Source organism: Chelonoidis abingdonii, chromosome 7 (genome assembly GCF_003597395.2).
Source record: "Chelonoidis abingdonii isolate Lonesome George chromosome 7, CheloAbing_2.0, whole genome shotgun sequence".
Taxonomy (NCBI): Eukaryota; Metazoa; Chordata; order Testudines; family Testudinidae; genus Chelonoidis; species Chelonoidis abingdonii.
In genome coordinates, this window is record NC_133775.1 from 93,963,071 (window position 1) to 94,107,249 (window position 144,179).

Here is a 144,179-nt window from a genome sequence, read left to right on the forward strand (position 1 = left end):
ATTTTCCTCAGATGTCTCCCATCCTAAGTGCTGACTTCACCTGATCCTGATTCTAGCCCAAGGTAATGATACCACAGGATTTTCCTGAGCAATGAGATGAGGCAGCTTGTGATTTGTACATTACATGTTACTTGACTTGATAAATCTCTAGAAATGTAATGCTTAATTTCCAATGCGTCACAGAGGAAGCTATTTCAGCAAGAAAACCAACATTTCCTGTGGCTGATTCCCTTTCAAGCTCCTTTGCAGGCTCTTAAGTCTGGCATCTTCCACCTCATCTTCTACGCAGGGAAGATCTGTGACAGGTTGGATCGCGGAAACCCCCGTGGGGCTGCCAGTTGATGTGCCAAGACTACTTGTGCCGCTGCTTTCCCTGCCAGCTTGGGACCAGAGCACCCTGTCTTGCTGAGCCAGATATGCCCATCTGCTCCAACAAAGATCCAGGGTCTGAATTACTTGTCCCAAAGCTGCAGGTTTACCTGAAAGCAGCCAACAGAAGTGTTCCTATCTTTAACACTCAGATGTCCAGCCCCTAATGTCCAGCTGTTCTCCCCCCTCCCGGCAGGTATTAATACATACTCTGGGTAAATTAATACGTTAAGAAGTGATTTTATTAAATACAGAAAGTAGGATTTAAGTGGTTCCAAGTAATAACAGACAGAACAAAGTGAATTACCAAGGAAAATAAAACAAAACATGCAAATCTAAGCCTAATACAGTAATACAACTGAGTACAGATAAAATCTCACCCTGAAAGATGTTTCAGTAAGTCTCTTTCACAGACTGGATGCCTTCCTTGTCTGGGCACAATCCTTTCCTCTGGTACAGCCCTTGTTCCAGTTCAGGTGGTAGCTAGGAGATTCCTCATGATTGCTCTCACTTTTTTCTGTTCCACCCATATATATATATATATCTTTTGCATAAGACAAGAATCCTTTGTCCCTCTCTGGATTCCCACCACCTTCCTTCTCAATGGAAAAGCACCAGGGTAAAGATGGATTCCAGTTCAGGTGACATGATCACATGTCTCTGTAAGACTTCATTACCCACTTACCAGCACACACGTATACAGGAAGACTTACAGGAAAAACAGAGCCAGCTGCAGTCAATTGTCCTGGCTGATGGGAGCCATCAAGATTCCGAACACCATTAATGGCCCACACTTTGCATAATTACAGTAGGCCCTCAGAGTTATATTTCATATTTCTAGTTTCAGATACAAGATTGACACATGTATACAAATAGGATGAACACACTCAGTAGATTATAAGCTTTGTAATGATACCTTACAAGAGACCTTTTGCATGAAGTATATTACATTAAATTCAAACTCATTAGCATATTTTCATAAAATCATATAAATGCAACATCACAAGATCATTCTTCTGTTTGCCTCAATCTCTCTCTCCCGCTCCTCCAGAAAATGCCACTTAGTCTGAAATGTAGTCAAGATCCAATTGCTACATCACCTTGTGTGTGTTTGTGAATGAGTGTGTTCAAGGGCTGGGTGTGGCACAAGAAACACTATTTGCACAAGGGCTAGTTATAATCTCAAATTTTGTGGTCAAGGAGTGCCAGGATGGTGCGAGGTGTGACCTCGCCAGGGGGAATGGAGCCCTATGGAGCTCTTCACTTGACTGCAGTACAGGGGAAAATTCTTGCTGATCCCCTTTCAAAGATTATGGCAGGAGCCAGGATCGTTCATATTCTACCACCCATATGTGGTGGCAGTGTGGGCAGTGTGCCTGATTTACACAGTGCTTCGACAAGCCCCTCTATCCATCCCACCCCCGCCCCAATCCAAGGCTGAAGAGTTACAACTGAACCCTATGTTTATCATGTCTTGTCTTTTGTGCCCTGTGACTCTGGGCAGGTCTATACTAGTGGGTTAAGTCTATCTAAGTTATGCAACTCCACCTATGTGAATAACATAGGTGGAGTCAATGTATCTTAGGCTGACATATTGCAGTGTCTACACTGCGCTGGGTCAACGGGAGAAACTCTCCCGTCAATTTACCTTATGCTTCTCGTTCCAGTGTAGTACTGGAGTTGACGGGAGAGCAATCTGCAGTTGATTTAGTAAGTGTAGACATACCCTCTGATTATGCCTTAAACTCTTCGGGGTACTAGCCTTCTACTATACAGCAGCAACTACATTCATGTCACTATATTAATTATACATAAAACTACATTAAGAGAACATTAAGGTTCAAAATCAAGTGCTCAAAAGTTAGGAAATGGCAGAATTAAGGGTACCCATGTAACATTAATTTGGCTCCTTTGTGCATCTGAATTATGATAGTCAATTACTTAATCATTTTTTCCGACAGAACCCCTGCCTCATTTGGGGCACAGAATGGATGGGACTTGCTTAATGAGCAAGCTATCCAATATTTTGTTTTCTCTTCATTAAGTGAGTGGTCCCAAGCCTGATTTCCTGTGCGCTGTTCAAGCCCTGCTCAAACCTAGCTTTTCTGTGGTGCTCATCACTGTGATATCTGAGTGCTTCCTAAACATAAATGAATTTATTTTCACAACACCCCTGTAAGGTGAGGGGGCGATATCCCCATTTTACAGAAGGGAAACTGAAACACAAAGATTAAGGTCAAAAGTCTCTCCACCTCCACTAATTTTGGGTGTCCATTTTGAGACACCTAGGACCAGATATTTTGGAGCACATCACATTGATATGTTCAAAGTACAGCTCTCATTGACTTCAGTGGCAGCTGTGAGTGCTCAGCACTTCTTCTGCAAATCAGATTTCCAGAGCTGCAGATTAGACACTCAGGAAAAAAAGTCCAGCCCTTGTCCCTGCTGGATGTGAATTGGACAGCTTCCTTGTCCGCATTGCCTGGGTCCAGCTGGGGGGTCATTGAGAACACAAGAGAGAGGGAGTCTCCCTGCTCTCAGTTCAGATGCCTGGACCTAGACTTGGCATGGCCTGCAGCTGCCCAGAGCTGCAACTGCAGGGAAAGTCTTGCTCAGCTCTGTCTGGAGCATGCCCAATGTGGATGGAATCTTCAGTGAATCTAAAAATCTAAGAAGTCTCTTCCGAGCATGTGAAAACTGCAATTTTTCAGCTTCTCATAACTTGAAAAAATATGGGCAGACTTTTATGGGGCTGGAAAAAGGCACATCCCTGACCCATAGGCTACATCCTCCCAACTTTTATGTCCTTGCTGCAGAGCTTGGCAGCACTAGAGCCTATGAAAAGGTCACCAGAATTTTTAAAATGGGCACAACAATGCATTTCCCGCCCCAGCCCCATTCTCAAATAGCTGAACAATTCTGGATGAAACGTTTCCAAAGAATCCAGCTTGGCATGGAAAATTTCAGCCCAGTTACAGTTTGGCAAAGTTATAAGCAACTGAAAACAGGTCTTATTTGAGACGAGTATGGCAGCCTTATCAGTAGATGGTGCTACCAGCCCTGCTTATAATAATAGGTTTGGAAGAAAAACTCATCTCTTAATGTATTCTCTCATTCTCAGCCTAGAGATCTGGCTGGAAAAAAGAGGACCATGGGAATCACAAAACTTGTTACCATAGTTTGTTTAAAAACTGTTGCAGTCACAATTTTCTGGCTATCTGTCTCTTATTATTACTAAACAGAGAGCACAGAGTGTGCTACCGGAGTAGCAAGGTTGCACATTTTAAACAAAGATGTAGATCATGATCTGGGTTTGAACATGCTGTATCTCAGTATTGTTTTACTTTGTATCCAAACATGACACAATGCTACTCTTCATTTCCCTATCTTCATTCTAGGCATTTTGGATAACTGACATTGCCTAGACCTTACCACTCCTGTAGTATTCAGACTTCAAATCTCTGAGATGTAAGTGCTCCATAGCTTCGTGCACATTCAGCAAAGATAGGAATCTGGGTTTGTCCGGAGATTTTTTCATCTTTTTTTTGCTACTATTCTCTTGCTTAAAGAGATGGGATTCTGTGGTTCACATTTTCAAGTCCTCAGCACCCACAGTTTGGAGCATAGTTTCAGAAGAACTCTGCTCTCATTGCATTGCAAAGAAGGCCAAATTCTCAAAAGTCCTCAGCACCCATTGTGCTGAACTCAACTTTGAAAAATTCCACCTTAAAATAAGTGGCCAGATTTTCAGGAGACTAAAAGAATAACTAACTCCCTTATGTTTCTTAAAAAACCCTAACTTGGATGCCTTGAAAGGAGCTGTGCTTTCTTGAAAATCTGGTCACAGTTGTGGGTGCTGAATTCTGCTGAAAATCTGGTCCTAAATTCACAGTATGTCCTGTATCCTCTGTGTGTTACACATCCGTAGTTAGTAATAGCCTCCCTAGCACTGCAATGATAAAATAATCTCATTAGTCTTACAAGCCAGAGAGTGAAGAGGATGAGAAATGAGAAAGATGGGAGCTAAGTGCGAAAGGGCATATTAGTTTACTTAGTATCAGAGGGGTAGCCGTGTTAGTCTGGATCTGTAAAAGCAGCAAAGAATCCTGTGGCACCTTATAGACTAACAGATGTTTTGGAGCATGAGCTTTCGTGGGTGAATACCCACTTCGTCAGATGCATTAGTGAAATTTCCAGGGGCAGGTGTATATATGCAAGCGCTAGAGATAACGAGGTTAGTTCAATCAGGGAGGATGAGGCCTGTCTAGCAGTTTAAGGTGTGAAACCAAGGGAGGAGAAACTGGTTTTGTAGTTGGCAAGCCATTCACAGACTTTGTTTAATCCTGAGCTGATGGTGTCAAATTTGCAGATGAACTGAAGCTCAGCAGTTTCTGTTTGAAAGTCTGGTCCTGAAAGTTTTTTGCTGCAGGATGGCCACCTTAAGATCTGCTATACGTGTGGCCAGGAGGTTGAAGCCGTTTCCTGCCTACAGAGTTTTTTGTATATTTGTCATTCAATCCATCGGATTGTGTCCATTTATTCTTTTCCGTAAGACTGTCCATTTTGGCCAAATGTAGCCCAGAGAGGGCAATTGCGGCAATATGAATAGGGGTGTATAATACTTTGGTTGACAATAGCATGGTGAATGACCTGGTGATCGGTGTGGCTGATCGCGGTTAAGTCCTCGCTGATGATTCGCTGGTGCTAGATATGGGTGAATTGGCATTGAGGTTTGTTGCACTGGAATTGTTCCTGAGCTAGAGATTAATCTAGGTTAAGCGGTGTGCATTCTGTGGAATACAAGAATTTCCACCAGCATCTCTATAAACCACAATACCCCACAGAGGAAATAAGAAAACAGACGAACAGAGCCAGACGTGTACCCAGAGCCTCTACTGACGAAGACAAACCCAAAAAAGAAACCAACAGGACTCCACTGGCCATCACATACAGTCCCCAGCTAAAACCCCTCCAACGCATCATCAGGGATCTACAACCCATCCTGGACAATGATCCCACACTTTCACAGGCCTTGGGTGGCAGGCCAGTCCTCGCCCACAGACAACCTGCCAACCTGAAGCATATTCTCACCAGTAACTGCACACCGCACCATAGTAACTCCAGCTCAGGAACCAATCCATGCAACAAACCAGTTTCTCCTCCCTTGGTTTTCACACCTCAGCTGCTAGAACAGGGCCTCATCCTCCCTGATTGAACTAACCTCGTTATCTCTAGCTTGCTTGCATATATACACCTGCCCCTGGAAATTTCCTCTACATGCATCTGACGAAGTGGGTATTCACTCACGAAAGCTCATGCTCCAAAACATCTGTTAGTCTATAAGGTGCCACAGGATTCTTTGCTGCTTTTAGCTTACTTAGCTGAAACCTGGAAGAGCATGAACAGAACTTATTTGAATATTTTTATACTTGCTGCATAGTAATATTGTATTTAGCACACAGCTAGTCTGGTGACTGGCACTGTGTAAGTAACTAACATAAACAGTAAATAAGTATTAAATTTGTCAGTTTGTAGCACAGACTGCAGCACAGATCAGCAAAGTTCATCATGCTTATATTTACAGAGCTGAATAACTTGTACTGTGATGCATTCATATTACCTCCCCATTAACCTGTTGTGTTCCATATATAACTTAATATTTCTTATTTATTGTTTGCGGTTTCACTTACTACTTAACTGGCACCGCAGGCAACTGAACTCCTTTGGTAGCTGGGAGTTGCCTGGATAAGTAGTAACACTCCTGCATACGTACTTACCATCTGTGTTCCATCAACTCTCCACAGATCGTTTGACTATTAAATTAGTCCTCATACAATGATGCCATATTCTCATCATTAGGATGGTACACCAAGGGGCAGGAATTGAGAACATTTGCTCCCAAACTGCTCTTCTGCTTTTCTAAGCTTGTGAAGGAGCCATCCTCAGCCCCTCTGTTCCTACTTTCCAGTACCCAGAGGAACCAAAAATAGGGCCCTCGCCTCTGAGCTGTCAGTGCTTCCATTCCCAGCCACCCATACCATCAAGGAACCCATGAAAGTTACAACATGTGTCACAGTTCAGCCTCTGCATATTTTGTTTCCTCTCAGAATTAGCAAAATATGCTTGCCCTGGGGTATTGGAAATGCTCGTGGGAAACTCTGCTATTCTGGTCAGGTAAGAAATACTGTGAGAATAGTAGCTTCTCTTGCAAGGCAAATCTGAACAAACCTGGCCAGTGATCTCCCCACTGCCAAACTTTCTCCTACCGCCCTGCAATGCAGGCTGGGTCATTCGGCTGACTGAGTGGCTGGCACAAAGAATGTGCCAAGAACTGCCCTGTGCAATGTGGTGGTGGGAATTGGGGGAGGGGAAGAGATGGGCACTCATGCATAGGGGTTTCCTATTAAACTAGGAGTGAGTGGAACCTACAAGATGACTTATCTGGGGTCTAGATGAGGGGCCTCAACTGTCCTTTCACTATTTGTTGTGCCTTAAGAGCTTTCTTTTCAATATATATGGGACGTGGAAGTGTCTTACACAGCTATAAACCTGCTCCCCATGCAAGTTGTCTGGTGATTTTGGAAAGAGGACTTTTCCTCTCAGAAACTGAAGTGGCAGCTCCGTGAGTAGCTGAATGTTAATTTAAGGCTACTGGAATCAAAACTAATGGTTAGATCATATTTTATTTCTCTGATACTTCCTACAAAGCTATTGATAGCAGTGACCGCATTCCACAGAGGTGTATTGGCCAGCCATGTGTTACTTGATAACAATGGTACTTTCCCTGGGCTTTAGAATTTCCAGCTGTTGAGGGGCTGCCTTCTTAACAAACAGCAGGATACAGGAGCTTTGACAGACTGAACATCAGTGCAGGGGATCCTATTAATTCCTAACGACTTTAACTAAATTGATATTAGGCTCTTTTTTTTTTAAAGCCCTCTGTTGAAGTAAGCTATAATCGCCGTTTCTTGCTGCACAGTAAAATCAGCAATATCTGCTAATAACTGAACTTGGGATGACCCTGTTGAATTGGCAATGTAATACTCCAGGCTTACATAAAAGAAGGTGGGATTTAAGGTTTTACTTCTGCAGACTCTGACATTTTAAATTGTGAGCACTGGGATAAGGAAGTTATTTTTGACCCCCAGATCTATAATAAAGGCTTGCATTGCTCCCTCTTGTCATGCCCACGCTGCTATAACTGCTGAAGGAGAAACCCTAGGAGTTAAATAATCTGAAGAGGAAGATTTCCAGCCTGGTTTTAGAAGGGATTGGATCTCATTGATGACTTTTGTAACCGTTGATTTCATTTGCCCTCGTATGAAATGTAGAGCTTGATTCTGATAAGACTTCACTGGAGTAACTCCGCTGATCTCAGACGGTTTACCTCAATGCAAATGAGATCAGAAGTCTCCTAATATTTAGTTTTATGGTCCCTGTAAATTAGTAAACTTCATGGAGTTTTAATGAAAGATTAACCCTGATTATAGGGTTTATCACTTGATTGCCTCTTCATATTCCATCCAAATATTATTCATCTGACAGTGCAAAGGGCATAATGCATATCTGCAGGTTCGAATGTTGAGTATGGAACTGGTTTAAAATGTAATATTAACTGTAAGAGTACAGAACAACCTTCATCAGCACTCCCTCACTTTCCCATGCTCCCATTACCTGTAGGAAAGTTTACGAAGGCATAGAAACAGAAGAAGAGCCAAATCTTGATACTGTTGAAGTCACTGGGAGTTTGAACTTCAGTAGTGTAAGGTTTTAGCCCTAACTATGTAGAAGCTAAGTTATGACTTATAGCTAATTTCCATTTAATGCACTGTAACGGAAACATCCATCTTTTTAAAAGGGATCATCATGTTAAAAAAAAAATCATTAGTGCCACCAAAGTGAAATCACAACTTCTATTTGAGTGAATCTTCACAGATACTTATTTTGCAGCATTAGCAAAGCTGTAGTAATGGATATGAAACCTCTAGGTCACTGGCTTAAATTCAGCTAGCTAGAATGATAGCAGCTGAAAGCTGGCTGGGGGCAAATGTGAAATGAAAGAGTGGTCTCAAGTCACTGTCTAAACAGCTGTGAAAGTCGCTGTTGCAGTTACCTGAAAGTGACAGTCTCAATGGACAGGGGGATTGAATAAGCATGGAGGCCTGACCACACACCGAACTTCTACAGGTGGCAACTTCAAACTGGGTTTTGGTCTGAGTTTAGTAAGTCCTTGTAGCAAGACAAGCTTCCTCGCTTGCATTGCCCATGCCTGTACCTGTTGATAAAACAGAGGACTCTAGGTTTCAGTACCATAACACCAAAACCTTTCCTTTACACTGAGTTCATTTGTACAAAAGTGAATTCAAAAGAGGATGCAAGATGAAGCCATTATGCTAGGCTTAGTAATTTATTATGGCCCTGAACCTGACAAGATTTATGCATGTACTTAACTGCATATACTGTGACTAGTTCCATTGACCTCACTGGAACCTCTCACAGTGTGTGATGTTTGTGGGATTAGGGACCAAGAGACCATTTTGTATGAAAGGCTGTATTTCATTCACAAAATCACTTTGCCACAATTTAAAAAAAAATAAAAATCGTTCCTGGTTGCTTTAAAATAAAGTGGCGTAGCATTTACAGCCACTTTTAAAAAAACATATTAAATATCTGTATCAGGACTTGAAATGTTTAAGATTTCAGTAACGAACCTTACATGAACTATTGTGTGTTCTGAGTGTCCTGAGATTACTGTAAACGGTGCCGTCAAGCTATGAACTCTCAAGCTTGCTACCCAATAAATCAGGTCCATTTGGAAATGCGGCGTCAGTTTCTCATGATTTTTAGACTATTTTAAACTCTTTCATTATTCTTTCTTGTGTCTGAGTACATTTGGTGGGTTTGACGTAGTCATAAAGTCAGCACCTAGCTCATTTAGTCTATCTTACTTTCCAGATGATGGCATAGAGGCTAATCTACCATTCATCACTCTAACAATCTCCCCCATTTCCCCAATTACTCAAGTGAGCAGCCAAGCTGAGAAGCTCAAACCCCCAGATACCTCCTTTGCTGCTTTTACAATATGGTGGGCAAGGCCAGGTATTCAGGAAGAAATTCAGCTGACTCCATCGCTCGTTCTTTAGGAGGATGGAGAAGCAGTGTCTTCCCAAAACTTTTCTATTTCTAAACTTTTCTCTTTTCTATTCTATTCTATGTGAGGAATAGAAAAAGTTTTTATTTAAAATGTATGTCTTGACATAGAAAGTGCTGTTCATATAGCTGTAGAGTTAGGGGATTGGTGGATTCATTTGTCTGCTGGCTAGAGGTCAATAAAGTGTGTGGCAGGGAAGAGAGGGCTCCCAATACTGAGGACTCCAGAACAGAAAGCATGAATCTTCCCTACCTGAGCTAAAGAGGGAGGCTTTCTAGCTGGAGACCACAACAGACTCACATCCTCTTTGGATTGGACGCAGATGGGGACCTGTAATACACACTCACCAGCGGGTTACATATATATTCCCTTTTGTAAAACTGATCAAATTATCTATTGTTCCTTCTCAAAGGACCACATCCTCTCAATAGCTCAGTAAAGCTCTGTGAATGAGTGATATCTTCCCTATTCTTTAGCTTCCCAAGTCATAGGAAAGATGAGAATATTAAAGTCTCTGTACAGAGCTTAATGAGAAGTCCCCATGGAGCTGTGCATCATGGCAGCAAGGGATACATGGCTTCTGACCTTCTGTCCCATCATGGAATGATGATGATCCACTGAGCCAGGGTGCACTGCACCCATAAAGAAAGGGGACGATTTGATCCTACACTGAATAGAACCTGATTATTGGTCAAGTCATAAAGCCAAGTAAGTAGCCCCATGTAAATGCTACAAGAACAATAAACAACAATACCACACTGGCTTGCTAGTGTGGAATTATCCATCCAAGTTGCTTTCCAAAATTAGTTGCACATGTTACATTAACATGCAAATAAACTGACTTCACATAATACAAAAAATATGAAAATGTCTCTTCATTAAGTTAAGTTTTATGGTTTAATTGATTTGGGAGTGTACATAACTGGTGCCTATTCTGATTATTTTCCTGACAATGCAAGAAATCCACAACAATCATGCTGTTAATAAACCATTTAAGAGACTTCAATTGAATTACTAGTAATTCTAAAGTGCCTCAATATTGCATATGGATTAGTTTAATTTTTATGTAAATTCTACCCCTGCTTTAGCAAAGTCTAATTGTTTAACAGCGAATTAGGCTAAATTATTTTCATTTATTTTTATGTGGAATTCTTATTGCTGCCTATAAGGGCTCCATTCCTAATCAGTTTTATTTCTTTGTATTTTTTCCATAGAGAGATTTAGATACAAAAGTCTATTCTATAAGCTATGGAACATGCTGCATTCTGGGTCGGACACATACTTCATTCAGTAGTAAAATATACCAGTTCAGATCAAAGAGATAAATACCTGAAATAACTGACAAACTGGAAGGAGCTCAGAGAAGACCAACAAAAATGATCAAGGTGTTAGAAGAAATGATTTCTGAGTAGAGATGGGCTGATAATTTAGATTTTTATTTTATATAGTGCCCTCAGTAGGGTTTTAGTTTTGGGGTGGTTTGGCTCTAGGTTCTGTTTGATCCAAATTGGTCCCATGTCTGCAACAAGTCTTGACCAAATGATGATTAGCAAGGATATGGTAAGATCTACAAGGAATTGAAGGGTGTAAACACTGTGCATGGAAAAGATTTGTTTCCAGTTAAGGAAAGGGGCCAGAACTCATCGTCTTTTGCTGGAATGGGAGAGTACATGGTTTCACTGGTCTTGGGTCTTTGCTGCTTGTTGTAATCACTTAATGCAAAGTATTAATAGTCTGACTTAGTAATGTTTGGGCTTCCTTTACACGAGGCCAAATGATTATACAAGTTGCAAGGCAGTGGAGAATCAGGCCTCCATATATCATATCTTCTACCTCAACAATAGATGGAGCAGAAATTAAAAAACATTAAAAGCACATGACAGGGGTAGGAGATAAGCAAAACTATACAAAAAATGTATTATTCCGTTGAGTTTGGTTTAGACAGATGGCAGGCATGCTACTGAAATGTTGATCTCTTTGGTTCACGCGGATGGCATACATCAAATGTATAGTGAAATAGATGTCCTGTAAGTGAGTCCAGTAGGGAGGGTGCATCTTTATTCTTTAAAAGAACTCAGTGTTATACATTAGAATTCATCCTACTGGGCCAGAGGAATAGGGACAGGATTCTCTTTCCCTTGCTTGGAATAAAGAAGCACAGAATATGCAAAGTGGATCTCTCAACATGGCCAATTGAAATGTCAATTAGGTGCAGAAAGTCAAAGCTAAAGAGACAGAATGGGGTGGGGAAACTCACTTAGTAACAAGATATCAAATTAAAAGTCTCCAAGTACTGTGTGGGCGGGGGGGGGGGAGGGAATGAGCATGTGCATAAAAAGTGAAAGTGAGAGCAGTTTAATGAGCGACAGCATAATGGGATCACAAGGGTGCAAAGTTAAAACATTTCTTAAGAGTCAGACATCAAAATCCATGAATACAAATGATCAGTATGATTAATAGGACCAAAACAAGCTGGGTTAAAGTAAACAAGATTTTCCCCAAGCCAGCAAGCATTCAGAGCGGAAAGCCATAGGGAGGGAAGGTTGGGAGGGTCTGTCATCTATCTGAAGTACTAATGGACTCCCCATTACTATACTATCTGAATATCTTGCAATGTATTTATCTGTGAAGTAAAGAAGTGCACTTCTCCTGATTTTACAGATGGGGAATCAGTGGTGTAGCCAGGTTTTCGGCTTAGGGAGAGCCCAAAACATAAAAAAGGCTCCCCTGCCTTGACTTCCCCTCTGACTATGCCCCCTTGGTTCCCCCTCTCTGGCCACGCCCCCAGAACGGACCCACGCCCCCACTCACCTTCCCTCCTGTGCTTTCGAGCCAGCCTGCCGCTCCGCGGCTCCTCCGGCTGTGCAGCCGGCAGGTGCCGTTTCCGCGCCTGCCGGCCTGAGCAAAACCATCTGCTTCCACTGAATCCCACCAGCTACGCTACTGACTCACCTGAAGTCACAGTGGAATTTTGTACAGAGTAGGGAAGTAAACCCAAGGTCCATGAGTCCCAGGCTACTACTCTAACCATGGGACGATCCTTCCTCGCAACCGCCTATGATAGCAACCCCTGTCATCTCTTAAGCAGAGCTGTTGCAACACGTCAATTCTTTCCACTTCTACAGCATTCTTCTGTGAGCATCTTCAGAAACTCTGGGCTTGATGCTTTTGTCACTTATTCAGAACTTCTTTTTCTGTTATTTTGTTGACAGTTTGAATTTTGTAAGGTTGCTTGCTGACAAATTGCTTAGAAACAACACATAAATGCCACAAAGCATTGACACTGACAGTTGATCCCATGTTATAACATAGATCATCTGATAAAATCATAGACTGAAATAAATGTGCTGGTGGCACTGGGGCCACCAGGTTGATGCTCTGGAACGTTAGTAACGTGGGTTGGGGGAATGTGCCAAAGGAAAAGGAAGTAACTTGCAATATGGAGACATTTAGCCCTCTTATGAGAGATTAAATCTCCATCTGCCAACAAAACCCTTGAGTCAACTCGAGAGATGCCAGATGAATGATGAGTCACTTTGTATCCGAAGAAGTCTGCTGCACGGGCTAAACACCACTCCTGGCCTCAGCCTCCATAAGCCTCAGCTGGCTTGGGAGGCAGGAATCAGGACCAGAAATCAATTCTAGGTCTTCAGCTGGCACTGTAGGTCATAGCTAATAGATCACTGGGCCAGGCTATCAGAACACACTGTGATAGTAACTGGTTCAAGGCACAGGCTTCCTGCAGTTTCTAGGAGTTTTGAAATTAGACTGGCAAAAAGTCATTTAATGTTTCTAGAGCTCATGGGCACATGCTGTGTTCAGGAACTGCAAGCAGCAATGAGAATGCTACTGGTAAAGCACGGTGAGGACTTGTTGATGAATGGCAGGTTGAAGGTGCTATGCTTTCCCATGCACAAAGGGCAAACATTAGGGGGCAAGTGTGGTACCTGTCATTTACATACCTTTGTTTTCTCCATAATCAACCTTTAAATTTCTAAAGTGTCTACCTGTCTAGAGAGGCAGAGGGAGAGCTGATGCATCCCATGCTGAGACACTATGTTCTCCCAGGGAGGCTTTACGTTTGTTCTTTCCTGTGTAAGAGCCCAGGCATGCCTCCAGAATTCTTATACTTTTCTGGACATGTGCAGAAAATTTGAATGACTGTTTTCTTTTAAATGAATGGAAATAACAAAACAAATTGCTGCTCTGTTTGACTTCAGTGGGAGGTTTTTGCATAGAGTGGAGAGCAGAATTTGGTCTTTAATTTATCCTGAAACAAATCCATAGCCACCCAAGAACTTTGCATTGTATTTATGCTGCACCTTGCCCCCACTATTCATATCTTTATGCCATCAAGAGAGACTTTAGATACTATTACTTAAAAGCAATTGCCCTCTAACTTGAGCTAAAGGAGAATCTTTAACAGTATAAGTCCAATGAAACACATGTAATCAGTTCTGATTCCATCCAGTGGGCTTACACACATCCCAGGTTATTATGGTATTTAGTTTGAGCGCCCAAGGTGACATACTGGATTGAATGGTGAAATCATCTTACCTTCATTTAAGTCCAAGGAGCTCTGTCAGCTAAGGGAGTGGCCCATTGTATTTTATAAAACTACTTTTTATATTTGGAGAACCAAGTTCCAATCTTATGCTGTAAGAGACAATGGGTTAATACCTGTTTGTGACCATCTCAATACCACCTTGTGCTCTGGAATGATTAGTGGCCTGTCTTTAGGAGATGCCCAGAACTAAGAGGACAAAGGCAAGAATGATTAGCCAAAATATGGCTGACAACACTTTCTTCCATTTCTGGCACTCCAAACAATTTCTGTACTGATTCCCCACCCCTCCCCACTCACATTTCTCCTTCTCATTTTCAAGCCTACTCTACCCTGCCCACATCTCTGCTCTCCTTTCATATGATGTCTTCATCACTCCTCCATGTTGTCTCTACTCCCCTCCTACGCTTCACTTAGAGGCTTTTTTCATGCTGTCCCCTTGGCTTGGAACACCTTCCTACTTCCCATCGCGTCATCCCCAAATCCCCCTTCTTTTGTGAAGGCTCCTTATACTGCTCTTTGTTGACACAGCTGAGCCTCCTTGTGCATGTCCTGTTATTGTGTTTGTCTCAGTGAGGCTGCAAACCTTTTGGTACATCAGCCCTCTCTCGCATTGACACTGTTCTGCACAGTGTACAGAGACAGTACTGTATCTTAAATGAATGGTATTTGTATGTAACTTGTTCTCTTGGCTTTGTTGTTTTGTTTTTGTTTTTTCCTTTTTTTTTTTTTGCTTTAATTGTTTTAGTGATAATACAATGTTTTAAATGCCTTAACCAAAACAATGTCAAGGGATTTTTACTTCAGTAAATGTGCCAACAATCATTGCTAATTCTTAAACAATGGCAACAAAATAAGTGCCTGGCTGCTAATGATACCTCATTTGTATTAAAGATGCTTTAGTAGAAGCACAATTTCAACAATTATTTCAAATTGTGCTTACCTGCTATGTCAGATTTTGAAATCAAAGTACATGCATGGAAAATTACAAGCTATTTTACTTTACTCAGCAGTGGTACAATAATTCCCAAAGCCCAAGAGCAATGCATTCTTTGGAAGATCATTTCAGAAGATTAGGTACCTGTAGTGGAAATTAATAGTATGAATTACGTTGATCCTGAATTCAAATCCTTTGAATATGGCATTGGGCTCCAGTTAAAGATATTAGCCAATCACAAGGGAGGTATTTGAATTTCATGTGTGTTTTATTTTCTTGATGTGAGTTAACTTGACTGTTGGTAAGTTTTGCATTTTGTTTTTAGGGCAAGTCCTGAGGCAATCATGGTGAAAAGGAACTCAGTTATGCATAATCATGTTTAAAGTGCTGCCAAGTGTAAATCTGGTTGAAAAATGGAATGTCTATTCCATGGGAAACACTGGGGAAAATATTCTATTTTGGAACAAAAAAGTAGAAATTTCAAAATTTCCCACAACAGGGAAAATCTGAACAAATTTTAAAAACAACGAGGAGTCTAACGAATTTATTTGGGCATAAGCTTTCGTGGGCTATAAGCCACAAGGACTTCTCGTTGTTTTTACTGATACAGATTAACACGGCCATCCCTCTGAAACCTGAACAAATTTTGTTTCACATTAATTGAAACATTTTGTTTAAATTAAACTTAGAAACAAAATTGAGCCTGGGAACCCAATCAGCCAGCTGGGTTTGGGATGAGTGTGGAGCTTAGAAGCTCTGTGAGCCAGGGAGCTGAGATTCACAGCACTTTCAGGGTCCCTGCTGTACATCAGGGAGCCTAGATCTTGAGAGCTCTAGCTAGAGCCAGGGCTGGCAGGATCCTGGCTCCAGGGTAGGGAGTCTGGAAGCCCTGAAAGCTGTGGGGTCCCTGACCCTGTGTCAGTCCATAGAATGAGGCTGCCTCAGAGCTACAGACTCTGGTGGCCCTGGCTTCTCAGCATTAGGAAACCAGGCAGCTGTCCAGGGGTTGTCAAAAGCTCATCAAACCCAATGCCTTTTCTGAAATATTTCAGTTACTAGGTTTAATGAATTCTGACAATATTTTTTCTCTGAACACAACTGTTCAGTGAGCTTTCCTGTGATCCCAAATAGCCTTTATTTTAGTGAACATTAGAGCTGCCTCAATGCTGTGATGATGGGGGTGTGTGTGTGGAGACTGGTGATTTGTATCGCTCTGAGAACAATGGGGTCCTGGCATATGACTGGGGTCCCTAGGTGCTACCACAGAACCAATAAAAATTGTATTATTTGAACAGTCACAGCCACACCAGAGCTGACCCTAGTAAACCCAACCTCGCTCTCCATATCTTCAGTAAGATGGTTATGTATTTATTTGCCTTGGACAGAGGGAGAAAATAAAAGTAAACAAAATCAGCCCTGAAGGAACTGAAGGAAGGAGAGGTGACTAATTTGCTTTAGGATACTGTAATGCCAAGGGCATATAAAGACCTAGATAGATAAGCAGTCTTGAGCTGCTGCACTGCTGTCGAAAACTCCTGCCTTCTAGCAAGCCATAGTAAATGGACTTGGCAAAAAGGTGTGCCATGAGGGATGGGACCCGTATGCCACTGCAGTAAAAGACCTTTGGCTGGCCCAGATCAGCTGACTCATGCTTGCAGGGCTATAAAATTGCAGTGTATACATTTGGGCTTGGGCTGGAGCCCAGACTCTGAGACCCCAAGATGGGGGGAGGGTGGCTTCAGCCCAAACCCAAAAGGAGCCCAAGCTCTGTGAGCCTGAATCAGCTGACTCAGGCCAGTTTTTATTGCAGTGTAGACATACCCTTAGGACTTAACTTGGAAGTGCTCAAGGTTTTCAAAGACTCTACCTCAACCCTGGAGTTTCAGCACTGAAGCTCAGGCCTCTCTCGACTCCTTGAGCTAAAGAAGCAATTCTGTTCTCTGGTAATCATCGTATCATCCATCTAGATTAGCCACTGGAGAGGGATGTGACATACAGTCTCCCAGTGGGTTATACTTCTCATTGTTTCATTGAGCTTAGCACTGGGGCCTCAGCAGTAGAGAGCTCAGCTGTGTTCCTCCTCCAGGCCAGCTTCTCTACTATAAGAGCTTGGATGAGGGCCAGGCAGCTCTTGATATTATTATTATTATTTTTTTTTTACTTTTGCTTAAGAAGCAAGGTAAATCAGAGTGCAGTTCAAACATCAGCGGCCCAGGCTTTGTCAATACTGTCTTTTGCTTGGAGTAAACGTGTGTAAGGGCAGGGGGATTCCCCTTTCTATCTTAGGCACTTCTATAGTCCCCCCATTACCACAGAATCTGAGCATCTCACAAACTTGATAATATTTATCATCGTACCATTGCTGTGATGAAGGGAAGTACTTCAATCTCTATTTTATAGATGCACAGATAGACTTGCACAAAATCACACAGAATACTTGTGGCAGAATAGACCCGGGTCTCCTGAGTCCATAGCTAATACCCTGGACCCCTAGACTATCATTTTTTTGGAAAGGCCTAATGGTTCTTTGCCAAAGTTAGGATTAGTTAGAGGGCCCGTAAATCACTTTTTCATTCTCCAAAGGGCCAAATTGTGGTAAGTGTTTGGAAAGATGCCAAATACCTCTCCACTAAATGAGTGTAGGTACACACGTGGGTGTGTAGTCCTGCTCCAGGTGAGACCAGCCTCCTTGTGCGCGAACAGTGCTTGTAACTGGAAGTTTGCAGTAGGGAGCTCAGCACAGAACCCGTTCCTGGGTAAGAAAAACTGAGTGCTTGTGTCCTCCTGATCCATAGGCTAGGTCGTCACTTGCATTTTCTAGTGCACGGGGCCATAAGGATCAGACTTGCCACAAGTTTTTTGGAGAAATCAGAATAGGGTTGGTCCGTTTTCTGCCCATGCTCTCACTGGCAACTGTGGGATTTTTGGTATGAACATCTCCTGCCAAATATTGACTCTAAATGCGCCCACCCCTTAGGGCTGTTAATGGGAAGCTTCGTATGTGTATCAAGTGACTAGATCCCTCAGGAGCGAGCCCTTTACATATAGTGCCTGACTTATTGATCAGTTATTCTGGCACAAATAACTGCAGCCAAAATTGCTGTCTGGATTTCTACCTACCTACATCTCAAGGAGCTGAATATCTAAATGGCACAAGTTTCTCCTGTGGATAATTGCAGGCACAAAATCACACCAGCAAATTATCTGCACCTGCAAGCTGGAAATGCAGAATGGGAGGCTGGCCTTTACAAAAATTAGCCCAGAGTCTGCAAAATCCTTTAGGGAAATCTTTGGGAGGAAAGCAAGGTACTATTACTCGAATGCTAGTTCTTCCCACATGCTGATCTCATGTTTTCCCATTATAATATATTTGTGCAAGAATGCCAGAATATGATTCTCCTTAATTTTGTTTGTACTGATAACAAGAAAGGCCTCCATCACTGAATGTCCTCTATAAATGACTTTGTTCTGCAGGGGAGGGAACATGCTGGATTATTTACACTGAAGCACCTAGTTATTCCACTATTTGTTCCCAATTATTCCTGACACAAAGCCATTCCAGTCTGAGCCTGCTCAAACAAAACAAATAAACATCACAATATTGCAATTTGCCCTTGAACAGTTGCTAATGATAAATGCTTCCAGAGAAGAAATGAGCCATTAGTGTTTTGATATTGTTAGCTGATTTCTGCAGGGAAGACTCCTATATTTAGCATGGCTAATCTCTTGGGAGTTTTGAATGGTCATTTTAAATATTGTCAATATTGCCCACTGTGGGCCAAGTGCAAAGCCTTGGGTGGGTTGCTCAGGGTGCAAATTTCCACTGGGTTTAGCCCAATACTTCTGAAGTGCTTTATAAAAGTTTCTGATCTGATCAACATTAATTAGATCAGCTAATCAGCTCTTAAAAAGCCCATTGCCTACAGAGGAGAGGAGACAGGACTTTTTTTCTTATGGGAAAAGTCATAGTATTTACTACCACTAGGATTTCATAAAAATGTATAGAGTTCTACAGAAATAATTCTAAAAGCCTATAGACTATAACAGGGTTCTGCTTTCTCTAGGGGTTTATTTATTTATTTATATTATTTTCCTATTGAATTCTATAGCAGGGATATAATTTTCTATACAAATCTGCAGGCCGGTTCAAGACACCCATAGAGAAGTTCTCATTTCCAGTTCATTTGTGGAGCACTTGTCTCTAAGGGTTCCTGCTCCTCAAATCCATACAAGATCTTTGTAGGGAAGATAGTGTAACTCGCAGTCCCCTGAAGAAGTTGCTGGTGGCATCTGATAGTCCCTGTAGAGCTGGGAATTATTAGAGGTGAATACTTTGATTCATGACCCCCAGGGGAGGATCAGCAACTCATAGTTTCCCATCACAAATACCTTAGGAAGTAGTTAATGGGGAGTGGACGTTGGGGTATGGCTTTGCAAAGAGTATAAGGGCAGCTTTGGAAAACTTTCTTGAAAATACAGAATCCAAACCTAACATATATTAAGTTCAGTCCAGGGTTCTTTGCAAACCTGCTGCACAGCTGATTCATTAAGCCTATTGATTAATCCTCAAAACTCATGCCAAGTAGCTACAGAAAATTGGTTGGAAAAGTCATATTTTTCCCCCAGGAGGATATTAAATGAAAAAGCTTCATTTGAAATGTTTTGGTTTTCCTACCAGAATTTTTGAACAAATTTAAAATAAACAAAAAGCAGCTTTTAAACTAACAAATACAAAACATATCAACATTGTAGGTCAAAACAAAATGAAAATTTTCACTTCAGAATTTCCTGCAGGAAAACCAATTTTTTCTTCAAACTGATATTTTTTCCACACAAAATGTCAGTGTTGATGGAACCATATTAATGGGTGGGAAAACCTTTTGCATAATTTTTTTTGAACATCTTTAATAAATATTATCCTTATTGTACAAATGGGGAAACTGACAAACAGATGTTACTTGACTTGCCTAAGATCACCCAGCAGAGTCACTTCCCCCAACGTTTTTTGGGGGGGGGAGGGTAAGAGGGGTCGATCTCCTTCCTCTGAAGTGCCAAGGATGGCCATGTTTGGCACCAGCATTCTCTCTGATACTTGGTTGGCTGGTTCTTGCTCATATGGCCACGGTCTAACTGTTCACCATAGATCGGGTTGGGAAGGAATTTCCCCCCCCAGGTGAGACTGGCAGTAACCTTGCTAATTTTTTTTCTACTTTCCTCTGCAGCATGTAGGTGTGGGTCCCTTGCCAGGATTAGCTGGGTATATCTCATTTAATCATTTCCCTCCCTTGCAAGGTCCTCAGGCACTGGTGCACCTTGCTGCCCCCTATTGTCCGACTGTGGCATGTAATACTCTAGTGTCCTGTGGGCTGTAACACTTTGGTCTCAGTTCAGCTTTGGGTTTAGTGTGTGAGTGGTGGTGGTGACCTGTGAGACACAGGAGGTCAGACTAGATAATCTGCTATGACTCATGATTTCATCTCCCTATGCCCCAGTTTCTGCGCTGCAAAATGGGGATAAATGATCCTGCCCTCCTTTCAGATCTACACGCACAAAGTGCTACATAAGAGCTAGTGATGAAAAGTGCAATCTATTATTCAAGGCTCCAGAGTCAGGATGAGGTCTGAGAAGGTTCTAGTGTCCCAGTCCTGTGCTCTTACATGCTGCCTCTCTACTTTTTAGAAGAAACAAACAAAAACAAAACACAGCACAGGACTATTGCCATGCTGTGGCTTTAATACAAAAAACAAAAACAAAACCAACAAATCTTTGAAGACTTAACCAACAACATGCTTGAGAGAAACTGCCTTATCTGATTATAAAGTTGATTGGATTTTTGTACCTGCTGACATTTGTCACAAACTCAATCTCTGTAGCATTACATTCCTAGCAGCCCCAGCACACATTTATGCGAAAGTGTTTATTATACCAGTTAAAAAAACAACCTGTGCTATCTTGATTCCCTTGTCTTACATATTGTCTCTTGCTTTAGCTGATGTATTTGGAGCAGTCCCTCACAGCAAAACTAAACGCTTTTATATGGTGCCTCCTCTTCTCACTGGCTAATTTGTGATGGCACAAGCTGCATTCTAAAACTCAAGTTACAGGGTAGATGAATGTGCAGATTTAAAGCCCAATAGGGATGTTTATGATCACCTAGTGTAACTTTGAAAGGTGAAACAAAGGAAGTACTGTGGTCCCCATTTTCTGCTAAAGGGATGGAGGTAAACAGATATTAAAGAGCACATTTTTTAAGGTACTTCAGCACCTAAAGATACAGATAAGACCTAGTGGGAATTTGAAAAGTGCCTAAGCAGGTTTCATACAAGTCAGTGATGACTTAGGCACCTAACTCACTAGATGCTCTTAAAAATCCCATTCAGTGGCTACCTGAATCTTTAGGCACCTAAATACCTTTTGAAAATCTGACCCTAAGTGACTTGCCCAAGATAGCACAGGAAATCTCTGAAACTGCTGGGTCTCTTGAGTTCTATTCCCACGCCCTAACCATAAGACCATTCTACCACTCAGAAAATGAGAAGCAACCCCCAAAACTGAAACCAAATGTTTTCTGAGGCTAAAATAATTCGGCTGTTTTCTCCTTTCTTTCTTTGCACCACCAGCAAACGTGTCAAAATATCAGGACTAAGGGTGTTTCTGTGGCAACAGAGGGAATTGCATATGAGAACTTTAAATTTTTTTTCTTTTAATACAAGGAGCCAAAGCCTGAGGTCCTTAGTCCTGCCTGAGTCATGCCCTCATAGAAGTACTCATGGGTGGGGCCTGGGAAGAGGAAAAAATCACAACAAAGGGAAAAATATGGAACTTTCCTCAATCTTGCACTTGCTCCTAGCACCCACCAAATGGTTCTGCCTCCAAACCTCACAGATGCCCCAAGCGCAAAAGTCAGCTATTTCTGAACCACGGGTTTTATGGTCATCAGAACCCTCCCTGCTCCTTGGAAGTGAAGTGTGGTTCCATTCTTCCTTTGGACACACCAATTTATTGCATTTCCTCACTGCAGAAGAGGGAATGAGAGGGTCCCATAGTGATGTGCTGGCAACATTTTAACAAGGGCTGCTGTCAGTATTTTCTGTCTCGGGCAACAATTCATGTGACATTACCTGGAAAAGTACCCTTCCTCCCCGAAAGCTACCAATCCTATACACTCTCCTCCTCAAAAGCAGCTGTCAATCCTACGCATACATGCAGCTCCATCAACGTATCCGACAGATAAAAGTGTACAGTGCAGATAACTTCATAATCATTCAATATCTACCTGGGGAGCTTCTGCCAGTGTCTCCCCCCACCCTCTTCCATCCAGGTCTCCCATCCAACCCATTGCTGGGACCTTACCATCACCCCTCCTCCCAAATGAGGGTTAAGGTGGGCTATAAAGAAGCAGGGGTGGGCTCCTTGCTGTGCGAGTCTTAGGAGTCCTAGGCCAGTCTGGTTGGTTGATTAATTAGTACCCATTACACCTCTGGTGTTTAAAGTAGTGACTTAGCTCCGCCACGCCTGTCTGTTTCTGGCAAGTCTTTCAAGGGTTCCCTAGCTGTGCCCAGGTTTTTCAGCTCGGCTTCCACAGCTCTTCGCCCTGTTGTTTTCGTGCAGCCTCATTTTCACTTGCCTTCAGATGTCCATCTTAGTGCTATTCTGTTGATGGACTCACCAGTCCATGGTGAGGGAAAAATTTCTTTCTAGTCCCCCTAGAAAGGAGCAGCTAGCATGATGCCCACAACAGGTCCTGACCAAACCTGGTATCTTGCTGCCACTACCGGGAGGAAGAGTGAGTGCTGCTCCACCTGGTCTGGGGAAAAGGAGCTTCTCACGCCCGGCTTGCCCTTTTTCAACTACCCAGCACTTCTGGTCCCTGGGGATGAATCAGCATCACACCCCTTTTTCATCAGCGTCTGAGCCTCTCTCTCAACCCCCACCCATAAAGCGCTATTTCATTTCCCCCAGCAAGCCGGACAGTGCTCCCCCTACCCCCACACTGCTTAAGGTGCAGTGCAGTCAGGTATGGGGAGGGTGGGGTGTTAACCGGCTTTGCATAGGTCTGAATAATTATCAAGCCAGTCTTTGCAAGCTAAAAGCTATTGACTTAACTTTTTTAAGAAAGCTTAGTCTCCATGATGCCCAAAGGCTGGCTCCATTTCCAAGTGTCTGGTGAGAGTCTCAGTAGAAAGCAGAAAATACAATGGGATCCTCAATTTTATAAATTCCTTTGAAAAATAAATACAGGGCTAAGGGGAGGAATGATGTGTCGAGCTCCTTGGGCATGAGTCCTTACTCTCATTGGCTTCTGTGGGAATCAGGACTTCAGCATTCAGCGTAAGACTCCTAGCTTTGATTGGCAAACCAAAGGGCTGCTGATAACTCATATGATATGGGTAAATATCCAAAGTTTAGGGACATTATGTAACTTTTGGAGGGTTGCCCAGTCCTAATTTCAGCTTAATTTCACCATCCATTATTACTGGCTGTCAGCTACCTAGATCTTTTAGGTAGCTGGAGTTGCAACAAATATCCAGATGAATTATATAGCCAGCTGCCTGATAACTCCTGATGACGACCAAACTCCCATGGACTTCTCTGGAGTTTTCTCACAAGCAGTAAGAGTGATAGGGTATTGCTGTAGCTTATTTATTTGAATGCTTGGCATTACATTTCTCAGGTTTTGTGATCACACCTCTGACAACCTGCTCTGAATCTGTTCTGCCGCACTTGACAAGTTTTGAGTGCGCAAAGGGCAATAGCGCTGTGGGAATAAATGTGACTCGATATTTCATTATAAATAAACATTCTCGTCTGCAATTGGGAAATGCTGGGATCTCAGCAGGCCTGATGATAAGAATAACGTTTTGTTTCAGTTAGTAAGATCCATTAGCAGAAGACAAAGCACAACACTGAAGCGGCAGGACAGCAATGAGAGTGTACCACTGTTGGTTGTCCTGCTTTCTGAAAAATGTGTTGCTCTCTATGGTAGTTTTGAGAGCCCCATCATTAAACCAGCCAAGCAACACGCAGGTGATTTATGCCGTCTCTATGCAGGGGCATTTTGTGTGGGCTGGTGTCTGTCTTGGCATTGCCATTAATTCCAGAGACTACCCTCCTAGGTATTGCAGACAAAAGTTACCAAGTCAGCTATCAGAGAGATGATGATAAAGTACAAAGGATGGAAATAACACTTGGTGATAACCTTTGTACGCCGTGTAAGCAGATCCCACTAATGGAACAGCAAATGGGTGACAAAGGATGAGGGGGTGAGGAATGGAGTTGCTAATTGTTGTGCTATTATATCCCAGGATAGTGGAAATTCCTGGTCAGAAATGGGAAATAAATGGTTAAATATTTCTTTCTGAAGGGGATTGGGAAAAAGACTTAGAAAAGCCATTTGTATTCAAGTGCTGATAAGAAAGGACATTAATTATCTCAGGGTTAGAGTTACAGCCCATAAACTAAGAGGGTGGTTTGACTCCTGGAAGAAGGGTAAAGTGCCTTTTTAAAATCTGATCAAAATGCACATGCCATGAAAGCAGCAGGTCCTAGTGTGAGATCATTGAAAAATAAACCAATATAGGAGGGATGACTGATGTAGCGAATTTGGTTGGTATTTCCCCAAAAATGGAGTGTGAAGGGGGTCTGAGAGTGTAAAGAGACTGATCTATTGGCCAGTAACTTTAAATTTCACAGCTTCCAAATGCCTTGGTCCCTTGAGTCAGAGAGGTATATGCTATAACCCAAAGGTTATAAAGGCTGTAAGGATTATAAAAGCTGTACTCCTAAATATAATAAGTGATATTTTTATATTAAGGTTCCATTTATAAATAGCTTATAATAGGTTAATAAATGGTTACTAGATGTTTTAATAAATGGTATATTTATGGTTACAAGTTGTTATTATAGAGTTCAATAGGTCAGCTGGTTGCTTATCCTGCATAATACCTTCCAACCATCTATAATACTTATTACTCATCTGTAATATCTATTATCATTAACCCCTTGTGAACTATTTATAAGTTTATATTAAAGTATGCCCAAATAAACCAAAGTTGAAGAATATCTCGTTTAATCTAGGATAATCAGATAGTAGATTCTCCATTATAGGTCCTCCTAATAAAATAGGGTAATTAATTTGACATGTAATTCATTCACCACTGTCCTACACATTCTAACTTACAGTAGAATGCTAATAGCGCTACAAGAACTAATTACTAGTTGGACTAAAAGAGAAAAGACATTGATTGCATGCAGGTTTCATTTATCTTTTTTTAAATCAACTGGAGAGTATATTGGAGAAAAAAATCATTTATTTACACCTCAATATTTACCACTGGAGTATGGAGGACCCCTTGCCCCATACCCACCTACTAAATTTCAAGACATAAATTAAAATATCTGTAAACACAAATATAGCTACAGTAGAATTTTTTATTTTGCTTTTTTTTTTTTAAGTGAAATAAATTAGCCATTTGAAACTTGGCAAAACTCAGCAAGTTGTGAAGATTTATCAACTGGACCATGAAAAACATTGATTTCCTTCAACAAAGTAATTAAAAATTAAAATCAGTGCATTTGAATGCCAAATAAAATGGAGATTTGGGAACATAATTAATGTGGGAACAAATGCTTTTATTTGCTGCTGTTTGAAAAGCACATCAGTATGGAAAGTTGGTTGCTGCTGGACTACAAAAGCTCATGTTTAACTTGAAAGCCCCTTAATCTTTGAGATGAATGGCTGAGGCTGAATATAACCCCAGAAAGAACAGTGATTACAAGAGCATGTTGTAAGGGAGTTCAGCTTTTAATAGTTTAAGTGTGATATTAATGTATTTCTTCAGTTTGTTTGGATTTTTTACTAGTAATTAGAAAATTATGGCTGTCCAACTCCCACACATTAATTTGTCAAGTTCTGCTTTGCCATGGTAAATTAAATAAAAAATGATTTCAAACTCTAGCTGAGATTCAAGCATTACTGGGTGTGAAAATGCCACGTTTTATCATAAGCGGAAAGGCACTATTTCACCAAAAGTGAATAGCAAGTATAAAACAGAAGCCATAAGCTTAAAGATGACGAAACCATTACAAACAAATCTATAGCTGCTTCTTAACTTTGAAGGTCACTCATGGGAGAAAACAGTGAGGTTTTTCCCTGTAAACAATGTGTTAAATATACTTGCTATTTGTTTAATATTTCTGTTATAGCAGAATCTCCAACCCCAGTCACGATCAGCACCCTATTGGGCTAGGTAGGCTGACCAGACAGAAAGTGTGAAAAATTGGGACGGAGGTGGGAGGTAATAGGAGCCTATTTAAGGAAAAGCCCCTATAAAATTGGGACATCTGGTCACCCTAGGTGCTGTACCCTCAAACACAGTAGTGCTAGAAATCTAAGGCCCTGATCCAGCAAAATATCCCCTGTTCAGAAAGTTAAGCACGTTTAAATGCTTTCCTGAATGGGGATGGATTTAATCCTGTGCCTATCAGCTTTCCTGAATCTGGATCCAAGACCTAATCCTACAAAAACTTACCTGAAGTCAACGGGCCTATTCATGGCATGTAACGTTAAGTGTGTGTGCTTAACTATTTGTAGGGTCAGAGCCTAAGGCCATGGCTACACTGGCGCTTTATAGTGCTGCAACTTTCGCGCTCAGGGGTGTGAAAAAAACACCCCCCGAGCGCTGCAAGATACAGCGCTGTAAAGCCTCAGTGTAAACAGTGCTGCAGCGCTGGGAGTGCGGCTCCCAGCACTGCAAGCTACACCCGTAGAGGATGTGGAGTACGTGCAGCTCTGGGAGAGCTCTCTCCCAGCGTTGGCGCTGCGACCACACTCGCACGTGGCAGCGCTTTGAAGTTTCAAGTGTAGCCGTACCCTAAGAAAAATACCATCCCCAACCCCTTTTGAGTGCTAGTTACATACGTTTTCTATTTTTTTCTATTTTTATTTTAGTTTTGTAATTACATAAACATCAGCTTTCTCTAATTGTCCCTCAGTTGACTCACAGCTGAGTCAAACATATCAGCTGATTTATTGTAGGCATCATGGTGGTGATGAGTCTTGAATGGATTTGAGGAGGAGAGGACAGTAGCTTTATGCCACAGATCAGAGATGGTACCACATGACTAAGGGGTGGTGTGGAATATACCTCAAAGATTGGTAGGGTGGACAAGTGGATGTTTATTATTTATATTTCTATATTTATTATATATACCAGTTAGGTGCTCACAGTAACACAGTGAGTAAAGACAAAGTCTCTGCCTCAAAAAGCTTAAAAATCTAAATGACCAATCCTGCAATCCTCACTCACAAGTAATCCTTCCTTACAATGGGAGTAGTCTCACTGCATATAGTAGCATGTATTTACACCTTTGTTATGTCCCCTGATCCCACAGGGATACTTGAGTGAGAGTTCCTCATGAATGATATTCAGGATTGAGCCTCAGTCTTGCTTAGAGTTTGTATCAGCACTAGGATAGGTAAATGCAAAAGAAACACTCTTCTGCATTTAATCTATTGCTTTGATGAATATTCACTGAGGAGGGAGCATGAATGATAAATGAAGTAACTTGGTGTCAGGACTCTTGGGTTCTAGCACCTGTTAGCCAATACCTTCTTGTACAGCCTTGAGAAAATCTCACCTCTCTGTACCTCAATTTCCATATCTGTGAAGTGGGGATAAAATTAACTACCACACAGGTGGTTTAGTCAATGCGTATAAAAATATGTGAACATTCTCAGATGACAGGAGCATTAGTATTACAGAGTACCACATTATTCTTCCCAGTAAAGGGAGTGTGAAATAGCCATACACATCTTCCAGCTTTAAACCTGATAGTCCTGTTTTTAAATGGTTTGTCCCCTGTCCAATACAGAGACAAAACTGGACATAGTTTTGTCTGGTATCACAGTCAGGGGAAGCCATTCTGAAGAGCACATTGCTCTGGTCATGCTGGTGGGGCAGGATGGCAAGCTCTTCAAAATGGTGAGGTCACACCAGTGGGGGCAGGGTCATACAGGTATTGGAATGTCTAGTATTTTGGGGATGCACAAATGGCCACCTCAGGTTATGTTCAACTTTTTAACACTGCGTTCCCAGTAAGTTACAGTGAGCAGAAACCACACAAGAGGACAGGAACTAGGAGAGAAATTTCGGCCCTGGCTCCAGTTCTGCTTGAAAGCATTTTCCCTTGACAACAGTGTTGATGTGGCAGCTTGTATGGCATCACCCACACAAAGTGCCTTTCACTGCTTCGATTTTGTTTTAAAATATATCTGGTTCTGGAGCTGACCGTAATATAATTATTCTGTTTCTCTTCAGACTTTTCTGCAAGAGCAGCAGCAAAAGCCTGATTAGCAGAAGCAGGACAAAACACATTGTGTTCTCTTTGGCAGGTCGACTTGTAGAATTTCTTCACTCTGGCAGCTTCTGGCATTTGTTCATTTTAGCCTCATCTTGAATCACTTGAGGTAGTGATTTTTAAAGCATTAGGACCAAATTCTGCCCCCCTTTAAACAACTGCAGTGAAGCCCCTGGGACTAGTCCAGGGGCTTAAAGTTTAAGCAAGCGCTTAAGTTATTTTCTGGATCTGGGCCTGAGTGCTCAGCAGGATCGCACCCTGTGTGAGCCAAATTAAATTCTTCACTTTTTATATTGAAGCCAATTGTGGAAGACAGGCATTTCTCATTTCCAGTGTCTATAACACAGTCATTGACAATCACAGCTCAAACAGCAAGTGGCTTTTTATCCCCCTAAGCAATAAATCACCCTAAGTTAGGTGTCATGTTCAGATACTGATTACAGTTATTTAATGACTTAACATTCTTTAACAAACTTCATCAACTCCTGCCTGTCTACATTATGGGCCCCATGCTGGTAAAATAAAACTGGAGTATCTTCACTGGAGTAAAATGAGCTGTGAGGTCAGAATCAGGTTCCTTCATTTGGGGGGAGTGTGTGTGTGTGGGGGGGGAATGGTGGAGATGGGGTGAGAACTTCCTCCCGCTGAAGTTGATGGCAAAACTCCATCAGGAGCAGATGGGTAACATTCACCTCAATACGGACAAGACGGCACATGACATCCAACTAGGGCTTAAGTGAGATACAGTTTGGTTTGGTAAGGTGTTTTTTCTATTTTAATCTTAGAGAGAAATTACAATATTTTAAATAGCCAGTCCCCACCCTCCAGCCTCCACAGACTTCAGAAAGAAAGAGTGTGAGAAAATACTTCTTCAAACTATTTGTCAGGTTTAATTGATTCAGCCTTGTGATTCCTTACCATACTGAGAATTCAGTGCGAAGGCGGATGCTAGGTCAGGCCCTAAGAAACCTGAAGTTTCATTAGTTTGTGTGTATAGAAGTAGCAGTGGTTGTAAACATTCCAGATACTTTATAGCAACTCGTTGCATTGTGGGGTCTGTGTAAAGGTGAGTGTGATATGTTATTTTACCTTTTAATGTTGGTAATATCTGTCAAATTTGATTTTAGATTAAAACATTGTCTTAAATAGAATTTGTCCTTGATTCTAAGTTGATGTTTTTAAAAATCTAACTGCATCCATTGACTTTGAGCAAAAGTAATTTCAGCAGTTCTGCATGGAGAGGATTTTACTCTCACTTCTCTAATAAATTATACATATTGCTGAAAGGATGCAATGGGGGCTACATAAGAGGGAAGTAATCAATAGCAATGCACAGCCAAATGTGTTTTGCCATTTGCCTAATCTTCATGTCTTATGTCAGAGTCTTTCATTTAATTTTGTCATTAGTACCTAAAACCTGCCCGATCTAAAATGCCACAGTATTAATAAGGCATTTTAAAAAATGACGTTTAAATCCTTTTCTCTTCCCCCTCTTTGCAATGTTAATTGTAAAAAAATAAAACGTAAAAATAAAAAGGGGATAATCAGTGTTATTGAATCAAATGTTCTGGAAACAATTAATCTACAAACACTTGTATTCTTGCTAGAAAGATTGCCCAATATTCACAAACTTGATTTCTCCCAATTGCTATTTTCCCTGCAAAAAGCAGAAGTCTAAACTATCTATAGAAGTTATGATATTTGGCAGAGATTTTTTGCCTCATATAGTAGAGCATTGCACTGGTACTTCCCTTCAGCACAAAGTGTTAATTCTCATCCTCTGGGTCTGAAAATCATTTGTAGGCATGACAATCATTAATTTTAATTAAATGGGCCTTTTTTTTACACTTGCTAGAAAAAGAGGATTAGTTTAAATGAGTTTCATTAAATAAACAGAAAATTAAAATTTATAATACATCTCTAAACAGATCTGAAATGGTCTCATCAAAAGTTTATTAGCTGTCAAGGAGGAACTGCCTCAGTGGTTTATAGCAAAGGTTAAAGAGTGTTCCTAAAGATTTCACCGGCTGAGCATGGACATAGACATAATATGCCTCTCCTTGCTGCTTGGGCCACGGAACTGTAGGTCAAGAAAGATACTTAATCCTGGCTACACACACTATTTGGTTTAATTATACTTGTAAACCCCGTGGTGTGGATGCAGTTTTATTATTATAAAAGTGCATCAGTGATATAATTAAGAAGGAAATTTGGGTGGGCTTCCACTTACGGTGGACCGGCAGTGACCAAAGGTCTGACATTACAGCAAATCATTTATATTGGGTATGAATGAATTAACTTAAACTTGGTGTTCACACAGGCTGAACAGGCCCATAATCCACCCAGGCCCACCTGAGACTATGCCACTAAAGTACTCATAGAAGCATAGTTTATTCACCTTCCCTTATGGGAATAAACAGTATAAACACATTTATACCTGTATAATTGCATTCACGTTAGGGGCATTGTACTCTTCTAACTTTACCAGTACAAGTGGAGATACAGCTTTCGTGTATGGAGAAGGACTTACCCTGCAAAGGAAACAGAAGAGGCATTAAACACTGGGTGAAGGGATTGGCCATGTCTTCTTATTTGGAAACTCCTAGTTCTCTTTTTATTCAATATTTCTGTAGCCTGGGCTCAGAGTGTAGTCATCCCTCCAGTCCAGGATGCCCTGAGTGAGTGGCATGCATGAGCATGCATTGTTGCTCCCTGTTCTGTAGGGGGACAGAAGGCTTCAGTCTCTGTGGCTGTCATTCATTATTCTTTCATCAACTCCAAATTCATTTAATTTTCTTTTTTGAAAGATCAAGACCACTGAGTGTTGCAATGCCTGGCTCATTGAGGAGCCTAAATCTATTTCTAAAGGGGTTTAGGCACTCAGGAACTGCAACACTTTTAAAAATCTGGGCCCAAAACAAAAAATGTTCTTGATGCTCGGAAGAGTTTTATTAGAAACTTTGAGAAAGAATGAGAGCATGCCGTATTCACAAACTGAGATGAAAGGCATCACACTCATGTGGGCCCTCTAGATCTTTTTTCTGTTCATTTGTTACATGAGGTAACATTTGTATTTTACATTTTTTTTTCACTCTAAGTAACTAATTCATTTTTGAACACGTTCCCAGTTGCAGCTTCGACTGCTGCTTTTAGTTTAGTTGTTCATTCCACACGTTTAATTACCCAGTGCATAAAGATTTCTCTCCTAGTCTCTCATATTTCCCAACACTTTCCTCATGGTGAGGAGCTGAATCTCAAAATATCTATAGGTTCAATTAGATTCATAAATAGAGTTTCATCTGATTACTCCTGTATTAAGCCCAGTAGCTTGTATCTAACTAAAGCATATCGTCCAGAAAGAAGGATGTATATCAAAAATGTTGGGTCATCAAAAGGATACCATCTGAAGAAATATGGCACTAAAAGTAAACTCTGTGTTTAAAACAACAACAACGTCCTTCAATCCTTAAGAACAATAGAACTGTCCCCACGTTCTTAAATACCAATGGGAACAATTTAAAAAAAACAAACATTTTGCTGCAGTATTTTTGGCACAAACATTGTCCAATTGGACTCATGCATGATAAATGCCTAGTCAAATGCCTTCCAATTTTAATAATCTTAGATTATATTGGTAACAGTGTGGTTATATCATGAACTGGTGAAAATCAGCATAACTCCAATTACTTCTACCAATTAAAATCAATGTATAATCTGAGTTTTGTCAGAAAAATGTTAGGCTGGGTGTATGTTTTTTGTTTTACTTTCAGGTCACTTTGCCCATTGCTAATTCTTCAGATTAGCTTCAGATTTTTGCTAATTTCCTCTGGGTTGCTTATTTTCTTGTCTTGATTTCAAGCATTAAATAGAGACTTTTTCTAAAAATATATCCTATTCACTTGGAATGGATAAGCAGTAGCCGTTCTTGACTAGTGTCCTACTCTTGATCTGACTTATGAACGTATGTCCGGAGGACAATCTTCTCAAATATAGACACCTCAAAGTTCTTGGGGTGCTGTATTGCGCCCCATACCACCCAGTGCAATAGATGAAAAGAAGCTACCCCCTTAAAATTATACAATGACAATGGGAGGTCCATAGTGTTATGCACATCACATTCCATTCAGTATAATAAGTCACGTATCATTCTGTTCAAATCATCTTGAACTTGCTTTGAGTATTTCTTCTATCATTCACTGAGTACTTCCACTTAATTGTTCCCCTCTATGCATCTTCTGCATATCAGGGGTTTTGATGGCTGTGAAAATTAAGCATTTGAATAACAGTCCTACTCTTAGATAGGATTATCATTATAGAGGCTATTCTGCCAACAATACCTCTACCTCAGTTGCTAACAATCCATTTATTTCAAAGTCTGCTAAAAGATAGCTCCTTTAAATATTTCCTTTCCTTTTTGTGTTTGGCATGTTTGAGTCATTCGATTAGTAATATATAGGGCTACATATCTTCTTTCATGATAAGAAGAAAGAGGGTGAGGTGGCTGCTGCTTCTTTTTCATAGCAAATTTTAAAATATCCTTGATGCTAAAAGCCTCTTTTGGCACCATGTTTAAAGAACAATCTATGTAGCCGTCAGCCTCAAGACACATGCAGTAAATGTTTTGCAAAAACAAAGATAAAAAGAGAGCAAAGAAAAGAGTTACAGCATTTGTTGTTTTGCTTTGAGTCACTTTGGGTCCAAGAAACAATTGTGCCATTTAATATTCTTCCCAGTTAAAGGCTGTTACCTTTAAACAGGCTCCTGCAACTTGAGCAGTTCACCTTTTCGTAATTATGCGATCTATTTCTGACAGATACAAATGGATTTGTCAGCACCTTAACTGGGGGTGACATCAGAAGCTAAGATCCATAATTGTGTACCCTCTCCTATGGGACAGTTTCTGAATCATGAGCTGGCTAGCAAAAGCAGACTCATATCAGCAACTTAATATTTGTCTCTTTTGCAGGGCATTTGTGTTTTCTGGTGTCATTTGTCTCTGAAGAACAATATCTGTAGTACATGAAAATACAGTTTTCTCTCCTACTTCCCACCCCCTGCACTGCTGTCTCCTGAATCAGCCACCTTGACACCATGTCCCCTTTTGTAACAACGTCTCTTTCTCCAATGTTTTCTCTATTAAAGAAAAAAATTCAACAGGGGGTGTCAAGTTTAGCAAAAGGTCAAACAAGCTATTGTAGACTCAGGACAAATCTGCATGGGTTTTTCTTTGTCAGACAAATCTTCCAACTCTTCTGAAGGGACCATGTTCTGGAATAAAGGCAATTAGGTCGTGAGAACACCATTCTCATAGCTATCAGGTGAGATGAGGAGTTTATTGCTATGCATGTTTCAGTCAGAAGGGCTGGAAGGAAAATTCAGATCCCACCAGGTAGTTCTAAGATCCCAATTGTGTGGGATTTTCTTTTGTTTTTTTCCTGTGAACTGTGACTTAGTTTTCCAGTCTGAAGTCCGAGATATTTTAACACACATGCAATAGGTTTGAAATGAGCATAATACTCCACTGTGACAACCGCTAAAATTGCACTTGCATTCTAGCCCAATATCAGCAGATCCATGAAACTGGGGGGGAGGAATAGCTCAGTGGTTTGAGCATTGGCCTGCTAAACCAAGGGTTGTGAGTTTAATCCTTGAGGGAGCCATTTGGGGATTGGTTCTGCTTTGAGCAGGGGGTTGAACTAGGTGACCTCTTGAGGTCCCTTCCAACTCTAATATTCTATGATGGACTGCTAGGGAAAGGGCAACCATGTCTCTGGGTTTCTGTGCCTCCACCTTATGATGAAGGGAGCTCTGTGTATTGAGACAGACGACTCTGCATAGGAGTGAGCTGTTCTGAGGATCCTGGCTGGCACTGGAAGGCAGGACCTACTCCCTTCCCTTGGCTCCTTTGAGATGTCCTGACATAGCCTAACCAATAGCACTGTCCTGTTTGAAAAAGAGAGTGTTAAAGCAAATTTACCTCCTGCCAGTCCCTTGATTATTCACAACTATCCATGTAACAGAATAGCTCTCCTACACAAAGATTTCATGCAGGACTTCAAACCCAGGGCTCTGACATGCATAGTTCAGATTTTTACTAGGGGGCTCTGTAGCCGCAGCAGCAGGTGGTGTTAAATAGCCTAGCAGCTAAATCAAAGTACATTCCTTTTAAATGAATGAGCGCATATGCACTGAGTTGAGATAGAGACCTACTTTAAACCACTCTTAGGAAAGTTCCTTAGGCCATGGCTACACTTGGAAATGTGCAGCGCTGGGAGTTACAGCTGTAGTCGTACAGCTGTGTAGGAACAGCGCTGAAGTGTGGCCACACTCACAGCTACCAGCGCTGCAGTGTGGCCACATTTGAAGCAGTTGCAGCGCTGTTGGGAGTGGTGCATTGTGGGAAGCTATCCCACAGAGTACCTCGTCCCATTTGGGCGCTGTGGGTCGTGGGAAGGGGACGGAAGGGTGCGGGTCATTCCACTTCCTGTCCCAACACCCCGTGGTGCATCGCTCCAGCAGTTTGGTGCCATTGTGAGTCTGCAGCGCGGTTTCTGTTAGAAATGGAGCCCGAGCTGCTGAGGACTTTGCTGATGAATGTCACCAGCACATCACATTTGGCAGTTGAGCTATTCCTTCTGCTCCAAAGTGACAGTGAGGAGTCCGACGACGATGATATAGATTCGCCTGATGCGTGTGACACTAAATTGCTTGTGGCAGTAACGGATGTGCTCAGCACCGTGGAACGCCACCGCCTTTGGGCTCGGAAACAAGCACTGAGTGGTGGGATCACATCGTCCTGCAAGTCTGGGATGACGAGCAGTGGCTGCAGAACTTTCGGATGAGAAAAAAGCCACTTTCATGGGACTGTGTGCTGAGCTCGCCCCCACCCTGCGGCGCAAGGACACGAGATTGAGAGCTGCCCTGCCAGTGGAGAAGCGGGTGGCTATTGCAGTCTGGAAGATGGCAACTCCAGACAGCTACCGATCATGGTCGCGAACCAGTTTGGAGTGGGAAAGTCGACCGTTGGAATAGTGTTGATGCAAGTTTGCAGGGCCATTAATCGCATCCTGCTAAGAAGAACCGTGACTCTGGGGAACGTGCAGGACATTCTGGATGGCTTTGCACAAATGGGTTTCCCTAACTGTGGAGGGCGATAGATGGGACGCATATTCCTATTCTGGCACCACCCCACCCAGGCATCCGAGTACATTAATCGGAAGGGGTATTTCTCTATGGTTTCTCCAGGTGCTTGTGGATCACCGTGGGCATTTCACTGACATTTACACAGGCTGGCCTGGAAAGGTGCATGATGCACGCATCTTTCGGAACAGTGGCCTGTTCAGGAAGCTGCAGGCTGGGACTTTTTTCCCAGACGGAAGATCACAGTAGGGGACGTCGAAATGCCCATTGTGATCCTTGGAGACCCCGCTTACCCTTAATGCCTTGGCTCATGAAACCGTATACAGGGAAGCTTGACAGGAGCAAGGACCGGTTCAACTACAGGCTGAGCCGGTGCAGAATGACTGTGGAATGTGCTTTTGGCCGTTTAAAGGGACGCTGGAGGTGTCTTTATGGGAAGCTAGACTTGGGGGAAAGCAGCATCCCTGCGGTTATATCCGCGTGCTGTATCCTCCATAATATTTGTGAAGGGAAGGGTGAAACATTCAGTGACGAATGGACCTCCGAGGTTCAAGCCTGGAGGCTGAATTTGCACAGCCAGAGAGCAGGGCTACTAGAGAGGCCCAGCACAGGGCTTCAAGGATTAGGGATGCCTTGAGGGAGCAATTTGAGGCTGAAAGCCAACAGTAATGTTTGGTGCCTTGCACTGGGGTTAAGTGCAGTGGTTACAATGATTTTTCCCTTGGGGTACAGTATGTTTCTCTTTCTGCAATAATAAAAACTGTTTTAAAAGCAAAAGAAATCCTTTATTAAAAATACAGTACATAAAAGGTTGGGGGGGGTAGGGTGATGAACTGTACAGTCAGATGTTTGAATATGTCCTGCCTGGAGTGCTGTGCAATGCCCGCTGCAGTTCAGGATTACTATGCTGCATGGCGATGGGGATTGGGGTTGAGTGCATAGGGTAAGGGTCGTAGTTTTTGGGGCTGGTAGGTGAACGTACAGGTGTGGGGGGCAGCTGGTGGTGGTAAGAACCAGGATGCTGGAGAAGGGGGTTTTAGGCAAACACTGGGGTACAAGGGAGAGAGCTTTGGGATGAGGGTGGGTTAGCACGGTATTGATCTACCTGCATGGCTACCATTGACTGCATACAGTCCGTTGGGCGCGCCAGGAGGCTCATCAGCTGCTTTGTGCTTTTCTTCCTAGCCAATTCCTTTTTCCTGCTTTCTGTTTCCCTCCACTGGTGCATTTTCTCTCTCCAGTCCTGCAGCCTCTTACTCTCTCTGGCATACTGATTCATAACTGCTTTCACCAAATCTTCTTTGCTTCTCCTTTGCCGCCTTCTCAAGTTCTCTAGTCTCACATCTGTACATGTTAAGGCCGGAGGATTCAAGGACACTTAAAAAAAAGATATAGAAACATTTATTACAGAGGCTTCATTGTGTATAATCACAGTGAAGGAGTTTGTAGACTATTTGTAGCATCATTTACACATAGCAAACATAGCAGAGAGGCCACGGTGAGTAACGGCGAATGAGCTGCCTGAGTCAGGGCTCACTGGGGTTTCTGTGCATTGGGGAAAACAGAGAGCAGCTGGAGGGAAAGTGCACTGAACAGTATCCCTACATTTTCCACAGGATTTTATCCTTCCAGATATATCCCTGCTCCGCATCACCTGGGAAGAGCGGGAGGGTCTTCTCCAGCAATGTGGATTCTGCCCTGGCCCCTATGCAGCTTGCTTGTGTGCAGCAATGGTCCCCCCACCCCTCACGGCACAGTGGCGCGGACGCGTTAGCCTGAATGGGACAAGGACCACGGTAGCTCTCCCTATAAACTTGCGGAAGCACATTGCCCATGCTCTGGCTGAAACTTTTGCAGAGATTACAGAGGCCGATTACCGCGACGTGATAGACCAAATCAATGGGCTATTCCACAGCTAGGCATGCATGCAGGCAGCCATAACCCCCCCTCCCTCCTTTCCCAAAACAATTTCCCTCCTTAAAATAAAAGCTGCTTACTGGGAACACGATCCTCTGCTTCTTCTTCACCAACAAGTTCCAGCTGCTGCGACTGGCTAGCTTCCTCCTGGCTTGAGAAGAGCTCCTGGCTGCATGCCTCCTGGTACCCGGGGTGTCTCCCACCACCCCCCCAGTACCCTCACTCTCGGGTTCCTCCACACCGTCCCCCGCTCCTCTCCCAGCTCTGAACTGTCCATAGTGTTCCTCGGATTTGCAGTGGGGTCAAACCCAAGTATCGCATCCAGCTCGTTGTAAAAACGGCAGGTCGTGGGGGCAGCACCTGAGCGCCGGTTTCCCTCACGGGCTTTGCAATAGGCACTCTGCAGCAGCTTTACTTTAACCCTGCACTGCAGCGCGTCACGTTCATGGCCCCTTTGCAGCATGGACTTTGATATCTGCCCATAGGTATCATAATTTCTACGGCTGGAGCACAGCTGTAACTGCACAGCTTCCTCACCCCAAACACTGATGAGGTCCTGCAGCTTGCCATTGCTCCGTGCTGGGGCTCGTTTGGGGCGTGGAGGCATGGTCAGTGATTGATTGATTGATTGCAGTCCAAACCTGGCTGAGCAAGCAGGAAGGAGATTTTTAAAATTCCCGGGGCATTTACAGGGCGGGTCACCTGAGCCCAGGGCAGTGGAGTGAGAAATGATGAGCAAAGTGGCCGAAAAGGTATGCTGGGATATCTGCTAATACCCTGGAGCCCAATAACAGCGCTTTTGGTGTCCACACCTGATGAAGAGCGCTGCATCACCAGCGCTAGAATCGCTACACCCCAAGCAGACCAGGTGTACAGCCAGCGCTGCAGCCAGGGAGTTGCAGTGCTGGCTGGGCTTTCCAAGTGTGTACACAGAATGAGTTGCAGCGCTGTAACTCCATCACCAGCGCTGCAACTCTCCAGTGTAGCCAAGCCCTTAGAACTGAACAGAGAATATCACGGATCTAAAATTCTGTTGGGTAATTGTATCAATATTTTTAAAGGAAGTCATCGAACTGTCAGCCCCAGAGCAGAGGTGTTATGGTGGCGGCTATTTTTACACCCTTCCAATTCTGGGCTGTTCTTAGGGGCTGTCTGTTATTAACAACAGCCTATCTCCAGCTGCCTCCGAGGAGCAGTACTGCCTATAATCGCTGCAGATTTTGACCCCTGAATCCAGGAAGGTGGTAGATGTGGTTAGGAGCTACCTTTGCCTCCTTCCATCTGAGCTGTGTTGAATGTGAGCTCAGGATTGAATCCAGAGACTTTTCAGTGTCTAGCAGTGCATGAAAGTAAAAAATTAGCAGCTGTTCCTAGTGTGGAACAGTCGTTTGGAACAGCTTCACTTGGTTCTGAAGAGAGGATTCATCAGACCTACTCTTGGCTAAAGAAGGACCCTGTGATTCAGGATCTTGAGGGAATTGTGAGCGGTAAACCTTACAGATTGCTTCATTAAAAATGGCTCCTTTATCTTCTATAATGCAGGAGACACTATAGTATACACCATGGACAAATCTTTGTGTGTGTGTGTGTGTATGTATACCACATATATACCATGGTAATTAAATATATATACTATAGTGTTTCCAGCATTACAGAAGAGAGGAGCCATTTGTGATGAATGTTAAAAGGTTTCTTTATTGATATTGTTGGATGCAGATGGACTCTATGACTCTCATTCTGTGCCACCTAGTGTCATCACATAGGGTCTCTCTCTCTCTCTTTCTTGGACTTCTGCTAGCAATTATGGATGGATCTGCTGACTACATGCATGTATTATTTAGTTTATAATTAGTACCTTTCTTCCTGAAAGATCCAAAGTGTCTCTCACATGCCATATGGAATCTATTCTTTTATTGTATAAAGCAACCAGCTATGCTGGAATATGATCATTGTTTTGCAGCCCATGATCACACTGTACAATAGTTTAGGACAGGAAGTGAAGATTATCCTATCCAATTGCAGTGGTACACTTCTAAATTACTACAAAACCTACAAAATATCAACTGCATCTTTGGCTGATTTTCATTTCAGTCAAGGTATTCTCTGACTGAACACAAATCTTAGCTTCAGCCATTTACTGAAAAGCTAATGTCTGTGAAACGATTTAGCTTCAACACTCACAATCTTGTTCAAAAGCATTGACCTCTGTCCAGACCCTCCTTCATATCAGATAAACCATTCTCTCGGTGAAATACACTTTGACATTCACAGCAAGAAATTGCCCTCCATGCCCCACATTTTGTAGGTGAATTATGGTCTCTATTCTCTTGGAAACAAAATGATACTTGATTTGAAGCTAAATATATTGTGTGAAACTTTCAAAGTTTCTCCTTAACTCAGCCTGTAATATTAGTGATTTGTAGCATAAACTTTTTTGCTTAAGAACGCTCCACATTTTGCATGTACAAATACCATTCCTCCCTTCCCCCCACCAGCTTGTCCCCTCCCCTGCTTAGATGATTAGATGTGCAGTTACCAGATTTGCAAAAACACCTCTTTGCACGTGTCGACTGATGCCCCTACAAGTAATATCATGTCAGTTAAGGAGAATATCTTATTAAAAACATAAAATAAAGATATTTTATATGATGATTAACATCTGTAGTTATTATAGTAATAATTTGAGAGAGTAACCTGGATATATCTTTCAATGAGCAATGAGCACATCTGGACCCTCTTGAGGCCTCAAACTGTGGTCATGTGCTGGGTTTATTGTGACCTCACTGCTTATCATGGAGGATAGGTCCATCAATGGCTGTTAGCCAACATGGTCAGGGATGCAACCCCATGGTCTGGCTGTCCCAAAACCTCAGACTGTTAGAAACTTGGACAGGACAACAGGCGATGGATCACTTAATAATTGCCTGTTCTGTTCATTCCCTTTGAACCATGTGGCATTGGCCACTATCAGCAGACAGGATTCTGGGCTAGATAGATCATTGGTCTCACCCAGAATGGCTGTTTTTATATTCAGAAAGGTGGTACTGAAGTAGTGGAAAAGTTCCTAATTTCATACTTTCAAAGTGGTCCCCAATGTCTCCCACCAATAATCACTAAGGAATACTGTAACCAGACTGACCCCCTACCCTTCCAGTAGCCATTCAAGTGCTAAACCCTGAATGATCAAGTAAACCTGGATTTTCAATACAGAGCAATAAATATTTTGATCAGCGACTGTCTCATGTTAGTGGAAAAGGTGAAACTAAGCAGCAAATTGAATTACTGCTATAAAAAATATACCTCTGTCTCAACCCTCTTTCCTTAATTATGTAGGCAAAAAAGCTAGGGAGAGAACTAAAGAGTACAATTTTGACCACTCACTAAAATGTCTTCCTGTTAGGATTCCAGTTAAGCAAGAGACAAGTCGAAGTACAAGAGCTCACCACTAAAATAAACAGTGTAAACCAGTGCCCAAAAGCTGAGAGGAGATTATGCATCTAGCTGTCTAATCTGTCTATCTAGTCTCTCATATTTGTGTTATCACACCTGTTCTCCTAAGCCTGAAATGAATTAAATACTGAAGTGGTAAGTAGGAGTAAATTCACTATATGGTTGTCTGCACATACTGTGGATGTAATTGAACAGTGAGGCCTCAATGCCTTTCAAAGTGGTATCTCACTTAGAAAAAAAATGAAATAGATAGCAAGCCAGAGGTCTGCCACAGTACGTCAAGGTACTTTATAGAGCCAAAGAAAACTATAAAACAACAAACCAAAAGGAAAAAAGCCCAAAACCCTGACAGCCAGAAGAAATGGACTGCCTCAAGCACCATTCTCTTGACTTATGTGATTCAGTATGCCACCTCTAAAAATACATTCTGTCTGGAATTTAAAAGACTTGCATAAAGGCACAACTGGGTTTTCATTTAAGTGTCTTTTACTGATGTCTTTGTAAGTGTGCAAGTGCTACCCAGTTGTATGTCTCACCTGATAAAAGAGACAAGGTGGGTGAGGTAATATCTTTTATTGGACCAACTTCTGTCACCCTCCCCTACCTTATCTTTCTAATATCCTGGGACTAACATGGCCACAACATCACTTGATTTAAAAACAAATGAATACACCATCTAAACAGAAGCCAGACATAGTAGGCTTAGGGCCAAATTCTGCCAATAATGTGGTGTAAAGTGCCTGCAATATTCCATAGGTTTGGGCAACACGCACAAATATTGTGAAGAGAAAAAAAGTAGTACAAAGGGACCTTTAGAAAAGTTAGAAATATGGGTAGGAAATAAAAATAAGAATGTAATTGAGATGTAAGTTCATAATTATAGGGGCAAATCAACTGAAGCATACTCATTTGATGGGAAGGAGAAAGCCTGGGCTGGATACTTAATGGCATGATTTTGCCAATTCCTGGTTTGCACATCAGGATTTTCATGCATGGAATAGAATTTAGTCCTTGGAAAGCAGCAATACTGTAAGCAATGTAAGGGATGATAGTGGATAGGAGACCTTGGATGGCAGTGGACTGCCAATTACACATGAGTTTTCAGTGTAGTTGTTGTCAAAGAAAAACAATAGAAGAAAACCCATCCCTGGTGTAACTCTGCTGAAGTCATTCAGTTTCCTACAGATTTCTGGTATTTCAATACAGAGAACTGAATGCAGTGTCTGGGTGCAGTCTCACCAGTGTCTTTTGAAGAGGGGTTACTATTTTGTTAGTCTATAATCTGATGCTTTTGCATATGCAGCCAGATCCATCCTTGACATATTCCACTGATTTACAAGCATTCTTGTCAAGCATACTTAAATACCAGGAAGCTATGTATTGCAGTGAAGTCAGAGAAGTGGAACGAAAATGATTAAGGAGCTTGAGGAATTTACATCGGAGGAGAGATTAGAAGAACGAAATATGTATAAACAATGGCGAAGTATGGATGTGATGACCAGCTACTAGGGTTTGAAGGATGTAAATGCCAAGAAGAGAGAAATACGTTTACGGTTTCAACAGGTGTCTAGATAGGAGTAATGGGATGAAATGAAGAGAGGAGATCTTTCAGCTGATTTTCCAGAAACTTTCCTAATTCCAAGACTGATTGGACTGCTGAATGGTCCCCAGTAAAATAGTGAAAGCCCTGCTGCTGGAGGCTGGGATTTTTGAAGGAGCCTAAGAGTGGTAGGCTCCCAGACTACATGACAGTTGGGCAGTTAGTCTCAGATTATTAAAGGTATTTAGATATTTCTCCATTTAGTCCTGTAAGGCCTAAGTCCCATTTTCAAAGGTTAGGCACTTATTGATTTTCAATAAGACTTAGGCTCTTAATGCTTATGTCACCTTTGGAAATGTGAGTTAGCCATTTAAGTGACTTGGGCCTTGATACGCTGGATGGAGTAATATCTAAATACCTTTAAGTATATCTATGGGTCTTAACTCACATAGGCCCCTTTGAAAATCCCATTCTTAGTCACTTAGAACTGATTTGGGCTGCAGGGAACAATCCTGCGCTATCTAAGGTGAATGATCTAATAAGATTTTGTAACTGTTTTCACCATCCATGTCAGGAGTCAAGGACATTACAGACTTTACTAGATGCATAGACACAATGGACTAAATTCATCGCTAGCATAAATCCATAAGATTCATTGGAGTAACAGAAAGGATGAAGTTGGACCACTACCTAAGGATATGACCCAGATTAATGTGCAGATGAGTTCAAGTGGCAATAGACAAAGCTACTCTCAGCAGTCCCCAAACCATGTTTATTTATGAATCAGGTGTAATCAGCAACAAACCGCCCATTCATTTCACAAACTGTATTATGTAAGTGGAATGAAAATGTCCTAATTGGCTTCTCCTGGGTGAATATATTGTTGTTCTTTTTACAGTCCAGACCTTAATTAACGTGATTGTTTCCTACTAGTGTATTTCAAAATTGTGGTTACATATGGGTGAATTTGGATTTACAATAATCTGTCTAATGATTAAACCTTACTAAGTGAAGAGATGCTTAAATCAGGCAAGAGAGATCTGTGGAAATTTGGCGAAAAGAGTTGATTAAAAGTTTTAAAAAAAGAAAGTTGAAACAAACTGCAAGGAACTGTCCTGTAGAACAGAATGAGGTTGAAACTGACAGGCTTCAATGGGACTACTTGTATTTAAAGTTAAACTTGTGAATAAGTCTTCGCAGGATTAGGATCTGTGAAGGGATGTAAACCCCACATAGACGAACAAAGGATTAAGGGGCATCTGAGGGCTCTATTAGCTCACCTTGCAGCATTTGGAAGGTGTGTCAGGCTTGATTCATTATCAACCTCAGCTAGGGAGGAGTAGAGTCTTCTTCATAAAGGAAGGAAGTAAAAGCTACTGGGAAGGTCCAGGAAAGGGGCCCAGGAAAGAGATACTGATATCTCAGAAGGGGTAAGGCTTTAAGGTGATCTGGCCAGAAGGCTGATTCATGATTCACTCTTCTACAGCTCCTCAGTAATGGTTTACAAGTTAATCATAGTGTGTAAACCAAAAAGACCAGCTTCAGCTGAAGTGTTGGGTAAAGCAGGGTTCTTATTTTATTCCTAGTGGAATGGACCATGCTTCACTTTAGAGAGAGAGGAGAGGGTTCTCCCTTGTCAATTAGACTGTCATTGCTATATTAAAATTGTGAGTGAATAACCTTAATTCTCGCTTTCCTACTGTGGTGCTTTTCCTTCCAGCTTTGCATCTGAGGAAATGCACAGTAACATTCTTTTCCTCGGTGATGAATTTTTGTTTTCTGCAATCACGTGACCACATCCAATAAACAATACAAACAACCCACTCAGGCCATGTGCGCAACATTAAAAATAAATCAATAATGCGTTGTTCTGCAGGGAGCACAAACAAGTGGTCTGATCCTGCAAGATGCTGGGTGCCTCCTGCTAGTTGTTGAGCTTCCCCAGCTACAAATGAAATCAATGGGATTCAATATGTCAATGTTTTGTTTGAGACCTGTCAGGCCTCAACTCTGGTGTGTCCCAGGGAGAATATTCCAGGCCCTGCCTCCTGTCCTCTCAAGGTCATCACTGGGGATAGTCCCTCAGATTTCAGGTATTATGATAGATGGACGCACATATGTCCTGATTCTATATCCCTGATTACCTTTTTACTGGCCTCAGGGAGTGGGGAATAGGGTGACCAGTTTGCCAGGGTGAAAAATCGAGATGGCGGGGTGGGGGTGGAGGGACATGTAATAGGCACCTATATAAGACAAAGTCTCATATATCAGGACTCTCCCTGTAAAATCGGAACACCTGGTCACCCTAGTGGGGAAGATCCCTTTTACCCCATCCTCTGGACACAAGATCCCTGTGCTAGGATCATGTAGGCATTTACCACTCAGTCATTTTCTTTGACTTGGGTGGGGCCCCACTTTTTTTGTTTTTGTAATGTGATGTGTTCAGGACTCCGGTGTTGCCTTTGTTGACTTATGGAATGTACATGGTACAGCAGACGACATGTGCGGATCCAGCAAAAGACAGTCGTTTTGATCTGTGACCTTTCATTTCAGTTGCTTCCCCATACACATGCCTAATGTGTACATTCAAACCACCACACCAGCTACGGAGATTGAAAGCTTAGAGTTCTCCAAAGGCTAGAGGGGCTCCTTTGCCACAGGGATGAGCAGTGTGGAAAAAAAATATTGGAAATGCAGCTTGTGTGATTTATGCCTCTAGGTCCTGATCTCAAATCCACTGAAGTGAATAGGAATCTTTCACTGACTTCAGTAGGCATTGAATCAGACCCTTAATTCCCAGTGCACCTCCTGGATCCCGCTGTGCCTTGGATCCCATGCTGTTTATTCTTTAACTTGTCATTAGTTATTCTGACTTTCTCCTGGATCAGCTGCCATCCCCGCAACAAACTATAAGGTCAGTAGGTCCCCATCAGCAGAGATGACAACACCTGTCCTCTACCACTTCAGTTAGCAGCCTTTTCATCAAACCACACAAAACAGTAACTTCCCAGAGCATCTGCTAGTAATGCACAAACTGAAGCAATCACTTCATTAACTAGTGCAGGACTCTTGTGCCTCAACCTCTGCTTGAAAGCACCCCACAGAAAAATAATTTTGTTTATGTCCTAATGATGTTTGTCTTGTACAAGCAGCACAGATGTGGATTTGTTCCTGTTGTTCTTTAACAGCCTGGTGCTGCAGTTATTCATTGTTGTCTTGGGCTTTCATATGGTGGGGAGATCTGAATTAATGAGGAACCATTGCAGATGGCTTTGAATGCCTTTTACAAAAAATAATCTTTGCATATTTTTTGGATTTATCATAGAAAATAAAATAATATTTAAGATACTTAGGAGGATAATAAAATTACATTATTTGAAGTTAGAATTAGAACTTGTTTCAGGTGATTAGAGATCATGTCACTAAGCCAGGATATTATCGTTTCATTAGGGGAAGATTTCATGCAAGAACTCAGAGAATGCAACCTACTCTGTGTGGAAAGAAGTTGGATGTTTGTTGTGTGCACGCTTTACCATTTAAAAAGAACATCCCATGCCACAACAGAACCATGATGCTCATGAAAAAGTGGTACATCTTGTTCAGAACAGCCAAGATGGATTAAAGTGCCAGTCTGTACTGATGTGATATACAACATTCAATATAAAACACCATTATGGACTGAAGAAGTATATTTTATGGTCCCTGAGAAATGGCATGAATGCACTGGTGGAAATCTATTATACTCTGTGAGGGGAGAGGGGAGGAATGCCCACAGTCTTCATAAATAGTGATCATTATAATTTCATACTTTATCCGATATAATCAGTGCAAGGCATATGGTACATAAATAAAGTGTCCAGAAAATGCTTCCAGTTCATGGGATGGAAATATTCAGTGAACCAGTGAGGAATTCAGGATTATAGAGAAGTTCAAGATATTTACTGTCAGCTTTTACGTCTTCAGAACTTGCTCTGAGACAGTGATGTGCTGCCAATATTTTAACAAGGGCTTCCATAAAAAGCTTCTCACTTAGCCCATGATAAACCAGTATCTCAGGGGTGCATGCGCTGCAGAGAGAAGGGGGGGATCTTATTTCTTTCCCCATGTAAACAAAGCACATTCTTATTATAACTAAAGGAAGAGGTAATGCCATGAGGCAGATGCTCATTCTGGGCAGTATTTAGTAGAAATGTTCCTGGAAAATATCCTGGATATATTACAGCACAGTGTTCAATGAGCATAATTTCAAATAGCATGTGGAGGTGAGAACTTGTGTAGGTGGATCTGTGTGTACCTCCTTGGGAAATCTCTTGCAGATACACGTCTTTGGTGCAATCTGATCCATTCGAAAGGGAAACAATGTGCTCTTCTGAAATATATGCTGAAACTCAGGAATTCTGTCAGGTATGTCTCCAGAGAGGCAGTGAACTCCACCAGTGGCTGGGAAATCACTCCAACCTTTGGTAGCAGAATTATAGCTGTGGGCTTTTGAGAACCCTTAAGAGCCTCCTCCCGCCCATCACAATTCTGCCACAATAAGCCATTGCTAGAGTTTCAGGAGAGGTTATTGCAGGCAAGCAGACTGCACTTAGCAGATACAGTATATTATAACGGATGGAGTTTTATATCTTCTGTGATCTATCTAATCTATCTACCTACACACACACAAACTTGACTATCAAATGTATTGCTAATTCCTGAGATTGAGTCTATAGAACTGCCTCAGACTCCCTTTAACCTATGTTCCCTTGTGGGTGCATCCATCACAGACTAGATGAACTTGCTGTCAGCCCTGCAGGGTAAATTCATGAGGACTTGTGGCAGGATATTCTTACAACAGGCTCCTTTTCACAACCTGCCAGAGCCCTATGCGGGTGGCTTTTCACAGGTGGTACAAGATGTGGTTTTCTTTCATTTATTTTCTTAAGGTGACCCTGTTGCTGAGCTGTAATGTATGGGGATCAGGGGCAGATTAACTCTCCTATGGGCTCGGGCTATTAGATTTTGTGGGGCCCCTGGGAGTTTGGAGTGGGGGAGTGGGCTCAAGGCTGGGGCAGGGAATTGGGTGCAGGATGGGGTGTAGGCTCCGGCTGGGAGGCGCTTACCTCGGGCAGCTCCTGGTTAGTGGCACAGCAGGGCTAAGGCAGGATTCCTACCTGCCCTGGCTCCGCGCTGCTCTGCTACCTGAGGTGGCCAGCATGTTCGGCCCCAGGGCAGAGGGGCCAGGCCATAATGTGTGGTGCACGCTGCCTGTGCGCACAGGTGCTGCCCCCGCAGCTCCCATTGGCCACACTACCCAGCCAAGGGGAGCTGCAGAGCCGGTGCTGGGGGCAGGGGCTGTGCCCGGAGATTTCCTGAACACACTTGTCTAGGGGCTGTAGGGGCATATCGGTGAGCTGGCGCTCACAGCTCCAGGCCCAGGGGGCGGGGGAGGGTGCCAAGGCTTGGGGACTGGTGTCCAGCTCACGGCGTGAAGACTTGCCACGTACCAGATGAAAAGAAGCAGTGGGCCACATCTGTCCTGCAGGCCGGCGGGGCCCCCCTTAGCCTGAGGCCCTGGGGCTGCAGCCCCTAAAGCCCCTGCTTAATCCAGCCCTGATAGGGATATAATATTTCCTTTGGTGCTGGGTGGAGATGGGAATAGTTTAGCTTGTTGGTAACATTAGTTAGGCTCAGAATGCTGTGTATAAAGGCTTGATCATACACATCAAAATAAATAAAATAATTCTAGGGGATCACATTTTCAAAAAATTTAGGGCACAATTGTATGGTCTAACTTTTATCACAGTTACTTGATGTTCTTTGTGTGCTGTCATGGGTCTCAAATATGTAGGTGCATAAAATTTGGCACATACTTTATTAGAAAATCTGGCCCTAGATATTTATTCTGTTGTGCTTTCTGCAAATTCGAACTCATTTCCCTGGGATACTGGAAATGCAAACATGCTGAGACAAATCATACTGTCTTAAGATACATTCATTCATTCATTCTTCAGAATGAAAAGCTTTTTATGATGTTAAATCTGTTAATCTGGATTGTGTATTGTATGGGTCTTTTCCTAGCTCCCACTGGACAGGTGTTCACATTACAGGGAAGTACTGCAGTGGATATTAACTGGAAAACTGGTCGGTAGGCTCAGGAGAGAGGCCAAGGTCTGAATGAGTTGCAGAGAGTGAATTATCCTCATAGTCTTAAAGTTAGTCTTTCAGTGCCATTGCTGAGACAAACTACTTAGCTCAGTATCATGAGGAAGCTTGCGCTACCACTGCCCATGCTATTCCTGCCGGCTGGCTAAGGAAAGGGCTCAGTATAGTGCTGCCAGTCCAGCACTGCTGCTAAATGTTCAGTTCACACCCAGACATTTTAAATTTTTTCTTTGCCCAGTTGTAATAGCCCTACCAATGCGCACACATGATGAGAAGGGGACTATGGCTAATATAGATTATGAACTCTTTGGGGCAGGGGACTGTCTTATTGTACATTGTGGCAAGGTACCTCCTTTGCCTCGCTGGGCTCAGTGTTTCCCCTGCTGGCAGTGCAGGGGGCCTGGAGTAAATCAGTTCCACTCCGGAGAGATTTTATTTCTCGCTTGGATTTCTTTTCTGATGTTTTACAAGTGGGTCCAAGCAGCACTCTGCAGCCGCGTGAAAGAAACCAATTCATAACACACAAAAAGGGAATAATGTCCCCTGCCTCCTCTCTGGGGCGTTCCCTTGTTACTATGGGTTCTGATGCCAGTCCTTCCCCAAACAGACAGCTAGCTTGGTTGTTTCCCCCCTTCCGCTCAAGAGAAGCATTTTCTCCCTGCAGCCACTGCCCTTGCTGCAGCTTCTCTCTCTCTCCCCACCAGAAGAGGGGATTTAAAAGGTCACAGGCAGTCCTCAATTGGATCCAGGTGTCTGTAGCTGACCTGAGGTAACCTCTTTTTCCGCTCATAGAGAAAAGGCCTTTACCATTCTAGGGCTGATATACAGTACCTGCCTTCCACCACTCTCTTATAGCTGTCCGGCCTTTGTCGTGATATGTGCATATATACAGTGCCTGGGGCTCTGGTCCTCTGTCATGTCTTTTGATCCTACCTTAATCTAAATAAAAACAATATTCCAGCCCAACAGCTCGAGCAGCGACCGTGTTGTAACAGGGTGTTGTGCTTCTTGATCCTAACTTGAAAGCAGATAAACTTTGCTAACTCTCCATTCCTGGTGAATTTTGACCCTGATCCAGCAAAAATCATCAGCATGTGGTTAATTTAAGCACATACATATTCCCTAGGGGCTACTTGTGTGCTTAAAGTTAAGAATGTACTTAAGAGCAGGATCAGGGCCTTTGTGCACACAAGCCTCATTAGCTGGGCTTGTTGGTGTGAAATGAATTTCATCCGGGATGAGAGGAGGAAGCCTGTGAGGTTAGGAGAAGTAGGGTACCTACTCTTGCATGTCTAATTATTATGCCTGCCACAAAGTTTACTGAATTTTGGCCTTAGGGGTCGTTGAGCTCAAGTAAATAGAATCTTCAGACCCCTAGGGATAATAGTGTTCTCCAGTGTCATAATCAGTTTGGAGAATAAGTTTTTGCTACAGCTTTAAAATGAGGCTTCAAATGCTGGTGGAGTTAATAGGATTTTACATGTGCTGTGAATTTTCAGAACCTATCTGCGTTGTTGTTTGACATGCAAAGTGTGATGTTGTCTTTTTATTAGCAGCACTTCATGTCCGACATATCTCCCTCCTAGCACTGAGGATAGACATCTTAAACGCAAATTGTAATCGAAATTCTGGGCAGGGTGAGATGAGAATTAGCTGCCTGTCTAGTGCTTTTCTATTTATCTCCAAATGTCAGCACTCTGCACTGGAAGTTTGATAGGGAGGCATCTGCTGTTCCAGACTAGAGAATTAGCAAGCATGAGAAATGGGGTTGGGAGGACTGGGGACTAACTGAATCACATTGCTTGACAATACTGTGGAATGTGCTCGCGGAAGGCCAAAAGAAGTAAAAAGTGTGACTGCAGCAGGAAGGACAGTCATGATAATTTCCAGATAAGTCCTTTATGCAAATTCTTTTAGTATCTAATACCTGTGCTACAGCAGACACCCTGTAGGTAGCAAGTACCATACAATAAACTGGGTCTGTTGTAGCTGAAATTGATTTTGGTGATTTGCACGATGGTGATTTCTCGAATGACAATTCCCTGGGATAGTTGTGATGGTATTTTCAGGATTGACCTATGGCATTTTTATCAGTCTCAGAAGGTAACAAAGGCATGGCCTGTGATAGCACCAGGAGTGGCTGTAGTTTACATTTGATATGTCTGGTTTCGGGCTATTGTGGACAGGTATGAGAACCTATACAAAAATAAGTCTCCCCTCATGTCTCACTGGCTTATGAAGCAACAGGAATAACCATGGTAGTGAAAGATCTTGAAATAGAGCTGTCAAGTAACTGAAATAACCCACGACCAAAGGCTGCTATTGCTTTTAAAGGTTGTATAAGAGGTTTCACTTGACTGCAGTGGTGGTGAGTGATAATTCCATACTTGTCATGATATCTCATGATGGTCCACAGGACTCCAAAGCATCTCTATTAAAATAAAATTTTCAGAAAATAATAGCATAAAATGTTACATTTTACTGCAGTGTCTTGGATTAGTATTAGAATCTGGTGTTAGATATAACGGGTTACATAAGTATTTAAAGTAGACTGGATTACCAGCAGAAATAAATAATTTGTGTTCATGGTAACTTGTGGACCCATTCACGGGTATAATGTTTGGAACTGAAATTAAGAAGTGTCACCCTGTCAGTAATCCTAAAACATAGTCAGGACTCTTCATGACACTAAGGGAAGAGTTAGACATTCATTTTTCCAATCTGTACATATTTTGGCTTAGTATATGTCATCAATTAAGCATCAAATGCTACAGAAATTCTCATGCCTCTGCTTTACTTCAATAAAGCAGCCCCAAGGCAATTATTTGATGCAACTGTAGATTGGATGCCTCTTTTCTTTTTACTTGGGTACTAAAATGTCAGCAGTAGCTCTTTGGCTAAAACATAGATAAATTGATTCCTCTAAAATTAGTATTCTCTATTTTTATTTCCCATCTACTGCCACTCCATTTTAAATGGCAGAAGGGTTCAAAGTTCTCCAGGTTGTGCTTCCAGTTTCTCTTTGGAACATTGTTTTTCCTACTAATATAGCTACTTGTGAGAGTATATACAAATTGATTAAAATGTAGAAATTAATGAACTCTTACTAATGCAGATTATTCTTATTATTAGATCACATTCTGGCAAATTTATAAAATGCAAACATTTATTTGCCCTAATAGTATCTTTATGCAGATCAGTAATAGTATGTCACAGGTCAGATCCTAGCGTTCACTGCAAAACTTAGTCTTTTAGGGTAAAATTTTCAGACACACCTAAATGACACAGGAAGCTAAGTCTCATTTTCAAAAGTGACTTCAGATTCTAAATCCTTTGAAAATTGTAACCTTTAATGGCATGATTCCGGCACCTGAATATCAACTCTTAGTAATGAGATTGTCAGATATTAGTCTTGTAATTTTATGTATAAAATGCAAGTTCAATTGTGTGCCTTTTTCACAGAATTTCTGAGATTGCACATGTAAAACAGGGTAACTGTTTGTGCAATTAAGTACTATTAGCTATGTACTTACACCATTACCTGATTTGCAAGTGTAATCACAGTAAATGTACATTTTTAGAAAGTCACTATATGCCTTAACATTTTTCTGAAGTGTTAACCTAGGAGTGAAAGACTATACAACCTAATTTTATCTATCATATAAGTTTGCTTCAAAGCTTTAGCTTCTGTGACACATATTTATCCTATGACTTGCATGGCTAAAATGTGGTTACTAATTCCGTGTCGCTTCTAAGATACAGTCTATGAACAAGAATGTATCCTTTTCCCTTACAAAAAGTCTTATAAAAGTCAATAGGGATGAAGTTTAATAGTTCTATAGAATATAGTCTAAAACAAGCCTGCACAACTTGTAAAGTGGCAAAGGCCACATTACTCCAAAGAAAACAGCTGAGGGCCGAACCCCACCAGCCCCATGGAAACAACCCCCCCCCAAGGACCTCCCGGCCCAGCGGAAACACCCCGCCCCAGCACCACCCAGCCCTGCAGAAACAAACCCTCCTTCCCCAGCGTTGCCCCCACCAAAACAGCTGTGGGCCAAAAAGGAAGGTCGGGGGTGGGGAGGTGATACTTGATTTTAAATCAACCAGGGGCTCCCAGCTGAAGAGGTCGCTGGGAGCCCTCAGGGTCAAATTAAACGGCCCGGGGCTCTGGCGGCTGGGGGAACCTGGAGCTTTGCGGGGTTGGGGCAGGGATTTAAAGGGCCCAGAGTTCCTACTGCTGAGGGGAGCCTGAGCCCTTTAAATCCCAGCCCAAGCCCATCTGCTGGAGCCGTGGCTGGGATTCAAAGGGCTCTGGGCTACCTGCAGCCGCAGGAAGTCCTGAGCCCTTTAGATCTCAGCCACGGCCGGGAATCTCTGTGGGGAGCCCAGAGCCCTTTGAATCCCGGCTGCGGCTGAGATTTAAAGGGCTCTGGGCTCCCCATGGCTGTGGGCAGCCCAGAGTCTTTGAATCCCGTCCGTGGCTGGCAGGGCCGGCTTTAGGAAGTGCGGGGCCCAATTCGAACAATTTCGGCAGGGCCCTGGCAGGGATGATTGAAAAAAAAAAACATGTAAAAAAAAGCCTTTTATTTCTTAGCAACTGGTTCCCTATAAAAAGTTCTGCCACAGTATGTATTTTTTGTACCAATAGGGTTACCATACGTCCGTATTTTCCTCCCGGATGGTAATTTAAGAACCAAAAAGCCTGATGTCCAGGAAAATACAGATGTATGTTAACCCTACCTAAAGTTCTCTTTTAAAAAGATGAGTCTGAACTAGAAATGAGCTCCGCCACTCCCTGAGAGTGTGCTGGGGTGCACATGTGTGGGTCCCAGCTGCTCCCTGACCACCTCATTGAAGCAGGTGTGCAGCGTTACTTCCCTGGGAACTGCAGGGCACCAGTGGACATGGGGCTGGCTGGAGGTGGTGGGAGGAGGGGGCTGGAGTAGGGTCTGGCTGCAGGCTGGGCAAGGGGTGTGGGGCAGGCTGGAGACAAGGGGTGTGGGGTGGGCTGGCTGGCTTCAGGCAGGGTCATGTGGGGGTTCTGCATGGGTTGGCAAGGCTGGAGACAAAGGAGTGTGGGACTGGCTGGCTTCAGGCAGGGGGGTGCGGCAGGGGTTGGCTAGAGACAGGGCAGGGAGTGCAGGGCTAGTGCAGGCAGGGCAGGCGGTGCGACAGGTGCTGGCTGGAGACAGGGCAGGGGGTGCAGGGCTGGCTGGAGATGGGCTGTTGCAGGGCTGGAGGCAAGGCAGGGGGTGCAGGGCTGGCTGGAGATGGGCTGGCTGCAGGCAGCGGGTGCAGGGCTGGCTGCAGACAGGAACTGTTGCAAGCAGGGCAGGAGGTGCAGCAGGGTTTGGCTGCAGGCAGCTGGTGCAGGTACAGGAGGTACAACCCATCCTGTATGGTGAGTGCTCCCTCCTCCTCCCTCCCCCACCAGTGTAGCAGCAGCAGCAGCCCAGGGCTCAGGGGCTGTTTAAAGAACCCGGGGCTCCCCTTCTTCTACCTCCCCAGCCCTTTAAATAGCCATGGGAACCCTGGGGAAGTGATGGGGTTCCAGTGGCTATTTAAAGGGCCGGGGCGGTAGAAGCGATAGGAGCCCCGGACTTTTTAAATAGCCCCCAGAGCCCCACAGCCCTACCCCAGAGCTCCAGCAGTGGTGCTCTGATGGCAATTTAAAGGGCCTGGGGCTCCAGCCCCTGCTGGGAGCTCCAGGCCTTTTAAATTGCCCCCTGGGGAAGCTAGACCACCCCGGTACAGTGCACTGGCTTTTGCCGGTATGCCGTACTGGAGCTTGGGGCCCTCTTAGGGGTCGGCCAATTCAGGGGAATTGGTTGAACTGGCCTAAAGCCGGCCCTGGCGGCTGGGATTTAAAGGGTTCTGGGCTCCCCCGCTGTGGGCAGCCCAGAGCCCTATGAATCCAGGCTGGGGCTGGGATTTAAAGGGCTCTGGGCTCTCCACGGCTGCAGGCAGGTCAGAGCCTTTTGAATCGCGGCCACGGCTGGGATTTAAAGAGCTCAGGACTCCCCACCACTGCGGGCAGCCCAGAGCCCTATGAATCCAGGCTGGGGCTGGGATTTAAAGGGCTCTGGGCTCCCCGCTGCTGCCTGCAGCCCAGAGCCCTATGAATCCCGGCCGCAGCTGAGATTTAAAGAGCTCTGGGCTCCCCACTGCTGCAGGCAGCTCAGAGTCTTTTGAATCCCGGTCGTGGCTGGGATATAAAGGGCTCTGGGCTCCCCGCCGCTGCCAGCAGCCCAGAGCCCTATGAATCCTGGCCGTGGCTGAGATTTAAAGAGCTCTGGGCTCTCCACGACTGCGGGCAGCCCAGAGCCCTTTGATTCCCAGCCGCGGACCGCACAGTGAGCCTCCGCGGGCCGCATGTTGTGCAGGCCTGGTCTAAAACCTACATAGTTTAATAGGAAATGAAGTATTTCCTCTATTTTTAACCTTCCTCTGGATGTCTATAGCAGTAGAATGTTGTTATTCTTTCATATGGTATTTGAAAAGCAAATGTGATTATAATTGAATTTTAAGATTTGAAAGCCAGTCTAATGCTTGGGGGTAGCTAAGTGGATCCCTCTTTGCCACCACTGTAAGCATGAATGGGGTAGTTGTCTGTCATGTGTCACATGATCTGTACCTCATCACAATCATAATTTGGTAATTCTTTGATTTTTCTGTTTGTGGAGGAGATATCCTAACCTTCCAGGCATTGTCTGAACGCGGTTGAGTCCAGTCCCCTGCCTAAGGGGAAGGCAGAATCCTGGGACTGTTGCAGTCCAAAAAAATGGATAAGATAACTAGAAACAGGATACAATTTTCTATTAAATTCAATAGAACTGCCACATAAATAATTAGTGTTGAACCATACTGTGTTATATGAAGAGGCTTTTATTAATGTACCATAACAAGCATCATTATTGTGTGAAATATTCCGGGTCCTGATTTAGTATCAAGTAGTAATCCTGTAAAACAATTCTGCCTCGTGCGTTCTCCAATGTTTAAGTTCAATACATTAATTATAAAGCTTTCTTCTCTGGAATCATATAATAATGTGTCTGTCTTGGATAGATAGCAGTCCAGTAACATTTAATTTATTGTGTTTTCTCGTTTGGGAATCTGAGAAAGCTCTTCCTTATGTTAACATTCAGAGCTTTCTAACTCATAAATTCATAAAGAGAAGCTCTTTTTTCATTCAGACTCAGATATCACTGTGAGAAGTTCCTCCTAGGGTGCCACCTGGAAGTGGGATACCACTGAGCACCCATGACCCATCAGTCTGGGCTCACTTAAAACACTGTATTGCTGTCTCCAGCCTGCCAAGCCCTTGCACAGGCTCCAGCCTGCACTTTAACCAGCACACATATAGGTAGGGATCGGGGGTGAAAGTAACTGAGGCCACTTACCAGTATTGGGGGGTTGGCTCGGCCTCCGGAAGGGGCGGGGCGTCTGGCAGAAGGGGCGAGGCTGGCGGACAGCATGCCCTAGCCAGCCCTAAGCCCGTGCTGCCCGGGGCTCTTATGTTGATTTAAAGGGCCCAGAGCTCGAAGCAGCAGCGTCCGGAGCCCCGGGCCCTTTAAATCACCAGCACCATGGCAACTGCTCCCTCCCCACCCGGTCAGCAGTGGGAGGAGGCTAAAGGGACAGGGGTTAAAGTGCTGCAGGGTCCTTTGCCACAGCAGCGCTTTAACGTTGCTGCACCCCCTATCAGCAGCCCCACCATGCTGCCAGTATGGACTCTACCAGCAGGGCTGCCAATGGGGGGAAGGGGTGGCAGCACTTTAAGACAGTCCTTTGCTGCGGCAGCACTTTGAGGATCCTTAAAGCGCTGCCGCAGCAAAGGACTGTCCTTCAGCAGCACTTTAACATTGCTGCCTCTCCCCCGCCCTTCCCAGTCAGTTGCCCTGCCAATACAGACCCCACTGGCAGGGCCCCTGACGGGGAGGGGGGGGACAAAGGGGGCAGGACATTAAAGGCTGTGGGCTGGTGCGAATTCTTACTGATATGGAGTACCAGCCCGTACCGGCTCACTTTCACCCCTGGCAGAGATACACCCAGCTGCAGTTCCATACAGATGCTGTGATCAGCTCTGCATGGGGGGGCTTCAGCTAAGGAACTTCCCAGCTACTAAGGCATGCAGCCCCCTCTGGAGTGTAACCCCAAAATTATACCAGCTTGCACTGCACAGGGAACTGTATGGGGTAAGTTCATGAAATTTGCCCCCTTCCTCAATGTGGAGAGGAAATATACAACAGCTTTCTGCCCCAAGTATGACTTTCACACACATTGGTTTTAGACAAAGCAAAACAAGTTTATTAACTACAAAAGAGATTTTTAAGTGATTATAAGGGATAGCAAACAGATCAAAGCAGATTATCTAGTAAATAAACAAAACACGCAAACTCAACTTAATATACTGAAGAGATTGGATATGAATAGCAGATCCTCACCCTAAGTAATGATATACAGAGGCTGCAGATTCGTAAGGGACAAGCTGCACTCACTTACAGGTTGAAGTCCCCATGTGTTCCATTCACAGGCTAAAAATCCCTTTAGCCTGGGTCCAGCACTTCCCACAGTTCAGTCTCTCTGTTCCTTAGGTGTTTCCAAGAGTCTCTTTGGGTGGGGAGTCAGTGAAGAACAACGGTGATGTCACTCCCCTGCCTTAAATAGCCTTTGTCTCAAAGCTTGATTCCCATGCCAGTCAGTGGAAAAACAGTGGTATCCCAAGGTGGAGTCCAGCACCAGGGGACCTGATCACATATCTCTGTAGGATCACAGCAGCCATAACTCAGAGGCTGTTTGTAGCATCCTTAGGAATGCTCCACCCTCCAGTGGGAGATAAGCTTCTTCTAAGGCCTATTGTTTTTTCCTAATGGCTCATTAACCTGAATGGGCCCTTCCCAGCCAGCCATCTGGACTGGGAGCCTTTTGCCTAGTGGGCATTCCCCAGGTGTGAACACATTAGTAATACAGATACATAGTCAATATTCCTAACTTCAGATACAAAAATGATACATGCATACAAATAGGATAATCATATTCAGTAAATCATAACCTTTCCAATGATATCTCACATTACCTATATTTCATAAAGTACCTCAGAATTATGCCATAATCATATCATATATAATAATATCACTATGAAGAATATGGGGTGCAGTGTCACAATGACAATCAGCAGATATTCCTCTCCCCTCTTTCCCCAATCATCCACTAGCTATTTGTAGTGCATCGGAACTGGGTAGTATCCCTTTCAATAGTTGGAGCCCTCAAGTGGATCTTATTGTCTTCTTTGTTTCAGACGGGACCAGAATGATGCCAGAATAGTAGTATGTATATGTAGTTAGGACTTGCATGTTGTATTTACTTACATGGGAGTTATTTGGAACCCTAGTGTTCCTATGTGGTTTCTTCATGTTACATCTGTATGAAGGCAAAAGACGTTAACAACATTGTTGCAGCACTTTCTGTACATTTTCTCCTGTGATGGAAGAGAAATTTTCTGAAGATAGTGTATATCACATCACTGGTTTTGCATGATTCTGCATGCCGCTTGCCATATGAATTGGTGAGGTACACAGGGTTGTGTGGGTCTTCTGCAGCGGGGTGAATTTTTGTGTCATTTCAAGCAGCATCCATAACTCCAGAGGATCCTTTAATTAGTTCAAAAGCTTCATGTGCACTCTCTCACCAAAGACAATCTCATAAACAGAGCATGTTTCTAACCTATTGTATTCACCTTCAGCCGACACTGAAGTCAATGAGAGTAGCATGTGTTTAGCACATCTAGAATACAGGTCGTATAGGTCTATCTAGCGTAGTGAATTTATTTCTGATTTTTTGAGCTATGCTTCAGGCTGCACGTCATTTAATAAGTTAATTCGTTAACACCTTCTAAATACTTTGATTAAGTGGTTTTTACTCACAAGTCATCTGTTGCAGGGTTATGAAAATACTGACATGGCTTCTATCTTCTCCATTCAAAGACATCCATTTTGCTCAAGATCGAGGAACCTTGGGAAGGCAAGAATGGAGGAAGCTTGTGTTGCACTATAACCTTGAGTGGAATCAAACCTAGGACAACCTCTAGATCTAAAATTGTGAGCCTCTACTGCCTGAGCTAAAAGGCCCAGTGCCATTAACCAGGGAAGTAGAAGAATAATCAGCCTCAATGTGTAGGTCAGCCACCATTAGAGGGCGACAGTATGTCACAGAGGGCCTGTGTAGGTCACACATAGGCTGCAGCTATTGGGTTGTACCATCAGTGTGAATAGGTGACTTGACTCTCCAAGGGCTGTCAGTCTGCTTCTCTTCACGAGCTCTAAATTCTCTCTCACAAACCCAATGCTCCCCCCTCCCTCCAGTTTTTCTTTCCAAGCTAGCAGGGGAGTCTTATTTATAATGTCCCTTCAAACCATTTTTCTCAGTGTTTTTAGTAACCGTATCAGCTGTACTATTTTTACCAAGTGTTGCACAGGGCCTGCATGGCACGGAAAATAGCCAACGGTGCTATTGCATATTCCCACATTTTTATTGCGTCACTGAGCTTGAGCTCTGGCTGTTCTTCGCTGCCATTCTAGGCCTTTATTTGTTGTTATTTACATCAAACATTATCTGATCCCCAAATCATCCTCCCCATAAATTCACCCAGGTTACACAACTGTACTTTAAGCCTTAAGGTAGCATGTCAGATGCTTTTCAGGTTGGCAAAAGCTTCAATCCCCTCTCTCCTTTGCTATGTCCTGTAGCAAGGAATGTATCTTTCATATGTCTTGTCTTTCTCTGCTGAGCTATGTATCTAAAACTTCCAAAGAATCACCTCTGGCCTGTCCTTTTCTGCTTCTTCCATGTATTGTATTAAATAATGTGATTAAAACACCATGGTCTGTGACCCATCATTGTAAGTAGAAGAGGTACTTTCTCTTTGCTGACCCTCTGATTGCCCTGTTTGCTGCACTAAACAGCATACAGAGAGTTATTCCCTCTCCCTGTCTCCTCTCTCCCCACCATCTATTGTACTTGGGAAGTGTCTTTCCTTTGCCCTGTCCCAGTTTCTGCTCCCCCATGCCCTTGGCTCCTTGTCCCAATCTACTCCCTCCCATTCCACACTGCCCCTAGTCTAAGCCCAGGCCCCGGCACAGACAACGGCAGCCCAGAGCAGCAGTTGTAGGTAAAACTGCTCAGCCCCAGACTGGAGCAACATGTCTGGCAGTCATTCTCTCATATCTGCACAGAGCAGGTGTAATTTATTATCTTTCAGAAAATAGCTAGAGTCCATTCTAAATTAGCTGTAAAATGTGCAGGGCAGACTCCCCAAAAGTAAGTAAGTAAACAAAACACTTGATAGAGACAGATAATATCAACGTGACAACAGATAGCCATTGATAGACCTATCCTCCATGGACATATCTAGTTCTTTTTTTAACCCGGTTATAATCTTGGCCTTCACAACATCCTCTGGCAAGGAGTTCCATAGGTTGACTGTGCATTGTGTGAAAAAATACTTCTCTTTGTTTGTTTTAAACCTGCTGCCTATTAATTTCATTTGGTGGCCCCTAGTTCTTGTTTTATGAGGAGTAAATTACACTTCCTTATTTACTTTCTCCACACCAGTCATGACTTTATAGACCTCTATCATATCCCCTTTAGTCATCTCTTTTCCAAGCTGAAAAGTCCCAGTTTTATTAATCTCTCCTCATAGATTTTCTCTCCTCATATACAAAACTGAAAACAGGGTCTTATAATGGAAAGTATGGGGACCAGCTTCATAATAGGCAGTGCTCCCAGCCCCACCAATAAATAATATATCTAAAGTGTCAGGAGTTTGGTGCATATCTAGAATAAATTTCCAAACCTTTTGGGGATTTCTCCATCAGTAACAAGATCAGCTGCTGGGGACTCTTACATCCACAGTAGCTGATTTCCCAAGGTACATGCTAGTATATAGACCCTGCATGCCTGAGACTAGAATTGTCTCCATGTTACAGAGATGGGATTCTAATAAGAAACATTATATTGCTTCTATCTTCTTCAAACAAAAAGTAGAGGCTAGTTGTATATTAACCCAAATTACTGCTTCTGATTGTCAAAGTTAGTTGATTCGAAGAGAGATTTAAATGAACTACTGGAAAGAAGTGATCAGTTCTAGTAGTGTATTGGATTTATTCACCATTTTTGCAATGCTGAACACTGTTCCTAATGCTGTTTCTCTCATCTGAAGCTCCAGCATGCTTCTTTTGCTACCACAGAACAAAATCTACCTTTCTAATTTCTCAGAAATTAGTCAATCTATTATCAGATAACAAATAATACTTTATATACCTGATAAACACTCAGGACAGCTAACTCTTAAGAATGAGTTTGCAAAAAGGGTACTCTAAAATGGGACTGAATCTGTGTAAATCAGGATTAATTGCAATGAATGTGTAAAACTAATGTCAGATGAAAATCAGGCCCAGTACATTTCGAAAATTAAATTAAAAAGGGAGTTGATTTTTTTTATTTTGTAGCTCTATCAAACCTCAGTATTTCAAAACTTCTGTATACTCTAGTGCACACTGTGTCAGAGTGTTATAGTCCTTCACTCTAAATGAGGAAAAAACTTTGTGGGCACAGAATGGACTGGGAACATTTAAGTGTTGGTTTGGTTTATCTTTGCAGTTTATCCTTAGTCTTTCCATTAAGCTCTTCCTAAACTTGGAAGCTTTTTTTGTTTGTTTAAAGAAAAGAAAAAGGAAATTTTTCAGACATTTTCCCTGAGGTGCTATAGCGCTGAGATTACAACACAGTATGTCCCTGAAATTTCAAATTAAATACATGGATTGATATGCAGGATTTCAGGATAAAATTACTGCATGATTTAGGAGGGGCCAGATCTGTCTTTCTGGATGTACTTATCTAGCCACCATGACCATAATATGAGTATATCACAATCATTAACGTATTTCTTTTCACAGCACTCCTGTGAAATGTGGAAATTCTAAAATCTCCATTTCACAAATGGGGAACTGAGGCACAGAGAGACTAAGGCTATGTTTACACTACCACTTTCGTCGGTATGGACAGTGCTATGTCGGTGGGAGAGTTTCTCTCACCGACATAGCTACAGTCGCTCATTGGGGGTGGTTTAGTTATGTCAACAGGAGAGCTCTCTCTCATCAACACAGAGCAGCTACACAAGAGCTCTTACAGTGATGCAGCTGCGTTGGTACAGCTGTGCCACCGTAGGCTCTCTCGTGTAGACTTGGCTTAAGTGACTTGCCCAAAGTCATGTAAGAAGTAAAACAGGGAATTGAACGCAGGTCTCTGAAGTCGAAAGCGAGCCATTAACCCATTAGACGGTGCCCAGCTGTGCCCACAGATGTGCAAATGGAAGACAATACAAGACGTTTCCTCCTTTGTGTGCTTCTGTGCGGCGGCTGAGCAATAACTGCCACACTCCCAACAGCCCTGGGGTACAAGACCCCCAAAGGTGTGTGAAGGAGTTGAGGCCATTGTCATAGCTTTCCTACTCAGATTTGAACCTTAGCGTTCATAACCTGAGAAGCTAGCATGAACCCCTCTAAGCTTAATTACCAGCTTAGATTTGATATCGCTGCCACCAGCCAATTTTTTCAGGGTTTTAGCTTCCTTGGTTTGCCCCAAAACCTTGCCCTGGGGACCGCCAGCACTCAGAGAACTCGGAATCTACAACAAAGGAAATAAACATTTCCCCCCCACATCTCTTTCCCCAGATTTCCCTCTCGGGGCTAACCTGAGAGTCTTACTGAGCAACCTCTGTTACATCACAATCACCAAAACATGTCTCTCTCTTCCACAAAGAAAACAAACCAAAGACAAGGAAAAGAAAAGATCCTGTCCCTTCCCCGTAGCTTTCCCGGCCCTGGGCAACAACTAGGAAGTTAACACAAGAGAGCACATTTCCCCTCCCACCCGTCTTTCCTTCTCCCACCAATTCGCTGGTGGGTCAACTAGAAAAAATCAACAGGTCTTTGAAAGCAAAACTTTAATAAAAAAAAGAAGAAAGAAATAGAATCAACAAGTTCTCTGTAACCCACGATGTAAGATACAGGTTTTAAACTTATAGAAAATGAAAAACAATAGAAAAGGGTAAACAGGCCTTACCCAAAACAATAGCAATTTAAAGTACTTAGAGACAAATACACATAAAGACTCCACCAGCAGGTACACAGATGCAAATACATGCAAAACTATTTGAAAGACTAGACTTTTGCTATTTACTTACAAATGAGACAGAAGATTAGAAGGACTGGAAATAGACCTTCTCATAGCTGAGAGAGCACAGACAAAAGACACTGACACAAACATTCCCTCCCCTGAGCTTTGAAAAAATCCGGTTTCCTGATTGGTCCTCTGGTCAGGTGTTTGGTTCCCTTTGTTAACCCTTTACAGGTGAAAGAAACATTAACCCTTAGCTATCTGTTTATGACAGCCATTGACCTGCTCACCTTCTGCACTGGCCAGCAGACCTGGACATGCAGAGGGGAGTGTGCTGCATTCTCTGGAAGGGTGTAGCAGCAGGCATTTGTCCCCCCTATACCAGGGATCCCCAAGAGGGGTTCTGCCTCCCTGAGCAGCCTGAGTCCCATCCAGTGGTACAGCTCTGCAGTGCCCAAAGGCAGGCCAGTGCCTATTAGGCCTGGCTAAGCAGTAGATGCCTATGCTGTAAGTAGTTAACACTTCAGCTGTAGCAAAGCTCACAGTGTAAGTGATAAAATACATTGCTCAGAAAAGAGTGAATTTTGGGTGATGTCTTTTGGCAACTGAATTCACTGGGCAAGTACCTTTGTAAAGATAAGTGATCCACAAAGTATGTCACAATCCTGAACCCTTAAGAACCCATGGCATTTCCTGCCCTGCAGGGCGGATTCTACAGAACAACACTGAATTCCTATGGAGCACCCACAGGGCAGATGGCATATGAAGTCTCCAGGATTGTCTAATCTAGGTGGCAGTGATATTACACTGCGCACCATGCAGTGTAAACCCTCTCCTGTCAAGCACAATGAGATGGGCCTTGCACCATGCAAGGAGGCTGAGATCTTCAAAGGAGCCAATGGGAGTGAGGCACCTATATCTCATTGAAACTCAATGGGGTTGGGTGTAATTTTGTGGTCACTGATCTCACTGGCTTCCAATGGGTCTTTTGCCCTTAAATCCTTTAGACCTCTTGAGAGTCCCAGCTTAAATTCTAAACCACCTTGGTCAGTTATTGCAATTGAACTGATTAAAATAGAACAAGGGAAAACTGAAACTAGGAAATGAACATCATTATGCCAGTGATCATCTTCCTCCCCTTCTTCACTCCTCCTTGCTTATTGTTACTATCTTCCCTGCAATGAAGGCCATCAAGGGCAAAAATACCTGCCCACCTCTGCACCCACATCTGGGCTTGCTTTCTGACATGAGACTTCCATGTAGTCGAAGTTCCATTTAATGCAGTAAGGGAAATGGCATGAGCCAGTCCAGAAGTAATGCAAGAAGCTAATCTGTTGGTGTGGGGCTGGGCAGGGGATGTAACCCTGCGTTCGTAGGTACCAAACAGATGCCTTCAAACAATAAAACTGTCACTGTTGCGCTGGGAATTCAATTAATAATAAATTATACTAGTCAGGGTATGGTCTGATAAGGTTTACTTTACCTGCCCTTATTGTCCCTAAGACAATTCTAGAGCCTGAATATATGATTTCCTGGGAAATGATGGTGGTCATCATTTCCCAGGAGGCATTCAGCTCGTCACAGCAGCATGCCCTTAGAACAGGTTACTAAGCTGTAAACCGTAGCAACACAGTCCTATAAACTAGTGAGCCACCATACCTAATCAGCTGACTATTGTGCCTTATCACCACATATTCTGAAAAGGCACTTGAGAGCAATGAGATAAAGGGTGATTCTCCAGCACACACACAATAAAAAAAAAAAAAAAACCTGGTTGGGAAATATGTATTCCTCTGTGAAAATTGAATGGTAGAGATTATGCAGAAACCATGACAATATCAATTCGAAAAAGATAACCAAGACAGGATGACACCATATCACACTGTAAGCTGTTTAGAGCTGCCTCAATGAAAAAGGTTTTGTGTTGACAGAATTACGCTAGCAGCCATGACATATCAGCAGAGGCAGACTTAACTATTGCAGATGTACAGATGACACGGTGCTTAGTTCAGAGGGTTCTGACGCCTGCCAGGTCTTGGATCTAAAAGGGATAAAAGGGGAAATAAAAGGACTGGAAAGCCCATGGTGGTGGAAGGCCAGAGTTGGCCATGCCTGGCACACAACCAGAGCTCTGTTCTTCACTGTTAACATGAAAGACCAGATTGTTACTGGCTCTGGATAGGTTAAAAAAGTAGTGGACCTTGATGCACACCCCTTGTGTAGCTTTGCAGGGGGTGAGCACAACCCTAAGGCTATGTATTCTTGAGAAGCACAAGTTGCACCAGAAATACAGACAAGGAGAGGGGCAAAGGCAGGGAAGGGCCATGAAAGCATCCTCCCCTGTAATGTCTAGCAAAGCTGACCTGGGATGAAAGAAATATGTGGACACTGCACCATGTCAAAGATAGTACAACGGCCATGTTTACTTAGGCATTGCGCTTTTCTCCAGCAGGTTGTCTACTAAAGTTCCGACTGAGGTCATGCGCCTGTGCACTGTCCTCTAGCGTTGCTTGTGGCTTACAGTCACGTTTAATTACATGTGCACATCAAAGGTTCTAACTGTAATTCATGCAGATCACAAGGTGCAGAAGGAGTAAATAAGATCTTGTACATTTTGCCAGCCTTGACATTTCCATCTCTGCAACCGAATAGACTGACCAGTTCATCTGATTTCATTTTAACTTCCGCAACAGGCTTTGTGTATTTTGGTAAAATGTTGCTTTCTAACTTAGTTATAGCAATGTGAAGGTATGAAATATTCCCTGCAAAAATCAAAACCTCTCCAGAATTTTAAGGTGTATTTTTGTTTTGTCTGTTTTTTGTATTTCATTACAAATTAAAAACTTGGCCCATTTCGTTGGAAAATTTTACCACCTTTCTTACATATTTGCTTTAAAAAATGAGCCCTCTTTTAGTGAAAATCAGGCAGTTTTCAAGTCAAACTGGGCATGCTAATGAACAGTCCTTGCCCCCAAAAGCTTATGACTAAATAGACCAGACAGGCAAAGGGTGGAAGAAAGGATATAATATTGAACACTTGTATATAATTTATATATATAGTCAGCTTTATACATTCTGTTACCAAGAGGTCTGGATAAAATTTTGACAAAAGTATTCATTGAAATTTTAAATATTGATGAATAAAGGGGAAAAATCATGAATGTTCACCATTTTATTATCAACATATACTCCGACGTTTCATTCTGTAGCAGTTTCTCTCTCCAATAGTTCACTCATGCTGTACATTTGCTGAAAGGTGCCTGTATCTCCCATTAACATCAGTGGGTGTAAAAGTCGCTCAGCAGCTTGCAGGATCTGACTGAATAGTGGCAGAATACAAAAGGCATAATCCATGTGCCTAAGCATTATTCCACCAAAAGAATGAGTGGAAGTAAAGATGTAGTTGATGCTAAATTAAATTCTGATGAACATTTTTAACCTACAAAATGTGGCTGTTTTTAATGCTGATTTATTACATAGCTGTCTTATGTAAATGAATTAGCAATGAAAATGATGGTAAACTTTCAGATTCTTTGCATGTTTGAAAGATTTGTGGCAATGTCTGATAACACATAAATAGTACAAAGAAGTGAGTGAAAAAGGAAATAAATTCTAAGACTGAGAATTTAGAAAATTAAAGCTTTATGTTAGAAAAATAAGACTGAAGGCTCTTCTTCATAAAACACAGGTGAAAGAAGGTAAAATTTTGGGACTACAGAAAACAGTTTGGAGGTCAAAATAGTAAGTCCTTCAAGGTGTACAGAAAACCCAGTGGGGTGGGGCAGCCCCTTATGTCTCATTGAAATCAGTGGGATGGCAAACGCCTTTTAGGTCTTTGCCCTGTGTCTGTAAAACCTATGTTACCTATGTGACAAGTAATTTGCTATATGGGTGAAACCCACCCTTGCATAGAGGCAATTTGTAATGCAAGCTAACCCAGTTTAGCTCTGTGTCTTCCTCTAGTGGCTAGACCAGATATAGCATTTCATAGTCCACTACTGCCTCTGGGTGAACGGACCTAGTCTGTCAACGCAAGAAGTATTCGATCAAAAAATACCTTTATACATTGTCATCCCATGTATCACTCCAGCCCCATTTTGGTCCTGATCCTACTCCCGTAGAAGTCAATGTGGGTTTTGTTACTAACTACAATGAAAGCAGGCCCTGTAGCTCTTGCTTCCTTACTATGTACCTCAGAGCTTAATTGGAACATAGGGTTTTGATCAAGCTGTCTCTGGGTGAGGCAGCTTCTCCCTAAATAAATAACTGGTATACAGTGGACTGGCAAGGGAATTCAAGCCAGCTCAGTAAAAGAGGCATGACCACCAAAAGCAATGCATGCCCTAGGGAAACTGGTGATAGTTGTTAATGTATCAGTACAATATGAATTTACTAGTGCATCAAAGTTTTATTCTTGGTAGCACTTCCTGAAAGAATAGGACAAAGCAATAAATCGAATGTTAACAATTTCCTTCCGCACCACCCCTCTCCTTAGATATTTGTTTCAGAAAATATTTGTTTTTGCACAAACCTTGTTCTCATGACCTTTCTATTAAAGAAGCCACTAAATAATATTTAGCTATTTTTCCTGCCTGCTTAATCCCCATGTTTTCGTATAGATAAATCTTGTATAATTAGCTGTAGCTTTGGAAAATCGTAATGCCGGACGGGAATGAGATGAAGCATTGCTCTCAACCGAGAGAAAGTTAAACAGCAGCAAAACACCAGCTTTCATGTTTTGCACCATCATTTACGGAGGGTTGAAAAATGAGCCCAAGTTTTGGCTGTAAAAAGGCTCAGTGTCTTTGATCCTGGCTTTTTGGGACCTAATCCAAAATCCATTGAAATCAATGAGAGTCATGAAATTGACTTCAGTGGGTTTGGGATCAGGTCCTTTATCTGAAGCTTTCAGGTGAGGAGCCATCTCACTCTGTGCGTATAGAACACTTAGTACAATGGGGCCCTGATCCTGCTTGGCGTCTCTTGGCAATACTGTAATAGTAGCAAAAGATTTATCCATTAGTCCAGTTCCCAGTGAACATGTTTCTCTGTAATAAAATATTAAAGGCCAAAACTGTATCAGTGAAATATTAAGGTTGCATAACTAAAACTCCGCCAAGTAAAGATAAAATACTAACAGTGCTAATTCTATTGCTTTGTCCTTCATTAGGCTTTAATGATGGCCACGTTAGTCAGGGTGAACAGGGATGATGAGAGGCTGTGTAAGGAAGAGAAAAGTGGTTGGGTTAAGGAGTTGGTGGGACTAAGGGACTAGGCCAGCTAACTCTTCCAGTAGTTCTGTTGGAACCAGGATGGATGTGTCCAGCAAAGCAGACTATGGCCCTATCTGCCTTCTATCAGCAGACTTTTGATGGAAGAAGCACTGTTAACAAGACCAGTTGTCCAGCATGATTCCCTCAGGACCTCCCAGGACCCCTGTTTGGGCAGTGTAATATATCACCCTCCTAGCACAGCTCTGTGTCAGCAGATAAGTAATCGCACCCTGGATGTTTTGTTGACATCAAGAGGTATATATTACACTATACATCTAACAACTGGAATAGAAAATCCTAACTAACTAGCAATAGGAAGCATCCCATTGCTCTAGTCCCCATGGCTCATAAGTTTCTTTGGTTTATTTTCCATAAACTGCCTTCACTATGGCAATATTTGAACATGTGAATTTAATTTGCTTTTAAATAGCTATTGACTAGACATCTTTCTTCTTTAAATTACAAAGACTTGGTAAGAGAGGTGTCATTAAATTCTGGCCTCATACAGTAAGGGTCCTAGCCACTGCTCGTTGTAGACAATAGAAAGAATCCCATTGATTTCCCTGGGCATTGGATGAAGCCCTAAGTGCACAGCATGCTTTGATCACATTGGCCAGTGTGACTAATCTAGCCATTAGACAGTGACTTGCTCTGTATAAAGTTCTCCATTTCTGGGGAGTTAAAATGTCCTGTGTGGTCAAAAGGATTCTTTATCACTAAAGGGAATGCTTAGGCACACCTTTTGCTCTCACATCATGGAGCTAAGAGGCTAATTGTTCTTACATTCTTTGAACTATGGGTCTTATGGAGCAATTATAGCAGCTTGGTACAGAAACCGAAAAGCTTCTATTCAGGATCATTTGTGTTTTGTGCCAGAGAAGACCTGACCCATTTGATTTTTGCAGACACATGTTACTTTTTCTGCAATCTGGAATGATGCCTTCAGTTCCATTGGGCAAGCTTCCTCATGGCCAACTAGCTGCATTAAGAAAATAATATTATTAATAATGGATTTGATGGGATGAAAGTGAAGTATTTATTTAGATGATGATTGTTATGGCAGATTGTATTGCACCGGTTAGTAGGATACCTCATTAATTTGTTACAGTCATGGCTTCACCTCCTGCAGTACATCAGAAGGAGAGACTCTATCAGACTCTGATCTCTTTGGAGCTACTTCAGAGTCACACCAGTATACACAGGAGCAGACTATCAATGACCATGCTGATTTTGTATCCTACATACAAACACCACATATAGTAGGGGTCAGCAACCTCTGGCATGCAGCCAGAGCCAGTTTGTTTACCGGCCGCATCAGCAGGTTCAGCCGATCGCGGCTCCCACTGGCCTCAGTTCGCCATCTCAGGCCAATGTGGGTGGCGGGAAGTGGCGCGGGCTGAGGTTGCCGACCTCTGACATATAGCATCCATTTTACTAGAAGGATTAAGAAACAGAGTATCTTATGTTCACTTCAAACAAAAACTTGATACAAATGAATATATCTCTGTATTACCGCCCCTGAGAGAGACAGATGTATAGATGTATATAATTTATTATTAGATTAGGTAAATATCTAGATCAATGTTACCTTTCCCTTGCCACCTTCTTCCCTTGTGTTTCTGTTTGTCCCTTCTTCCTTACTGGTACTTCATTGCTTTGAGACATCTAGTTATGTATGAAAGGGGAACAACAAAAAAGAGAGAAATCAGTAGAACTGATTTTAAACTTTTGAGTCACTGTCCTCCAAACATGCATCAAAGCATGCAACCATCAAAACAGCCTGATCCAGAGTTCATGAAAACATTTCCACTTCAAACCATCAAAGTTTCACATTTTTAAAGTAAATTTGCCTTCTGCGTCTTGGAAAAAACAGCAAGATGAAATTGACTAGGAAATGTGGCCATTTTTATATTGTTATCCAGCAAAAAGGATCAGGAGTGTGAATATTATGTCAGAGGTCTCTGCCTTCAGCCAGATTTCTGCATCCCACAGCTCATAAGCTTTGGTCCTCTTAGAGAGAGAGCAGTTCTTCCTCTATTCATGTGATCCTTACTACAGTAGTGTCCTTGCTCCCACAAACATTAAGGAAGGTATGATTTCAATACCCCATGAGACAGGGAAGTACTATTTTCCTTAGTTAATAATATTAGAGGTGGGAAAATGAGGCACAGAGTGACCACAGGCTTGATTTTGACAAAGTGCTTAGCCACCCAAACTCCAAATAATGTCAAAGCCTGCCAAATAATGTCAAAGAAGCCTCTGTCAACCAGGCCTAAATTGGCTTGCACAAGGTCATACAGTCGAAGCCAATCCTTCATCCCTGTCCTAAGTTCAATAAATCTCTCACCGAAAACATTGGGCCACATTCTTAGATCCTTGCTCAGTATTTACTCCATACTTAGGTAGGCAAAACCTCCTATTAAGGTCAATGAGAAGTTGCTTGAGAAAAAAATTGCACAAGGACTGGGGGTATGAGGTAGGCTATTGACAAGGTTGCTTTGCTACAGGAAGACGGTACCATCACAGATCAGAAAGAAGAAGCAGCAGCCCCATCCCCTAGCAAGCAACCATGGAACAAGAAAATCTAGCAGAGAAAGATGAAATGGCTGGAAGGTGAAGCTAAACAAATTCAGACAACAAATAAGGTGTACCTCTTTTAAACAGTGAGAGTAATTAACCGTTGGAACAATTTGCCTTGAGTCGTGGTGAATTCTCCATCGTTGGCTATTTTTGAATCAAGACTGGATGGTTTTCTGAAAGATCTGCTCTAGGAATTATTGTGTGGAAGCTCTATGGCCTTTGTCATATAGGCGGTCAGACTAGATGATCGCAGTGGTCTCTTGGAATCTATGAAAAACACATGTACTGAAGGGTCTCCATTCCAAATGGGAAGAGTTTGGTACATGATGATAAGAGTTTGTAGTCTCTAGTCCGAGGGTTTGTGTGACCTGTTCTCCAACAAAGGGTGCTGGAAATATCTCCCTAAGCCTGCATTCTCCTCTGAATGCTTGTGTTTTTATTTCCTTGCCAGCTGACAAGTGTGATGGCTGTTTCCATGCCAGAAAGGGTTAAAAGCATTCTGTGCCTTTGTTTCGACCCCAGCAGATTGAATTGAAAATGAAAAGTTTCAGAAAGATTAATATCTTGAACAGAGAAGAGACCATGCAATTCAACCAGCTGGACATGGCTGAATTGATGTTAGTTAATTCTGTTATGTTCAATGGAACTGAGTCTCTTGACGGCTCAGACTTGGTGCTATGAGAGGCGGGTGGGAGTGGGGGGCCACACACCATTTTATTAAAAATGTGGCAAGCTGGGAAAATCATGAAAAGGATGAATAATTTTTCTAAATGCCATTTAGACCCCTCCCTCCCTTTCCTAAATCATGACTGATTAATTAATGATGATAGAGATGAAACTCATTTGCCTTTTCAAGCCCATTTTTAATGCAAATGAGCTAAATCCTGTTCAGTTGGTTTGATGTGACTTCAGTGGGAGTTTGCCTAAAGGCTCAGTGAAAACTGAGCGAAGACTTCAGGATGCAGGGCTTGTCTATACATACCGCACTTTAGTGGCACTGCTGTATGTGCTTAGTGAAGACTCTACCTTCGCTGACAGGAGAACTTCTCCCGTGGTGCAGGTACATCACCTCCCTGAGAAGTAGTAGCTATGTTGATGCAAGAATCCCTCCCATCAACATACTGCTGTCTACACTGAGCGTTAGGTCAGCATAACTGTGTCACTGAGGATTGTGGATTTTCTACTCCCCTGAGCAACGTTGTTATGCTGACATAAGTTGATAGTGTAGACCAAGACTTAGAACCATGAAAGTGGGGTCAGGTCAGGAAAGGGGAGGGATGACAAAAGCATCCCATGCAGCTGAATCCACTTAATGGGGGAATCTCTTTTATTCTTTACATTTACATAACCTTGTCCCTATCATCTAGGCACCCTTGGCATCATTTGGAAAGCACAGCAGACTTAATTTGCAAGTTTTACTAAAGTGCGGCAGCACAATTGGTATTGCTCACGGTCAGCAAATGAGGAGTTCAAGAACTCATATCCCCCTTCACCTCCAAGAATTCCTCAGCCCAAGAATTCCTCCCCACAATTTTTGAATGCCTGGGGGCAGGGAGATGAGCTTTGGAGTCCCAGGTCCAGAGCCAGCTTGACTCTCAGAAAATACTATTTCAGGCGGAATGCTGAATACCTTGAATGAGACTTTATCATTGGTGCAGAAGGTGGCCCCGGGAGGGTTCCCACGGTGGTGGCATCAGGAGTACCTGTGAGATGCTCTAGCTGGAGGGCCAACACTTGTACTGGGTGAGGAAGGAATACATTGTCTAAGAGCAGGCAGTTCTTTTTCTACATGTGTTAGAGGTGCTGTGAGAGGAGCCAACAGCAGAGCCAACATAAAATGGGGACATACCAAGATTTAAGTCCTACCAAGCACTGGAGCTGGTTAGATATTGTCTGGCCAATAATGTATTAAAAGAATAATCCAGTACTCTAGTCACTGAATAATTTTCTTTGCATTAATCAACCAGAGCTTCCTCCTAGCACCTGAAAACCACTGTGAGAATGAGCTCACTCACACAAAGTGGGGCATGGTCAAGACCAACGGCTTTGTTCTTCCCATGTTGTTGTGTACCTACCAAAAACCTGAGCAGTCTGTATCATTGTTCTTTACCTGTCGCTGTCTCCATTACTCAAGTAGTTCGTGTTGATCGTTCCTATTGGCTTGAACCACTGTTTCATTTCCTTTGCCATGACCTTCTCGATTCCTTTGCATTTTTGAGGTTTCTAAACAGGGTGATTTTTAACAGCTATTTGCTTGGGAACTAATTAGCTAGGACTCACTTGTGAAATGGAAACTTGCAGAAACAATAGAACCAGATGTGGGCTTTCCTTATATGGAGCATTTAAGTAGGAAATGCACAGTTTTACCTTCATGTATTTAAATAGGGAGTTCTCTGTATGATGCTCACAGGACAGCCTCCAGCATTTTCCTTTAGCATCTTGACATCCAGGTTATTATTCTGCCACCATTTTTTTAAAGAAGACTTCTTTCAGCCTGGAAACAGCAGCAAGAAGAAAGGGCTGCTAAATCTTCAAAACGTAGCTGAGCAAAAAATAATCAATTCCAGCAATAATTGGTTTCTGTACACAGAGATAAGCTGCCAAAATAACAAGGCTTGGATTCAAAAAGCTGGCTTGCTGTCATGGTATGAACCCCCACTCTGAATCTTAGCGTCCAAAAGATGGGATACCAGCATGAACCCCCCAAGCTTAATTACTCACTTAGAAATGATAGAGCTGCCACCACCCAAAAATATAGTGTTTTGGGGCACTTTCTGGCCCCCAAACCCTTCCCTGGGGACCCCAAGACCCAAAACCCCTTGGGTCTCACAACAAAGGGAAATAAACCATTTCCCACTCCTTTCTTCCTCCCAGATTCTCCCCTCCCTGGGTAACACTGGGAGATCCCTGTAATTCAGCTTCTTAAATCTTAAAACAGAGAGGAAATTCACCTTCCCTCCCTTCTTTTCCCCTCCCAGACTCTCCCTGAGAGAGAGACAGTAATCTTAACACAGAGAGAAGTCAAGCTTTTCCTCCCCACTTCTCTCCTTCCTCCCACCAATTCCCTGGTGAGTACAGACTCCCTCTCCTTGGGTCATACCCAAGATAGCCAAAAAATCAATCAGGTTCTCAAAAAGAAAAGCTTTTAATAAAAGAAAGAAAAAAATAAAAGTTGTTTCTGTAAAATCAAGATGGCAAATGTTACAGGGTCTTTCAGCTTATAGACACTAGAGAGAATCCTCCCTCCAGCACAAATACAAGTTTCAGCAACAGAGATACAATCCTTCCAGCAAATACACATTTGCAAATGAAGAAAACAATCCAAAAGACTAAACCGCCTTTCTAACTGGTACTTACTAAATTGAACAGAATAGGCTGTTTCAGAAGATGGGAGTAATCGGTTACATGTCTGGCTTCTCTTAATCCCAAGAGAGAACAAAAACCCCGCGAAACAGCCCAAAACAAAGGCTTCCCTCCACCGATATTTCCAAGTAGCTTGTCTCCTGATTGGTCCTCTGGTCAAGTGTCAGCCAGGTTTACTGAGCTTCTTAACCCTTTACAGGTAAAAGGGACATTAACCCTTAACTATCTGTTTATGACACTTGCCTCCTGGTGTAAATCGGTGTGATTCCATAAAGTCAACAGAGCTGTGGCACTTCACACAGGTAGAGATCTGGCCCTGCCACGTGCATGGCACCAGGAAAATTCATTGCTGCTGCTATTTGGAAGATAGAAGATCCTAGTTTGGAAATAACTTTCTGAAACAGTTTTTCCTGAAGACATGATAACATATGCATTTGCCAAATGGAGCCTACTGAATTTTTGAAGCAATCAAGGGAAAAGGTACCATCATGGCTCATTGCCTTTAAATTATAAGGATGCAGAAAGAAGTTGGCTAAGCAGATTGCTGGAGAAGCAAATCACAAATGTAATAAGCTTCATGTTTGCTGAAGTTCTCCTTGATGATATGCACAGGGAACCACACTGTTCCATCCTGCTAATGTTATTTTACTGGGCCATAGTTTATGGATATTTCTGGGCTATCTTCTGCCCTCACTTACATCTGTGCAAGCTCACTGATGTCAGTAGAGGCGCACGGGTATAAGTGAGAGCAGAACTCAGGAGACTGAATATATCACTGAGCTGATAAAGAGTAAAATTATGACTTAAGATGGATAATGAAATTACATGGAGCTCCATACCTACAAAATAATAACTGCCTTGTTATATTATGAATTGCACCAAGTCTTGTTTGCCTGGTGTTGTGAATTTCCTGGTAGACATGGCTGAAGTATCATTGCCAGCAGTCCCTTTGGCTCACATTTTTTCTCTCCCCCCCACCGCTCTGGCTGAATAGAAATTTTACAGACATTGCTGTGACAGAATTCTTCTGTTTAAATTCAGAACTCAAGATGAAATGCCTGGAAGGTTTCTAGAATAACAAAGCCAGGGACAAGCTAAAAAGGACCTTGATTCCTATCAGCTTCTCCAAATTAAAGGGGCAGTGCTTGTGCCTCACACTAAACATTGGCCTCCAACCAGGAGAGTGGGACTTGGACATTCCAAAGCCCACCCAGTCATGCAATCTCTGTCTCAAGCTCATCCTGTCCCTTATGGTAAGGAAATACAAGTACCTGTATTCTAACAGCTCCATGAAATGGAGCAGGGGGTCCCCGGTCATTCTCCCCTCTCTGGCACAGCTGTGCTGGGGCAGACACCATCTAGCCTCTTGTTTTCTAAATAATTTTGGAATGAAAAGAACTATGTATTTACTAAGAAGCCCAACTTATGCGCTAAGCACTGTGCATACACATAATGAGGGACAGTCCCTGATCCAAATAACCTACAATCTAAATAGACAAAGGAAAGATTATACCTATTGAACCGATGGGAAACTGAGGCACGATGAGATTAAATTATTTTCCCAAATTCATCCAAGAAGGTAACGGCAGAGCTGGGAAATTAATCCTCCTCTCCTGAGTCCAGTGTCTTCAACACCAGGCCATTTTCCTCCCCATATCAGTGTGATTGTTTTCATTACAATTACGCAGTTTAATTCATGGTGAGTATTTGTTTGATAGTGACTTTATTTTATTTTACACTGAGTCTTCTTCTGGCAACTTCAGGACCTGATCCAAAGCCTACTGAAATAAAGGGAAACATGGATATCCAGAAGCTTTGGACCTGGCCTTGGATGCATTTGAGAATCGCTCCTAGGGTACGTCCAGACTACCTGCCTTATCGGCGGGTTGCGATTGATTTCTCAGGGATTGATATATCATGTCTCATCTAGACACGATATATCAATCCCCGAACGCGCTCCTGTCGACTCCGGAACTCCACTAATGTGAACAGCGGTAGCAGAGTCGACTCGGAAGCCGCGGACGTCGATCCCGTGCCATGAGGACCTGAGATAAATCGATCTAAGATACTTCGACTTCAGCTATGCTATTAACGTAGCTGAAGTTGCGTATCTTAGATCGATCTCCCGCCCCTCCCCCCAGTGTAGACCAGCCCCTTGTTCCACTGAAGTCAGAGCTAAAACTCCCACTAAATTTGAATGAGGGCAGGATTGACCACTTTGCATAAGAAGCAACATCAGCATATATGTAAGTGAACATAAATGTGCGCAACTAAATCAGTGTTTACTGTGGCCTAACAGCTGCCTATGTAGTCAGCTACATTCATGTGATTTAATTGCACGTGGATTTAATTGTAACAGTTGCTTCATCTCACTGAAAGCACATACCCAATTTGTGCATGGAGATAAAGGCTCAGTGGGTTTCCACAATAAAAGGAAACTAGGCCTAATGGCAGGTTCCAAGAATATTTCAAAACCAGGAACTTTCAGGGGAAGCCATTGTTTTTCAGTACTCATTTGGTTGCTCTCAAATGGGTATGTAAATTCTCAAGGATCCTAATTAGTGAAAATGATCCCATAATGCTGTGAAATTTGCTTGCTCATGACCTGGCATGATGCATAATCTGAATGTCCCATCTCTTTGTGCAGCCCTTCTTGCAATACCAGATGTCTGAAGAATAGCCTGGCACCACTTCCTTGGTCATTAGAGTTTGAAAAACTCCAATTTAATTATAAAAGTGAAATAACATAAAATAAAACCTGTGCAATGTAAAGATTAGGGAGGGGGCAGAATAAGTTCTGGCAAAAGCTAGATTTTTGCTTTACTTCGTTTTTGTTAGCACCCGCTAATAGGGGTTGAAAATGATACAGTGATGTGCAGACTAGAAATAGAATGAAAGGCAACTTGTGTTTGCTCACTTACTTATATACCTCTGCTAATAGTTCCCAAATAGATCATCCTCAGAACACATTGAAACAATTTATCTGCTGGAATTTGTGCACTTTTGTGCATTTGTGTGTGAATGCTAAGAGATTCTTGGAAAACAATACTTTTAACATTTTTGTTGAAAAGAAAATGAATCTATCTGCTGATTTATGGAATGACGCATCACAGATACAGAAGGGGCGAAATCCTGGTCCTGTTGAAGTCAAAGAGTCTATTTCTCCTCTGATACTACATTTACAATAGAGTTACTTACTTCAGGGGTGCTAGCTCTGATTTACATTCCTACACTTTGTGATTGAAAAAGGCATGAAGGTGGAGGAAGGCATATCAAACACAACTGAGAGTGCATGGATTATTCTCTAGATTTACCCTCTTCCTATTCCCTCTTTGCTTACTGCAGGGATAGCAAAATTATCCAGGCCTGCCCTGCAGACTCTCATACATTTGGACATTTTCGTGGCTTAAGAACAGTGAGGATCTCCCGAAGAAGTGCAGAATCAGTGCATCTCCCGTCCAACTTGTACCCAAGGGCCTCACCCACTTTCTGGGTTGCTCTGGCCAACTCTCTTTTGTCACAGAACATTCCTCTTCATAAGCTTTCTTCCAGCAGAGGCCCACAACCTGAATTATGCCAGTGGAAGAGATGTGAACTGAATGAGTATCAGTAATTATAGACTCTGTCAGGACTACCCATTTGGAATATAGGCTGTTCAGGCTTCATTATGAAAAAATATACAATATGGCTCATCAATTTACAGCATATTTAGAACAAATACATAGAAGAAGTAGATAGCCACTGGGTCTACAGTGGGTGCTTGATATATGGGACATTATCAGTTGCCGTTGGTGTTGCTAGTGGCACTGTGAGAAAATTTAAAAAACTGATAAATAACAAAGATATATAAATAATTCCAAGAGATTATAGAAGTGTATTGTAATCATTCCATTCATACCTCTTGTTCATTTTACAATCATACGGTATTACACCAATTTACAGTCAAATACAGAGACCCGTGAAATTACATGTCACAAAAGTGGTTCTGAGTTGCATTTTGTGTAGATGATTGATTTACTGGCTGTTTTTGCTTTTACAGTGTTATCACTACAAATGCTGTCTTTAATTTCAATGTTCCACCGTGTGTTCCAAGACGGTTATGCAAAGAATGATTACTCTGATGTAGCCTATTAATATTCTGTGTGAGCACTATGTTAATCTTCATTTTTCAGAAATCCCAGAGAATATAATACAATAAAAAGGTAATTATGAAATTTTGCCGGTAGCATAGTGTCTCCACCTTTGACTATCATTGTCACGGTGCATGACTGCCATGTAGCCCTGATTACGATGGCATAACTTAACATAATGGAAATCAAATTCAGAATTCTCATCTACAGTTAGTGGGGCAGAAATTTATGCTGAGGAATCTATACAGAGAACAGAGATTCTCAAACTGTGGTCCGAGCTCCATTCAGGTGGTCCGCGGATAGTTCCCTCTAAGGTGCATGCCTGGGTGGCCGCACATGAATGAAGGGCCACCCACTAATTAGGTACCTGGACTCTGGAGAAGATGCACATGTAAGGTGAGGTGGTGGCCTTGGGGGAATGGGGGTAGGTGGGAGGGGGCAGTGGAGTGAGAAGAGGGGGTGGGGGAAATTTGGGACATTCAGGACTGCAGTGGCCAGAGAAAGAGGCAACTTTCCCCAGCTCCAGGGCTAGTGCTGCTGGGGAGAGATGGCCCTCCTTCCCTGCCTCAGCTCTGTGGCGAGGGAGAGACCCCCGTCCCTTCCCAGTCCCCAGCTTGGATACTGCCAGGGCAGGAGAGGGAGCACATCCATCGCGTTAGAAAGGTAAGACTACTGATATTAAAATATGAGTTGTGCGCTTTTATTTGTAGAACAAAAAACGTTAATTATTATTAAGGGTTTTTTATATAGCACTTTTATCCAAAGTGCTTCACAATAGTTAGCTAACGGTATAAACATTTGGAAAGATCATTAAGTGATCCGCCAAGACCCTCAGCAATTTTCAAGTGGTCTGTGAAAAAAAAAGTTTGAGAATCACTGCCCTGCAAAATGATGTGGTGAGGTTTTTTTTCTATTTGAATTCAACTCATTTGCATTGAGATAATATAATAGGATTTCCTTTTAGGGAATTTCAGCAAACCACTTTGGCAGCATGGACTCCAAAGTTAAGGGTAGGTCCAAAGAGATTTGGATCAGATCCTTACCCTATTGAGAATTTAGGTCTATGCTGGTTTTTAAAGAAATGTACTATATACTGTCTGTCTAGGATCTTGTATTGGTGCCCGTTGCCACAGTATCTAAGTACCTCTCACAAGGAACAACTACAGTAATCTTTCTTTCTTTCTAGAAAGAGAGAGAGAGATGATATTATTGCAGAAAAGTTCTGTTGTCCTTATTGGTTGAGAGTTTCAATTGTTGTACTGGAACAGTTGTCATGGGATTGGGGGGTTGTGATTGCAGATGGATACAGAAAAAGGGTCTCTCAGGCAGCTAGCAACAGTTCCATGCAGGACTTTGAAAATCATGGTAGTGATCTTGAACTGGACTGTGTGTTCAATGAGTTATTAAAAACAAAAAAAGAAGGAAATATAGAGATATTTAATACAAATAAATGAGTATAAAATTAGTGTAAGTATGCAAAAAAGGTCTCTATTGTTGTAAAGATATCTATCATAAATCTGTTTCATTTGCTTAGAGAAAAGTACAAAACAATATATTAGCTATTTAAAAAGAATATTCACTTTTGAGAAACACAAACTGCCAAAACCCCAGAATACCAAGCATGACAAATATTGTACAAAGACAAGATGCCCAAAAATAGGCCAGATGGTAATAGAACAATAAGTACCACACAGTTCTCTGAAGGAGCCACCTCTGATGTAACTTAATTTTGTGTTGAACTCAGCCGATATAATCAACGGATTATGTTGATGGATACAACAGTGCCACAGCAAGCAGTATTTCCGACCCCCAAATCATCACACCCCCACAAAAAAATCAGAAAAATTGGCCTAAAAATCATGAGATGTTGGGTTCCTTTTTATTTGCCTTCTAGTCTGTAGGGGTCATGGTTTTTCAGTTTGTCTCTGCAGCCATGGAGGCCAAATTTGGTGTGAAGTTTTTTGGTTTTTTTTTAATTTTATTTATTTTTTTTTTATGAAAGTTGAGATATTCAGGTAATTGCCTGAATTTCCTGGAGCTTGGGCTTTAAGAAAAGCACAAAATATTGCAATTTTCTTGATAAAATCATGAAAGTTGTCAATAGTAGGTAGTTGGGTGCCTGAACAGGACAGATCTAGAGCTGATAAGATCTGTTAAGTCACTGGAGATGATCCTTCTTGAACAGCTTCTGGGAATGGACAAGCACCTATCAAAGATGGACATAAACACTCTTCTTCATTAGTTTTACTGGCCCCAGCTTAACGATTGTAAACTTTCTTATGCTTGTCATAAAGCATACGTCCCAATTCTGAACCTTAGCGTCCAAAATGTGGGTGCCTGCATGAAACCTCCAAGCTTAATTACCAGCTTAGATCTGATAGCGCTGCCACCAGCCAGGAATTCCAGTGCCTGGCTCACTCTGGTCTCCCCAAAACCTTCCCTGGGGGACCCCAAGACTCAGATGCCCTGAGTCTCAACCAAAGGGAATAACCACTTCCCTTCCCCCTCTTTACTCCTCCCAGATTTCCCGCCCTGGGTACACTAGAAGATTACCCTGCTTCAATTCCTTGAACACAACACCGAGAGATCAAGTGTCTCTCCCCCTCCCCAGAGGCTATACAAATTTAAGCTTAGTAACTCTAACACAAAGAGATTTCTTCCCCCGTCTTCTTCTTCCCACCAATTCCTGGTGAGCTGCAGGCTCAATCCCTTGAGCCTCCCCTAGGAAAAAATCCAACAGGTCTTGAAAAGAAAGTTTTATATAAAAAGAAAGAAAAGATATAAAAATGGTCTGTGTATCAAGGTGAAAATATACAGGGTCATGGATTAAAAGAAAACAAAATGAATAAACAGCCTTATTCAAAAGAAAATACAATTTAAAACATTCCAGCAAACTACACACATGTAAATACAAAAACATATAAAAACACATATTGTCTTATACCTGTACTTACAACTGGAAACAAAGATTTTAAGCCTGGAGATAGAGAGATCACTCTCAGCAGAGAGAACAACAGAGACACAGACAAAAGACACACACCCAAAAATTCCCTCCCTGAGCTTTGAAAAATCCGGTTTCCTGATTGCCTCTTGGTCAGGTGTTTGGTTCCCTTTGTTAACCCTTTACAGGTAAAAGAAACATTAACCCTTAGCTATCTGTTTATGACAATGCTGCAGTCCAGGAAGGGGCTTCACCTTTCAAGGAGTGCACTGCTGTCGGTCTCTACTGTAATTTTTCTCTCTCTGTGTTTCCTGTTCTGTTTGTTAGCTACCTTTACAAATACATCAGAGAAGCCAGTTCTATGCAACTTAGTATACACAGCTTCTGCGTAACAGTCTGCTTATCCAATGTTGTGTTGGGCACATGTAGACATATGGAGCCAGGGCTTACACTGAAGCATGAAAGACCAGGCAGTGCGAACATGATTAAGGGGAGCCCCTTTGATGTGTTTGTATCATAGCAGAGTTTATGGAACTGGGAGACTGGATGCAGATTGGGATAAACCTAATTTTGCTAAGCTTATGTGGAATCCTGTATAATTTATATAATCATAATTTGAGAGAATGAGGCCAAACCCCGCAGCCCTTATTCTATCTCTGCCTTTCAGGCATAGGGACTAATGGGGAGGGATGTGAGGCACACTGAGTTAATGCTTCCTTTCCTTGTACATTCCCCAAATCCTCTTAAAGGAAACATGCGAAGGAAAGGAGGAGCCTGATCCAATTCCATTTCAAGCACATGGGAATCTTTCCATGGACTTCAGTGGATGGTGGATCTGGCTTTAAGTATGTTGTTTTTAAAGGCAGTGAAATAATCTAGAATTATTTTATTCCCAAATTAGATACCTTATTAAAACAATGTTTAACCATAACATAAGCAATAATGTTAGAGATCAGGATTTTATTTTGCAATAGTATTTAAATAGGGAGAGAGTTTTCTGACAGAAATTGTCCCAAGGTTGCAGGCTCATAGGAAAAAGGTAAAATGAAGCAGAGGCTGGTTGCTGGGAAGTTTCAGGCTGGTTACCTTAGAAGACTCAATGGGTGATGGGAAATAGTCTTGCATTGTCTCTTGGATTATCATGCTGAACTACCTGGATCACATAAATGAAAGTTTCCCAAGGATGGTTTTAATTAGGCGCCCATTGTCTTCCATATGTTTCCAGTTTGCAAATATAAGCATACATGAAGCTCGCTTGTTGGGTGTAGATTGCCTTCTTTGTTTGACTGCCTCTCTCTGGGCAATATAGACCACTTCACCTATACATTTCTAACACAATGGCTTCACATGCAGAAAATGGGGACTATCAACTTCATCAGGTAACACTTTTAAGGGTATTTTAGCATGTCAGTATCTGTCTTTTACTTTAATTAGACTTCTCTTCACTAGGGCAACAACTATGCTGATTTTAAATTATCTATGCAGCCTTAGAAGACAAGGCAAATTTTATTTACAGGAGAGTATAACTTCTGCTCCAGGCAGGAGGAGAGAGTAGATCAATTTAACCATATACAAACTTTGAGACACCTTTTTCAGACCAGTCATGACTCATCTGCTTTGTGGAATCTCAGGTTATGATATCCGTTGAAGTGTATGACAATATTGATTGCCTTGATTAGATTTTGTCAGATCTCTGCTATTTGTGTGTATTAGATTCTATTTAAAAGATAGAAAGACATAAGGAGGGGAGTTTACCTACCTGAAACCACATGAAGCACAGGACTTCTGTATAAAAGCTTTTAAGCCAAACCTATGTTAATTTTAGACTGGCTGATCCATAACGTAATGAGATCTGTCAAGTACAAGTCATCTCATTGCAACTGAAATATGAATAGACATTCCCTTATAATAGCAATATCTATCTGCTGCCTTCCAGATAATGTGAAAGGGGAGAAGTGACAGGAATGTCCCATTCCATACTGAGCAGTGGTCACATTTCATTTTAATATCATTAGGGTCTATTTGGCACTTTAATCAGTGAGATATCTCGCATGCCGAGAGTGTTTTATCACTGAACAGGAAACTGCAAGATGACTTTTGTTCCCCTCTCCTTATCCATTTGATCAGAATTGTCAAAGGGTTTTGGAAGCAGGGGTGTGTGCGTGTGCTGAGGTTGGTAGGGGGAAAGGGGGGTTAAGTAGTGTTTGGAATGGTTCCAGTTCTATTCACCATTTCACCAGCTAATGCTGTGAGAAGGAAATGTTGGCAGATAAGATGATTAAGAAAAGAGAACGAGGGGAGTCATTTTGCTTCTTCTAGAACAGGGGTAGGCAACCTATGGCATGGGTGCCAAAGGCGGCAAGCAAACTGATTTTCAGTGGCACTCACACTGCCTGGCTTCTGGCCACTGGTCTGGGGGGATCTGCATTTTAATTAAATTTTAAATGAAGCTTCTTAAACATTTTAAAAATCGTATTTACTTTACATATAACAATAGTTTAGTTATATATTATAGGTGTATAGAAAGAGACCTTCTAAAAATGTTAAAATGTATTACTGGCACGCGAAACCTTAAATTAGAGTGAATAAATGAAGACTCGGCACACCACTTCTGAAAGGTTGCCAATCCCTGTTCTAGGAAATCCATCCTGTCTTTAACCCAGGCTCAAAGCCTGTTGTACTGCAGCCTCTTCCTCCACCTGTATTTTCAGCACTACCCCATCCAGTTTGTCCAAAATGTTGCTGCTAGCTTCATCATTCTCACCTTTTACCCACATCTCTAATTCCTTCACTGGATTCCTCTTCTGTCCACCTGACTGTCTACCTGCCTATCTATCCATCTGCTTGAGCTGGGGTAACACATTTTCCAGTGAAAAAATCCAAGTGAAACACTTCCATTTGAAAAAAAATGTTTGTCAAAAAAAGTGGGGTTTGATTTTCAAGTTTTGTATTTGGGCTTTTCCTCTATTTTCTCTACTAGCAAAGGTGTGTGTGGCGGGGGAATAGAAAAGGAGATAGTGCATGTGGTGAGAAGGAAGCGGTTTTGTATTTACATACACACACACACACACATACACACTTTCTCTCACCTTTATACTTTTCCCCACTGGAAAATGGAGTGTGTGGGGAAATAGAATGCAGGAAGCTATTTTGCTTTTTTAAAAGCACCCTGCTCACTAATGTTGCTCTATAAATAAAATAATAATTAAAAATGATCATGAATAGAGAAAAAGAAGGTGATTTGGATGGAATAAAAGATGACGCAGATTTTCACCCCTAAACTGGAACTAACCAAGCCCAAATCTTGCACAGCTCAAAACACTTCTGAGAAGTAAGCTCTTCCTTGACCCCCCTGAAGAAGTTCCCCTACTTGAGTTGATATTCTCTTCCTGGAGGTTGAGGTGTTCAGCAGATTATGACCTCTTTATGTCTCCTGAGCTGGCTGATGTGTACCACCTTGTAAAGCTCCAGAGATGTGCTAGGTTCAGAAGCACCTCCCAGCAACAGCCTCCTGATAACTTCTATTGTTCCTGGTGATGTCTCTAAACAAGTTTAGAGCTCTGTTTGAAGGAATACACTCATCTGCTTGCCAGGTGCAGCTCAGGCTTTGAAAATGCTGCTTGCTAATAGATCAGGTCTGACAGGATTGAAGTCTTTTCCCTGACAACTCTTCATGCTTGGTGGTGCTGGTATTCTGCATGAATGGGTGGAGGGGGGAATAGAACTAGAGAGTTTCCATTTATTTTGCCCACAACTCAAATATCTTTTGAATCTAATACCAGAAAGGCTGTGGATTATAGATTTGTTCATTTACAAGTATTTCTATGCCTCTCAAGTAGATGCTAGCCCTACTGAGAAATTAATCCTTTTTTGTGTGCGTAGAACATAATCAACATTTTTACAAAAATACCTCAGATTTTTTACTGCTGTTGGAAATTGTGGCCCCTCAAGTGAGACTGAGTCAGCCAAGTTCCATTTGTCATTAAAATGTGATGTACTTGACATGGCGCATTCCAACCAGGAAATTATTTCCACATTGAAAATGAGACAAACATTTTTACATAAGCGTAATTAACCATTGAAACCATTTACCATAGGTCTTGGTGGATTCTCCATCACTGACCATCTTTAAACTAAGATTGGATGTTTTTCTAGAAAGGTTGATGTGTGCACAGCTTGGATGGAAATTTGCTCCATATTAAGTGCAATAATAATAATTAAGCAGATGAATTACCTCTAGAATAGAGCAGCACAATTATTTCATTATTGGCACATAAAGATCCATTTTACAGATGGCGAAACTGAGGCACATAGCTGTGAAGTGACTTGTCACATGGTGAATCAATAAAAGAAATGGGGAATAGGACCCATCAGTCATAGCTAAAGATGGACAAGAAGCAGTTTTCCTGTCCTGCAAGCTTTTTTAGAATTTTTTCCATCCCAAATCAGGACAAAAAGTTGAAATCTCAAATTTTCACAAACAGATAATCCAAAAACCAGAACCAGAGCTGGTCAACTGAAATATTTTGTTTCACCGTTTACCTTTTTTTTTGTATAAATAATGAAAATTTCAAAACAGAAAGTTGTTTAGAAGTGGAAAAACAGTTTTTTCATTTAAAAAATGGCTAAATGGGGCTTTTCAATAATTTAAAAAATTAATGAATCCAGGACATTAATTAAAAACAACCCTTTCCAGTGAACACTTTTGGTTCAACAAATCCGGTATTTTCTGATGAAAAAAAACACACCAAACTTTTGTCAGAAAATTCTCACCAGCTTTAATCATGACTCCTAGCTCCCGCATTCTAAGCATTAGACCACACTGCCTTCCACATTTTCAGTTCCCATATTCCCATGGGATTCCTTTCTGGCTGGGATATTTGGGTGCAGAACATTCTCAGCCTCAAAAGTACTCGTGTAGCAATACAGTTAACATAGCCCCAAGTCATAATGCTGGCTTAAACTCTGAAATTACTTTTTAATATTTTTATTATGTTAACTGTGTAAATTATTAAAGAAGTGTAATATTCCAGCAACTGTGAATGGCAGCTGAAATTCAGTTCAGTAATGATACAACTCATTTGTAGATGGAATCATGCTATCTAGTGGCTTGGATAATTCAAAACTCCAAAGATTATTTCTAAATTAAACATAATGGCCAAAATTTCTAAGGTTGCGTACCTGAAGATAGGCAGTTGAATGCATATTTTGACACAGAGGGCCCAACTCTTAAAGGTGTTTAGGTGTCTAACATGCAGCTCGGTGCCTAGTGGAATTTTCAGAAGCACCTGTGCACCTAATTCCCTTTGAAATCAATAGGAGTTAGCATTGAGGTGCTTTTGAGAATCCCAACAGGTGTATATATCTGCACCATTAGGTACCTATATGCCTTTAAAAATCATGTCTCCTAGGTCCTGATTCAAAGCCTAATGAAGTCAATGGGAGAATTTCCATTGTCGTCAGTGGGCTCTGGATCTGGCCTCTAGACATGAGACACACAGGTTGTTGAAATATAAAAACCTGCTCAGAGCTACACTGCTCTTCAGAATGGTGAGGGGCCAGACCGTGATCCTGTCCCCTACTCTAACAGCCAACAGAGCAGGCCAGGTATGGAAGGGAGGGAACCTTCTTTGGGAGTAGCACAGTAGCTGCAATCCCTCTGCATTCAGAGGCACGTACCTGCTGCATCAGACATAATGCCTCCTGGAGATGGTTCTGGTGCTGCTCCTTTGCATGTCGTCTCTCAGCATGGGTCTGTGTCTAACAGGCACAATACAGCCCATGATGTTTCTGCTCACGGAGAACAACTTTAGACCCATTTGCTCCGGCAGGAACAGATCTTCCTTCATACTTTTATTAAGCAGAGAGTATAGTATATTCTTTTTCTCTGCCTGCTCCTGTTTTGTGGCTTTGTGGTTTGGTTAATATTCTGATTTGTTCTTTCTTCTTTAACATCTGTCTTCCTAAGTTTAAGGGAGATGGCTGTACTATTTCCTCTCTTTGCTTTCTCTTTCTTCTGCATTCTTGGATAGTTGCTCCTGCTGTTTCCTCTTATTGATATTTACTTTCTTGTTTTGTTTTGTCTGCAATTCTCTGTACCTTCCTTCCAATGTTTTTATCATTTCCTTCTCTCTTTCTCTTGTTCTTGTTTAGTGTGCAATCCCTATGATAGAAAGTTGGTGAGACAAACTAATAGGTATGGAGCAGAAGCGTTTAGAATCCACCAAAAACCCCCCATGGCAGTTAAGATCATAGATGTACATCCAAAGGCAGAGCACATTGCTTGCATGGCTAGATTACAGTATAGGGACAATAGTCATCTGACGAGAACCAGTGCTCATGAATCCACATGATGACATTACAACCTAGACTTTTGTGGTTTTGTTTTTTTTAACGGTTCTAGTCCTTTTGGTGGTGCAGAAAAGGCTTGAAAACATGACTCAGCCCCACAATCACAACAGATGTAGCAACATGCCTGAGTCTGCAGACAGCCTGAAACAATACCTCAGAGGTGTGTCTGTTGCCCCATTCATCTTAGTGGGCTGTGAATTTACTTTTTTGAAGGCTTCTGCCAACATTGCCCAAGCAGAGGACCGGGAGTCAGTCTAGATGACAAAAAAAAGGGCTGTTGAAGATCGATTTGGCTAATATGATTTGAAACACCGCTTAACATCTTGCATCCACAAAGATAAAATATCATGTTCACTGGTCATGGTGCAACCCAGGTTTCTTCTAGTTTTTGAAATATCTTAAACTGATCTTGACTATTTGACCCCTTTACCTGATGTCTCCAGATGAGAACTGAACCACATGGATGTGGGGGTAAAATAGGAGAAGCTTATGTTGCTACTGCTCAAGATGTACCTATTATTTGGATAAAGAAAGACTTTGAACTCCAGTGCTATCAGTCTGGCATCTTGCACAAACACTAATGGATTAATGTGAGTGAGAAAGGAAATTGTATTTGTACCAACTGCAAGAGCGAAATACTTAATTTCCCCATTAGTCTATCAGGTTAGCTCATGTAAACACCATAATTAAATTTGTCTACATTCACCATGCTAAATAAATAACAAAAATAATAAATTTAAGGATCCAAAGACAACAATAATATAAAATTAGATAAGAGGCTAGGAGGGAAATAAATTAAACAAGCAAAGATAGAATAATACATCAGTATTAGAGATAGTCCCACCCCTGAATCCTAATACTGCCAATCTTTGGGACTGGTTGGGAAATAGAATGTGAATCCAGAACTGAATCTGAGTGTCCCAGCCAGCACCAAAATCCCAGTTCCAATGACTTCGAAACTCAGCAACGGTGGGAAGGAGGAAGGGTTTGAAAGCTAGATCTGCATTTTGCAGCTCAAGGCCATCTCTTTTTAGAGTTAAGGAGCAATGCTGTATGCAGGTCAAGGCAGAAAGCTATTGGTTTAAGGGTAGCAGCTGTTTAGATATGCAGAGATTATTGCAGAACATGCAACTGTGAAGATGAGGAATATGAAAGTGAATAAATGTCAAAGATGTTTAATATCTTGTAATTTTTTTCTGGTTAATTACTCAAAGGCCTGATCCACTGAGAGTCTGACCATCTCCTGGGAGGTATAAAACATGAGGGCATTCAGAATCTTTCAGGGGTGCTTTGCACTACTCTGAATTGGCCCTTCTTAATTCTTTTTTATTTATACAGATATTGTAAACCAGGGATGCTGGAACATATTTATAGTGGGGTGCTGAAGGCCATTGAACCAAACAGTAAACCCTGTATATAATGGAAACCACTTCAAGCCAGGGGGTGCAGCAACTATGCACCTATGCTATAAACCATTGAATAGAATCATCATACAGTATCTAAGATTATACTGGAAAACAATGAGAATTGGAATGCTACACCGTGTGTGAAATCCTGGCCCCACTGTAAATCCTGGCAAAACTCCTGTTGACGTCAGTGGGGCAACGAGTTTCAACCCTGTGTATGACTGTGAACTCATCAGCTAAGCAGGGGCCAGCAATCAACTGAGTTGCGAGACCGGAAATATAGGCAGTAATTAATAGAGGCTTGAAGTTGAGTGAAAAGCCTGGATCTTCATCTAATCCACAGTTGTCTGTTCTCAAGAATCATCGGAATGTGTTACCTTAACTGTGTCAGAGTCTGCCATTTTCCTATTCAGGATGGTCACTTACACAAAACATGTTGACCTATTAATACCGGGATGTGGCGTAGAGCTGTCACTTATTTGTGTTCTTTCACCAATACTAGGCATATAAATATTTCTAGTAAAGGAGGGTGAATCCAGAATAAAAAGTTCATGAATGTGTTTGAATATTTAAATAAATTCACCTTGTCCGTGCTCAGGCATCTTGTGTGTTTGCTGTCAAGGTTTGAGTAAATCTTGCTGGCAAAAATAGTAATGGAAAGTGAAAACCAAAGTTGCACACACAAGTATTTATAGATATAAGGTCTTACATTTGAATTCAGAATTCACAGCTTGAAATGTTGACACTGATTTCCAGCTAAGAAAGACAACCCTTGCCATGTGACTACTAGAAAAATGAAAATGAAGCTACACAGGTTGAATTTTAAAGATGCAATCAGTGCATAACGCAAAAAGTGGATATCATGATCTGTTTGCTGACATTTCATGAGCAGGCAAAGAGACCAGCTGAGTTGAATTCATTATTTGTTCAGCTCTTATTCTGTGCACATGAGCACAGATGACTGGATCTATCTTTGTTTATTATAATCCTTTTGTGTAATCTTTAAGGGCTCTGATTCAGGAAAGCAATTTCAAAGCAACTTAAGGACTTCTAGGGAATTTAAGCACAGGCTTAAATTTAAACAGGAGTTTAAGTGTTTTCCTGAATCTGTGATTAAAGATATTTTATAGATAGGCAGATAACTAGATAATTCTTCTCTGGTGCAGTGCAGAGGGGAGGTAGAATTGCAAGTTTCATAGTGCACGTCTTTTATCTTCTAGCAAAGCCTCCAACAGTTATTCTATGATCCAATGACGCCCATGGGAAACTCCCATGGCTTCCCATTAGTATTTCCCATAGGATGAGCTATATGATGTGCTGCAAGAGTGAGTTCCTGAATAACTATGATAATATGTCATAATTATTCAGCAGTGATTTAGATCCCCAGTGATACCCTGCACTGTTTTGATCATTGATTTATTTTAAATTGCGATAAGTGCCCATTTTGAATAAGTATGAGTTCAGTCCAGCATATCGGGCATAATGCTTACTACAATGAGTATTCTCAGTCCAGCAAATTCTTGCCCATTGGCATAATATTAATACAATGAGTAGCCCTATCAACTTCAGTGGGACTATTCAGAGTGGCAAGTACTATGCTCAGTAGTAAGTGTCTGCGGGAACACAACCATGATTTGTATAAAAGAATAATTCTCAATATGTTTTCCAAGATCTTAAAGGAAAAAGCATGAGACTTCTTTGTACTTGTGGGAACAGCTGAATGGCAGCCTGAGATAGGACAGCACCAATGCAAGAACAAGAGTAGGAGTTCGTTCAAAGTAGTAACAGCAGGTTTGTGAGCTTAGTGACCTTGATGAGCTGTGTTAAAAGAAGAGAACTCAATTGCCAGATGGAGTTTTCCCTGGGCTCTGATGGGTCCATTGAATAGGCACATAAATTAGAAATGCACAGGATAAAATAACTTACAAGCTAAGGATAATTTAAAGAAGATGGAAATGCTCTGGAACACAGAGGACAGCATCTGGTTGTTTCAGTCCAGCAGAATCACCTACATTTTAGATTTTAAGGCTACAACGGCTGACTCGCTATGAAATCGTTATAGTTTTTTTCTTCTCTGCATTAGTTAATTTCTCCAGCATGGACAAATGATCATGAGCTCTGGGCTGCTGCCTCAAACAAGCAGCTTTAAGTAAGAAGAGTGGGAGGGGGAAGTGTAGCAAATTATGGAAATGTAGCATTCAAAGCATTATGCAAATTAGTGTGTATTTGAAATATTATTAGTTACTTGATGTCTTGTTGATCTAATAATAGTCTATACTTCCATTATGGAAAAAGAAAAAATATGTATTATGACACTACTTTATCCTTACCATGTTCCCATGAGGCTATCCAGGCTGTCAAAAAGCTTGATATGCAAATCTAAATATATGTGATTTAAGGGTGTAATGGGCCATGTGAAATCCACAAGAGTCCTATGAACTGTTAGAACAGCAGCTGTGATTGCTCATTGCTGCTGCCCAAGGAATAAGGATAAGGCTATCCCAAAGCTGCCAGCTACAGAGCATTACTCAGACCCTACCAAAGGAAATCGGGAATTTAAAACACGAATGTATTTGTCTCATCCCACAGCTCTCAAATTCATTATTTCAGTGTCTGTAGCAAGCCTCGCAAACAGTGCTTCTGTGACGTTTTGATATTCAACCCAGACCAATTGGAGGTTGTCACCTGCAGTGTAACCCTGGGTGCCTTAAACGTTATGTTGCTCACAGCCCAAACAGCAACAGCCAGCAGACAAGCATTCAGCTAACACCCTGGCTTCCACTGCCTGTTACATTTTTCAGAGTGACCCCCCACTGTGGAATTTCTACCATCTGCCTGGTAGTGTCCAACCCTCTCCTGGAGCGCTCACAAAAGTTATCAAGTTCACTGCTCCTTTAAAGAGACAGTAAACAGCAGCTCATTAATTTAACTGGAGTTGGACAAACACTTTCATTTCAATCACAGCACTGTTGATTTGTATTAAAAGTAAAATAAGTTTATGAAACAAAAATTCATAGGTGGAAGTGATACCAAGTATAAGGCATTACAGGGTTACAAGCAAACAAAAGTAAAAAAATATGCTCCTGAGACTAAAACTTACTTTCAGCAAGTTACAGTCTTTGCCTAAGCAGGTTTCTCACTTAATCTTAGTTCCGAGAGATTTCAACTCCCTTGGTTGAAGGATCCAACATTCTGTGATTTCAAGAGTTCTGGCCCCTTTAGTGATGGACACCAAAATGGTTTTCTGTCCTTGCTTATACAGTAAAAGCTGTGTTATCCAGCACTTTACCAACCTGAAAGCTCTAGAAACTGGCATTTCTGATATCTCCCAATACAAATCTTCAATCTAGTAACTGGGACCAATGCTGAAGCTATTCAGGACTCGAGTATTCCGAGAGCAGTCAGACTATGCTCAAGTTAGCCGAGAATTCTGTTCTTTCTGTTTGTATCCACCATTGTGATCTGTTGGTTGATTACTTGATGTATTGCCTTGTATTTATCATAAAATAACACAGCCTATAATTATGGCATCCGAAATATCAGCGAAAAGCAATGGAGAGAAGCGTAAGAGTTGTGTTGACATTAAAATAGAAAACAGAGATTTGTACACGTCTTGAAAAGGGCGAGTCTGGGAATGTGTATTCATTTTATTGTATTCTAATTCTTTGAACAATGGTAATGCACTGGTAAGTATAACTCTTAGTTAACCAGAATTTTTGACTAACCGGCGCTCTCCATTCCCTCAACATGCTGGATAAGAAAGCTTTTACTGTATCTTCCAAAGATATCTGAAGTTTATATCTCGCTTCAGGAGGCCCTCCTGGGGGCTCAGCTTGCTGTATCTGCCAGGGAACAATGCCATTTTGCAGTCTGCTCCACCCCAATCTGATAGTCAAGAGGCCATCTCCCCCACTCACTAGGCCGATGGCTTTGTTAACCTTTTATGTAAATGTACCTTCATTGTTTCTCACCACCAGACTGGTCAGACAAGCAACTACACATTCCATTGCCTAGGGCAGACTGGGCTTATTCACTGTTTGCTAAACACATTTTAAGAACATAATTCTAGCCCATGTTTATAATTCTGTGTACACTCCCTGTACGTATACCACACAATGATTTTCAGGAGCAGTGTGTTACCAGTTTATATGTGGGATATCTTATATGACACCTTTTAGATACTGATTACGACAACAGTGTATTAGGTGTCATGAATATGTCAGGCCAGACGAGAGTTGCTGACACAGAGTAGTGAACCACCAATGGCCCCTTGTGTCACTGCTCCCTTGGTAGCTTTCAACGGTGAAGACTGTTATTCAGGAATGGCAATTCCCATGTGAGTATTTCATTTATGACTCCTCTCGTGTAGGGATGTTTGCTTGAATGATCATTATCTGTTTAAAGAGACAATGACAACATGCCGTGCTCACTGGCTTGATTTACCGTAACATCCAGGTATGAGGCTTTTGACCAGAATTGCTGTAATGCCGATCAACAAAAGAGAGAAATTACAGGATGAATAATAGAGCATTGTATTTCTAGGGCATGATCCAAAGTCTGTTGGTGTCATTGGGAATCTTTTTGTTGGCTTCAGAGCACTTTATAGACTCATAGACTCATAGGTCAGAAGGGACCAATCTGATCATCTAGTCTGATCTCCTGCACAAAGCAGGCCACAGAATCTCACCCATCCATTTCTATAACAAACCCCTAACCTATGTCCGAGTTATTGAAGTCTTCAAATTGTGGTTTGAAGATCTCAAGCTGTAGAGAATCCACCAGCAAGTGACCCATGCCTCACGCTGCAGAGGAAGGCAAAAAACCTCCAGGACCTCTGCCAATCTGCCCCGGAGGAAAATTCCTTCCTGACCCCAGATATGGCGATCAGCTAAACCCTGAGCATGTGGGCAAGACTCACCAGACAGTACTCAGGAAAGAATTCTCTGCAGTAACTCAGATCCCATCTCATCCAACATCCCATCACAGACCATTGGGCAGACATCTCCTGGAAGCACCCTTCCACTAAGGTCCCTCAAAGCACTGAGCAATCTTTAATTATTGATTAAGCATATTTCACTTTACCAACGTGGGGCAAGTAGTATTATCCCCATGATTATCATAGTTCTTTTAACACAGTGCAATGTTGTGCCTGGCTTTTCACCAGGTGAACTGAGTGAAGAGGGTATAATAATAATACCTACCCTACATCAATATCAGAAGCCTTTCATATGACACGTGTCAGGGTCAGACAGAGTTAAGAAAATGTTTTTTCATTCCTGCTTTACAGAGGTCTGCAACTAGCAAAATTCTGATTGTATGGATGGGGAAACTGAGGCAGAGAGAAGTGAAGTGACATCTCCACAGTCATACAGCAGAGGCTGAGCTGAGATAGATGCCGGGTCTTCTGACTCCCTGTCCTGGGCCTTATCCACTGAAACATGCTGTCCCATACCGAGCCCCAGGTCCAATAAGCATCCAAACCAAATTTATAAACCTTTTGAGGTTCATCTATCGCCAGTCTGATTTTGAGTGAACATTACTTAAACTTGAAGGAGTGAATGAATACAAACAGGTTTGCCTACTCTGTCACAGTGAATAGGTTTCTCCGTTTCCTGTGCACTTTGATTTGTAGTTTAGGTGGTAGCTTAGCCAATCTCCACGACAAACTCGTGTGTACATGTGTACCATCAAATTATGAATTACTTTGTTTAGAATAAGTTTATTATGGAAATGATTACATGTTATTTTTTTCTCATTCCATATCCTCATGCAGAAGGAATGCAAATAATTCTCCCAGCTGTGAGCAGCGAGAATCAGTCCTCTCCAGAGCCCCCGGCTTCACTGCGCTCATTCTTTAAAGAATTATTCGTCAGCTTAATTAGCCCTAAAGGAAGCACTTGTTTCAAATTAGGACAACAGTTTTTCTGAAAAGGACATGATGACGTTAACAATGGCAACTTGTTAAAATAATAGGGCTTTTAGGCTGGGTTTTAAATGAGGCTGAGTGAACTCAACCACTTTAACTCAGTTGAGTTTCTGATTTAGCCACTGAAAAATCACCTGTATTGTGATATTTTAACTCCTGATGAACCACTAGCCTCATCAGCATCATATTAGCACAATTACAATGCTCTGTAAAGGGTCAAATATTGTCACAACTGCAAGAAGTGATACATCTAAGTCACGATATCTATGAACATATGTAGGCCATGAAACAGACATGTTTTCAAGCTCCTATCTGGCTTATCCATCCCTACCAAAAATATCAGAAACAGGCACTGTCACTATTTCCAGATGCTCAAGCCTTCCACATCGGAAGAAATGAGTTCAAATCCTGATAAAGCCACAAATAAAAGGAAGTCTGGGTGATCTCAGTCTGATACATATTTCTGGTATCCAAAACCTGACCCACAGTCTAGGAAGATTAGGAACCAAGGTCCAAATGAGAATGGCTAGTGGAATTTCAGGCAGAATTAAGATACATTGGCAGAACTATGTAGGGCCTAGCACTAAAGGCTAGGACTTGCTGCAGGCCAGGATTAAGGTGCATTGCCAGCTTTGCATATTAGAATATTTTGCATGTCAGCATTTAGGCACTCTGGGAGGGCTGTGTGAGAGCTCAGAGCTAAAAGAGCAGAGGGGGTGCTCCATTTAGGACTGAGATGCACTGGCAGATTTCTCTGTGCATGAAGCTTTCTGAGCACCCACCTGTATTGTGCTTGCCTTCACCAGTGATGCTAGTCCCATACTATCATGAGCACTAAGGTGCAAATTTAAAACCCAGCTCCCACCCCAAATGGCCAGGCTGAGCACTGGAAAGATGCAAAGAGAAGGAGAGTAGGAGGAAGCTATCCTCAGGAAGCAGAGGAGCATGGGTTCCTGGACCCATCCCTTCTTTCTGCCTGAGCACCACCCCTCGCCCCCATGGCTGGAGCCCTGAGGCCCACTCCCCAGAGAAACCCAGAGCCTCCCTCCCCTCTCCACAGCGGGAGGACCCCTATGCCAGCTAGAGCTCCAAGTCACCCCCGCTGGAGGAGCCCTAGGCTGGCTGTAGTCCCCCACACCGCGTCTCCCCTCCTGAGACCCCAAGCCAGCCCCCAGGAAAAGCTCATCTCTTCCTGAAGAACCTGAGGTTTTGATATTCACCATGCAGGTTCTGGGGCAGTGGGGGAGGCAGTATGTGCTACTCAGCTTCCTGGGTTCCTCAGTAATCTCCCTGGACTCTAGGAAGATTACTGAGGAACCCAGGAAGCTGAATAGCACATATTGCCTTCCGCTGCCCTGGAACCTGCATGGTGCATAATAATAAGCAAAAACTTCCCCGGAAAACCCTTCAACCTGCGTCCAGTGGCTGCAGCTCCATCAGGGGAGGCTTAGCCTGCCCTGCCCTGTTATACCTGCTGCCTATGCAGAGTCGCCAAGGAGCTACTGCGTGGAAATGAGTTCAGTTCAGAGGTGGAAATACTCTACTTGGACCTTTGCGCAGACCCCTGTGGGGATGAAGAGAGATAGGAGGATCTATGTGGTGTTGGATTGTCCATGCTTTACAACTTCCTGCCCCTCAGCCCTGCTGTGTCCAGCCACGCGGCATCCGCTCCAAGATGGGGATGCCCATGTTCCTGTCTAGCAGAACCACACTGGTTCTGCTGCCAAGTGACCCTCTGTAGCAGCAGAGGAGGTGGCCGGGCTTTTCCCTAAATGCAAGGATGTCATAGTGGAGCTGAAGGAAAAGTTCAGACCTATCCTCCCATATTTGTGTGTGAACTCTAACATAGCTGGTTTTCATTTCTCCTGTTTTTTGAAAGGCTTCTCGTTAGTTTCACCATTAACTTTCTGCCAAAATGGGATAAATGCAAGATGATCACACAAACACAGAGGACGCTAGCAATCCACCCTCACAGCTAGCCAAAAAACTGGGTGGCTCCAGACTTCTTGTTCGGCAGCAAAAAGGTAACCAACTCCACTGAAACTGAAGCATAATCTGATCATAAAACACTCCAGTTGTTGATCGGTGAGTTTATTTAAAAAGCCTGAACAATCTAATTTTTGAGCCATCAAAACAACCCATTTCCTCAGCCTCTCTGAAATGTGAATGTCTCCCTCTGTCTTAATGTCCCTTTTTGCATACGAGCCAGATTCTTTTCTTTCTGTTTCTTTCTTAAGTCAGAGATGATGAAAGCCTTGGGCCACTCAATTCTGATACAGGGACAAACAGGAAAAAAAAATAAGTGAAGGCATGAATAACACAGTAGGAGAGGTGACCTTCCGTGGTTCTCTCCTGCAATGGCCCATTCTGCAAAGTATAATTTCTGTGTTTATTCCCTGCTTACAAAAGTAATTTGGAACATATTTTTTTCGGAAACTATTCTGCCTTAAGCACTCTCTTTTATGGATTGACCACTATTGTGCGTATACTTGAACTGAAACCACAACCTCAAGCAGGCAAGGCAACAGCTTCAATAGAGACCATTTAGAGAAAATTAGATGCTCGTTTAAAGAAAAAAAAATGTGGGCTTTTTCCCCTTTCAGAAATTATTTTCAGACTGAATCCTCTATTTCAACCCAGAAAATATCTTTTCAGTTCCAGGAAATGTTCTATAATTATGAGTCAAGGCATATGTGTGTGTGTGTGTGTGTATATGTGTGTGTGTGTGTGTGTGTGTGTGTGTGTGTGTGTATGACATTATTCTATGTGTAATGCTCAGCAATTAGCTTTGCTTCACTGTATATTTTTATACTGTACTTAAAAAAGCTAAGCTATCAACTCAATATTCTGGTTATATATTTTCTGTCCTAATCAATTATTTCCAGTGTATTGGAACCCTTGCAAATCACATACTACTTTCAAATTGCACATACTGTTTTTTTTTGTTTTTGTTTTTGTTTTGTTTTTGTTTTACTATACATTGAGATCAACAAAAATGCTTTTCAGAGTGGGAATGATCAGCATGCCAAGTATCGGAGTCCCAAGTTCAAGTGCGCTAGAAATAATGGAGAAATGTTGCTTTCTCCCACACTGGAGGTGCATAGAAGATAAATCAGGTACAGGATAACCAGGTACCACAAGTCTATTCAGTGGTGACTTTTGTCTGATCTGCATGAAGGAAAACCTGCAATTGACACAAATGGGAATGCACCCACCCCAATAGATATTCATAGAATCATAGAAATGTGGGTCTGGAAGGGACCTTGAGAGGTCATCATGTCCAACCCCTTGTGCTGAGGCAGGACTGAGTAACCTGAGACTATCCGTGACAGGTGTTTGTCCAACCTGTTCTTTAAAACTTCCAGTGATTGGGATTCCACAATCTCTCTTGGCAGTGTGTTCCAGAATTTAATACTCTTATAGTTAGAAAGTTTTTCCAAATGTCTAACCTAAATCTCCCTCGCTGCAGATTAAGCCCATCACTTATTGTCCTACCTTCACTGGACATGGGAAACAATTGATCACCATCCTCTTCATACAACCTGTAAACATATTGGAAGACTGCTAACAGGTATCCCTCCCCACCACCTCAGTCTTCTTTTCTCCCAGCAAAACATGCCCATTGTTTTTTTATTCTTTTTCTCAGAATGGAAAGGGTTAACATAAAGGAGACCCTAATGGTAACTGATCACCCGTCAAGATTTCTTTTAAAAACATGTTAATTCTAAATATAAAGATGCGTGGATTCTGAGCTGTATGGGTCCAGTCACACCTCATTTCAGTGCTCAACTGCAATCATCGGGCCTGTTCCCAGGGCTGGCTCTACTGTTTTCGCCTCCCCAGTCAACGCGCCGAATTGCTGCCGCGGACAGCGGGGTCTGTCCGTGTGCTGTTAGCGTGGCACATGTGTTTCCACGGCAGTGGCAATTCGGCGGCAGCTTCTGTCTTCAGCCGGAAGACAGAAGCTGTGCTGCCGCAGACAGCTAAACACAGAAGCTGCCGCCGAATTGCCACTGCCGTGGAAACGCACGTGCTGCCCTAACAGCGCATGGACTGCCCCTGCCGTCCGGCGGCAATTCAGCGCGCTGCTTAGGGGCAAAAACACAGGGACTGCCACCCTTTGTAGATTGCCACCCCAAGCACCTGCTTGGGAGGCTGGTACCTGCCTGTTCCCAAGCAGATACATGACAACTGAGGTAGAGGAGTTACATCACTGTGTGTCCTTCTAATCTAGTGTGGCTCTTCAGGCACAGCCCCTCACCATGATAGAAGAAGTGCCTTCTGCAGGGATCAGTATGTTGTGAAATCCTGAACAGACAAGAATAGGCTGAAGCAGTCTCAGGCTACATCTTCACTACCCGCCGTATTGGCAGGTAGCAATTGATTGCTCGGGGATCGATATATCGCGTCTCATCTAGATGCGATATATTGATCCCCGAACACGCTTATATCAATTCCGGAACTCCACCAACCCGAACAGAGTTGCGGAATCGACAGGAGGAGCCGCGGACATTGATCCCACACCGTGAGGATGGTGAGTAATTCGATCTTAGATACTTCGACTTCAGCTACGTTATTCACGTAGCTGAAGTTGTATATCTAAGATTGATTTTCCCCCGTAGTGTAGACCAGCCCTCAGACTAAAGACTGCACAGCCTACTGGGGAGGATCCATCTGCCTAGTGACCGCCTCCTAAAGCTGAGCACTGAAATATGAATTTGTTCCATTGTAATGGCAATGCTCAGGTTGCAAGTGTCGTTCTTTACATTCACTAATCTGTGTTTTTGAAAGCAATCTGTATTGGTGGATCACTCCTCATTAGAGTCTCCCTTATCATAGCCCTCAGCAGTTGTCACTTTCTCCTGCCCACATAAGCAGCCTCAATTAGTCTCTGTTGCTCCTTTCTGATCCCTGCTCAGAGTAGATGACCTCTTGAATACCCCTCTATGTGCTCTGAAACATGGCCAGGTTTAAAAATGGAATGATTCCATTAGCTAAATGGAGTTAGCTGTGCAGAGAGGGGGAAAAAATGTGTTCTTCTAGTCAACAGGTTGTGACATCGTGCAGTCACTGACAATTTGTGAAGTCCGGGGAATCCCATGTCTTTGAGTTACTTTACACAACCGTGCCCAATAAGGTTTTTGAAGCTAGTACACCTACTGTGTTTTCTGTTAAACAGAGATTCCCTTTCCCAAGCTCTTTTATCTCTTCATCTACACAGAAGAGCCAGCATGATATTCAGATTAAATGTTTGGCAATTAGCTCTTAAATGACAGTTTATTATTTCATGTGATAGTCATAGCAATGGTAGGTTGAAGCCTAATGAACAATTGCCTGCTGTTCATACTAATGTCATCCACACCGCAGTGGGTCTCCCATTACTGTTCAGCTTTAATGTACATAGTTATCCCAACCCCAGATTCTAAACGGAGCAGCAGCATTCAGTCTACACAAGCCCAACATTGCATCTATAGATTGTTAGTGGAGGGGACTATGGGACAAAGAATAATTGCAATTTCAAGCAGCTCTAGTTGTGCTATTCATTATTTTAATGATGTATTCTTCTAGACTGGAAATATGATACCAATAAGGTTTAATTAATGAATAAATTGTCAACGTGTTATTGCTGTACCTATATGAGCCACCAGATTAATCTCTTCTTGTTGAATAAGCAGCACTAAGATGCCAATGAAAATATTTCTGTCTATAGATCTTTTCATTTCAAGTGATTGTTGGTAGGACATTCCAGCGATGGAGAATTACTTAATCACTGCTTCTTTCTTCAGTGTACAAACTACTGGCCATTAGTCAGATCATTTTGCTACAGTCCAGGCAAGAATGTAGCATAGTCGAGACAATTTAGCTTTTCTTTGTATGAAAATATTAAAATTAATTTACCACATCAACATTTGTCTGGCTAGTTGAAATCTGCTAAATCCATAGCATGTGGCAAGGAAAAAGGTACTGACCTACTAATTAACAATCAGAGTATTGGGCACTGGTCCAGGTGTTTTATCAAAAAGGCAGCATGCAGCTGTAATATAGAGTTGGAACGAGATCCTAAGGTGCTGTAAATTGGCATCCATCATTGACTTCGATGGGACTCTTGCTGATTTATAGCAGCTGAGGATATCACCCTTGGGCTTAATGAGCAGACAGCTGCTTTTAGATGCCATAGAAATAGTAAAAAGTATGGCAGCAGAAATAACTAAAATGTGTTTGGTTTTATTTCCATTTGTAACATTGGAAAGCATTGATGTATTTACCTCTGGGCCACGTGGAACAAAGATTGGGCCACAGTAAGCCAAGGGAAACAATCCACCTTTTAAATAAGATAAAAGAGATTAAAAGAACTTTTCTAAAAATGTATTTTATACATTCAGGAATAAATAAAAACACTTATTATCACTGTTAGTGGCAGGGGTTATTTCCTTTCATTTAAAACTTCAGTGGCTGACAGGGCGCCCGAATGTTGGCCTGCAAAAGGACTCAACTAAAATTCCTCAGGCAATAACAAAAACCTATGTAAACATATAAGCCATTTAATATGTCCAACCAACTCAATCTCTGATCAATCAGCAGTACATCAGATTCCAAAGCTCATACCTCTTAACCGTATCCTTGTGCTAGCCTGAAATCATTTTTCTAGGATATTGAAAACAACTGCTCCTCTAATTAGTACACTGAGTGCCTCTCTTATTTTCTGGATTAAAGTGTCAAATTGTTTCTTTACAATACAATCAGGAGACACCTTAGAAAATAAGGTCAGAATCAGTACTATGTAGCAGCTACCCTTAATGATTTTAGAAATAAAATAATAAGATAGGTCAGGATATTTTGACTATTATATGACATGTTATAATGTGATGTGTGCACTACTACTGATATGTCATGAAATAAAAGTAATATTAAAATAAATACATTTCAAAATGAAAAATTTGTTTTGAAATTAAATGAAATTTCAATTGTTTTTAAATGGCAAATTTTCCCCCACAAAATGGAAATTGTGTTTCAAGCAGCTGCATCATAGACCATATGAAGAACACCTGGCCACGCATCCCCTCTTTTCCTGAAATGGGTGTAAGCTCATCAGAGACTTCCTCTAACTGCAACTCAGGTAGTATGTCAGGAGATGAGGGGCAGTATCTTAGGCTATGTCTTCGTTGCAAAAAAGGTGAGTTTTCCATCAAGCGTGCTAACATCAGTAAAATCAAGATGGTGAAATCCTAGTGGAGACAAGTCACAGGTACGTTTTTATCTAGATGTAACAGCATGAGGTTAACCTAGAACTTCTAGCTGGGGTTTACCTTAAGGTGAAAACTATCTGTGCCTTGTCTCCACTAGGATTTTATATTGTGATAGCTGAGTCAAGTTAACTAACTCAATGAAAAAACATATCTATTTTTTGCAGTGAAGACACAGCCTTGGGAGATAGGTCCCAGGTCACTTTGGGACATATAAGTCGAAACCACCATCTTAACATACTCAGTTGTGTTTTGTTATAATTAAGATTTTGTCATGGTTATTTTTAGTAAAAGTCACGGACAGGTCACGGGCAATAAACAAAAATTCATGGAAGCCATGACCTATCTGTGACTTTTGCTGATGCAGCTCCATGGTTTCTCCTGCTACCATGGTGGCTGGGACCTGCGGGATTCTATGTGCCCCCCTTTCCCCCTTGCAAGGCTGTTGCCCATCGCTGGAACCTGCTGGCTGCCAGCTCCAGTCCCAGGCTCCAGAGGCTGAAGCAGAAAATGTCAGAGGTCTCTGGAAGTCACGGATTCTGTGACTTCTGTGAGCTCCATGACATAAATTGAGCCTTAGTTATGACCCACTGATGTCTTAGATTAAGATACAAGGTGTGGGGCAATGTTTTTAAATTCCTGTCTTTAGGTGGATGGGGTGTGTGGAGGGCAACATTATTTGTTTCAGGGCAACAGAAAGTATTAATTCATCACTGGTGGCATGCTGTCGAACAAGTTTAATAGCTTCCATTGGGTCACTATCATAGCAATTAGAAGAAATATTTTGAATTGAAAACCAAAATATTTTTTCACTTCATTATTCCCAAATCCCGCTTCTTGGAAGTGTTTTTTGAATGCATAATTGCAGCTTCTCCTAATGCAATTCTTTCTATACAGCATGTTCTGTGCGGAATTATCATAAAATATTCCAGAGCAGACTGCTGTTTATATCCACTACTGGTGCGTCAGATGAATCTTTTTGCAGGGGTGTATGTGTCCGACTCTGTGAAGCGAGTCAATTAAATATTCTTCTTGGATATTGGAAACTGGTCTGGATTACAGCTGCTAATTGCTTACTGAGAAACCTTCAATGGCATACTAAATACAAGGCAGATAGGAACAAAGCTTCACAGCGATAGCCTTTAAACAATGATGCATAATTAGAAGAAACAAAATGGTTACTTGAATGGAGGACTACATGCCTCCCTCTTATACGTGCTCACCGAATCAGCCATTATCAGTTATCCGCTCATGATTATATAGATGTGCATCAAACACACAAGCAGGTGATGCTGTTCTCAGATTCTCTCTAGCACCAGCGGGGTTAAACACTGAAGAGATATCATCAAGTTCTTCTCCCTGGATCAGTCCTGTATGGTTTCAAGTGCTAGAGTAGGGCTGGGGTTCAGAGCCAGTGGTACCGACATGGCAATTCATCTTTCACAGGAAACCATACACCCTTTGGCCTCTCTCTGGTGACTGCCCAAAGGAAAGTTAAGCATAGCTGAAAAATTATGAAAAGAGCAGTGCTTGTCTTGAACAATATTAATTTTTATTCTCTTCTCTTTCTCTAATGTCCAAGAATGTGGTGAGCTGATGCTGAATGCATGATGGTTACAGCATCTGCACTACCGCTACTGTGTCTAATTTTAGCAAACCATTCTGAATATAAAAGGTGCTACATTAAAGTGAATCCAAATTATGTTCTATTTTATTACCATATTGACAAGGAAATCCTTGTGTCTGAGGGTGTAGTGAACCCTCAGCTATAATGAGCGAGTAACTGTCAATGTTGTTGCCCATAGACTGAGTGAAATCATATACACTACTCAGTTCAAAGAGGATCCTTGACGTAAACCATTCATATGTGTTATTATGAGTTTCTCTGTTATTTGCTGAAACCCTTATTATAGTCTCAGAATACCAAAGCAGAAAACTCCTTTGTTTCAGCTCACTTGTATACAAGTGGAGGGTAGAGCGTAAAGTGGAGGTGTAAAGTGCAAAAAATAAGAAAGATTGGAAGTTAGGAGACATATTTTACATGTAAAATTACCAGGCCAGATTCTTATCTCAGTTACTGTATTGTAAATCTGGAGCGACGTGTTTACCTTCAGTGGAGTTCATCTCTCATCATTGGTTGAAGGACTCTTCTCTTCATTTCCAATTTTGTACAGGTTCAAACTTTCACAAACTTCTGCAGAAATTTCATGTGACTGCTGGGCTCCAGTTGCATTATTCTCAGCAACACAGCCACTGTGCAGGTGACACCTTGAAATTGCCACTCAAAGCTCTGCTTTGAAGAAATGAGATCGTCCCTTAAGAAAACAGCATGCATCTGATGTTGCCTTAGCTATTATTGTTCGAAAATGATGAATTAGGAAGGAAGAGAATAAGGGAGAATTTCAGTTTAATTCACTTTTCCTTCGCAGGTTTGTTGAGTTAAATTAGGGGATGACTATCCCCTGCAGTAATAGAATCACTTTCTGTGCAAACTTCTGCCTTCTACCATCTCACAGGTTGTGTGTACACCTCAGTTGTATTCCAGTTTGAGAGCTCTTTAGTGCACAGAGTGATACCAGTGTTGAATTGTTGCCAAATTATGCAGGGATTATGTCATTCAGACAAATGGGGACAAGATAGAGACTCACCAAGCTCAGAGGTGAAGAGCTGTTGCCTTTTTTATTCTTGTACTACAAAGAATTAGAGATAGGTGAAGCAGTTCAGATAATATATTAAGTCACTGAAAGTGGAATAAAAACTGAACTGAATCACATTAGAGGTTAGAAAAAGATGGATTAACTATTCTATTTGATTTTGCATGTCTCTTTACTTCCACGTTTCAACCAAGAGCAGGAGCAGATGTGTGACTATTGCCATAAGTAAGACTGTTCAGGCCTGATGTCTAGCTCCAGTGTTGTCAAATTATGATTCAAATTGTTTGGCTAAGAATCCAGGTTTTGGGTGCTTATATGAAATAAACACAGAGGTGCCCCCTGATATTGCCTAAGCAGTAGATATGCAAACCAGTCACTGAGTTTCTAAGGTCATAAATATAAAAACAGTGTTAGCAATGATTAATTATTAATGATTATACTTAGTTGCTATGCAATTCTTTTAATTTTCACAGTGCTGCGCAAATATTAATGAATTAATAACTTGCACAATATCTCAGTGCAAGTAAATTTTATTATTCCCATTTTATGGTCCTTGTGAGGTTAATAGCAAGTCTAATTGGACAATAATTATCCACTTAGGACTTTGAAAATTAAGAACTAGTACTTCCAGTGTTTTTACATCAACAGAACAAGGGGACAGTAGTTCGCATCCTTGTTATCCTATTGTTTAGCCAAGCAGTTTACATGCAAATCAAGACAAAAGTAGTAAAACAAAGCAGATGAACAAGGTAAATTGTCTCTTTTTATCTTGAACATTTGTCTTGCATCACTGAAACTCTTGAAGATGGCAGGACGTTATTCAATTTCCTCTAATAGATCTTATGGGATGATTTAAGACAGCAAGCTGTATTGTAAACCAGAAGTATTTTAAATCTTCATTTTAGGAAAGGAAGGTGGGATTTAATTACTGCCACCAACAGTTTTCTTATCATTTTCATTCACTTTTTTTTAATGAGATTATAAATTTGGCTGATAGTAGTAATAGTGTTGACATGATATACTTTTGTAAGACATATGAGTTGGTACCGCATGACATTTTAGACTGGTATGAAATTAACATGGCACACATGTAATAGATTAAAAATTGGCTAAGTAGGGCTGTCAAACAACTAAAAAAAATAATCACAATTAATCACAAGATTAAAAAATAGTCTCAATTAATCACAGTCTTAATCAGACTATTAAACAGAATATCAATTTATTTTTTTATAAATGTTTTGAATGTTTTTCTACATTTTAAAATATATATTGATTTCAGTTATAACATAGAGTACAAAATATACAGTGTTCACTTTATATTATTATTGTTATTACAAATATTAGCACTGTAAAAAGGTTAAAAAAGATGCAATCTATGTGTGGAAGCATGAAGTGGCATATGAATGTTTGGCACATAAATACCTTGCAACACTGGCTACAACAGTACCATGTGAATGCTTGGTCTCACTTGCAGGTGACATTGTAAATAAGAAGCAGGCAGCATTATCTCCCATAAATGTAAACAAACTTAATTCTCTTAGCAATTGGCTAACCAAGAAGTAGAACTGAGTGGACTCGTAGGCGCTAAAGTTTTACATTGTTTTGTTTTTGCGTGCAGTTATGTAACAAAAAAAATCTGCAACTGTAAATTGAATTTTCACAATAAAGAGATTGCACTACAGTATTTGTATGGGGTGACTTGAAAAATACTATTTCTTTTGTTTATCTTTTTACAGTGCAAAAATAAAATAAAAAGCAGACAGGATCCCCACCCCAGGGCAGCATGGAGCCTATAACTACCTCTCTCCTCTGGAGCTGGGTCCTTGGGAGTGAGTTCTCTCTCTCTCCAGTTGAGCTGCAGCTCCTCCAGGCAGTAACAGCTGCTCTTCCTGTCCTAGCAGGGAGGCTGATCGCAGTTACTCCTGTAATCAGACTTCTAGTGTCCAGTCAGCACTGCTGACAGAACACAGCCAGGTCTGCTTTTCAGCCAAACAGAATGAGCCCCTTCTGAGTGTGAGTCCAGCGCAACTGCACCATTGGCACCATTGCAAACCTGGTACTGGTCTTAGTATATAAAACTCACAGCAGATGTCCAGTGCAATTATTCGTTCTGAAAGGGGTACAGTTATGAGATAAAATGGATTGGAAAAGGCATTAAACAAAAGCCTCCCTCAAGAGACCTGAGGAAGGAGGGTTCAGGGCTCCTACAACTTGCATAATGGGGAATCAACCCTCTCTTTTTGTCACCCCACTTAGCCCTCATAAAAGGGAGGGACAGAAGGATCCCAGCTATGAGATGCCTGGGACCAGGTTGGGGATGATGTGGAAATGGTTAAAAAATGATGATGACCTGCACTGTTCAATTTATTGCTGGGCTCTCTGTTATTTTAAGTGTATTAAGTTGTGGCCTAATTAGACCACATCTATTGCCTTCTGAGTTTTTTTCAGCATGGCCAGACAATGGTTTATTAACAATTAAACTGCCTACCTCAGAGAAAAGGTGGTTGCCTGAGTCTTAATGATAGTGTCCATTAGAGTACGTCTTCGGCACCTAATGGAAAGTTCTAACTATTTGTGCCTCTTAGTTAAGGAGATTAATTAATCTTCAAAGACCATGCTTCATATGCAAACATTTTTCACCTAAATAAAATGGGGAAAAAAGCCCTACTGCATTAATGAAATTGATTATTCTGTTCGTTAATGTCCGAGTTTACAGATTTCCTTTCAAGGTCATCAAAATTCCCCAAACGTCACTGTAAAGTAATAGACCCACAAATTATTTAAAAGGAAGAAAGGGAAAAAAATCTTCCAAGTGCTGGTCAGAGATAAAGTTTTGGGGCCTAATTCTGATCTTACAGTGCTGGTTTTAACTGGGCCTCATTCTCCGCTCATTGACACCAGCATAAGTCAGGAGCAACTCCAATGAAGTCATTGTAGTGACACCGCCGTAAAACTGCCGTGAGAGGAAAATCAAGCCCGATGGTATTACTGGAGATATCCCTGATTTATACCAGAGTAACTGAGATCAGAATTAGGGTCTTGCTTTTTCATTCTGAATTGATGAGTTTCTCAAATGTATCCTCTCCTACATACACAAACTGAGAAATTGACTGAAATTTCTGGGGAATCATAGTACAGTTGGTTTGTGATTACCTGTGAAAGGAGTTAGTTATGTTTATCCAACCCTTTCTAATTCCATGCTAAGCATAAATGTACAAGAAGAAAATACATCCAATTTACTTGTATAATCAGCATTACAAACATTATTTAACTCTGCGTGTTCCTTTCCTTTCAAAGGTCCAGTGCCAGAAGAAACTCTGTGGCAAAAGACTAAAGGGTCTAGTTTCCTCCATGCACATGGGATTGATTCAGGTAACTAATGGGAATCTGTTATGGTCTTGCCTTGATATAGTTCAGATGCCTGAAGGAGCAATACTAAAGCAAAGAATCCTGCGCTGGCAAGGGGTTGGACTATATGACCTAATAACTCTTTTCCATCTCTATATCTATGATTCTTTGAAACTTAGTGGAGACCTATCATTTGTCTTTAGCTCCTTTAATTTTAATGTGGTTATTGCAGCTCTCAAGTAAGATTGGTAGAGTGGTAGAGAGTGGAGATTTAAGCTAACTCAAGAGATAGTATAATTGCTTTTAGATTCAAAGGTCACACAGTTTCACTCCCAGCAACTATAATCTGCTCATAATAAACTCACAAACACTGCTGTACATTGTTGGGAACATAGACCTTTAAAGGTCTAATAACAATTGATTTTGACAGCAGAATGGTAATAGATGACTGTAAATATTAATGGAAGACCACGTTGTGCTCTGTTACACCTACGTGAATCCAGAATAAGTCCACTGGCTTCCCTGGAGCTACTTCTTATTTACATGAGTATTTATGAGTAACCTCTTTAATATTAATAATAGGCATTCTGAGTACAGCCATGCATCTGGTGTCTATTATCTAGTTGTAGCAGAAAAACCTAGGTCTCAAAAGAGAGAGATGTTGTCTAGAGGTTAGAGTACAACACTGGGAGAAGAATACCTGATTGCCTAATTCCATAAGGCTACTTTGAAAATTGTAACTCAGGTATCTAAACCTGAGTTCTAGAGCTGGAAAAAAACAGGAAAAGAATTTTGTGAAAAATGTCAAAAAATGCTGAAGGTGTTTTCCTTTCACCAGCTTCAAAATGGAGCAATTCTCCATTATCTGTAGCATGGTATGGATATTTTAATAAAAATTTTACCAGAATTGTAATTGAAATAGTTTATTAAACTGTGATCAACATATTTTGATTACCAAAACCCACGTTTTCTTAATAATATTGAAAATTATTTTAATAAAAATTTGGATTCATTCCCAATTGTAATATCAGTTTAAAAGTCTTTTTGAAAATGTCACAAAAATCAGTATATTCTGATAACGTCAGTAGCTTTTTGTGGAAAGCTTAGGTTTTGAAAAAAGGCCATTTAAAAATAAAAAGACCTTTCTACATGAAAATTCAACAAATTTTATTAGGCTCCAAAGCCCATGTTCAGGCACCAAAATAAGTAGAATGATTTTTAAAATTCTGAGCATCCACCCAATCTCATTTCAATAGCAGTTTGGCACTTATGAAAATCAGACCATTTACTTAGATACCTAAATACAGATATAGGTGTCAAAATTTAGCTATCCAGTTTTGTAAAATCTTTAAAATCTTAGGCTACGTCTTCACTACCCGCCGTATCGGTGGGTAGCAATTCATTGCTCGGGGATCGATATATCACGTCTCATCTAGACGCGATATATTGATTCCCAAACGTGCTTATATCGATTCCGGAACTCCACTAAGCCCAACGGAGTTGTGGAATCGACAGAGGGAGCCACGGACATCGATCCCGTGCCGTGAGGACAGTGAGTAATTCGATCTTAGATACTTCGACTTCAGCTACGTTATTCACGTAGCTGAAGTTGCGTATCTAAGATCGATTTTCCCCCATAGTGTAGACCAGCCCTCAGTTCTAGATTCTATAGCCAGCTCTGCTGCTAGCTGTATGCCTTTGGACAGTCACTTCACCTCCTCGTGCCTCACTTTCCCATCTGTAAAATGAGCGATAACAATACTTCCCTCCCTGGGTTTTTATGAGCCTTAATAAAGGCTGTTGCTCATCTGAAAGGTTCTGTATAAATGCAAAAGTATCATTCAGCAGGGACTGTGTCTTTTTATAGTGTCTAGCGGTGGTCCCATTTTTATTGGAGCTCCTGGGTATTGCTGTAATGTAAATATTAAATAATATTAAAAATAACATGGAATGGAGAAATTACTTTGACTGCTCTCTCCCCTCTCATACCACCCACCTTCCTACACATAACAGTCCTGGTCTTTTCTTCATCATTTATGCTGTCACTGGCCTTTTTGTTCTTATTTCCTGTTCTGCTGCCATTAAGCTGTCTGTTACTGTTCTTTTAAATGAGATTTTACGAAATATAAAACTCACAGCACTTGATTCTCATTAACTCACTGTAAAAAGTAATAAAATGATAATTTTTGCCAAAAGCTTTGGGCAAACCTCAGGTTTAGCATCTTGGGTAGGAGACTGGTCAAGTGGATTTCCACGAAGTTGCATCTTTAGCAGAGTTAATATTAGGTCAATAGGAGCAGTGTTCCATTTTCAGCAAAATGATGCCACTCACTTTAGAAACACCACTGGGCATCAGGCACTATAAGCTATGTAAACTGGATTTTTTTTATTTATTAGAGCTGGCCAGAAATGTTTTATATATATATATATAACATGTTTGGCCAGCTCTAATATGTATATGGATGTGTCTTGCATGTTCTTACAATTTGTTTAAATAATTTATCATCAACAGACGAGGACAGCTATATAATCATATAATATAAATCAAAGGACCATATCTCTTTGAAGGGAGTTTCTTCCTCCCTATTCCCATGATTTATCCTACTCTGAGCTGCACATTCAGGAAGAAACTGTGTATTTTTGCTGTGTCATGTCTATATGTATATAATATGTTAGAGTTGGTTAAATATATATATACACAGTATGTGTGTTGAATATATATATTCGACCAACTGTAACACACACACACGCACAATGGAAAAGAGCTTGACATTTAAATGGGGGAGGGATCAATATTTTTCCAGGTTTTGTGTAAAACTAAGCTCCCTGCCTCACAAAAACCCTAACCAGCTCTAATATGCATGTTTATTATTAATGATTTAAAAATAGAATTGTTTTCCACAGAGGCTTTTACTAGGTGAGTTAATTGCTAGACCTACTCTTAATTCTGCATCAGCATGTTCTCCATTTTCCTGTAAACATCAGGGGAAAGGGTTAGTAGTGCATTTGAAAATTCAGCAAAGGCAAAGGTTTGCTGCAAGGTACCCTCTGATGGAATCCTGCTGAAAGAGGGGGTTATATCCTTGCTTTGTCCTCCGATAAGTACCTTTCTCCACAAGGAACCCATTGATTTTTTTATGAGGGCTTTAGAATTTTGATTAATAATAATAATGGCAACTTACAATGCACTGCTGGCTTTTCAAGATCTCTTCTGTACATTGTAATTAATGTGCATGTTATAGTTTGTGGATGAAATCCTGGCGCCACTGAAGTCAGTGGCAAAACTCCCACCGCCTTCAATGAGACCAAGATTTCATCCTGTATTTCCTTGGCTCTTTTGTATGGATTTAGTAGATTATTGTTCATTTAGAGCATGGTGAAAAATTAAGCATGAGCAAAGGTGTCAGAATTAGGCCTTTATTGATATCTCTTTAGTCCAGTGATTATCCTTGTTGATGTCTCAGAATCTCCATTTTACCCACTCTGTAAAGCTAGAAGCTCACAAAAAGGTTTCCCATCAACTCATTGGGAACAAATCCTTATATCTGCATTTTTGAGTGTGTGAAATGTGGTCAGATGCTGGGAAGAGATTGGTCTTTGCGTCCTAACCCATAACATAGGACACAGATCAGGGTTATAAATAACCACACCCTGTCATATAGCAGAGGTCAGTATTCCCTGACTCCAGAGTTTACAAGCATACATTTGCCAAATTCCTCTTTAATTTTAAATATAAAGCTCTCAGAAGTACCAAGGGTTAGCTGGTGATCAGGGACCTAAAACTACAGAAACAAAATTCTGTAGACAGAGGTTTTATTTTAATACCTATTTCTGTGTTTTTGACATCAAAGGCATTGAACTGAAACATTCGTCACAACATTTTCTTTCCTTGTTTTTTTATTCACATCATCTGTCTAGATAATCAGTTTCCATGGAGAATTAGATCTTAAACTGATAAAAAAATCTATAAACAAACTGGACTTTAAAAAAAGATAATTGATAAGGAATTGACCATGAATTCTGTGCTAGATTGGTTGACAATGTCTCTATAAGTGCAAAATAATTTAGGGTTTGGTTAATACATATATTCATACATACACACTATTTCACTGCATAAAAACATTTTAAAATATGTTAAACCAAAACCAAAATTATTAGGGAGGTTCATTTTTATTTCAAAAAGTCAATTTCAAATGAAAAAATTATTGGTTTGAAATCTCCCATGGGAAAACTAAAAGTTTTCATTCAAATGACATTTTCCCTTTAAAATGGTGGTTTCAATAAAACAGTATTTTTTTGTGGGAAAATGGCACTAAATATGTCTAACCCTCTGCTAGTGGAAAACACACACACACATCTTACTGTGTGAGGGGAATATGATAGATGAAACTTTCTAATGACTGTCTCCTGCAATTCTGCTTAATCCATAATAGAATGGACACAAAGAATCTGAACTCAGATAAGTCTGCCTATTTAATGGACTGCAACTAAGTGATAATGTATTATGTATTTTAATGCAGCTAATTTTTCAAGTCACTGCTTAGCTGCAATAAACTCCAGAGCTGTGTTTCATGATAACTGCCAGCACCCAGATGATGGAAGCTTGCAGTGTTGCTCTTTACACTCATGATGGTGCTTTGAAAGAACAAGCTGACATTGTCTGACTCTGTGATGAGTCTCCTTCAGGTTTTTAATTAACAAAATGATGTCCAATGCGCTACACATTTTGAGTGTCAAGGCACCAGTTTAATTAAAATATTGATGTTCAATGAAATAGTCATTTTGAGGGTTTATGACCTGCTGCTTGGAGAGGGGGCTTATGATGTTGGAGGTGAAAAGGATCTGAAGGAAGAAGAGGAATTAGCAAGAGTTATGGAATCTCTGAATGCTTGATAGATAGGTTATTTGAGACTTCCAGTGTTTGAAAGACCTTGTTGGAGACACTTAAGGTGGAAGGGCTATTGAATCTAAGGGATAGAATTTTCGAAAATGTCTGTGTTTTAAAAATCTGGCCCTAGGTGCCTAAGTCACTTTTGAAAATGGGACGTAGGCACCTAAGTCACTTAGGCCATTTTGAAAATTTTACTCTAAGACTACACTATCAAAGATACTCATATCATTACTATAGTATCTGAGCATCTCACAGTCTTTACTGTATTTATCTTCACAACAACCCTGTAAAATAGCAAAGCATTAATATCCCCATTTCTTACAGATGGGAAACAGAGACTTGCCCAAAGTCAAACAGGAGGTCTGTGGCTAAATCACTAACTCCCAAACAGTGCTCTAACCAATAAACCATCCTTCCTCTAAAGATATCTTGGTTTCAAGATGAAATGCATTGGAAAAAACTGTTTGTGTGCCCTTAGAGTTCAAACCCTCTCACTAGTTATTTGAAGACAGAGCCCTATAGCCCCTCTTTTGGCTTTTTGTGACATCACTTTTCTAGTCTTTCAAACACTTGCAACATCCTCTGGTTGAAATAGGGAAGTTAGGGTATGGTATTACTAATGTAATAAAAAAGGCAGACAAAACTTTTAAAAGGGAGCAATAAATGATGCTAAATAAGATGTAGAGCTGCTGTCCATGGAGCTGTGAGATTTTGGAACTGTCCATGGTGCCTTGCTTCAATTCATTTAAAAAAAAATTACCACAGTGCTTAAAACTCATGGAAAAGCACAGTAAGGGCCAAATTCTGGTCTCAGTTAACAGATTTATATCCACATAACTCAACTGGAGCTTAGAGTTATCCAGATTTACACCAGTGTAAATGAAAATAGATTTTGGCCTTTAGCATCAATGTATTTTACTTTCTTTAAAACAACTCCCTAGTTTATTTGTAGTAACCTTTAGGAGGTTGAATCTGAAATTGATTTTGTGCTGATTTACTAAACACCTTCACCTGTTCACAGTGATTTTTTTTATTGTTTAATAACATGTGCAATATCAGATATTGGTACAAATTATTTTTTACTTAGGAGAAAGATCACTGAAGCATTTGTCCTGAAAAACTCTTGGATGTATTTTTAGATTTTTTTTTTTGGTGAGAATGCAAAAGGGAAAATGTGAAATGACTATATGTTCCAAACTCTGATCATCCAGTTAAAGCTGGGGTGGATTCAAACTGAAGGAAAGAGACAGTTGGGTGGGAGGGGTTGTTTGTTTTTTGGTTAGTTGGTGTGTGTGTATTTAACACTAGAATTGTAAAACTGAACACTCAAAAGTTAGGAAATGCCAGAGGTAAGTTTGCCTATGCAACCTTAATTAGGCCCCCTTGTGCATATGCCTGTTGATACTGGCTTTAATATTATGATACTGGCTTAATTACAAACAATTTTTCTTTCCACAGGACCCTTGCCCTTTTCAGTGCACAGAGTGGATGGTGCCCAGTTAATGAACAGATACTGAATATTTTTTAATCCTCATTGTCCAATGTGTAATAATGTCCATTGTCAAATTACTTACAGCTCACTACTCAAACTCTGACTTGAATTCAGAATTTTTAATTTCCTCGTGGGCTTTTCTATGGCATTCATCAGTATAATATCTGAGTGCTTCACAAGCATCGATGAATTTATTTTCACAACACCCCAGTGAGATGAGGGGATATTATTAGCTCCATTTTTCAGATGGGCAATGGAGACACACAGAGATTAAGGCCAAAAGTTTAATCTAATTTTGGGTGCTCAATTTGACATGCCTAGGACCTGATTGTTCAGGTTACTTAGAATCATACAGTACCTCGTACATTCATAACAAAGCTCCCTATTGGTTTAAAAACAAAAGCACACCAATTTGAAAAATAGAAGTACATAGCAGATTTTACCCTAGACAGTTTAATCTGAAGCATTTAACCAGAATTTTAGCCCAGTCCAATAACTTGGATCATTGGGCAGTGGATACAAGATTTTTTAACTATATGTTGTTGCAGTAAGTTGATGTTTGTTGTGGGGAAAAAATAAAGGAATCAACAGCTAAATAAGAAATAGGTCAGATCATTAGTTTTAATATTTTACTCACTGACAAACTCTGTTGATTTTCACTGAGCCTCACTGATGTCCATAATATATAGTTAAAAAGCAGATGATGCTTCATGAAAAAGTTCGGAATTCATTCTGTTTAAAAAACAATTCCATCTACAACAGAAAATCTATTTTTGTTTCCCATCATTTTTTATTAGGAAGGGAATTTGCATTAAAACATAAAACATCCATTTACAAACTCACTATTTGCATCCTTTTGGAAAAGTTCTATGGAACTTAATAGAAAATGACAGATTTTCTGTAGATTTTATTGATTCACCAAATACAATTTATTTATAAAGTTGTATTCCTGCTATAGAATTCCACATGATGGTTCAAAGAAACCTCTGGAAAGAAGATAATTTTCTATTGCAGCCTATAAGTGTTTAGATTAAAATCTTTAGACTTCTATTACATTCCTATTGAACCAGATTGGGTTCACATCATACTAAATTGTACATGCCTGATCTGGCAAACACTTATTGCAACAGGACTAGCCATGCGGAGAGTATTATTCATATGACTAAGTGTTTGCAGGATTGAGCCCTTTTCCACTAGAAGCCTGTTTAAGGCTGGGCCCTATATTTGTTTCTTATGAGTATATCTACACACATCCTGCAGCAGCAAGCCTCCCATCCCAGGTCAACAGATACTACCATACTGAAAATTGCTGTGTAGACAGTGATATGAAGTTGGAACTTGGGTTGGAGCAGTGGCTCTGAAGCCTACCCCACTCCCTAGGCTTCAGAGCCCAAGCTCCAACCCAAGCCTCGATGCCTTGCTATTTTTTAGCAAGATAGAGCAAGCCTGAATCTGCTGACCTGGGCTGGGAAGTTCACTGCTGCAGGCTGTGTAGACATGCCCTTAGAGTTCTATTTGTGGCCATTACAATTCATATCATGAAATATGAGACTTGATTCTGCTCTCATTTAGGCTGGTTTTGTACCAGCATAACACCACTGACTTCACTGGGGTTATACTTGATTTACATGGTGACAAGTTAGATCAGAATTTGACCCTTAACAAGTGTGAAGTGATTGCCATCAAATCCCTTTTACTGAGGCCGGTGCAACCATTTAGGCAACCACTAGGATTTGGGGGCCATTTTCTTCAGCAGCGACCATGGCAGCTGGATCTTCGGCCGCCCCAGTTGGTATAGGTCTATCTATTTATCTAATCTTCTTACAATGCCATCCATCACCACAGTATGAGTATATAGACGAGAGAGATGGAGACTACATCTCTTCACACTGTTTGATCAGGTATGTAAAGCCCCAAACCTGAAAATACTTACATATGTGCTCAATTTTAAGCGCATGAGCAGCCTTCTTGAATTTATTGGAGTTTCCATTGTGAATAAACTTAAGGGCAGGCATATTTATTTGCAGAATCCAGGCCTAATTTTGTAGGTGACCAGATACATGGTGATGAAAAATTGAAACTAGAGTTTATATATACAATTATTTTGAACGTCTGTTGCATGTTCTTCTGAACAATCCATATGCTTTATAATTCCTGTTATTAAACCTGTGAAGCGCTGAGCCCTCTCAACTCACACAGTAGGTTCCAATACATGAAGATCTCCTCCGGTTACTTATTGTTCCAAAAGTTTGAATGTACCAAGAGTCGATGATGAATTGGGTTCGATTGGATTGGAATCCTACACTTCTGAATACATTTCCTTTCTAATTCCAGTAGCCAGGATGGGAAAGACAGTAAACACTGCAATATATTAGATATTTCAGCAATACTTGCTGAGCACTTCATTCATTCCAGGTCTGTTTGCAGTTACACTTATAGTCTCTTAGTTTAAGAGTTTTTTAATTTGATGACTGTTCCCATTCTGATGAGTAAATTAACTTACCATGTTTTTAAGTTTGCTTGCGTCAGTCTGTTTAATATGGCATTAGAAAAGATAAGACATTCTACCTGTTTCATACTATTTAATTTTTTAGAGGAGAATTTTTTTTTCCATTTTTATCATGTATAGGTTTTCTTTTCAATTAAGAGTAGCAAAGAAAAAACTGAGACTGTATGGAAATCTCATCTCTGTATGAGACTGACAACCTATCAATAATTTAAATGTTTGGCTCCTGCTGGCATAGAAGCTGAAATAGAAAAAGGTCGGCATTAGATAAAACAACCAGTGTATTTCAGGTTATATTTAGCTCTGTTATGAGAGAATACAAATAATTAGCTTGCACAGATGTGAAAGAGGAAGAAAAATGGCTGTGCCTCCTTTTCTGTTTTCTGAAGACTGAGCTATCCATTTCAGTGTTAAGTGACACAACCGAATGCACTGCTTGAAATGTTTCTGAATTATAATCAGTGCTACCCACAGTATCCCCATTCCTATGGTAATAAGCTGTTACCTGTTGCCCTCAATTATTCTTGGGTTACTGAGTATAGTTTAACAGTTTCAAAATGTAGTCAATTGTAGAGGGGAGAAAAAAAAATCGAAGGAAGAAAAGGAACTGAAAGTAGTGAAGGGCCATTAAGAAATGTAAGTTTAAATGGCCTAAATGAGCTTAACTGCACAGTTTGAACTGTTTCTGCTGTCATCAATGTCATTGCTGTTGCTCCTGGAATACAAAGTACATTCTGCACTATAAAAATGGAATGACAGTGTCCATATAACGTTGATGGAAATGACTTTACAAAGCAGTATGTCTTTTATGTCTTCGTGATCTTTTGAATTCACTATGAACTCTTGACTTGTAGCCATCAAAACAAACTGGGTGAATCCTTTGTTTCTTCCTAATATACAGCCCACTAATGGGCTGAAGCTGTATGTTCTATTACAGCCCTAACTCTGCCCAGAGTTCAGGGGTGTTTGGGTCCGGGGCGGTATCTGTTCTTTTACTGACAATTTTCTTTACACTTTTCAGCTACCAAGCACGTAGAAGGAGAGATGAAAGAACAAAAAAAATCTAAAGAACTGCAACTATGCAATTAGTTAGTTTAGCAGAGAATTGAGTCAAGATGTTGCACTGTCAAATATAAAATTCAGTGCTTACAATGGGTATACCTTAATATTTTGCAGATTGTCTATTATGCACATATTAGTTTGTATGCATTGAGAATGCACTGGTTACCAATACTACTTTGTACCTTCAATCTGAGAATCTCAGCGTTTTACAAATGTTAATAAATTAAGCCTGACTGTTGCCAACAGAGGTAGGTGAGTATGATTAGCCCAACCTTATGCGCAGGGAAACTAAGGCAGAGACTGCTGGCAGGAGTGGCCCAGATTCACATGGTCAGGGCAGAGATTGCTTTAATTCCCAAATCTTCTGACTCCCAGTCCTGTCTGTTAATCATTAGACCAAGGTGCCAAACTCATTGTGCAAAAAGACCCAATTGTATCTTTGATTATTTTCCATGGGCTAGAGATACAAGATTAAAGCTTCATACTCTTTTTGATCCACAGGTTCATTCACTAGATTGTATTGGGGAGATTTGCGAAAAGGTCAAGGGTATGAAGAGGGCAAAGTTCATCATGCATTCAGCCTCACTGGGGGGAAAATGATGCAGGGCCCTTTTAGGGCAGAAATATCACTGGTTCTGTGTTTATTTGGATGAGGCAATATCTCCTATTGCAGGAGTTCTCAACCTTTTTCTTTCTGAATCCCCCTCCCACCCTACATGCTGTAAAAACCCCATGGCCCACCTGTGTCACAATAACTGGTTTTTTGCATATAAAAGTCAGGGCCAGCATTAGGGGTTAGCAGGCGGGGCAATTGCCTGAGGCCCCATGTCACAGGGGCTCCAGTGAAGCTACATTGCTCAGGCTTTGGCTTCAGCTCTGGGTGGTGGGGCTCCAGGCTGAGATTCAGCCCCATTCAATGGGGCTTCAGCTTTCTATCCTGGGTCCCAGCGAGTCTAATGCTGGCCCTGTGTGGCAACCCCCGTGAAACCTGCTCATGCCCCCTGCCCAGGAGGTCCCAGATTCCTGGCTGAGAACCACTGTCCTATTGGACCAACTTCTATGGGTAAGGGAGACAAGCTTTTGAAAGATAGTACCTCCCTTTAATATTCTAGGACTGACATGGCTACAACTACACTGCATACAACTATGTTTCTTTGGTCATTTGTGTGCACAATTGCCTGTGCATAATAGGAAAAATTATGTACTTTAAAATGTCATAACTGCATTTTGACACTAACTTTCCATTGCGTCCTACCTATCTGTAATTACTTTGCAATTTAAGACAGTGCTGCAATAACTCATGTTTTGGATAGTTCACATCAGTATAATAAGGGCCAGGGCTAAGATTTTCATGAGCATTTGATTGTGAGATGTGTGCCAAACTCTCTCCAACATTTGTTGAAAATCCTGGTTTCGGAACTTTGCCAAGATTTTGGAAAATGAGTGCCTAAAGTCAGTCTCCTAAATCCATACTTAGGCGCCTAAATATGTTGTCTAATTTTCAATACTGCAGAGCTCTCAGCAGCTCCCATTGGACTAGATCCTCAGCTGGTAAAAGTTAGAAGTTAGTTAGTTCAAGCCTAGGCCTCCATTTTAAAAATCTTGATATTAGGGTTTTCTTTTAAAGGCCAGTCTGTAGAAGCTGAATAAGTCATAGAAGGATCAGATGAATACACAAATCTTATCAGATCTGACCAGGGAGTTAGGAACCCCCTGCACTAGATCAACTGATGGAATTGCCCATTTTCCTCTTATGATTCTTTCCTTCATCAGTTGCTGTCCTTAGATCAGCCTGTCCAAAGTAACTCATTGCTGAGTGCAGAGATCATGACATTAGAGAGGAGGGAGTAATTCAAAGGACAAGAGGCATACAGAGATACAGGTAAACATAGCTGTTCTTGAAACCTTCCCCCATGTTGATCTATCGGGTTCCAGTTACAGGCTTTTTCTTTTATTTCTGTCTCATAGTAATTGTATCATTAGCACAAAGAGAGATGGCAATAGTTCTTTCCTTGAGCCACATTCACTTCTGAAACCCAAAGTAAACAGCAGCTCCCACAGCACTGACCTGTGAGAAATACAATCTGTGCAGAGGTAAATAACAAGGGCCATAAGGAAAGGATGGGGGGATTAGCATCTCCTCAAACTGCAGTGCTACTGGGAAAGTACCATTTTTGTTTACCTCGAGAGACATCCTTTGAAGCAGTTTTACCAAAAATTCTTCAAACAAATTATAGGAGGGGTTTTGTTCTTCATAATCATTGTTCTACTCCAAGAAAGGACAGGATGCTACCCGGCACTATCTCCACTAGAACAGGGAGCATTATCTTGCTTTGCAGCCTGTACTGCATTTAGCTGCAGCAGATAAATTAAAGCGGGTTAGTGGCTCTCTCTTATTTACATATGTAATGGTTCTGTTCCCTCTGCACATTCTTTGTCACAAGCCCTGACCTCATCCGTGCAATTGCAGGCGGTGACTGTCATCTGATATTTGTGTTCAGAGTCAAAACTGACAATCATGGAGTGCAAACTATAACTAAATGGTCAATAGTTCAGTCCAGAAACATTTCCTCTCAGGCATCATGCAAATAAGTCCTTCGGTTTAAAGCATTTGGACAAAATCTGCTGAAATCAATTAAAATGGCAGCAGTGAAGTTAGCAGTAAAATTGGTGGGGGTTAACCAAAGCAGATTTTCTTTTAGCGAGGATGATTTTCTTCGCTAATATCCATTTTAAAACCTAAAATAATGTTGTCTGTTTATTTTGCATTATTAGGGCCAGATCTTGCAGCCCTTACTCAGGCAAAACTCCTGTGGACTGCAAGGTTTGGTCCTTGTTGCCCATTTCCATCTAGGATACAAACAACAAACCAGATCCTGGCTGCACATCAGAAAACCTATAGGCAGGAATTTCTACCTTTCGGTCTCCCACTCAGAACCTAGGAAGACTTGCCCTGACAGAGGCTAGTGAAAAACACTCCAGAAGAGGGTTTGAAGGATACAGGGTAAGTTCAGATACATCTGTGCTGTGTTCCTAGTGGAAATAATCTGTGAGGTGGGGCTCTGAGGTGGCCAGTGCTACTTATATAATGGGAAGAATTTCATTTTAGATGATTGAGAGGTCCCTTTTTGATCATTTTGGCCTACTGAGTTTTTTAAAGGGATGCAGAATTATTGTCCTGAGCCCTCACTATAGGGTAGGATCTTTTGTGAATAAATTTATGCATACATGAAATGTTATTACATAATGCAGTTTTAGCTAAGAGTGAGAGATCATAAATGTTAGTCTCAATTTAATATATCAGTACCTGATGAGGGCATATTCCTGGCATTTCTCCAGGTTCATTGGGAGTTTGCACCTGCCTGGTAGGTGCCTTTTTAGACGTGCACATTTGTCCATTGACAGTTTGCTGAAACACAGGCTGATGCTATTTGTCATTCAGTCACCCAGTGCTACAAAGCTTTTTTCATTGTTTTGACATCTCCAGCCCTGTAAGAGATACGGGAACATATTCCTACATAGTCATCATCTGCCTCCAGGAAGAATGCAACCAGAACAACACACAACCAAAATATCCTCACTTTCCAACCATATCCCTTGGCCATCTAGAAAACATTGGTAAGAAAAAGTACATTAAGCACAGAAAGCCGTGGAATGCAGCTTTCTTTTACTCTGAGGCGCCTTCTGAAGATGAGACTGCTGAAAAAGAACAAAGCACTTTTCAGGATGGGACCCTCAGATATTATGTCTGGGATTTGGGAATTGAGGCAACTCAATTAGGCAACTTTGAAAATCCCAGCCTATATATTTAGTTTGGAGCCAGGGCCTCAGGAAGGAATAGCTGCTAGCGTGGAACATGCATACCTTAGAAACCAAGGTAAACAATTTAAAAGCCCACAATATGGACATAATTGTGTAAAGGGGTTTAATATGAATTTCTAGTGAGAAGTGTGTTCTGCAACATTGTTCGGTAGCAAAATAAAAAAGGGGGCGGGGCTTGTGTGGTCATTTGTTGTTTTTAATGCTACGTGAAGAAGTCCTAGGGAGAAAAGGTTGAGTGGGAGAAAATGCGCAAAGGTCCAGATTCTACTTATATTGATGTCAACAGCAAAAATACCATTGAACATCTGGGTGCAGGGTCAGGACATAAGTTAGAAAAGGTGTTCCTTGGTCCAGTCAAGCCACAGTTCCTTTGGCTCAATGATATTTTGCGAGAGGAATGAATTAGCTCCATGAATTGTTTATTCCTAGTGATGTTGGTCTGACTTAGGAGTCAAATAAAGACAAAGCATGTAATGGAAAGACATGCATGTAAAAAAAGCTGCTGCAGCTCATATGAGCCATACAACCTGTGCCTGATTGTGCCCGTAAAGCACAGGCCTTGGTTGGGGGCCAGTGGGGCTATGCTGCCCCAGGTGGAGTTCTAGGAGGCATTGTGCCTTTGAAAGAGTGCAGTATCTGTTCCTCTCTGTGGCCAGCTAATTCTACTCATCACTGCAGGAAGGGGAGGGATAGTTCACTTGTTTGAGCATCGGCTTGCTAAACCTGGAGTTGTGAGCTCAGTCTTTGAGGGGGCCACTTAGGGATCTTGAGCAAAATCAGTACTTGGTCCTGCTACTGAGGGCAGGGGGTGGACTCAATGACCTTTCAGGGTCCCTTCCAGTTCTATGAGATAGCTATATCTCCATATACTATTATTAGGAGAGGAAGCAGCCACAGACCCACATTTTCCCCAATCTCTCCTTTCCTGTCCTCTCAGGTTTCCCTACATGTACACACTCTGTCCTGTGCAGCCATACAGAGATGGGGGGAGGGAGAGAAGGGGGGCGGGGCTTTAATCCCCCCTACTCCTCTGCAGGACAGTATAGGACTGACTGACGATCTAGTCGTCAATAATCAAGCAGGCCACAAAAACTGAAGACATTAATCAAACCCCCTCTAACTTAAAAACAAGGATATGATTCTGAGTGAATTTTTTTATTAGTGCTGAAATGAATACAACTTGAAATAGCATCTGACTAGGAGTGAATGAGTCAGAATATAGTGTCTGATTTTTTTTAAAGGCCCGTCATAATGAAAGTATTGTCAATTCAGTACGCAAGGAAAGAAAGCCAAATGAAAGCTTCTTGTAATCACATAGTCTATTCTCTTTACAGATTGCAAAGGAAGACAGGGTATTTCTTTCATTAACTGAATCACTCTGACTTATTTCTATGTGAAAACACTAGGGGCAACTAAGCCATTTTAAGATGAATCTTAGGATAGAGACAGCCATCAGATCTTCCTAGCACTTTTTAAACAGACAGCTTCAGAATATCAAAAAAATCATTGATTAAAGAGTATGAGACAAAATTCTGAACAGGCCATTTTCTTTAAAATTTATATATTTGTATATATGGGAAGGAAAACACTGCTGTATCATTACACCAAAAGCTTGTAACAAGAATATATTTGTAAGATTATATAAATGATCCAATAAAATAAAACTAGCTGTAAGTGCCAGAATATGCATTCCTAAGGCACCTGCAGATGTGCAGCTTACCCTTCACTATCTGCAGGCTACTAATAAAAAGGCAGTTGTAAAAGCTGAAATAGCTCAAAAAAAAAAAAAAGATACAAGGACAGGAGGGAAAATGGCAGGGAATAGCACTAGACAGGGTGCAAAATGAGCAAGACAACAGAGAGGATTCCAGGATCAGAAAAGCACTGGATTGGAACACACAATTGGAAGTGAACAGAGCAGGGAAATTAAAGCCCCATCTCAGACAGAAGTTAGAGGTAGAGTGGGATGTGGGAATTATCCCTTCCATGGAAAAATCAATGAGAAGAGTCCAGAGGGAGGGAATTATTGGACTTACAGCATCTGATCTGGGTCACTCACACCTTGCCATAGCTATGTTGCATAGCTGTATTCCAGCGTAGCTATAGATGTCTAGGGAGAACATCGCTATTTAAGTTTCTACAGCATTGACATTTCCAGTTCCCTAATCTACAGAATTGTTTTTAAAAGTTACCTGCAAAATAATTAATTAATTTATTTATTTATTTATTAATTGATAATACCTGGCTCTTATACAGAGTTTTTCAAGTCTAGATCTCAAAGCATTTACCAGGGAGGTGAGTAACTTTCTCCCCTTTTTACAGATAGGAAAACAGAGGCACAGAGGGGGTGCTAAGGAGCTGGAAATAGAAAACAGATCTCCTTAGACCCAGTCTAGCGCTGTATTCACATAGCCTTTTGCCATTTTTCACTTTATTATACAAAAAGAAAGTCCTGAAAGGTGTATTTTTTTTTAATATAAATCAGGTCTTGTCCACTCTGTTTTTCCTGAAAAATTTTATAGTCACCTTGAGAGCTAGCAGCTTTATGAAATCAGAAATAAAAACCTAGTGAAACCTGGTTAATCTGTAGAGGAAGTTGTTTTTATTGAAGATATTTAAAACTCTAGGATATTTCTGCTCATCCTTATGTAATGCATCTGCCCAAGGAAAACACTTTGGCCTGTTTTCGCACCAGTTTAAGTATATCAGTCAAGGCTGGTTTTTTTCTAATTATTATTATTATTATTATTATTATTAACCAAAAATAATTGTACAACCCCTGGTGTGAATGCAGTAATGCTGATATAAAAGTGCCTTATACAGTAACTCCCCACTTAATGTCCTGTCACTTAACGTTTTTTCGATCTTGCGTCCCTGCTCAATTACGGAACATGCTCCATTTAAAGTTGTGCAATGCTTTGCTATAACGTCGTTTGGCTGCCTGCTTTGTCCACAGCTGGCAGCCGCCATCAGCTCCCCGATGTCTCCTCAAAGCATAGGGTGACCAGATGTCCCGATTTTATAGGGACAGTCCCGATTTTTGGGTCTTTTTCTTATATAGGATCCCATCTGCATCCCAATTTTTCACACTTGCTGTCTGGTCACCCTACCAAAGTGCCTCCCACCCATCAGCAGACCCCATGGATCAGTGCTTTCCCCTTCCTGCCCCCACCTCCTCCCTGCGGCAATCAGCTGGCTTGTGGTGTTCAGGAGGCAGGAGGGATGGGGGAAGAGCGAGGACTCGGAGTACAGGCTCCCCCTCCCTCCCCTGCCTCCCAAATGCCACAAAACAGAAGATTGCCGCAGACAGGAGGCAGGGGAGAGCCTGCACGTCAAGACCTCACTTCTCCCCCCTCTGTTCTGCCCCCTGAACATCACAAGCCAGCTGATTGCAGCGGGAAACAGGGAGGAGTGAGGATGCGGTGTGCAGAGTAAAGGGGGAGGAGAGGGGAAGAAGAGGTGGTTAAGGGTGGGGGTTTGGGGGAAGGGGTGTAGTTGGTGGGCTGAGGATTGACCCCCCCCCCCTCCCCTGGTGCTTGCAGAGTAAGGGAAGCTACCACTGTTGCTACACAATGTGTTTCTCCTAGCCTACAGCACCTTCAGCCTCCTTGCCTGCCTCATTGTCTCCAGTGCTAGTGGGCTGTGCCTGTGTCGGGTAAGGTGGGGGCACCCCCCAGTTATAATACTGTGCCCTAACCCTTCAACTGGTTGGACAGCAATGCCTGCATGGAGTGCCATTGAAGTGAATGTCATTCTACATGTCCGCATGTTCTGATGTGCAAAACCAGGGCCTGGGATTGTGAGCTGAATCCTCCAAGTCCTTCAGCAAAACCATACTTCTGAGATAAAACAAATCAAGCAGATGTAAAAAAATAAAATTAAAATTGTTCTATCCTTTACAAATCAAGGGCTAGATTTTCAAAAGGGCTCAGCACCCAGCAAGCACCCACTGTGCTGACTTCTTTTGAAAATCTGTCCGTAAATATTACAGCTGGTGCTGCTGAATCCTGAAGTCTTAAGCTTCATATTCAAAGTGAACTGTTGATCATGAGAATACAAATGTTTTAAACTCCGAAGCAATAAGAGAGAAAATATTCAGCCTTAACGATTTCTTTGTGATCAATGGAGGTTGGAGTCAATCATGTCAGAACTGATGTTGTACATAATGTTAGTTTTGATCATAGTTAATTGATCTGTGTTTTCTGTAAGTGCTATAACTTTTTTCTAAACTTCCTGTATTTCAAACCACAAGAAAAAAATGAAACAGTTAAATAGTGAATGGTCTGTCAATGAATATATCAAGCCACTAGTCATGGTTGGAACTGGATATTATAGCTTTTAAATATCAATGCTAAATCAAAGTTATTTATCACTTTATCACCAGATAACACACTGAGTTATCATGTAGTTTGGTTTCCATTGTTTCTAGTGGAGTCATTGAGAAATACTATTGCAGTAATTCAGTAAATAAGTCAATGTGAACCCTTTAGCTCTTCCTGTCTCTTGCTCAAGTCGCTATAGAATGCAAAGACTAGCTTAGCTATTAAGTGCTGTTTATCAATTGATGGATTTCTTTGTATTGCGCAGGATGGTCCTTTAGGCATCAGTTTTGATTTGCGTCATGTGGTAAAAGCTGCTTTTTCCTCTGAACTATGGCTGGCTGGAGTTCCTTGTTTGTTAACCTTCGCTGACATCTGTTGGTGAGTGGTGACTTGATGTGCTCATGAGATCAATATATGTATAGCAAGAGAAATTGTTTTCTTTTCCTCTTCCAGCAAAGTAAGCTGGTTATAGAGTTATGGCCATCTTGCCCTGTCAAAGGAGCATGTTATTTAAACTGCAATGACATGACAAACATTTTTTATTCCTTAGTTTGCAGGTTGCCATGTTTCTGTTTGGGTTCCTTAGGCCCCCTGGTCGGTTCTGTCTTTATGAATCCCTGCACACATCACTTATGGAGGCAGCTATACAAGATCAGATAAAATAAGCCTTAGTCCTGAACATCAGCCCAAACTAAAACCTTTTCAGCTATTCACACCAAAGGTATGATTAACTTCAATTGTTTTACATTTCTCTGTGCCTCTGCCCTGTCTTGCTCCAGCTATGACTGAATGAAATTAGTACAATATCTAATGAGAATCTTATCTTACACTATTGCTAGGCTGACCAGAAGCAGAGAATACTGGAAACTGAAAAAAGCCTGATTTTACACAACTTCCAGCTCAGCTTTGCTGACCCAGTAGGCTTGGCCAGCATAGTTAAGCAGTTTGACGTGAGCATGTGTTTATAAATCAGATAACCAGATCTCTAGTAGTTCATCCACTACTAGCCAGAGTAAAAGGTGTGGTGGTCTATTGGTCTGAGCAAAGGACCAGCAATCCAGTATTCCTGGCTCTGAGAGTGACTCCCTTTGTGTCCTTGAGCAAGACACTTAATCTCTCCATCTCAGTTTCCCCATCTGGAAGGGGTGGAGAATCCTGAGGACATAGCAGGGCTGGTTCCTGTATTAGTCAAACTTTGTCCAAGAGATCTGCAGTTTTTGAAGTATGTCTGGATCTCTAACTGCTCTTGGATGCCCAGGAGCCCAGAAGTGCCTTTTTCTCATTTCCACCCAGTTGGGTTATTTATTGCAGCTCTTTCTTTCACATTTGGAATTAATTCCTTTGTGAGTTCCACATGCTGCAAAGTTCTCCAGTTGCACTGACTCAGTTCCCTTCAGGGTTTACTCCAGGCTGTTATTCCATAAAGCCCTATACAGCTTGTCTTGGTCACCTCTCTCTCCATGTAGTGCTATGACAACTGAGGTCAGCTGATGTGCTTGAGCTAAAGGCCTCTAGAGTTATCTAGGGCCAGGCATTCTCAGCGGAGGCCCTTTGACTCTGGGATTTATTTCAGGCCCCAGCCCCAGGAGAGTCAGCCACAATCTGTTGACCTTTAGGGCATAGTGCAAAGCCTATCTCTTTTATCTGATCTTTGTCAAGCAGGGGAGAATGCGGGAGGGGGGATAAGTGTTTGTGTGTATCTTATGGGGAAGGTTATTTTGTTTTTAAATGTCAACTTGTTGTTTTCCACACTGTCCATGCTTATGGAAATGTTGCCTTGGGTGCATTTTATACATTTAAAGGTAACTCAAGCTGTCAAATCGGGACAGTGCTTCCTTTTTTCCCTGTCAGGGGCACGGTTTACAAATTAATATTTCTCAAGCACTTTGAGGATGCAAAGGGCTACTGGAGTACTAAGCTACATTATTGGCCCTAAGCAGGGATCTCAGAACCGTGAATGTTTAATCACAGGGACAGCATTTGGAATGGGAGTGCCAATCCTAGATATTCTCACAGGACACATTTATAACATGTTTCATGTACATGGAGAAAAGCATGGAATTTCAATCCAAATGGCTTTTATTTTGGATGATGGAAACCAGCAAACAAAGAACTCTTGTTGCCAGAGAAAGAGAAGGCAGCACATAGAAGACAGAATCATAGCCTCTTGTCTACATTTACCTACTCTATATACCGTGCCTGGCATATGTTTTTTCATACCAACCCTTTATGCTGTTCCATTTTCACAGCAGCATGTGCAGCGATTCAGCCACATGTCTGTCCCTTATCATCAGTAGCAGTCACAGTGCTCAAACCTTGGTACCATTTACGAAACTTTAGGATCAATATCATGTTAAACATAGACAGGAGGTTATGTGTAGGAATTAGCTTCTCACTTTGTAGGCCTTTTCATTGCTAATGACTAGATTAGCTAAAGTTATCCTATGAGGAGAATAGCAGACAGACAATCCTCCTATGTAGTGTTAATTAGCATATTTAATATATCTTTGTGCTTACAAAAAGTTGACCTCCCTCCCCTTTCCCTCATGTTAAGTATAATGCAGCATTTACATTTTACACAAGGATATTAGGCAACAAATTAGTCTAGAAACTTCAATTAATCATAATCCAAACTAGGCCCCTGGGAAGAGATAACCAAACCAACAAACTTCTTAACATGTAGCTCATTTCCCCAGCCATGCCAACTGACAGGACAGCACTCTTTGGAAAATTACTCCAATCTAAACAGAGGCACAGAGAAAATTACTCTCTCCGAGCCAGCTTCTCTCATCACTTGTGGAGAGTCTCAGTCAGATTTTCACATGCTTCTGGAAAGTGAAGTGAGTTTGAATACTGTACTAGTAAATCATACAGATTGTGCAACTATTTGATATTGCCCCCCTAATGATGTTGTGCCTCAGAAGATGTGTTGAGGATTACTAGGGATGCAAATTTGTCAGAAAATGAGTGGAAATGGAATATCATGATAAAGTACAGCACAAGTGACCAATGTACTTTGTAAAGTTTAGGTCTCACTCTGAAATTTCTTATGCAGGCCATGGTAGGACACAGGATGCCAGATTATATGGGCCACTGGTCTGTTCCAGTACATCATTTCTTGTGTTCCAAAATCAGAGGAACTGGAGAAAATGAGAAATGATGATATACATGTGTCTTATATATATGAAGACCATCACACATAGTTTAAAAAGAAAAAACAAAATAAAACTCAAGGCTGTAAAATACAGTTGTCTCTGTCCAGTTGTAAGAGTCCTACAACTCTCTCCCCACAGAAGTCTCAGGAGATGGAATCCTAAGAGGTGATGAGGACCTGCAAGCCAATGGGAGTGTTAGATGTTCATCTACTCTCAAGATTTGACCATATGAAGATGGAGAGGGATGATGCAAGTATAACCCAGCTGATAAGGTTTACACTTGTACTTGTGCTATTTGTGATTCTTGCCAGCAATTACTGGAGTGAGATAAAAGAATTTCAATGGAAGAGGAAGGGGACGGCACAAATGTATAGAAGAGAATGTTAGTTTTACCCATGTACATAGCATCGATCATAATGCCACTGGCTCAGCCTGGCTACTGATCCTGAAATATACAGTTTTCGTGAGTTGGTGGAATGCAGAAAGTATGTCTGATAAAGAAAGCACCAAATTATGGAGTCTGGAAACCTAACTGTTGAAGCACAGGAAAAATTCCTGATGCCTGCTCAAACCAGATTATCTGAGCTCAGAAGAGAAGAAGCTATGTATTTTAACATAGTAACTAACTTTTTGTTTATTATTTTGATGTGGGTAGAATGCAGAAATGACAAAACAAGTTGCAGCAACTAACCAGATTCTTTGAGCCGTGCCATTCTCACACTGTATTTAGTGTAATATGGGATGCCTTTGCAGCCCTAAGTTAAACAGATGGATTTATTTAGACATGTGAGAGAAAGAATTTATGTACACATAAAGAGCTAAATCTCAAGGGGCATGCAGCTCCCTTTCTGCCATGGAGGAGAGCTCTGCAGTGAATTCTGAAGCAGTCAGGCCAGGACAATAGGGCAGTGGTTTTCACACTTTTTTTCTGGAGATCCAGTTGAAGAAAATTGATGCCATGACCCAATGGAGCTGGGGATGAGGGGCTTGGGGTATGGGAGGGACTCAGGGCTGGGCCAGAGGGTTAGGGTGCAGGGGTGAGGGCTGCGGGGTAGGGATGGGAATGAGGGGTTCAGGGTGTGGAGAGGGCTCAGGGCTGGGCAGGGAATTGGGGTGCAGGAGGGGATCAGGGCTCTGGGCTGGGGGTGCAGGCTCTGGGGTGGGCCTGAGGATGAGGGGTTTCAGGTGCAGGAGGGACTCCAGATTTGGAGGGAGGCTCAGGGCTGGGGCAGGGGTTTGGGATGTGGGAGGGGGTCAGGGCTCTGGGGTGAGGCTGGGGAAGAGGGGTTGGGGTGGAGGAGGGGGCTCCGGGTTTGGGGGGCTCAGGGCTGGGACAGGGGTTTGGGATGTGGGAGGGGGTCAGCGCTCTGGGCTGGAGTGCAGGTTCTGGGGAGGGGCCACGGATGAGGGATTTGGGGTGTAGGAAGAGGCTCCAGGTGTGGAGGGGCTAGGGCAGGAGATTGGGGCACAGGCTTACCTCAGGCAGCTCCCAGTCAGCGGTGCAGCAGGGGTGCTAAGGCAGGCTTCCTGCCTGTCCTGGCACTGCAGACTGCACTGCACCACAGAAGTGACCAGCAGCAGGTCCAACTCCTAGGCTCTCGCCCACAGGCACCACCCTCCCACCCCCCAGCTCTCATTGGCTGGTTCCTGTGTCCCCCTGCCTAGAAACTGTCTCGGTTGGTGATGCTGGCCAGAGCAACCCAGTGCCTGACATCCCGCAACCTAGTACTAGGTCGCAACCCACACTTTGAAAAATGCTGCAATAGGGGACACAGAATAGCTGGATCCTGCAGAACATTCCTAAGGACTCCCAAAACCAGGCAGGAAGCTCCCTCATTAGCTGGGAGCCTCCATAGGAGCCTGCATCTACATCTCCCTTGCAGAAGTTCTGTACCAGCTACTGAAGCCCTGGGATGCAAGGCTAAGAATATTAATGAACTCACTGTGAGCACCTCAACAAGGCTCAGGAGATCGATAGACTCACTGGGTGCCCCCAACAGCCAAAGACAGCTTGGGAAGGACTGGAAAGGTCCAGAAGGCTCTGCTGTATGTACCTATTACCCCTGAATACTAGCAGGGAGCATGAGAGTAAAGGGGCCTTTGGCCTGATGGGCCATTTCTGCTGGATAACAGGTCAGCTATGAATCACAGGAAAGTATAAATAAGAGCAGCACTTGGTCATCCCTCATGCATGTCTTCTTCTCCAGTAGTGTAATTGATTGTGCCCATTATGGGAATGCATAGCAATAGAAGTGATTGATCTAGTAATGAAAAGCATTTGGTAGAGGCATCATGTTAAATTTTGTGAACCTACATGTTCAATTCTACCACTGCATTTATCTGAACAAAAATATGTTTTTTCTTGGCCACTTCTGGCACTGATCTCATGTGCATTGCATGGTGTGCAAACCTAAGCCACAACAGCAAACTCTGATATATCAAGCCCAAATCATCCCTGATGGAACCCTACTGAAGCCAGTGGAATTACATTAGGATTGTATTTGGTCCTACATGAGGACCTCTGGCACACACACCAAGAGCCATGATGGTACAATCATTCTGTAGGTGTTCCCTAGGTCAGTCCTAAGGTATGGAAGCTGCTACGGCCAAACAGCAAATCCTATTGCCATGTGGCATATAGGATATAAAATGGCCAAGACTTTTCCAAAATGGTTACTTGAAGTAGGACTATAAGAGTCCATATTTAGGTACCTAAATAATTCCAAAATGCTGAGCACTCAGCCGCTCCCAGTAAAGTTAATTGAAGCAGCAGGAGGCTTGGTGCTAATTCAAATCAGTAGGCTCCAGAATTTAACTTGATGTGTCTGTTTTGGGAAATCATGACCTAAAACTTTGGTCCTTCATTTGCAGAGTACTTTGTAATTCGGACAGAGATGGTCAGGTTGCCATGATCACAGCAGCACTGTGGGAGAGTTAAAAGCAGATCAGAGCATTTTATGCTCCCTATTAAAAGCTGTGCCTATTTTCCATCTGATGTCTACATCTGTGTGTGACAGGATGGACTGCACATTCTCAATTCATTATGACTCCATTTTAATAACTCTGTGGTCACGAACAATCATTTCTAAGCAGAATGATATCCACTGATAGTTGATAATAGCCCCTAAAAATTGAAATAGATGCTTATTGAAGTCTCTGGTTCACTCCTCATTGAAACTTGCCAGCGACTGTCTTAAATACACATTTTTTAATCATGAAAATTGTTGTTACATACGTTACAGTCAGGACCTTATGTGCCCATCTTGGGAGAAAATATACTGGGAAATGTATTTCAAGCTAGGACTTGGAGAATAGCCTAATACATCTCAGCTATAATAACTGCTTTCCCTGACTAGTTTGGTCACATAAGAAGCATGTCACTAAGAACAGGCTGTTTTTTTGTTTGTTTTTTTCCCCCCATACTATCTCAGGAGATATTGACTCTGTATTTACAGAGTATTTAGACATGCTGGGGGCAGTTTTAAATGTACCAGCTGCTCAGTGCTGATTTAAGTACGCAGATGTTCTTATTAGCATAACATTCAAATTTGATGGCCTTCTTATCTTCATCCTCCAAACTCACAGATAGAAAAGAATCACAGGAGATTCATACTAAAAGAAGCCCCCTCTCCCTCTGGAATCTTCTGCGTAGGGTGACCATGAAGCAATGCAAAGCCAAGTTATGCTACCATGTTATACTTGTTCCTCCCTTTTATTTAGGTCAGATCTGCAGGTGACAACAAGTGTGATCAGTGTAAACAGACATGTGGCAGTATTGTCTCAGAGGAGGGACTTCCTGCAGACGGGATGGAAGAACTGAAGTGAGATGCAAGCTGCTCATCTGCAACGCATAGCTGCCTGGCGCATAGAACTTAGTGAAAGGGTCTGATCAGTTTCTGACTATGTGCCAGCCAACCAGATGGGTGAGTGTGTCCAATGCCAAGAGACTAGGCATGAGCATGAGCTGGAGGTGGGAGTGATGGTATGGTTTAGAGCTGAGTTAACAAGCTGGAAATGTGCCGGTGGCTTGCCCGTTCTGAGCGCATACACCTGTGTTTAAGGGGATGTGTCACTACCCATTGCCACAGTCCGGCTCCAAGTACAATTAACACTGAACACAAATTGCATCTTTTGTCAAATGACTCTTTGGCCTCCCTGTATAAAGCACAGAGGTGAGCAGGATGGTGGATGATTAATAAGGAAGGAACTAATAACTCATCAGTCTGCCTCAGGACATGATGTCATGAATCAAGCTGGGTAGGGAAAGTGAGTGCTTAATCTGTTTGCACCTCCTATATGCCAGGTAGCCTAGTTCCAACATGGATAATAGCGCACCCAGGTAAAGCTGTTGGTTAGCTAGGATCAGGGTAATGTTCATACCTGTTTTTTCTTTAATCCCTCTTGTGTGTGAAGGGGATTGTGCAGCACTTCTATTCTTATGCCTTGGATTAAGGCAATCAATCAATAAACAATCAAACAGTAATACTTGTGCAATATTTATTTTGAGAAAACATCTTAATAACTTGTATTTCAACAACTGGTAAAGAACACTTTCCTCTGCCTCTTTGTTTGCCTAATTTCCTCTGCAGCAGTTTCCAGTTTTGCTCTTGATTTTATTTTATATTTCTATAAGGCATAGTCATTTCAGTAGACTTTTACTGGGATGTCATGTGAGTGGTCTTTGAGTCAATGCAGATACACCTGTTTATACCAGTTCAGGATCTAGTCCTCTTTACAGCGAGAACACAGATGGACTTGAACCAATACCCTGGATCTTATCACCCCAGAATTTTAGAAATTTTGGATCCAAACTTTGTGATATCTTTACTATATTGCAATGGTTCAGCAAGGCTGATCTGTTCCTTAGATATTGTACTAGTAAAGAATCTATTAAAGGGTTAGAAAACTAGTTTGGATAAACTAAGAACTTCTGCCATCTTCTAATGATGCCATGTAGTATGTGATAAGCACATATTAGTCACCTCTGGTTTTAAGCTGTATGTCTTTAGTAACTGTGAAAGCATCCTAAAAGAAACAAGGACATCATGAGGAATAAATAAATAGGGAATTATTTTGTATGTGTGAAAAACTAAAAGGCCCTAACGTTGTACCCCCGTAAAAGAGAATCCAGCTACCGCGTAGAAGCATAAAATAGCACAAAGAGCAGCACTAGAAATCTCCGCAAAGAAAAACAACATACAAATTGCACACACACGCACACAAAAAAGAGGAAAATATTACTAATATCAAAGGAACAAGGAGGATTTTCCAAAACAATTTGCTACAAGAGTCTTTACCACCGCTGCAGAGACAATCAAGGCAAATGGGAACATTAGTACAGCAGAAGTCTCCCTATCAGAAGAGTCCTTGGAGCAAATCACACCCAGCAACCACAGCACCAGTGGAGCTGTACTCCAAAAACCATACCCCCGTCTCTTGCAGAAATGAGCAAAAGGGTCATAAACAGCAGAGACAACATTTCTGTGATGTTGCTGCAAACGAGCACCCAGCAGAGCTGTTAAAAATTGCTTTCTGGAGAAAAACATATGACTCTTCCAGTTTTATGGCTATGTTCAGATGGCTCTTACTCTTTTCCCATAAATCCAATTTTTACCTAGTTTAAATGGAAAGCCGTCACAGCCTCTGATGAATAATGCACTGTATTGTCATGCCTCCACTGCATGATGTACACTAAATCAATCCTCTTCCACTCCAGTATATATCTTTGCAATGCAATGGGATACTCTGCTGGTGCAATGGTTGCCAGTGAAATCATAACATTTATCACATTAAGATACTTCTCTTTACAGTAGTATATCCTATTCTAAGTGCAGTAAGTACCACAAATACTATTTTAAATGCTCATTTTTGGGAAGGCCATGTCACCGTTTGGTGGTAGGGAGTAAGAGGCTCACATAGTGAGGAGAATGTGGTTAAAAAACCAGGAACCATTACAGACAACAAGCAAAGTCTGCCTGTCTGTGAAAGTGGAAGGAACAGAAAGATCAGATCTGAAATCCTGGACTCATTTTTGAAGTCAACATGAAAACTCTCACTGAGTTTGACGGAACCAGAGTTTCGCAAGTGAAAGCTCCACACACATGCACACCCTCGCCCAGGAATTTATCACATTTAAGGCTCTTTACCCAATGGCTCAACTTGGAATCAGCCTTGAAGGCTAATGTGGGAAAACAAAAAACTGTTCCTGAACAATTTTTTCTCAACATATTTAGCACCACCAGGCTTCTTCACCGGTGTGCAGCTCTCTTGAGCTCATTTGCCATGTTCAACCACAGTAATGTCTGTATTAGTGGAGACGTACCAGAAGTGAATATATTATACATCTTTGGGGATGAAAGAAGTTGTATAAGATAATTTTACTCTCATAATTATGTTTATTGCGGTCAATCTCCTGATCTCATTTCTATCAGTGAAATCTATGTTAACGCCGGGCAGCACATGACATTGTTCAGTATCCATCTAGACCCTCATTTCAAGCTGTCAATGCCAAAGAGGAGCTTCTTGTACTGGGTGACTTTCTGCACCAACTGTTTCACCTCCAAAGGATTGAAATTGATTTTTTACATCCTGGCACATAAACACTGACACTTTGCCCTTTGATGTGTTTCCCAAGAGCAGGCAGGTTTCCTCAGAGCACGAGGAGTTGACAGCTTAAAATTAGCTGCACCAAAGTCATCATCTACAGCAAACAACAAATTCCTTCAGGCATGAAGGGGTCAAATTTTTGTTTTGAGGTGGTAAAGAAAATACTAGTCGCAGGCAGTTAGCCTGCTAGTTAGAGATAAAATAAGACCCTGCCCAAACCCAAAGGGATCCCTCATGGCAGTTTGGCAATGTTCAGCTGGTTTTGTTTTCACATTATTTTTATCTTCATGTCCCTGTCCACTTCCTCGGTCTTCCCAATAAAGCAAAATAACCTCACTAAGCTTGCTGGCATGAGATATCCAACCTACTTTTTCAGGCTTAAAAAATCCAGTCGAAGAACATTGCCATTTTAGAACATTTTTCCAAATTGAATTTTTGGTTTCAGTGATTGCTAGCAATAAAGCTACACACTGGTAATTTAGTGGAGGTAAAAAGTGAAATGCAGAGTTTATGATGGGCAAATACCACGCGGGACAGAGTATCAGAATGCAACAGACTAAATCAGGGGTGGTCAAACTATGGCCCGCAGTCTGGATACGGCCCACCAGCCATTTTAATCCAGCCCTCTAACTCTCATTGGGGAGCAGGGTTTGGGGCTTGCACCGTTCTGGTGGTCCAGCCAGGGAACTGGGTCGGAGGCTGCTCCACATGGCTCCCAGAAGCAGCTGTATGGTCCCCCTCCAGTGTTTCAGCCGGGGAGCAGAGTCGGGAGCCATACCACACGGCTCCAGGAAGCAGTGGCATGGCCCCGCCTCCGGCTCCTATGCCATAGGGCCAGCCAGGGGCCTCTGCTGTGAACGCTGCTCCCGCCCAAGGGCTGCCTCTGCAGCTTTCATTGGCCGGGAACCGAAGCCAATAGGGAGCTGCAGGGGTGATGCCTGCAGATGGGGCAGCATGCACAGCCGCTGCGCCTCACGTAGGAGCCAGAGAAGGGACATGCCGCTGCTTCTGGGAGCCGCTTGAGGTAAGCTCTGCCCAGAGCCTGCACCCTATTCCCCAACCCCCTGCCCCAGCCCTGATCTCCCTCCCGCCCTCCAGACCCCTCGGTCCCAGCCCAGAGCCCTCTTCTACACCCCAAACTCCTTATCCCCAGGCCCACCCCACAGCCCCAGCTGGAGTCTTCACCTCTCCCGCTCCCCACTCCCCCGCCCCAGCTCAGAGCCCCCTCCCACACCCAGAACTCCTCATTTCTGGCCCCACCCCAGAGCCCGCACCCCCAACCCCAATTTTGTGAGCATTCATGGCCTGCCATACAATTTCTATTCCCAGATGTGGCCCTCGGACCAAAAGGTTTGCTCACCCCTGGACTAAATGTTTGGGCCCTGGATGTTCCATGCCCCACATTTGTTCTACTTCATACAGAGAAATCATTCAGTGGGAGCCCTCCAGTGAACAGCCAACAGCTGGTGACAATTTTTGGCAATCACTCCTGTCAGCCAAATTAAAAGTAGTAACCTAGGGTCTCTATCCCTGTGTCTTTCTGCACAAGCCCTAGTCTTTGCCTTCACAAAACAGTAAAGTGGTGCCAGCTATATCATATTATATGATGATATCCACATTGATGTCATTTGGGGAGTTCTGCTTTAAAATGCTTGGGAACACATGTCCCATTGTTATTAAAATATTTAGCTTGTTTGTCCAGAATTAATGGTTGCGGGAGTGAGGTCTCTTTTTATATTTTGCATTACCAGTTATCTGTGTCTCTTCCATGATATTTTCAACTAAAGCCAGAAAAAGTCTCAGTTCAAACTAAAATATTTATCACGAGGAGACTTGAGCTGACTGTGATGCCCTAGAAAGAAGGAAGACCTTAGGCCATCCCATGCTTTGCTGTACATTGGGATACCCTCATTTGCCATCAAGAAGGAAGAACTTGGATTTAAATATTAGCTGGTTTTCAGCTGTTGGTCAGAAAGCCATAAGTTGAAATCCTACAGTGGAATTTAAGTTCAGTCCCAAAGTATCCAGTTCTGTTTTGTACTAGGTAAGTGCTTCACTGCTAGAGGTGGCTTTCTTCAGATGCATTGTTAATATACCCTCTCTTAAAAGTAGATTATCTGGTGTCCAAGGCTTTATGTGAGCTATTGCTGAGGGTGTAAAATGACTAGTCACCTGGTTTAGCCCTCTTGTCAAAAGTGGTTTACTGGGGTGTGGCCGGTGTCATATGCAAGCAGCTACTTGGAGCCACAGCTGAGAGCTGGGTGTAGGTAGGGACCAAAGCGGATGAACTACTCCCTAAGGAGCACGATGTGTTCCTCCAACAGTACCTGTCATATACCTATCAGGTAGCTGATGGATCCTTTACTTTCAGTGAGGTAGGGAGACTGCCTTGCTCTAGCATGCAAAAACTGTTCTGGCAAACTCAGCAGAGGAAATCAGTTTGTGATTCAACAGCCAGGAAGACGGTTCAGCAACATGCTGTGGGGTGTGGAGAGCATGACGAGGCTCTGAAGCTGTCCTGGTCACCCGCTGGAGCTAAGGAAGTCCCCAGCCATAACGATTCTTCGTGCCACTGGAATCTGGCTTCCGCACCCAAGAGAGTGGGACTGCCCCTGTGCAACGGCTCTCTCACTCAAAAATTTCCCCCACAGGTTTTCTCGCAAATCTCCTCCCATTAACATCACATCATTAATCCATGTGCTGCAGCAATAGGAATGTAGCAAAACGACAGATGGAGATGACCACTGGCAGTTGTAGCCACAATCCTGCACATAGGTGGCCATGTGACTAGTGGCTGTTCAACTCCGTCCCCTGGGCAGTGGAGACGTTCGTCAGCATTCTAGGTGACTGAGCAGCCCTTTTTCGGATTGCACTGCTCACTCTTTTTAAAAGAGGGGGCTAGAAAAGGTGCCCTAAACATTACCTGTCCCATAGCATCTGGCCAGACTACCGTGGTTGGCAGATCATCCTGCAGCAGTCAAAAAACAGTAATGAAGAAAAGACTCACCCTAGGAGCAAGGAATGTCTGCACTGTTATGAATGGAGGCAATGCATGAAGGCCTAAGGGAAGAACAGTTCTTGTCTCTAGAGAACTCACCTGCTATAACACTGGTACTGCAGCACTGAGTGAAACCAAACTGGCCGGAGAAGGTTCCATCAGTGAGCTAGGAGGCAAATACACTTTCTTTTGGAAAGGAGAAGTAGAGGATGGAGACAAGATCCATGGAATTGAATTTGCTATTAGAATGTCACTCCTGAAACAATTCCCTGGCCTTCCTGTTGGCCTGAATGAACAGTTCTTGAAAATTCGATTCTCCCTGAATCCTTTACAGTATGTCACTATCGTGCCTATGCGTCCACACTGACCAGCACAGAGGAAAGCAAAGAGCAGTTCTACTCTGACCTGGGCTCCATCCTCAGATTAACCCCGGCATATGACAAGGTCATCCTACTGGGAGACTTTAACACTAGAGTTGATAGGGACAGCAGTGACTGGAGAGGTGTGATAGGATGACCTGGAGTGGGAAAGATGGACAGCAATTGACTCCTCCTCTTGGGTGAATGTGCAGAACACAGTCTGCTCATCACTAATGCCATCTTTAGGGAAAATGTTAAATATAAACCATGGATGCAATCATGGTCCAAACAATAGTGCCTGATCGACTATGTTATCACCAGCTGACAAAACATCCATGATTTCAGAATTACCAGAGCTATGCGTGGTGCAGAATGCTGGACAGACCACAGATTGGTAAGAGCAGTGCTTAACCTGAATATAGTCCCCCCCACAGTGCAAGCATCCCAAACTCAACAGATTAGCCTTCAACATAGCAAAGCTCAAGCACATTGACTATCAAGTGCAGTTTTAGCAGTCAGTTGATGACAAGCTCTTTTCATGCCTACCATTTACTGGCAATCCAACAGAAAAATGGAACCAGTTCAAAGTTGTGATTATTGACACAGCTAAATCAGTGTTGGGCCCCCAAAAAATTGTACACCAAGATTGGTTTGATGAGCACAACGAGGACATTTCCAAACTCCTAAGTGACAAGCAGAAAGTGTTTGTTTATTGGCAGAACATCTCACTTCCATCTCAAAGAAAGATAGGTTTAAGTACCTACAGAGCAGTTTGAACTGAGGAGAATGCATGATGAGTGGCGGGAAAAGAAAGCAACAGAAGTTCAGCATTATGCAGATACAAACAATGCAAAGATGTTCATTGACTCCCTCACAGCAGTCTATGAACCATCTAAAACTGGCACAGCTTGCCTGAAGTAGGCAGATGGCATAACCCTCATCAAAGACAAGGAGGGAATCATACAGAGATGGGCTAAAGACTTCAATAGTCTACTCAATACACCATCCACAGTTGATCGGCATGTCCTTGATCAGTTATCCCAGAATTCCATCAAAGAGTATCTCAGCCTCCCTCCATCAGTTGAAGAGATCATGAAAGCCAGCAAACAACTGAATGCTGGCAAGGCATCTGGAAAGGATGATATTCCAGTAGATCAATACAAAGCAGCAGATCCAAAGGCTATCGAGGTGTTTCACAACATCTTGAGTAGTATTTGGGAGGAAGAAACACCACAAGACTTCAAAGATGCTATTATTGTTTTACTGTTCAAAAACAGACAGCAACACTGATTGCAGAAGCTACAGAGACATTTCTCTCCTCTGTACAGCAGGGAAAATATACCTCACATTTTACCAAACAAACTCATTGCAAACATATCTGAGAAGCATCTGCCAGAAGTGCAGTGTGGTTGTAGTGCTACAGATATGATTTTTGTCATACAGGCAGGTCCAGAAAAAATGTTTAGAGCAGAACATGGACTTTTATACAGTCTTCATTGACTTGACCAAAGCCTTTCATATGGTTAACAGAGAGGGTCTATGAGGTATTCTGCATAAACTGGGCTGCCCAAGAAAGTTCATACAAATCATCCATCTGTTCCATGACAGTGCAAGTGCTCACCAGTGGTGACTTTTCTGACGCATTTTAAATCTTGAGTGGAGTGAAGCAAGGCTGTGTACTTGCTCCAGTTCTGTTAAACTTGTTCTTTGCCTGTGTCCTCAGTCATGCCACAAGGTACTTGGATCAGGGGACATATATCCACTCTTGACTCTATGGTTCCCTTTTTGATCTTCAAAAACTCAATGCTGAGACCAAGATGCTGGAGAGACTTCTTGTCGAGGCACTTTTTGCAACTGATTGCACCTTGATGACCCATAGACATAGCAACCTTCAGGTCATCTTTGATAGATTCTCTGAAGCAGAATCATGGCCTCACCATCAGTCATGGGAAGACAGAGGTCTTGTTTCAACCAGAATTTCAACTCCCCATCATCAGCCATCTTCATCAAAGGCACACACCTAAAAAAATTGGATGAGTCCAAGTATTTGGGCAGCACCATCGCAAATGATGGTTCCCTTGATAAGGAAATTGCCTCAAGAATTAATAAAGCCAGCCAGGCCTACTCCGAACAAAAGTTCTTAACCAACATAACATTAATCTCTCCACCAAACTGAACATCTACAGTGCAGTGGTCCTAACATTTCTCCGGTATGGGTCTGAAACATGGACTCTTTATATAGAGCACATTAAATATCTTGACCAATTTCACATGCATGCTCTCTGCTCAATAATGAGCATTCACTGGCCTGACAGAGTGACCAATATTAAGGCCCTTGAGAGAACAAACACAACCAGAATTGAGGAAATGCTATTGAGAACACAACTTAGGTGGACCAGACGTCATCAGAATGGAAGACCACCATCTCCCAAAACACATCCTGTGTGGGAAGCTGAGGCAGTGAAAAGAAAGAAGGATCATCTGTATACGTGCTTCAAAGATAACCTGAAGAGCAGTGTCCAGGGGGCTGGCATCAGTCTCAAAGAATTGATCAGAACAGACTCACTGTTGGTCTCTGACAAAATCAGCATGTAACAGGTTTTAGCGGGATCAACTAAATCATCTCCAAGCTGCATGTGAGCTGCATCATCAAACATCATAGACATGGACTTTACATACCCTCAGTGTGACCAACTCTGTGTATCAGGGTTCGTATTTCAGAGTCAAATGTGTAGGCATAGATGAGAATTGCGACAATATTGTCGTCATCATCAGTGATGGACTACCAACAAAATGACTAGTCTTCTGTCTTCAGTAATCATGACTACTGTCAAACTCATTGATCTGTAAGTACTCTAGGATACTTTGAGTATGAAACACACTAGAAAAGCAATTTCGCTCACAGGAGCATAGATAAGGCATCCTATGTATCATGCATGCTCCTGAATGAAAAGAAACACCATCATATGGTTAGAAGTGTTATTGGCATAAGGAAATGACCTGGCAGTTACCTGGTATTAAAAGTAACAGGACGATCCCAGGAGACAGTGCATCACTGCAGTGAAAATGAGGGAAAGGATCAACTCCTCAGCCAAATTACTGCCTTATGCTCACAGGAAATTGCATCGTCTAAGGGCCAGCATCTGCGCCATTCAGATGTCAGTGGGTGTTTATTTTTCTTGATTTAGTTTTGATCCTTCAAGTCTTTTCAGGTGTTTGTGAAATCAGACAGGCTTTTCATAGGTACTTACATAGGCTGCCAGTCCTAGAAGCTAGTCAGACAGAGGGCATTATCCTCCTATCATTGAAATCAATGTGAATTTCACCCTTGAGGTCAATACGCTCAGGATTGGGCCTCATTTCATTCTGCATTCCTGTTACTGACTGCTTGTTATCCACCTGTTTCTAGACATGTTAATAATGTTTCAGTCATTCAGCATTGGAAATTGATTTACTCTGGATTTAAATAGATGTTCTTGAGAGCAGAAGTTGCCCAAATGTATCTGTTTACTTAATGTATTGCCAAATGAGGTACTGTACCTAATGCTTACATCGGAAAAGTGGTTGTCAGGAGACCTGAGTCCTTTCCCTGACTACCATGCTATACAATCTTGGACACATCACATAGGCCCAAATTTTCAAACTTTTTGAAAGTTTGGCACCTGCATAAGTGCCTAAAATTAGGCACCTGCATAAGTGGCCTAGTTTTTCAGAGGTGCTGTCCTCATACAATTCCCATTGAAATGAAATTTGTGAGTGCTTAGCAGTTTTAAAAATCAGACCAATTACTTAAGGGTCCACGTTGGAAAATACTGACGAATGCCTTTTACAAAATGTCTGAGTGAACACACAATTAACCAACCAAAGTAGTTGTCTAGTAAAAACAAATATACTGAGATTTTTTTTAACTTTCCGTGAAATGCAAAAGATTTCTGACACAAAATAATTGCAGAAAGCAGTCAGGGTGCCATGCTAGTACTGGGGTGAAATATTGAGGACCCCTAAGTCACTTGATCTCATATACAGCCATCAAGCTTTATGAAAGACTGGATTAAAGTGAAACCTACATTACAAATTTGGCAGAGCTCAGCTTTACTAGGTATTCGGTAAAAAGGACATGCATTCCCAAATCTCTCAGACCAAGGAGCAAACAGATTAGTCAGACAGATGATTTTGCTTTGAATACCTAGAGCTAGGTTTTTCAAAGGAAAATAGGGGAGTGAGGAGCCCACATCCCATGGGACTTGGGCTCTGTGATGGGGTATAGAAACTCTGCACTGGAAAGCAAGGGGTTAAGGAACATCCCAAAGCCCAGCCAGTCGCACCCAGACATACCTGCAAAGCCTGCACAGGCTGAAGGCAAGGCTTTAGAAAGAGGAGCAGAGCGGTTCCAAGGCAGGCAGTGGAAGGGAGCAGGTGGCTCCTCTGAGCAGAAAGTAGTGTGCAGGAGCTCATGGCCTGAGAGCTGACCACGCAGACCTGTGTAAACCCACAGAGGAGAAGCAAGGGATGGAGTGAGTGGGTCAGAGACTTGGTTGGAGTGATTTACTCTAGGAAACTGAAGAAGAGTGGGATTAGGAAGTGGTATTGGGTGAGTGTGGGGGCAGTGGCTTAGCACCCTAAAGTGTTGGGTGTAGCTACCCACCATTAGGCCCAGGGCCATATCTCAGTGGAGTGGGTGGGCCTGGTCTCCCCTACGCACTATGAGAAAACAATAAAACAACAAGAGTCTTCACCTCTGGTGAGAGACCAGCTGGAAAAGACTTTGACTGTTCAAAGACCCAGCCCTCAAAGTCCTTGTGCTAAAAGGGAAGACTGGAAATCCTTAGCAGGGGGAGGAGCACTGAAGGACAGGACTGTACTTCAACAGGGAGATGTCCTGCCAACCTCTGCCTGGCTACTAGGCAGCACTGTCTGTTGTTGTAAACCTTCTACAGCTACCTAGCTCACTTAGGATCTTTTGTAAACCCTATCCAAGACCTTTAAGTCAGACTAATA

The 144,179-nt window shown here is 41.9% G+C and overlaps 1 long non-coding RNA gene across 1 annotated transcript; it reads left to right on the forward strand.

Moving 5' to 3' along the window:
• The first annotated feature begins 6,485 nt into the window (after positions 1 to 6,485).
• On the forward strand, positions 6,486 to 107,992 carry LOC142047121 (uncharacterized). Its single transcript, XR_012656302.1, has 3 exons — positions 6,486 to 6,555; positions 104,815 to 104,845; positions 107,918 to 107,992. It is a non-coding gene; the product is annotated as an uncharacterized LOC142047121 (long non-coding RNA).
• Positions 107,993 to 144,179: the final 36,187 nt, after the last annotated feature.